This window comes from Xenopus tropicalis, chromosome 5, assembly GCF_000004195.4.
Source record: "Xenopus tropicalis strain Nigerian chromosome 5, UCB_Xtro_10.0, whole genome shotgun sequence".
Classification (NCBI taxonomy): Eukaryota; Metazoa; Chordata; class Amphibia; order Anura; family Pipidae; genus Xenopus; species Xenopus tropicalis.
In genome coordinates, this window is record NC_030681.2 from 77178642 (window position 1) to 77322820 (window position 144179).

The 144179-nt window shown below is 38.2% G+C and overlaps 1 protein-coding gene and 1 long non-coding RNA gene across 2 annotated transcripts; both read left to right on the forward strand.

The window, feature by feature from the left end:
• The first annotated feature begins 34810 nt into the window (after positions 1–34810).
• Positions 34811–110406, forward strand: cdk19 (cyclin-dependent kinase 19). The gene is given in 13 exon segments (NM_001114040.1): positions 34811–35062; positions 54422–54497; positions 71456–71566; positions 75427–75567; positions 87908–87965; positions 90358–90489; positions 93154–93297; positions 94276–94345; positions 95495–95567; positions 96525–96622; positions 97261–97339; positions 102029–102271; positions 109764–110406. Coding segments are annotated over 13 exon segments (1476 nt in total). The 5' UTR covers positions 34811–34934; the 3' UTR covers positions 109887–110406.
• LOC116410938 lies at positions 35075–35994 on the forward strand. Its single transcript, XR_004222768.1, has 2 exons — positions 35075–35255; positions 35621–35994. It is a non-coding gene; the product is annotated as an uncharacterized LOC116410938 (long non-coding RNA).
• Positions 110407–144179: the final 33773 nt, after the last annotated feature.

Consider the following 144179-nt stretch of genomic DNA (forward strand, 5'->3'; position numbering starts at 1 on the left):
CCACCCCCTTCCTTACACGCCATTCAGACGCGCAATGTACCAAGGAGCAAGAGGTGAAGCCTGCATTGGGTCCTGTCCTTACCTTCAACCCTACATTGCAGTTGCCAACACAAGCATATACTAAAACATACACAAAAAAAAAGAATTTTAGGGATATATAGCAATAATAACATTTCTAAGTTATGAGGTATGTAATGTCCTTCATAAAATACAAAAGACATACATATAAACTGCACCTTCCTTTCTATAAAATTCCTCTGCTCTGGTATCTGTCATGAAAGGGTAGAGCTGTAACTCTCTTCTTTCCACTTACAGCCACTCCCCTTCGGTACAGCTTGGGTAACCCCAACCATGTATTGGTAGATCCTGTTACAGAATGAGAATACCATCTTCTTTTGTTAGTAATGATATGAGTACATGAAATGGTGTAATGGATAGTAGGAGTTGCAGTCCAGTAACATCTGAGCGCTTCTTATTAAAAGGCCATGTTCTCTAACAGGAGGGTGCCCTCAATTACCATTAATGGCATAGTATCTTAGCCCATTTGCACTGCATTTTTAGCATGGTAAGATCTACAACATTCATTGACCTTCAATATAGATTGCTTTGTTAAGGACTGCAGTGGTTGTACCCTTTATCTTCTACTTCCCTCACTTTGTCTGATGTCACTTAGCAGTAACTGTAATATTGCCCTGTCTTGTGGGGCATCCAGTCAGTTTCCTTTAGGTTAGCCTCTGGAGTGCTTCTGCTGTAGGTCAACTTTACATGAGTAGACATGCTAATCAGTATTTGGCTGTTTTGGATTACTGTCTAGGTGCAAATCTGTTCAGTGTTCATATATAAGTGTGTTTTCATTCAACAGAGTTATGTTTATCATGACTGTGGTAGATATGAATTTTCTCTCCCAGCAATTTTACATATTTAACCTGCAACTGTTTGAGGTCAAGACCAGGCCAGGCAAACTGAAGATTCTGGCAAATGCTAAAGGGGCAGCTGTAAGATGCCATAGACCAGGGATCCCGTGGCTCAAGCATAAAAAAAGTTCCTTAAGGATGCAAAAGAAGTGTGATCGGCTATTTGGTAGCCCCCATGTGGACTCCTGGCCTTTATGCTTCCAAAACCTGCCTCCCAGCCATAAATGTAAAATGGGCAACTACTTTGAGGCCACTGGGAGCAACATCAAAGGGGGTGGTGAGCATCTGCGTACTTGAATTGTCAGGTCTTATTATTAAACAAAAGTAATTCTGGGAATGAATTCCAAACAAACTCCAAAAAAATCCCATTTACATGGGTTTATCCTATAGGCTAAATCTCAACCACTGGGTTTTAAAGCAGAAGCCATGATAATAGCTGATCCCCTTGATTCCCAACTACAGACCAGGTTCACCTTTCTTGATGCTCAACAGTGTAGTGCAGGTTTTTCTGATCAGCTTGGATAGAGTCACCATGTGGTTTCACAAACAAATCATAAGGGTTGAGGAGACTGCCTCAAACAGATTCAAATAAACAAAAGGAATTCTGGGAATGAATTCCAAACAAACTCCAAAAAAATCCCATTTACATGGGTTTATCCTATAAGCTACAGCTTATTATGAATCTCAGTTCAGATCTGGTCAAGACCATTAGATAATGATCTCATGCCACTGTTGTACCAAAACGGAATCATCAGCATAGTCAAATCTACGTGTACATTTGTGTTTGACTACTGAGTCATAGTGTTTTGGTGCAGCAAGATAATAAATAATTTTTTGCTCATTTTAGTGCTGCTAGCTATGAATCTTCATGGGTTAAATCAAGGAGGACCTTATCAATTAAATCTGCAATTGTGAAAGGGAACCGTTTACAAAAGGAAAGAGTTACCAAATAGATTTGCTGATAAAGGAAGACAAAAAGTATGGTAAAAGGAATTGTACCTCATTCTCACATATAAAGATAAGACAAAATAACATTTTGTCTAATTAGAAGGTGAAACATTATGACTGAAATGTACTTATTAAAAAAAAAAAACAATGACAGGTAAGATTCCCAAATAAAAAGGCTCAATTTACTCTTCTGTTATATGTTTTCTTAATGATTTTGCCATTTTATACCATGGGGCTCCTCACCCACTGCTAGGGTAAATATTCTTGTTTGTGTGGCTTATAATTTTAAGTGCTTTTTCTAGTTAATATTCTAGAGAATATTAGAACAGAAAGACAGATCATAGATATGCAGTTCCATCAAAGCTCACCTCCTATTGTTATTACTTATTAAGATCTATGTGCATTACAAAGGCTGAGCTGCAAGATTAATAAGTAGTGGGACTGATCTCCACATTCATGCATGGTTGGGGGTATATGTTAGCACTGGATAATAGTGTTAGCAACATTTTAACAGAAGATTACTGTGACTGGGTTTAAAGCTGTTGCTAAAGGTGGCCATACCCACTCTGATATTATTGTATTGTGCAATATTTGGTGTGTGTATTTTGGGAGATGAGGTGATATCGGCAAAAAACTTGGATATTGGTCATCTCACCAACTGGACAGGATGGGGAATTTTTATCGGTGCCCAATTTTGAAGGAGCCCAAATGAATGCATATCTGGTGCATATCTGATTACTCAGCTTTTAATGTTAGTAGAGAAAACGAACGCCCAATGGTCGAGGGTCAGCATTGAGTGGCAGTTAGGGGGCCATATCCAGAGAAAGCAGGCAAATGCAGATCAGACAAAACCCTTTAATCCTTTTCATCGACTGTAGAGAAAAGTAAAATTGTTATGAGAATATATGTTACCTACAGTGAAGCAAGTAATATGTTTGAGATTTCAATGATGTAGGAAAAACCACATACTTATTAGCTATATGAAGAAAGACTTTACATAACTCTGTTTTGTAAAGCAATGCAGGAAATGCACACCCACTGCCCTTAACCCTACTGGCAAACACTATAACTCCTTTTCTGGAGTGTAAAGAAATTAGAATGCTATTGCATTATATTTAATGATTTGAAAAACCTATATGTTTGTATCTGGGTTATACTGTGATATATGTAACCATTGCATTTAAAACATCTTCTGCACACACATATATAATATAATTGCAAGCTCCATTAATAAATGCTGGGGACCATCAACTCTTTTCCTCATGTTTGACCCTGAGAGATGTGCAGAAGCTTTATTATGCAATATTAATTTAAGAATACAACCCTGATCTTGCTGGAATACAACTCCCAGTATGCATAGACAACTGCACAGTTCATATAAAAATGTATCCAATTGGACGAAGAATCTTTGGGTATGTTCCCAGTATGAACCAGATTCAAATTCTGCCTCTCTTGTGTTCCTTTATCAGAAAGGTTTCCACTTTTGCAGTTAGTTCCTTAGTCCTACTGGCAGTTTGCCATGCATATTGTTTCTTACATTTGGTATAAGTAGTTTAATATATTACACTTTTTGTGTTACAGTTTCTATATTCACATTTATTAATCACAGAGCGTGAAACATGTGTAGAGCCACTAAATGTGAGCCAACTTGGCTAAAAATTTACAGCCCCTTCCCAAAATATTTTCCTTCTTAGGGTCTGATCATGGTAGTATTCTGCATCACTTTACACATTAGTCTGAAAGGCCTATAGAACAGTGCCATTTACTCCATGGGGTTAAACAAGTACAGCATTTTTATATGGGCTACTGGTGAATTGACAGAATACAAAGAGAAGTGCTCAGTTGTAGTCAAAGTTTTGTCTGATGGAATGTAAGTAACTGTTTTCTACTTTTCAATGACTCTAAGCCGCATCTCCTTCAGAGACAAATTGCCTGGTACATAATTTACTATGTAAACCACCTCTTTATCTCTAATCATGATATTAAGTATCAGTAATGATCCATTCTATTTACTAGATCACTTAGCAAGAATTGTGTAGGGGCTGATTCTCACCTTGCGTTTTACCTCAGGCTCAGAATCAGCCTGGCGTGCCCATATTCTTAAGAACAAGGTACTTTTAAATTGTCACAAAGTAAAAGGAAATCTTTTTCTGTGCAGAGAAACAGGCAATCCACTATCTTCTACTACTTGATGTATATGCAGAGACAGACACTTTAGTGACCTGTGTGCAGACAAGGAGCAGATATTAACGCAAAAATGGTCACATACAGGTTGATGTCAGTGCAGATATATCAAGAAGCAGAATACAGTAGATTTGTTGGTTTTACTTCCTGTGTTTAAACAGTCACATCTGTCAGTAACCCAAGAGAAAATTGCCATTTGCTTGTATTCAACGGAAAAAAGTTATAGGTTGAGGACAGTTTGAATTCACATTGTTTTTTGAGCAGTAATACCTCAACTATGTTGGCCTTTGAATGAGCTTATGGCTGGTTTACGATCATAAACCAAACAGTAAACACTCATGGGTCACACACCTTAACTTTAAATATGTGCTTTAGTACTCATTCACCTTGTCCCCATCCTTAAGCAAAAGATACAAAACTCTTGGTAACTGCACTTTTCAGCCCTTTAATCCTTGAGTAACACTGCTATGTTGTAGAAAAAAAATGCACTGAGCTGTATCAAAAATATTCATTGATGGCAGTATGTTGCCTTTTCAAAAGTCACAGCCTAAGGGCAATGATACATGGGGAGATTTGTAACCCACATTAAAAATTCACAACCACAGGCGACAAATCTCTAAAAAATACCTTTCCCTTAACAAACACTGTAATCGCTGCAATTCAGCTTAGTCACAGGAAAATGTTTGTTTTGACATTTTACAGCAATTAAAGGAGAATGCAAGTCAAAATTTAAAAAGCATACTGCCCAATAGTCCTCCTATTGTTTAGTAACAATACAAAAACAGCAGACACTGTGGCTGCAGTGGGGCCCAAGCAGGGCATTAGGCATGTACCTCTTCAGTCTGCCTAGACCTACTCTGTACCCTTGTCCCCCCCTAGTGCTTGTCCCCTGGTGTGAAGTTATCACATGTGCGATCCTACCCCAAAACCCACGCACTCTCATTCCCATGCACAGACGCGAGTACTGCGGTAGGCAAAGTGGTCGGCTGGGTTTCCTAGGGTGCTGGATGTCACAGTTGACATCACCCATGATTTGGCTTGTGTCGCAGGGGACCCTCGATTTTTTTTCGTCGGGGGGTTGCAGGCCCTAAAAGTTATGCTAGTGTTACAGCTGCTGCATAGTAACTACTTTAGGTGTCAAGGATTTTGTATCCCATACATGTATTCCATTTTATTAATACAAAAAGTCTGCTTGTGGCTCCATAAGTTTGCTGTAAGTATGGTCTCCTGTATGCAATTAATAATCCTACCTTTACAAAACAGGGGATTGTGATGTATTGGTATTTACTGATAGTGTGCTGTCATTACTTTGCATTGAGCCTGAAGCTAATGAATACTTTATTCATAGATATGTAACCTTAATGTCAGCAAGTGGAATGCCAGCATGTACTTCAGGCTTTCTTTCTCTTATTTTGTCCAATGATGAGGGGCATAAATATATAGGTGTCTTAAGTGCAGTTCCTGAATTCATTCATGAAGCTAACAGATGAACTATAACTGCTATCAGACAGCAAACATAAATAACATTGGCTAGAATATAGGTTGGCCTTTCTGTTCCCCCAAACATTTGACCCTTTATTCTTGCTTTCTGGTCATGCCCTGTGGCTATAAGAAGGGAAGAAGAACAGAAAGGTAAAAAACAAGTAGATTGCACCAAAAAGTAAAGAATATAAATAGAATAAAGAATGAGTATACATAAGATGTTAAAAAATATTTTGGAATCTGGGTCACTTATACTAAGCGATGGGTCCCTAGCACTTATATCTAGTACTGAAGATGAGCTGAAGATTTCCATAGCTTTCTGTGTCATGGCCGTGTGCCCTCACAGTGTGATTAAACTAGAAAAGGATGATGACTATACTATAGTCATGTTGCTTTTATTGTGTCTGTTTTCAACATTCAGATGTTAGGAGTCATAACATTAAATATGCTTTTTGAGGAGAATTTATTAGAGGGCGTAGATTTTGGTAATCCTGACCTCGAAATTGTTGGACTATTCACCCTGGTCATCCCAAACTACTATTTTAGCCCAAGTAAATTCTTATTATTGCCTAGTCTGTGCAATGTGTAATATGTGAGATTACCTCATAAGGAACTCTGTGAAGACAAATAATACCCATGGTAGCATCTGAAGGAAGGGGTATAGCAGGAGCTTAAAGCCCTTGCAACTATTTCTGCATTTGACAATAGCTCCCTTTAGTTCTCTTACCGCCGTCATAGGTGACCTTTTTTCTCACATTATGACTTGGTTATAATGTTACATTGCTGGTAAATTTGTAATACCGGCTCTTTCCTTGGCTTGTATTTTACTGGCTAGGCTGGCCAGGTGGCAATCCTATCCACAGTTAAGGCTGACAGTGAAGAGAATACATTATTGATGGTCATTTGAGATTTTGGGGGTGATAAGGAGGGATCCCTGCACCAAATTTGGCACTGGACTGATAAACCTATAGCTATACCCTATGTGGGCAATATCGAGCTAATTTGATCGTTTGGCCCTAGGGTAGACATAGGTGCCATCAGACCAAGAACTGCAATGGCTTGTTGATCCAATGGAAAAGCAAACCCGCTTCATCGAGATCTGGACAATTTTTAGGGCAGATGTCAGTCAGGTAGGCCCATCGGGATGCCCATACACTGGCAGATAAGCTGCCAAATCGGTCTAAAGGAATGAAATCTGAAGCTGAAATCTGCCCATGTATGGCCACCTTTACTTTTTGGACACCTTTACTTTTTAGTGAGAAGATATAGATACCACAGCACATGAACTTGTTATTACCGTATATACTCGAGAATAAGCCGATCCGAATATAAGCCGAGGTACCTAATTTTACCTAAGAAAACTGGAAAAACTTACTGACTCGAGTATAAGCCTAGGGTGGGAAATGCAGCAGCTACTGCTGAGTTTTAATAATCAAAATAAATACTAATAAAATTACATTACTTGAGGCATCAGTGGGGTATATGTTTTTCAATATTTATTTCAAATTAAAACAGTAAACTAGCTCTGTAAGCGGAGAAGAGGGTCAACAAAAACAATATGAGTACTACCCCACGCTCATTGCACATTGGCAAACTGGCAGCAGACCCAGTCCCGGAGGAGATGTAAGGGGAAATAAGTATTGCTAGTGGGAGCCTAGGCCAGGGCACTGGAGGGTCTGGTTGCAGGTGGCCTAATTTTCACACAAAGGAGAGAGGGTGCTAGTCTAGATGGACCCATGGCACCCGACTCGAGTATAAGCCGAGGGTGACTTTTTTCAACACATTTTGGGTTCTGAAAAACTAGGCTTATACTTATATACAGTATTTTCAAACTACTGTATACAATACTGGCATTTGGGGAAACTCCACCAAAATAATTAAAATCCAAATTTTGTTTGATGGAATAAAATATAGATCTAAGTATCTTATTCATTAACTCAAAATGTTACATGGTCTTAAAGGTATTTAAAGGTATCTTGCTATTGTTATCTGTCTGGATATTTCTGTTCTCAGCAGGACATGTCCTGACTGTTGAAACAATATTGCAAATTTACCAGCCAAGACTGGTGGTAAACCTGTGTGGTTGTATTTGTAGATTTAGTTTTCCCTGAAGGAAAGGAAATATCCTTGTGTACATATATAACAGGTGCTACAGAGAGGAGATTTATGATGTGAAATATAAATAGCATTACAGTGGATATTTCAAGAATGTACACCTGTTTTGCTACCAATGTAAATCTGCAGACACAGTAACTGTCTGTTATCTAAGCAGGTAAGTGTAATCTTGGATTTACAGTTGTTGTTGGACTACAACTTCCAGCAACCTAGGGAGGCAAACTTTTTGGGGCCCATCATTAGTATTAAGTAGATGACCCTTCAGATGTTGCTGAATAACAACTTGTTGTAAACACAGATTATCTTACTGTACAGCTGCAATTCTTCAGCGTTTCAGTTCCTTGCTACTCCTACCTACAACTGTTTCCATGTAGGAATTCACTGTCTACAGATGTGTTCTTGTCCCATTAGCAGGCAATGATAACAGCCATCACACTGGGCTGGTAGCTGGTGTAGTAGCTGGAGTAGGTGTGATGAACTGTAACTCCATATTTTGAGAACAAAGAGCTGCACATGTAGGTACAGGATGGGAATGTGCTAGGTCCAATCTCACAGACGCGCTGGGACCAGGAATGCCACCTGCTATTTTTAAGTGTTTTCTGATTCTGGTAAGACTGTACAGGTTTTAAAGATCAGAAAACCACACTGAATCTTTACAAAACATATATAGAACATATGTATGTATGTCCCTCAATATCCTTAAAAGTGTATATTGGAGATTCTGATCATACAGGGAGTAATGGTGAGCTTTCTGCTTAGAGCAGAGCCCACCTGTTACTGCTTGCCTTTGCCATAGACCAGGGGTCCCCAACCTTTCTTACTCGTGAGCCACAGTCAAATGTAAAAAGACTTGGAGAGCAACACAAGCACCATAAAAGTTCATGGAGGTGCCAAATAAGGGCTAAGATTGTCTATTAGGCAGCCTCTATGCACACTATCAGCTTACAGGGGCTTTATTTGGTAGTAAATCTTGTTTTTATTCAACCAAAACTTGCCCCCAAGTCAGGAATTCATAAATAACTCCCTGGTTTGGGGGCACTGAGAACAACATCCAAGGGGTTGGTGAGCAACATGTTGCCCCCGAGCCACTGGTTGGGGATCACTGCCATAGACTGAATGGTTCCCATGATTTTCTGTGGGTAGCAGTGACAGATGATTTTACAAATAAACACACTCATAGGCAGGCAGAGTGTCTCTCTTACAAACACACAGCCTTAGACTGTTTCAAAATGCCTTTGAGGTAACAGCAGTCAAAACATTTGCTTTGGCCTACTTCTTACAACCTGCCTCTGCTGTAGGTAAAGTGGTTCCCATAGTTTAGTACTGGCAGCACTGACATTTTGATTGTTCTTCATTTTAGCATTGTTGTAGCAAAAACCATGGGCTGTTTATGAGAGAAGAAGACCTTCTCAGATGGACAATTTGTATGTGGGCTAAGGGCTTATAATCACGAGCATCTGTTCCTGCATTCTGCTGTGGTGGATCCTTCTTGTATCCAACTGCAGGGAAATGCAGGAAAGACACAGCCTATTCTTCTCAACACAATATAGAGCTGATAGCCCTGATCTTTGGTTACGCTATACCCAAGCTGTGTTCATTTAATGCAGAGGCAGGACAGAGGGTGGCTGCATTCACAGATGTTGCATAAGGCTCTAGAGTTCATAGAGTTACAAATGAATCTTCATTATTAACACTGCCATCAGTTATGCCCTGCTCAGAGAAGCAATTGGATAATACTGCAGAATGTTTATACAGTTGTGCAACTGGAATACATTACCTTTCACAAAGGTACTGAAGTATGTAGAGAGGTTCAACATAGCTTTAAAACTGCCCAAGTTCAGTTACAATTAGCTAATTGACAAATAAGTTAATAAGTTAATAAATTGCACTTAACCAGTCAAAGTTACCTGTAGGTTGATTGCAGACGCTTATTGCTCTTGTGGCACTACAACATCAAATAAACACAAAGGGATTGTAAGAGCACTCCAAGATAATAATTAAAATATAAGGAAAGTACAATGGAATTGTGACTGATCTGGCCATTGTTACTACAAGCATACAAAAAACTTAAACAGATACTGTCATGATTTTTGTGGTATATTTTATTTCTAAATTACACTTTACATAGCAAAAAAATGCACTTTACCATTTAAAATGTTATTCTTGACCCAACAAATGTATTTTTCTTTAGTTGTAATATTGGTGTGTAGGCATTGTGCCCGAGTCGGAGCTTTCAGAAGGAGCCAGCGCTACACATTAGAACTGCTTTCAGGTAACCTATTGTTTCTCCTACTCCCATGTTACTGGAGGAGTCGCAGTGGGACCTGGATTTCCTACTACTGAGTGCTATTCTGATATCTACTGGGAGCTGCTATCTTGCTGCCTTCCCATTGTTCTGCTGATCGGCTGCTGGAAGGGGGGTTATATCACTCTAAAGCTGGCCATACATGTGGCGATCTGACGATGTTTCATCATCAGATCCTCCACACACCATTCAGGGCTGAATCGGCAGGTGAGGAGGTAGAAACAATAGGATTTCTACCTCCTTCTGCCGATTCAGCGCTGAAGGGAGATTTTGGTCAGGCGCCATCTATGGCGCCCGATCAAAATTTTCAAGCTGGTCCAATCGGCGAGTCGGCCGATATCAGCAGCTTCCTGCGATATCGGTCGACTCGCCGACATACCATACACCAGTGCTGTCCAACTGGCGGCCCCCTCTGTGTGGCCCCCCACCTGTTTGGCTGCTTTGATGGCTTACTCTTGTGTAAACTTTAAATGGTATCAGTACTGTGATTAACTGCCCCCCCTGCATGGTTCTCACCTCAGATTCAGGCTGTAAACCCCCTGTATTGTTTAAATATGTAATCCCGTGTGTTGTTCACACCTTTTAATCTCTGCATTGTTCAACCCCTGCAGTGTTCACACCTCAGGCTCAGGCTGTAATCACTCCCATTGTTCCCCTGTTCACACCTCAGGAGCAGTAGAAACCCACAAATACACCCTGCACACTACAAAAAGAACATATACTGAGGTGGTACTGCAATTAAAAAGTTTTTTAATATATAGTTATTGTGCAGACTGTTGGAGCAGTGCCAGCATTGTGTCACAGTAGGCTGCCTGTGTGTGCCATCATAGGGCAAGCAGAGTATGGCACACACAGGCAGGGTAGGGAAGGCAGAGTATGGCACACACAGGCAGAGTATGGCACACATAGGCCAAGTATGGCACAAACCAGTCAAGAATGGCAAACACAGTGAAAGTATGGCACATGCAGGCAGGGTAGGGAAGGCAGAGTATGGCACACACAGGCAGGGTAGGGCAGGCAGAGTATGGCACACACAGGCACGGTAGGGCAGGCAGAGTATGGCACACACAGGCCAAGTATGGCACAAACCAGCCAAGTATGGCACACAGGCAGGGTAGGGAAGGCAGAGTATAGCACACACAGGCAGGGTAGGGAAGGCAGAGTATGGCACACACAGGCAGGGTAGGGAAGGCAGAGTATGGCACACACAGGCAGGGTAGGGCAGGCAGAGTATGGCAGGTTTTTGCTGTACTACAACCATTAATATGGGTATGGTCATGTGATAACATGGGTGTGGTTTCAAGTGGGTGCAGTTTCAAAAAGGGAGTGGTCAAAACTGGCTTCCATTATCGGCCCTCCACCACGTAGGTCGGAAAAATTCCGGCCCTCGGTACAACAGAAGTTGGACAGCACTGCCATACACGCACCGAATATAGTACGAAACAAGGTTTTGTACGATATTATCGGTGCGTGTATGGCCACCTTAACTTGCAGCTCAGCAGTACAGTGTGACTGAAGTTTATCAGAGCACACGTCACATGGCTGTGGCACCCTCGGAAATGAAGAATATGGCTAGCCCCATGTTAAATTTTTTAAAAAAATTAATATTTAATATATGTTTAAAATTAAACATAAAAAAATCTGTTTGCGCTGTGTTCCTGCTGGAAAAACTCTATTAAATGAGGCGTTTTGAAAAAAAACAGATATTAACCATGATAATAAAGTATACACTGCCAATGAGGGTGTCCCAAACTTAAATCAAACACACAATACAAATATACTTAAGGGACTTATTCACCTCAGAGACAAAAAACACTCCCAGATAAATATTATTATTATTAACATTTATTTATAAAGCGCCAACATATTCCTCAGCGCTGTACAATAAGTGGGTTACATACATTGGACATACAGAGTAACATATAAAGAAATCAATTACCGATACAAGAGGTGAAGAGGACCCTGCCCAAAAGAGCTTACAATCTACAAGTATGATTAAAAGGCATTATTTATTAGCACCCAATTCTGTCAGGAAATTAAAAACCTTAACCCATAAAAACATCTACAAAGGCCAATACAGGAGGGGCTCCTCAATTCCAAAGTATACAATACATGTGTTAAATTAGAATATCATAATTCCATAATCTGAACAAGAAAGTAAATTAAGTAATAATTATTGTACTGGGATTTTCATTGTACACAATTGTACACATGATGTTTCAGCTGTAATGCTTCCCTAATTGTGGTGCAGCGCACCAGACATCCACTTGTAGAATCCTGTTTTCATTGGAGCATTATCAAATCCAATCATTTTAGATAGTAGCTAGATAGCACATTGAATGTGCAATTCACGTTTAAAATTACTCCATCACATACAAGCACTTATACTTATCTTCCAAATAAATGTGATTCCCAAGCGGTTAATGCACATATTTTTGGTAATGGACTTATTATCGCTTATGTGAGGTCTACACACAGAGCTGGTGGAGTATATGTAAAGTCTGTGCATCAGTCTGCCACAGTAAAGAGGAACGAGGGGGCCCACCTCCTAACAGCTCAAGTAACAACCTTACGACTGTCTATTGGTGCCACCAATAGTTAGGTTGTGACTTGAACTGCTAAGAGGAACGAGGGGGCCCACCTCCATGGGGATGACTTTGAATCCTTATTTTGCTTAAAGGGGAGGGCATTTATTGGTAGCTTAATGCACAGAAAAACTTAATGTTCTATATATATATATATATTGATAATGGGTGAGTGCAGTGGATTTCTTGTTGCTGTCTGTATGTATTTTGTGTTTACAGCCTCATTGCACTCCCGCCTAATGGTTAAAAATTAAGTGGTGAACACAACTTTCCCTTGTTTGCCATAGTTAATACAGGAGCAGAGTCCATCTCCATGTTGTAGCTCCCACCCTTCCCAGCTACAGTCAGGTGATCCCGGTGGAGCCAATAAAAAGGCTTTAAATTTATAGTCCTGCCATTCTCACACTATTTATGTCAGGGTGCCTACACTGGGTGACTCAAGGTTAGAAAAAGTGGGCACACCCACCAACCACAATTTACCTATTGACTTTTATTGGTTTAAATTTAAGCTGTGGTCATTCTTTAACTATTAATCCTAGGGTCCATAAACTTTGCAGAGTTAGTCACTGGGTAACTGCAGTTCCAGGTTAGAAAAGTGGGCGGAGCCACCAACCGCCAATCAGATGTCACTCGTTGACTTTCAGTGGGGAAATTGAAATTACTGCCATTCAGACACTATTAAAACCAGGGTCCCCAAACTTTGCATAAAAACTTTTTTTTACTATGTAACTGTGGTCCAAGATTAGAAAAAGTGGGCGGGACCAACAACAGATCAGATTTAGTGAATTCATGTTTTTCAACCCAACATGAAGTTTGTTCTCAAACTGCCCTTTCTAGTTGCAACTGTACCTTGTATTTATTTGTATTTATTGTTATACTTATTTACCTATTATTATCTTAACCCCCTGTTCGTATAAATCTATTTTAATGTACAGCGCTGCGTACATAAGTAGAGCTTTATAAATAAAGATATACAGTACATACATTATATAAACTGTCCGGTGGTTAAGTATTTATTCTGGGAGTAGTTTTCCTTTAATGTTAAAATTGCATACTGTGGCTAAGCAAGCACTAACTTTAAAATATATATTAAAAAAAAAGATTGTTATCTATAACACATATATTATAGAAAACTATTATGCAACATAGAAAGTAGATATGAATAATAATTGTGAAATGTCATAACCCTTTACAACATAGAATCAGGCAGACATTAAATGTACTGCAATGACTGATGTAACTAGGGTGTAATAGCCCAAGGCAGGTGAGTCATCCAGTGATCCAATTAGAGCTTAATGCAGTTAATCAATAATTCTGTTGCTCTGTTTCTGATATTTCATGAGTGATGGTCACAAGGGATTTCCTTGTATACACACTTCAGAAAATTTTGCCATTTTGCTAATCCTGGTACCATAAAATTGCTGCAACACAAAGGAAAATGAAAATAAAGGCATGTGGCCAAATACAGCTCTACAGTTCCGTTCTGCAATTCTCTACTCTCCTAGGGTTGGACTGAATTGGAACAGTTCTTAAATATCAGCAACTTGAGAAACAGCATTGATGGGCATTAAGTTTACACTTTGCTACTGGAACCATTAATAGAAGTTATTAATAGTTAATTGGGGAGGGGGATGTTGAGAAAAATTACAGTGAACCCTGATATATATTTGTGTGTTTATGTATATATATTAATTCTACAATATACACACATACACACATATATATAAGTTGGAGGTTAAATTAATACAGTAAGCGTTCACATCCATAATATTTTTACACATGCAATTGTCAATTTCAGAGACTTTGGAGCAAATTTACTGAGATAGGCATATATACCTATAGCATTCAGCACTGCTTTCATTTTCTAACCTTTTTATTAGTATTTGCTGTTTTAGTTCTATTATTACTAATAACTACACTACTGCTATTTAGCATTTAACTTACTAAATAATCTCAATTAATTCAACTGTCATATTTATGCCATTAAGTCCATGTAGAGCACTACTGAATATTTTTTTAGAGGAGACTTGCAAATTTATAAAAATCCAAGCAAAACCTTAAATTTAAGTTTTTTTTAATAATTTGGCAACTAAAACGGGCAAGCTTCTACAGAAGTCAATAAGAGTTTGTATTTTTAAAATTGTAATTATTTTGAGATTTTTTTTTCCAAAATCTATGGAGCAAAATTAATTTAATGGAACAATCTCATTTTCATTGGTATAAATATCCTAGCAATCCTAGAAAAAAATCACAATCAAATCTTACAGTAGTGAGTTTTAAAAAAAAAAAAAAAAGTAAATTCAAAAATTGATAAATCTGCCTCCTAATCAGAGGCTTCAACCTTTAGGTCCCTTACACTGCCATATGAAATTCGCATCTACAGCTGCAGAGGAATTCTTTTGAACTTTTCAGTCGTCTGTTTGAGGTTCTCACTGAAGCTGTTTGAAGCAGACATATGATTATAAGGCATCAGAGTAATGAAAGATTAATCTGATCTTGCTTAGTACAAAAGAATAACTGCTAGACATACCCCATTTCATGCTATTAATCAAGTATAATACGTATCTTGTGGTACCTTGTGGTGGATCCTATATATGTTCCATTGCAATGAACTGCATGAAGAAACACAGCCTGTCACTCTGCTGCAGGAAGCGCCCAATGCAGTTGGAACGCAACTTAATGCAGTCCACCTGCGTTTGGTTCTCTCCTGGGGCAGATTGTGCACAAAGTCATTTAAAAAGCAGCCTGTGTAAAATTTACTGTATGGCAGACTGAAAGCTATGGCCACAATGGCTATGGCTGATTCAGATAAATGCAGAGAATCAGCCTGGATATATAAAGGATTTTGCAAATAAGATAGACAAGTGCTGACAGAAGCCAATGAAGTACATGTAACATCATTTTAAAGGAGAAAAAAAGGTAAAAACTAAGTAAGCTTTATCAGAAAGGTTTATGTAAATACAGCTATAAGCACTCACAGAAACACTGCACTGAGTTCTCTGTCAAAAGATTTGTTGTGTCTGTTTTCCTCTGCCAGAGACATGTAGCTCTCTCCTCTCTCCTGCTCCCCCCTCCCTCAAGAATGCTAAGAACTCACTCCCCCCCTTAGGAATGTGGATCTGAGCCAATCAGCAAGAAGCTTCCTCATAGTCTTACTAACTGAGCATGTACACCGGTCTTGCTCTTGGTGCAGGAGTGAGGCATTATGGGAACTTTCTTTACACAGCTCAGTGTTTTTTCTTCCTGTTTGGCTTCTGATCATCTGAATGGGAGAAATATGGGAAAACTTAAGGGCACTATTGAGAGAACTGAAGGTATGCCTGCAGCTTGAGATTTATTAGCCTTTCCTTCTCCTTTAAAAGCAGGGGAAATCAATAACAACATATTTATAATTTAAACATTAATTAATGAATACATTCATGAAATGCTAAGGGAAAACCAAAAATAGAGATTTCTGTACCTTTACAAAGAAAAATATAATGCCCCAAGTGCTTGGTCAGCAGTTACTCTCCCCTTATCTAACGCATAACCCTGGTGTTAGCCAAGATTTATGCACACTGTCACTTTCCGAGTGGTAAACACCAGCCAAAAGTTGTCAATTGGTTGTCAGTGACGTGTGAATTATTTTCTGCATAATCCTTAACCACCCTTGTCTGGCTTGTCACAAGGCATCACACCCAACCTCTAAAGCCTTCTATGACCTGATAACCCCTGTCCCTACCTACCTACCCTACCTACCTATCCACTGGTTATATCATGGAAAAATCTGTTTTCTGGGATTTATGTGCCAAAACAGCTCTTATTAGCTTTCCAAAAAACTCAAACATAACAGTTGTTACATACCTGTTGGTTCTGATACCAGCAATGTTTAGCACTATTTTAGCACTATCATTCAGGCACAACACATACAGTAAAATACATTACTGAATGTAGAACACACCCAGTCTGACATTTGGCAGCTCCACAGCTCTACTGATTAGGAATGATAACAGCAAGGATATTACTTTTTTTAGTGTCTATGTGCAGAGGTTATTGCATTACATGATTTATTGCATAATGCAGACGTCCTTCTGAAATGATAAGATTAGACATAGTTTAGCAGGCGATGAGTTCATAAACATACTTCTGTGCTGGAAAATACTTCAGACAAGGTGCTATCCAGAACCTAGACAAGTTTGATTTTAAATAAAGACTGTTTGCAGCATTCCAACTCTATTTCAGTGGTTCCCAGATTGTGGAGAGGGGGTCCAGTCTAAAAACCAGTATATATAATATTTGGAATGAATGTTATATTTGCAGTTCTCGATACTTGTGAAACATTATAGCAATGCAACTGAAGTGACAATATTTTACATGTCTTTAGTTTGTTTACAATCCAAAAAGAATACAAACATTTTCACAAAATATGATCTGTTTGCAACAAGAAACATAAAACAAAAACTGTAGTAGCGTGTTATGCAGTGTAAAAAATAATTAAAAAAAACAAGGGACCACAGTTATGCATGCCTTGGCAAGTGCTAGAGTAAAAAAGGGGAACAAAATTGTTCTCATTTAATCAGCACTTGCATTTAGAGCATGCCTGCACTCAGGGGCTTGTGCAAGTGTAAAGTACATCACTGATGGGAACCAGCCATAGGACTGGCAGTATGGACAAGGATCCTTTGAACCCTGAACTTGGTAGCACAACCTAACTTGTATGTCTGAATGGTACAAATATTAAAATATGTATATTGACCACTTTTGCAAATTGAAATTCTCTAATTTTTTTCATTGGGGCCCCATTGTACTTATTGGCAAATCCACCACCCCGGGGGCCCAGGCGACCCTGGGGATGGCCCTGCTGACTAAGTAGTATGGGACCCCATGATTACTGATGGCAGGACATGCCACCTGTGGATCCCCTCTACCACTGGGACCCTGACTGTAGTATCCCCTGTACGCCCCTGATGTTGTTCCTGTTAATACATCTTCTAGACAAAGGGAGTTTCACAGGTGCATTAGACCTAAGGTAGAGAGACCACAAGTGCTTCCAAAAGAAAAAAATTCTTCTAAGTTGTGGAGCCCACGCATTAAAATATTTTACATACTGTACAATATGTTGAAGGTGGAAATATTGTGGGAAATGTTGTTGTTTTTATTCCTCATAATTAGACTTTGTGTTATTAGCATTATTTGTTTTTCTATATTGGCTTACTACAGAATGAAAATTACAATGCCATGTAATACCTAGGGTCAGCGACGTGGAAACTGGAAAGCAGATTGTGAGGCTAAATTTTTATTTTTAATATTGTTCTTGCTTATCTTTTTCTTTCTCTACTATTTTTTTACCACTCATACCCCCCGAATAAATGCCTTTTCTATGTGGTACATGACTGTAGTAACACTAGCAGTATAAATGACAATCTCATATACTTAGGGGCAGATTTATTAAAGTACGATAGGTCCAAATCCGAATTTTTTGTACTGAGCGTATTTTCTGCAACTTTTTCATACCAGAAAAGTTTTCTCGCCATTTACTATCTTTTGGATACGAAAATTTTCTGACTTTCGGATCGCCAATACGATATTATCGTGACTATTCCGATTTTTTCGTAAGCATTTTCGTGATATTTGCGATCATCAGAAATTATTGCGTCCAATCTGAGTTTTTCCCATTTTGAGATTCGAATTCTTACATTGATGAATGTGCCCCTTAGTTTTCAAAACTATGTGAAATTAAAGAACAACTTTCAGACTCTCATATACTACTTCATACTAACAAAATATTTATTGCAGGTTGAACTTTCCCATTAAGACAAAAGCATTCAATGGTTTGGAGTAGCTGCTATCTCACACCCTCCATTATTTGTTATGTAGTAATTAGAGTAATAATGAGTCTCAAAAACACCTTAGCCTGGGAATTTACTTTTCTTATAAAATCTGGCTTTACCACATGTGACTCATCTTGGATTGATGGCAAGGGCAACTTGATACCTTGATCACATTAGCACTTCCCATTCAACGTCACAAGACAAATCTCAGCACAGGTAACATTGCCTTTACATGCAAGTAAATCTCTTGTGCACCAGAAAAATCTGTATTGAACTGTGCATCCCTTTAAGTTCTGATCCTGTGTTGTTGCAAACCTAAACTAGGTCATTTACTTTAAATATGCAATTATACTCTAAATATTATAAAGAGTGTAAAGATGACCAAATCAGAATAATACTGAATATAAGAAGTATGTTTGACCAGAGACTGCAATAAATTAAATTTAGCAAGTTATTTTTAGTTATCTAAAATGAGCTTTGTAGGGTGCAGTAAAGAGAACACCCAGAAATCTTGCAAGCAAAAGGCATAACATACATTGTAGTCTGCATGATTCACACGTAGGTACACAACCCACAGCCATACTGACAGACACACCTTGTTTGCAAGTGAAGTGTATAAGCGGTTGTTATCTTCCTACATGTTTGCTAAGATTTGTGGTGCTTTATTCCCAGGTCCGGATTTGTGGCTAGGCCACAAAGGCCCGGGCCTAGGGCGGCACAAGTTTAGGGGTGGCATGCCATTGTGCCGCGACAACATTTTTCAATTTGGCTCCCATACGGAGCAGTCGTGACCTCTCTCCACTGCTCCGTATGGGAGTTTAAATGTTTGCGCACTCACAGCTCTTGCGGGCGGTCGCACATGGGGGGTGAGGGGGCGGGCTCGGGGCGTTGTGCTTTCCCATTCTGTTACAGGCCAAGTTGGGAAAGGGTTGTGTCTCCTGGATCAGAAAGAGATCTTTTCCCCAGGTCCCCCGGCATTATCTGCTCCCTCTGTAGTTCCACCATTGTAGAATAGTGTAATAGACAGATCTATTACCTCAGATATATATTTGCTGTATATATATATATATATATATATATATATATAAATATATATATATAAGCTGTATGCATTGCTACCTTATTAGTGTAAAGATTTTAGGATGAGCCTGTTTTTTTAATATAGGTTTTAGTTTAAAATGTTTTCAGTAATTCTAGAGAAGTTTGAAACATTTGTAGCTCAGTGACAAGATCAGATTACTTTACAGCAGTGCATGTGCAAATTAGGATTCTATCCTTCTCTGACGAAGGATTCGGGGTTTGGCCCAAAAGCTTTATTGTTAGAACCAAGTTTTTTTTCAATTTGGGACACTGTATAATGTATAATAATGTATATAATGTATAATAAGAGGAGAATAGGATTATTTACAAATTATTTAAACCCTATATTTAATTGCAAATATTACCAAGACAACATTTTATATCCTTAACTGAGAAATGTTATTATTTTCTGAAAAATAATATCTTTTAAAAAAAAAAAGTTTGGAGTAAGGGCAACAAAAGAAGGCTACACCTTCTCGGGGCTCAAGCTCATTTATGATAGACTGGGACCAAGTGTCCTGTGGTCTGATGAATCAAAATTTTAATTCTTTTTGGAAAATCTTTGATGCCAGGCTTGTTATCAGCACACATTTCAATAGCCAGCATCCACCATTGTATGGGGGTGCATTAGTGCACATGGAATGAGTAACTTGCACATCTGGAAAATATTCAGTATACAGGTATTAGAATAGTGACAAATGTTCCCATGCAGTCAACTTTTTTCAGGGAAGGCCTTGCTAATTTTGGCAAGACAATGCCAATCTTGATTTTTCATGTATTACAACAACATGACTGTAGTAGAAGAGTCTGGACTAAACTGTCCATCCTGCAATCCAGACCTGTCACCCACACAAATAAAAAATTATACAAAGGGGACATTAAACTGTTAAGCAGCTAAAATCCAATATAAGGCAACAGTGGGGCAACATTTCACATATAAAAATACAGCAAATGGACTCATCAGTTCCCCAGCATTTACAGGGTGTTGTTAAAAGCAGAGGTGCAAAAAAAAAACCAAAAAACATATACTGTATAAACATGATCCAGTCCCAAGGGACACATTTACTAAGCAATTTTGAGATAAAGTTGATTTTTTTTACTTCTAGATAATTTTAAGATTTATGAATGGGTTTTGGCTAGCACTTGAATACTTCACAATTTATTAACGCTTTGGTTACTTTTTTCTCTGAAAATTTGTTTGGCAGCTTTGATCTACGGAGTACCTTTAAGTCCTATCAAATACTAGAAATGTTCAAGTTTAAGTCGAAAATGGTTAAAAAGTGAATATATTAATTGTCAGCCTGTCCTTTTGCTACACATTTTCAAGGGATAGTTAATCCCATCGTTGTTTTCTATTTCTAACATTTTCAAGGAGAAGTTAATGCCATCATTGTTTTACATTTCACCCAGTGAAATCCCCATTTAGGAAAAATGAGGAGGAATCATGGAAATCTGGGAAGGCACCATTAATGCTTAAAAATACATTCAGGTTTTGGATCAACGTATGCTGCCATCCAGATGATGTCTTTTTCAGGGAAGGCCTTGTTTATTCTGGCAAGACAATGCTAAACTGGATTTTGCTTGTATTACAACAGTATGATATGTAAGTATAAGATTCCAGAATAAACTGGCCTGCCTGCAGTCTAGATCTGTCACCCACTAAAATATTTGAAATGAAAAATATGACAAAGGAGACCCTGAACTGTTTAGCAGCTGAAATTTTATATCAGACAAGAGTGGGACAACATTTCACTTTCAGAACTACAGCAATTGATCTTTTTAGTTCCCAAATGGTTACAGAATGTTGATAAAAGCAGCAGCAGTAATGCAACACAGTGGGAAACATGCCCCTGTCCCAACTTTTCTGAAATGTGTTGTTGGCATACGATTCAAAACAATCATATATTTTTCATTGCATTATGTCTTTATATTTTGCAGTGTCTTGCTTGTTTGGAAAGAGGGTTGTAAATGCAGTCTAATATAATTCTTATGTTGTCATTATTTTTGCTGTGACAATAAAGCTAGAGTCGAATAGTAACTATCGACTGACAGACTTGTTCAACTTGTTTTTGTTGCCTAGCCATCTTGTATTGTTAAACATAGGACCCACATTTACTGAACCCCGAATGACCTTTAGTATAAAAAATATATTTACCCTTTAGAATTAAATGGCTGTGAGCCAGTTCTTTGTAAGTCTCTTTACATTGTTTCTGCTCTGGCTGCCAATGACATACCATATATCCTGTTCTTACAGGATTTCCACACATGACCAATGCTGACTATATACAGGCTAACTTGTTGGCATAGTTTCTGACTAACTTGTATGTGGAAACCCCTAATGAAAATTCTGGTGCAATTACAAGATTGGGTAAGACACTGTTAAAAAGGGTCATTTTTATATATTGGAATGTATGTATGTATGTATTAGTGTATGTCTTAATATATATTTTCATAAAAACAGCTTAACAGCAATTGAACACTTTAACATTACAAAATCAAGCCATTATAAGAATATATATGATCCTTTTTCCCTAAAATATAGTTATTACTTTTGTTTTTTAATGTAATGCCATTTGCGTGGGAAAATTTATTTTTCCACAATAAATGCAGGGGCATATGTTCCCTTTAAGCAAAAATATGAGATAAGACAAATACCAGCAAGGAAACAAATAACATGCCTGTCTCCTAAGATTACTCTTCTAGACACAATATAGCCTGTGTAACCTTGATGTGTTAAATGCCACCTGCTTGCTTAGAAATGTTAACTGTTATTCTGAAAGTGATAACTTTTGATTCTTCTGAGACACACCATATATGTTTCCAGTGCCCTTACCTAGGCATTCAGTAATGCCCATGTAAGCATCAATAGTTAAGGCAATCATTAGGGATTGCTTGGCATTGGTAGTGGTTTTGTGTTTTATGAGCGAACAGAAAATACAATTACTGGTGAGCATTATGCTGTTCTCTCTGTAACCTCATCTACTACTTTAATGCCAGATCATTAGACCCACCATCATAGATGCATGTTGCATGGAGTTTATTGCTCTACCTAGTTTGTGTTTCCATATATAAGACAGTGGTACATTACTTATAAGTTTAGTCTTAGTTACTGTTAATTAAAGGAGGTACCACTGACAAACATTGTCTAATCCTAAAATAGGACTGTCTTGCTTTATTATTAATATTGGTACTGATGCAGTGGGTACATAAGGCCAATGAAACAAGTTGGGAATTATATTTACACAAAACATAATGGAAAAATTGATTGGTGGCTATAGAATACATGGCTTTGTTTTTTGAGATGTTTATGCAATACCATTAAATTTATCTTCCCCTTTAAATCTTCAACATTTAATGTTATTTATAAAACACTGCTAGCTGTAGTGAAAGTGAAAATACAAATAGTAAAGGTTTAGGCTCCAGTTGCCACTCTACTCTTGCCAAGCCTAGAAGCACCACACCACTTTACAATTCAAATATATGTATTGAAAACATATACTAGTTGTCATTCAAAAACTTGACAGCGTCTTACTACAGAGTTGGTGATGCTGTTTTACAAACATAGATGCAGCACAAGATGCTGCACAAGTGAACAAGTGCAATTGCCAAAAGCAACCAATGAACAGCCAATTCATTTTTTACAGTCTAGTACAAGATGGACAATTAAAGCAAATAACTGAATGTTTGCTACTTGTAACTGTATTTGTGCAAATTGGCACCTTTGTAAATAAGATCTGGCGTCTTGGAATAAAAAGTCAAGCAATTGTGTTCTTGCAAGATTCTTTGGAATTTATCTGTGCTGATAAGGTAATTTCCAGAATGACTGTTGTAATAATAACTGTTGTAACAGTTATTTTTATTTTTAATGAAGAATTCTGCCGTAAGATTTGCTTATTGAGTACCTGCTCTTCAAAAAACAGTGATAACACTGAAGCACAGTTTATACAAATTTATCAAGTGCTGAATCACATATTGGCTTTCATGTGTATTTTCACCTGTGTTTTAAAGCAAATATGGTTTAAATTTAGTGGACTAACTATTGAGGAAGAAAACCCTGTGATAGTAGGAGCCGGGGTTGCAGGGTCCAATTCCTGTATAGAAATCTCCCCTCCACCATAGAGCGGGTGGGGAGTGGGAGACATGAGCAGGCAGAAGGGCAGGGAGAGAAGAGTCCGCATTTTGACTTGCTTAATTAATTGGTACATGGTTAACTGGTTTATATGCAATCAAAAAATTAGCACTCTAGTTCTGTGCTCCAATGTGCTTTTATTTTACTTATGCTGCATCCAACGTTTCAGTCCCTCTTGGGACCTTTTAAGGATATTTTGTCTTTGATTGTATATATATATATATATATATATATATATATATATATATATATATATATATATATATTTAATAAGGAAAAAACTCGGAAGCCGCACACACAGGTCTTATGCAAAAAGAAAAAAAAATTTTATTGCCAGGAAAGTGAACTAACGTTTCGGCTGTTACACCAGCCTTTGTCAAAGTTGCAGCAACCAATGAGAGACTGCCATAAATACTGTGAATGGTGGGAAAATCAAACAAAGAAGTGAAAAAAATATGTGACGTGTGCAGTACGCAAAAATCATAACCCCACCCACAACAATAACACATCATTCATTAAAATGCTAATTATAAGATGTTAATACAGTAAAGCGGATACCCTGATATGGACATTGTACAATCAAGGAATTAGCAAAAGTAATTTAAAAAACACAAACAACAATGTATAGACATTAACAAAAGAGTTGGTATAGAGTGTAAACACAGGGAAAAATTACATAAGAATGAATATTAATGAAAACAAATGAATATTACCATGAGAGTAAAAAATAAGAATAATGAAAAATATACAAGTGAAACAATGAAAGTCGGGAAACAAGTACAGGTGCAGAGGGAAACGTGGACATACGTGTCACAGGGTAAGTACCCGAATCATGGACAAGAAAATTGAAAACCCATCTTGGAGAAAGGTAAGTCCAAGTGGATGATACGGTGATGAACAAAGAGAAAAGGTAAGTATAGGCACAGAGTACAAACACCAACTACAGGAGAAGATCCAGAATACAAAGCTAAAATATACTAGGCGCTACCAAGCGCTCCGCAGTGGCATCATGGCAAATGAACTAAAGGGTTAAAACATATGAGGCAAGGGCAGTGGCAAACCCAATAGCTAGGGGAGCACTGTACTCACAGGTAGGTATATATATATATATATATAGTATACAGGGAGGAGCACACCCTATAAAAGTCCAAATGCCCTTGGTGCAGGTCAAAAAACAAAAATATAATAGAAAGAGTGCCGCACACATAGGGACTTGATACAAAAGAAAAAGTGGTTTTATTGAAAAAACGTTTTGAGCACAATCTGTGCTCTTCCTCAGGGACAAACCACTCCTGTGTTGAATTGAATTCTAATACTGTTTCTGACACAGAAAAAAATTTCACCCCAGAAATGATGCAATACATTGATGCCAAAAAAAACGACAAATGCAACTTTTATACTAAGTTACCAATGCTGATGCTAGTTGGTTTAGGTTGTCAGAGCATGAAACAAAGGTTCAGCTACAAGTAGAAAGCAGCCTTTCCCAGAAAGTTAAAGAGGCAAAGCCAACACAGTGGTGTAGTAGTGGTAAAGGTCACAAAGGGACAAAATAACAGACAGTAACATTTCAGTTGTATTAGAGACAAAACAAAAGCCAAGGTTTGGCATGGGAAACAGGAAAGAAACAGCACTGTCTTTTCTTTTTATTAATCAAAATTAATTGAAATTAATGTGAAATTTTCCAGAAGAGGTGGAAGACAGTTACTATATATATAGGCATTGTTAAAAGCTATTCTTTTTACATATTACTGTATCTAAGCCTCCTCTTAGCCCAAGTGGCACTTTACCATTGCACTATACAGACAAATACAGGTATCGGATCCCTTATCCGGAAACCCCTTATCCAGAAAGTTCAGAATTACGGAAAGGTCATCTTCCATAGACTCCATTTTAATTAAATAATTCACATTTTTAAAAATGGTTTCCTTTTACTTTGTAATAATAAAACAGTACCTTGTACTTGATCCCAACTAAGATATAATTAATGCTTACTGGAGCCAAAATAATCCTACTGGGTTTAATTACTGTTTAAATATTTTTTTTTTGCAGACTTATGGTAGGGGATCTGAATTACAGAAATACCCCTTATCCAGAGATGGATAATGGGTCCCATACCTGCTATAACCTTATTCAAAGAAGAAAACACCCAAGGACAGCTCAGATGCTATTTATTGTCATGATTTGTTGCAAATAATAAACAACTGTAGAAGGGATCAAAAAAGATCTGCAGCAAAATAACATACAACCTGCACAGTGCATATTGTAATAGAAACCTGTATAGCTTGCCTGACCTGTATTGCAGTGTTCTGCATCTTTCTATAAAAGATTGTGTGGTTTTATCGGGGGGGGGGGGGGGGGGACACAACCCATATCTTCTGCGATCAGGGCATGTGCACTACAGAAGGATTGTTTATGCATGCATCAATTGCAAAGGGAAGTGGGCTAAGGTAGGGCAACACTGGTTACAGTGTTCAGTTCAGGGTTGAGCCATGCTTTATATCTATCCAGGATCTCCTGTAACTCCTTTAATTATAAATACAAGGGTGTGTATCATTAAATCCAACACTTATATCTCAGACAGTTTAATCATACTCTCTTTCAATAGTATAGGTACTAGATTTGGAAAAAAATCAATATAATAAGCATAATCAAACCCATAAGATACAGTTATGTTTTATAGACTGTATTTAAATGCTTTCTTAACAGCTAAAGCTCATTGCTGATCAGGGCAGCTAGGGAAATAACAGCAAAGGATAAAACACAGACAATTTTTAGCATGAAATACAGTCAATAACTTTTCAAACTGAAAATTAAAAAATATAAGTTAAAAGGTATTAGCTGACGTACATGTCAGTTTCTTTGTTTACAAAGTTAGGACACAAGCACAAACAAATGTAAACAGTCCATTACGAATAATTTGAAATTAGGTTATCAGAGATGATTAATTATGCAGAACATTAAGTGAGGCGTGTTTAATTTTGCTGTATGTTGCCAAGCTAACAAACAAGATTAAAAAAATACAATCCCATGTAAATGGTAAGTTAGTGTAGTCCATAAAGTAATGACTGTTTTACAACTACTATTTGTCAGTGTATGTGCCAATTACTGTGCTTGCATTAATTTTTTTACTGGGATCATATATTTTGCTGCACTGAAACTTAAAGTGCCAACCCTGTACTATTTACATATACAGGCTCCAGCAAGTCAAGTGTCAGCTACAGGCCAATCCACTCATTAAAGGAACAGTAACACCAAAAAATGAAAGAGCTTTCAAGTAATAAAAATATAATGCACTGTTGCCCTGCACTGGTAAAACTGGTGTGTTTGCTACAGTAACACTACTATAATTTATATAATAAGCTGCTGTGTAGCCATGGGGGCAGCCATTCAAGGTGGAAAAAAGGAGAAAAGGCACAGGTTATATAGCAGATAAGTTCTGTAGAATACAATAGTGTTTTATCTGTTATCTGCTATATGCCTGTGCCTTTTCTCCTTTGAATGGCTGCCCGCATGGCTACATAGCAGCTTATTTATATAAATTATAGTAGACTTTCTGAAGTAAACACACAACTTTTACCAGTGCAGGGCAGCAGCACATTATATTTTAGTTACTTTTATACACTTTTATTTTTTGGTGTTACTGTTCCTTTAAGGCAGGAGCAGAGCAACACAATTGTACAAGTTATGCAACTATATTTACCAGATCTCAATCAGATTAATCTACATTCTGAAATACCACAAAATTTAGGCCTAGTTGGGTGGTTATACAAGAATTGCAAATTTATTCCAGACATACTGAAAATGTTCTTTAGGTAAATAAATTAGACCTGCTTGCACAAGCCCAGCCATAGATGATTTACAAATGATATTTGACTGATGCTCTGGGCCTTTTTTCCTGTAAATCCCCACATATGCCTCTGGCCCCGCTGCTCGATACTCATGTAAGGAGTAGTTTTAGATTGGTTAGATGGAGGATTTAGATTGATCCACCACTTTGTTTTGCATAACAAAGTCTTTGGCAGAGACATACTGAGAGACAAAAAAAATTGAAATACTTACATATCATGCATTTTCTCAACGCTTCACATAAAGTTAAATTCTTGAATTTTTAAAAATATAGTTATCTAAGGGATTTCTATGAACCAGCTCTGAGCCTGAAAAAATATATTTACAAATGAAAACACCAACTTTAAATGATTACAGAAAGAATTGAAGAGACACGTTGGGGCCCAATGTGTATGATTGAGTCCGAATACAAATAATTCCTATTTTTTAGAACTGTGCGTATTTTCTGCAATTTTTTCATTAAATTCCGCAACTTTTCGAACTTTGCGACAATTTGTTCGCAACGAGTACAAAAGATTCGGAATTCATTCAAACTTCGGTAGCGTGACTTTTGTTTGCCCCAGGTTGGAGCTGCAGAGTGCCATTGAGTCTTATGGGAGGCTTCCAAAATCATGCACTGAAGGTTAAAAGTCAGAAAGGTTTTCGCGCCATTTACGATTGTTCGGATACGAAAATTTTGTAACTTTCGGATCGTACCACAATATTTTCGTACAAGCAAGACGCAACTTTTCACAGAATTAACACACATCAGAAATTTTCGTATTTAATGTGAATTGTCGCAAATCGTACTCGGAATTCATACTTTAATGAGTCGGCCCCCTAGCATACACCTAATGGCCTACAGTTGTATGCTAGGGGATTCTTTTTTGGTCTGTGGTACAGTATGTGTACCATTGGAGGGATATAAGGCAGAGTAGACATGAAAGGTACTTTAATGCTCATATAATTAGTTACATCTTTCTTGTTTCGTTTAAATAAAGAAAATTGAAAAGTAGTTTTTCAGCTGGCTGATTTGGTGTTTGTCTGATGTTGGAGTCTGCTGATGGGGAGTAGTCTATTCTGCATTTTCTACTAGGTCAGCAACACAAAGAGTAGTGAAACAGGGCTGGGCACTATGGAGAAATTGCAGATGTGCTGCAGATGAGCTTTAGAACTGAATACATGATCTGGGCTATGAGAAGAATGGTTGGCAAGAAATCCATATCAAGGAACCCAGGTCAAATTCAAGGTCGAGGGTAAGCCTAGCAACAAAGAACCATAATGTGTAAAGTGCAGAGGCCAGAACTCAAAAAGCTAGGAGATTTCAAAGATACGGTTAGGTCCAACAAAAGAATTAAATAACAAGCAGTTTGTGTGTTTTACCACACCCCGTACCATTTATTATGTGCCAACTCATCAACATGGCCACTGACTAACAAATCCCAAGCAGTTATTTGGAAAGAAAAGTATTTATTACTGTGAACTTTGTAGGCTTAAAGTTAACAGGTACAATTATATGTTGCAGTGGCTTTCACAAAAAGTGCATTAGCTCAGATGTAACTACTGAATGCAACAGTTTGTTCCTACATTTGCCTGCTGTTTCATGTCCTTCCTTTAGCCCTTAAAGATAGCAGGGCTCCTGTGTGCTTATTAAACCAGTGGTAATTCTTTTCAGAGGTAACTTTTGCACAGCGTAGACAGGATAGGCATCTAGTATACAAAAATATTGTATATTCTACCCTGTAACAAAACTAAACCTGAAATTGACACCTTTGACACTAAAGCTGGTGATACTCATGCTGTCTCAAGCTTGACGTTTTTTTTTACTTTTAGCTCTTCAAGGCTAGGTTATTGACACATTGCATCCTACAGGTGGGATATAGTTGCACAGGTCAAAATAAACTGATATATTGTGTCTAATGAACAGGGCCGGAACGAGGGGTAGGCAGAAGAGGCACCTGTCTAGGTCACAACGGTGAGCGGGAACCAGGCAGGTACCTCTCTTTTTACTTACCTTTAGTTCCGGACCCTTTCCTCCCACTGCAGTGGCCTGGCAACCTCGCCACCCTGTGTTTGTGCGCATTGTGCGCTTGTTTGCGCATGCATGCGTGCACACACGGTGGGGTGTTGCTGCTTGGGCCGGCAAAGCCAACGAAGTTGCCTAGGGCATCTGGTCGGCTTGGCCCAGAACTCCTAATGTATAAACTACATTAAATATTTTGAGTCCTAAATGACACTCCTGTCAGAAGAAAACACTGCAAATGCATCCAAAATCCCCAGGGTTGTTTAGCCCTCAGACATTCAAAACCTAACACTTGACTGTGGAGACTTGTTCCCTCCCATTATCACTCTACTCGTTGCACCTAGCTGACAAAAGACGCAAGACACCGTTGTGTGGGTGGAGTTCGGCCACAGCTTTATTATAAAGCAAAATTAGTCCTTGCCATGTATATTGAACTTTTCCAAACCTCTTAAACCATTTTGTTAACGAATGCCGGCCACTGCGAATGCAGTGGGCATGTAGAAGCCATAAGACAGCATCAGAACTTAAATGGCCAAGGACTACCCCCCGCCATTTGCTGTGACAAACCACAAATTTTTATTGATATGACAATTTTTTTTTTTTTAATATAAACAGAGTGTGCTTAAACAGGGAGGGTGGGAGGGGGATGCCGCTCGGTGGAATCCGGAAGCAGAGTGGCAGCAGCAGCGCGGGAATGCAGGCACAGAGGAGGGAGGAGGAGCGAGCAAGAGGGGGCTGCCCTTTCCTGACTGCACTAGCTGGTGAGTTAACCCCTTACAAGCACGGCGGGAATTGGGCCACAGCTGGCTCCACAGTCCCTCCGCGCTTTCATTATTTATTTCAGCGCTCTCTAGACTGTGGAGACTTGTTCCCTCCCATTATCACTCTACCCGTTGCACCTAGCTGACAAAAGACGCAAGACACCGTTGTGTGGGTGGAGTTCGGCCACAGCTTTATTATAAACCAAAATTAGTCCTTGCCATGTATATTGAACTTTTCCAAACCTCTTAAACCATTTTGTTAACGAATGCCGGCCACTGCGAACAGTGGGCATGTAGAAGCCATAAGACAACATCAGAACTTAAATGGCCAAGGACTACCTCCCGCCAGGAGGAGTTCATGTATCCCTACACTGAACTCCGACTCCACCCACCAAGAGCCCTAGCACACGCTCAATGCCATCCTGTAGGCCGGATAGGAAAATATCATGACCTATATCATTAAGATGTACTCCATCAGGTGCCATGAATCTGAATGTTTCCCCCTCCAGGTGGGTATGTCGCCACGCTACCCACCCTTTGTTTTTAACAAAGCGTGAGATTCTCACGTTAAGCAGCCTGCGCACGCGATCTATCACAGCTGGGTCCCGGACTCCCCTCCAGGCCAACCTGGGGACAATTTCTGACCATAAAATGATCAGGTTAGTAAACAAGGAGGCACAGCGGTCCAGATCTGACTTAATCAGCTCCTAGGTCGTTACCTCCTGCATGGATGACTAGCACTAGCGGGCCATTGTAAACTCTGCTGAACGCAAACACTTCCGGAAGGACTTGCAGCCACTTCAAGCCGCTAATACCCTTCCATACCATGTCAACCCCGTGGGAACCAAGGTTCCTGCCGCCTGGCCGAACTGCAGCCCGCTTCTCTGCCCGACGGAGGTAGGAGTGCCCAACCAAAAGAACTACTGGCGTATTGCAACCTGGGGGGGGGGGGAGAAAACTAGTTAACGATCAGGTTAGGGCGGATATATGTAGTGAAACAACCAGATTTCCACCTCCCTACCGATTTTACAGCTGATTCGCTGAGGCCCTGTAAGCAAGCTTCCAACGCCGCGCCTATCCTGAAGGAGTGCGTACCGAACTCCTTCCTATTTAAGCCAAGGTTTTCCAGGCATCTGTTGAAAATACGGCTAAACTGATAACGGGTAAGTGGGGTGCTGTCCTCGTGGGCTAGGAAGTTCGCGCCAGCCCGTCTTAGCTCCGCGAAAGCGCTGATCAGTCTTACTGGGCAGGTGGTGCCGAGGATGGAGGAAATGGTTACCCAGCAGCCCCTCCCCATAATGTCTGTTTTTGATTTGCCTATACGGAATCTTATAAAATTTTTGTCTATTATCACGTCTCTATGCTTCAGACCACCTGGCATTTTTGTGCTCGGGGGGACGAGCTCGCTAATGCGAAGGGCCCCAAAGAAGGCAAGGCTAAACGCTGCCTGGAATAGTGTTGTCTCGTATTGAGACTTGCAAATGACCTGCAGTGGGGCTTGCAAGCGCTGTAGCAGTTGGAAATCCACTGGCCTGCGCGTGTCTCCTTTGCTAATTTTGCGCCTCCAGCCCTTGAGGGCTTGCCTAATTATAAATTGCTTGGTGACATCCTGCCAACCTAACAGCTTGAAGAAAAAGGCCAGGCCACTGAGACGCCTTTTTGCGGACACTGCTGACCAACCCCTGGCTCGCAGAGCTAGGAGGTAGTCAATAGTACTGTCGCCTAAATGGGATTTATTCTCGCAGTCCCTGCCCCTGGTAAACGGGAGCCACTCACTCCATGCTTTACCATATGCTTGCCACGTTGCCGGGGTTACGGAGGACCTAACCAGGCTCAGCAGTTGTCTTCCACCAGTCGCCAAAGGAATGCTGGGCATGCTGCTCCCTCCTCTACCGCAGTTGGCACCAGTTCCTTGAAGGTCCGCCACTGAAAACAAGAAAGGGCGTCAGCAGCACTATTGACGCAACCTGGCACATGCCGGGCGTGGAACCATATATTAAGTTCAAGGCAGCGCAAAACTAAGTGTCGCAACAGAGCAAGTACCGGGAGGGATGAGGAGGTTAACCTGTTTATGGCAAATACTACGCTCATGTTATCTGTCCAGAAACATATCTTTTTCCCTGCTATTCGCTTTCCCCAGATTTCCACCGCTACAACTATGGGGAATAGCTCCAAAAGGGTTAGGTTTTTGCATAGGCCAACGACTGGCCAGCTGTCTGGCCATTGCTCTGCACACCAGTCATGAGCGAGAATCGCTCCGAACCCTGCGGAGCCAGCCGCATCGGTGAACAGGCTCAGTTCCTCATTGGATACTTCCGTGTCCATGAGGCAGGTGTGACCATTGTACTTCTCTAAGAATGTTTGCCAGACCTTCAGGCCTGCACGTGCTTAATGCCCCTCGTGGATAAGGATAGCCTCTGCGAGAAAACGCGTGCTATGGGCATTATGCGGCACGCAAAGACCAACAGGCCCAGTAGGGACTGCATGCTACGGAGAGTCACTTTTTTTGCCGCTTGGATTTCAGACACGGTCACCTTTAGTTTTTGCAGTTTGTCTTCGGGGAGGCGGAAGACCAGTGCCGCTGTGTCAATCTCAATGCCGAGAAAAGATAAAACAGTGGTTGGCCCCTCCGTTTTTTCTTTTGACAGGGGAACCCCAAATTTTTGCATGAAAAATTGGAATGTGCTCAACAGGTCAACGTTGGTTGACCGGGGGCCTACGAACAGGAAGTCATCCAGGTAGTGATGACTGAGTTATGGCCAGTTTCCTGTCTGACTACCCATTCGAGGAAGGTACTGAAGCATTCGAAGTAACGGCAGGATATTGAGCAGCCCATAGGGAGGCACATGTCATAATAGAACTGGCCTTCAAACTGGCAACCCAGGAGGTGATAGCAGTCACTGTGTACTGGGAGGAGGCGGAAGGCGGACTTGATGTCCGACTTAGATAGGAGCGCACCAATCCCTGCCTGCCGTACTAATGCTACCGCGCGGTCGAAGGACACATACGAAACGCCTGATGCTTCCTTGCTAATACCATCGTTAACTGTTTTGCCCTTTGGGTGGTAAAGGTGGTGGATTAACCCGTAGGTTTGGGAAACCCGTAGGTTTGGGAAAGGCAGGGATGCAAACGGGCATTACCCTGGGGAAACCGGGGTGTGGTTGTTCCCACGAGTTGCCGGGAGTGACTGGTGCGTGCCTGCGCCAGGGGTTGTGAGTAGGTGTGGTGGCAGCAGAACTCAGAGATGGCAGAGTCAGGCAGGGAATGGGGGGGGGGAGGGGGAAAGGGCCAGTTGTGTGGAGAAGATGTGGTCTGGGGATAGGCAGGGTGAGTGGGTGAGTGGGTCCTCTAGCTCCTCCAGGGGAAGCTCCCCTTCTTCGAATTCTATCACGCTGTGGTCCCTCTGCAGTAAGCCAGATGAGGGCCCAGCGTTGATGTGGCAGTGGCAAAAAGGGGTCCCGGGCTAGGGGGTATGGTGGGGGAAGGGACTGCAACTGGTGTAGGGGCAAGGGAATGCAGTGGGGGTGCTGACTTCCACTGTGGGGGCCTGTGTGTGGCCCGCCTAGCCTTATCACTGGCTGGGGGCTTTTGTCTTTGAGAAGCATTGGTGGCAGTGGCTGTGACCGCCATAGGTGCCTGGGCCGCAGTCCTGACCTCTGCACGCTGCCTCCTCGAGACTACAGTCGGGGGTTGGGAGGCAGCGGCAGAGGACGTGCGCCTGGATGCGCGTGGGGGACTGGGGCTCAGGCGAGAGGGAGGGCGGGAGCGGCGAGCCGGCCGCTTCCCAGCACTGCCGGCTGCCTGTCCCCCCTGTCTCTGTTCAGTGCTGATGGGGCCAAGTAGCTGTTGTAGCCAGTCGGCTCCATCAGAAGCAATTTTTGCCTGCACCTGCTCCAGTAGTTCCTCGCTCATGCTGGGGTCTGGTGGGGGCTGATGGACACAGGCAGCAGCAGCAGTTGGAGCAGCTAGGATGCCGCTTGGTGGAATCCAGAAGCAGAGTGGCAGCAGCAGCACGGGAATGCAGGCACAGAGGAGGGAGGAGGAGCGAGCAAGGGGGGGCTGCCCTTTCCTGACTGCACTAGCTGGTGAGTTAACCCCTTACAAGCACGGAGGGAACTGGGCCACAGCTGGCTCCACAGTCCCTCCGCGCTTTCATTATTTATTTCAGTGCTCTCTATTCTAGTTGGCAAAGTTTGCAGTGTCATCTATTAGTACTGGCCAGCATTAGGCATGGTTGAATTCCCTGCTACCTGAACAAGGCATTTTTTGCCATGTATTTTAGTTCTATGGATAATGTCTGACTAGTACACTGAAAAAAACACTATTTCAAAGATAAATGTGTTTATAATTGATTGTGTGATTTGGCGCGCATTTATTAACATGAAGGCACTGCATCGCCAGCAATGAAGTAATGAATGAAGTGATAGGCTTTCCCCCTGCCAGTTGTTTGTGCCCAGGAACCCTCCGCTCAGAGTACAGGCCCGGTAAGAAGTGACGCCTCTCAGGCGGGCAGCTTCCACAATTTGGCAGCACCACGGCAGAGCGGGCAGCTGCTGGAAGTGAAATTGAAAGTAAAGATAGAGGGCGCTCTTCCCGCTAAAGTACATGGCATGCGTCTATGTGCAAAGAAGAAGAAAAACAAGGAAATGGTGGAGGGAGAGCCTGGCACTTATTCCATGTAACGACCGGCAGTAGCCAACGGACAGCAAAGGGTTGGGGCGATAGCTGAGCCTTGATGGGTTAAATACGCCCTCGCTCCAGCCGTGGAGGAGGATGGATTACGAATTTAAGAGCAAGCTGTCCGCCGAGCGGGAGAAAGTGGAGGAGCTGTTTGAATATGAAGGTTGCAAAGTGGGTCGAGGCACCTACGGGCATGTTTACAAAGCTAAGAGGAAAGATGGGTAAGAGGCACTAAAGGGAGGGGCGTGTGGGAGGGAGGTGTGTGTTAGGTCACTGTTCATACCTGTGTGCGGACCACCTAGAGCATCGCGCAGTCCTGTGCTTGAGCAGCAAACGCACCTCTCTAGGTGCACACATACCTGCGTGGGTTCCGTACAGTAGAATGCATGTGCTTGCTGCTATTGTGTCTATGAGGTAATTATTGTGTTCACTCATGTCTGTCACAGCCTTGTGTTTGTTATACCAGCAGCACTGCATATACACGTAACCCCCGGACAACGAGGAAAGCCGGAGATGCTGCATTTCTTGTCATGTTAGGAAGTTATTGATGGGGATATTGTGCTAGTTATGTGCTGTTACTGTGTATTTGTAGCTCCCTCCTCCTCCTCTGCACACGCCCGGGATGCTGAACTTGTGCTGGGGGAGGAGGGGGAGGGAGTCTGAGCTACAAATGTTTATGTTGGGGTAATCCAGCCTTGTGGTCCCACCTACTCCGCTGTTCCTCCTCTTCAGTGTTTGCCATAGCACCATGTGTCAATATTTTCTCCCTCGTCTTGCAGATTACCCATTTCTATGGCATTTTCCCTCTCTTTAAAGAGCCAGTCCTGATCAGTAAGGATGCCAGCCCTTTACTGAGGAGACAGTTACCCGCTGGGATTCGTGAAGGGCAGCGGTAGGGCCACAAGTTGAACATCACTGGAGGCTGAGCTGTGTGTATGAAAAGGGCAATTACACATGATATGAAGTGACTGCTTATACTTCAGGCTTAACTAAGGAATAAATAAATGCGTTGTTCTCTAAACTCAGCATAGTAAGACTTTTAATAAAGTTGAAATGATGCTTTGCTTGATTTCATTCAGGTTAAAACATTTGTGATGGCACCTATGTGATTTTTCTGGGATATTTGCTAAATAAACACACGTTCTTTAAAACATTGGCATGTTTGTGTATGTGCAAGATTTTATAATCGCCTCCATGTTTGATGTTTTAGTTGCAGTCTTATACTAATGGCTGTAAGAACTTTGAATTATTTATCAGACAGACATTATTTAGCCCATCTAGCATGAAGTTTTTTTTTAATTCTCAGGACTAAGAATCAATAAAAAAAGCTTTTAAAAAGATGCAATCCTTTGTCAACCCTTTTTTTTTTTAACTCTTGGTTCTGGCCCTTTAGTTATCCTCCAGGGAAGGTGCTAATTCTCACAGTGCTTTGCTCACTTCTTCATAGGTAGAACTACTGGTTTAATGGTGGGTTGCTGGACTGGCAATTTGTACATTCTGCTTAACACCAGAGGGACTGTAAGATGCCCATAGACAGTCACTATTGGGCCTGTGGGTGGCTGTTTGGGCGTCTTAAGTACTTGAAATGCCAGGGTCTGTTTTGTCTTGCAGCCCATACCTGGGCCAGGTTTAGGCTAAATAATACAGATTGGGGACTTATAAGGTATTATATTAGGTTAAAAAAATCCATTAGTTCTGTAGCAGTGACATCACATTACATTGCAAATAGTGCATTGTCTGTTTCTTTTTCTACTGTTTTTTTTCCACAAGAAAAAAATATTCCCCTTTCTGTACCTGTGCACCCTCCATATTATTTCTGTGTTTTTGCTGGAACATTTTGTACAATTCCATGTCCCATTGTTTAACTCACATCCTGCATTAGATTTCCAGCCCATGCATAAATGTCACTCTTTGTATAATGAGTAAGCTTAAATGTTTTCCTGTAACTATTCATTTTTAATTATTATTAATTATTTTATTCTCTGCCCCCTTAGCTAAAGGTAAATGTTCAAAGATTATAACTAGTCAAACTCTTCTGTCTTTACTTTTCTCATTCCCACTGGTGATGGTTTGGAGGCGAGGATCATCTCTCAGGGGCAACTTGGGGCAATTTGATACTCAATGTAAGCTTGTAGTTCCTTGCCTCTTGTACATGCCTTAACATCTAATAGCCCATTTGCTGAGATGCTCACTGAGACAACTTGTGACCATCATAAATAACCCTGCTTATTTTTAAATCTAAGTAATGTAATATTTAGATATTCTTGAAGAATTCCCCAAGTACAGAAATACTTAGTAATAAATTATCTGTTCCACTGTCCTGTCCTTTGTTTACCTCCCATGAATCCTTGTCAATTCTTTGTTTAGTAGTAGTTGGGCAGGTTTGTGGTACATTACCATTAGGGCCATGACAGACGGGGAGATAAGTTGCTGCACGACAAATCTCCCTTGTCGCGGGCGACTAATCTCCCCGATATGCCATCCCACCAGTTAGGGTGACTAATCTTCCGGTCTGTCATGACCTTTAATTACATAAAAAATGGCCCTCGAGCCAATAAAATCTCTTAAAAAACTGGGACCCATGTAACTTTTGGTTACTCTGCTATGTTTGTGTAAACTGTCTGCTGGCTCTTACCTTTGCTAGTATATTTAAATTGTCACGTTGGTGACTAATACATCATTTTCTAATCTTGTAATCTTATCTGTAGCACTTCCTTTCATTGGAGGATGTTTTGAAATATTTTATTTGCTTGTAGAACTGTTCACTTCCTTCTTTGCACAACTTCACATTGGTGGTGATTCACAATTTACAATAGTTATATGTACTATTATTTATAAAGTGCCAACAAGGGGCATTGTTGGGAGAAGCTGCATATATGATATAGAAGAGAAACTGAAGAAAGAATGTTTAATTTTAGAGTGCCACTCATTTGTACTGATCATATTAGCTACATGGAGATGCTGGGTTTTTCTTCTGCAACTCTATTCATTACATTTCACTGATCTCTGTAGCCAGTACAGTTTGTCTTTGGTTTGCCCAGTGGTTCCAGTTACTAACCAAAAAACATACAGATGGTAGCTGTGCTATCTGTGTGCTGTAGCAGCACTTTTCATAAACTACAGTAGGAAGTGTTCCACAATAGTTGGTGCCATGAATAGCCTGGAACATTTATATAACACCTTTCCATTATGGATAAAGTGAACAATGTACACCCTATTGTAAAATATATGGATATTAAAGGAGAAGGAAAGGTTAAGTCACTTGGGGGTGCCAAAATGTTAGGCACCCCAAGTGACTTAAATCGCATACTTTCTACCCCGGGCTGGTGCCCCTGTACGGAGCGAACAGCACCAGCCCGGGGTAGCTGCGAGCGCTTCCTCTTCCGTATTCGCCGCGCGCGTATGCACAGTAGAGTGAAAAAGCCGAACTTAAACATAGAAGTCGGCTTTTCACTCTACTGCGCAGGCACCGGCCCACGGATTTCGCCGGCAGCGCGAAGACGGAAGGAGGAAGGCTCGCTGCAGGTACCCCAGGCTGGTTTAAAAGTGTTTTTGTACAGGTTATGGAACTCCAAGGTGACTTCTAATATCCTCATATTTTACAACAAATGGTTCATAATTTATTATTATACACAAGTTATGTCTTGTGTGTATTATATGAAGATATTGCCTAAATAGGTATCAAAAGTATTTTTTAAGTGTTTGACAAAACACTTGCACCTGTCATTTTTATTTTTTAAACATGACTGACTTTTATTCAGTGTACCCCAGTATTTAAATAAACACTTTGCTACCCTTTGCTGTGCACCTGGGCATGTGTTATTTTATAAAAAAAATTGGCTTACATTCATTGATATGACCTCACAGTCATAATTTTTAGACTATAGCTTTGATAAATAGATGAAAGCAGTGTATTTAAACAATAACAGAAATTGATCTGTAGTATTTTATCATTTATATTTTTATCACTAAAGATTCAGCCACAACTTGTGCTTTTAAAAAAGTCACTATTGGCACTAACCTAGTCATGTTCAGTAGGAACTGTAGTTCCTCCTGCTTTTAAATGCAGCATCAAGACATGAACCAATGGCATAATTAGAAACCTATGAGCCCTGGTGCAAATTATTAAATGGGGACTCACTTGTGTTTTCTTTAGTTATCTGCTTTAGTTTGTGTTTTAAGAAAAATAGTTTTTTCCCCCCTAGAAGATTTTGCCAGAACTAAAAAGATTGGTAGGTTTTAGGTGGTAAGCTTTTTATTTTTAGCAAAAACCTGATTGTGCAAATAAATTACACTTGCTTTTTTTTCCCAAAAAGTCAGTTTAAGAACTCATTTACTTTTATGTGACCTCCGAACCTCTAGGCAATATTTTCCCCAGGAATCCGGTATAATTGTGCCAGATGCAAGTGGTGCAAAGATTTGCATTAACTAGGGGGTTGTGCCTAATATGTAGCAGGTGACACATAGGTGGGTGCGATATTTCTGCAGCAGAATTGAGAGAATGCAGGTGAACAATTGCCAGAACAAGTGTATTGGTTCAAACCAAGGAGGCATTTTAGCTTCTAGTACTATCTAGAAATAGTAAAGGCATATGGGCTCTAAAAATGCATCTTTTATAAAACATATACTTATATGAAATAACTTGTTTATTGTATGTTTTTTATTCCTTTAATTTGTTTGGTTCTTGAATTTTTCCGCTTTGTTTTTAGAGGACAATATGGGACAATTATTTCCTGTCATTAAAATTATATTACATATTTACTTAGTGTAAAGAAAACCCACGTATAGTCTTTGGAATATTCATAATTCCTTAGTGCAAAGAAAACACACATATAGTCCTTAGAATGTGCGTTTTAAAAGTTAAAATGATATTATTACGTTTTTAAGTAAACTTTAAATAGTGGATGTCACAATGCCAGGCTAGAACATAAGTGTGAACAGGGTCTCTAGCTTGTCTTTTCAAGGGTAGTACTCCCTTATTTCTTCCCAAAAACTTTATTAAAGGACAAAAGTAACATTTTTGAATGTAACTGTACTGTGCAGATGTGAGTTTCAAGCTGGCCATACAAGCACCAATATAATCATACAAAACTACATTTTGTAGTTTTCAGACTATGTGCAGGCTCCGAATTATCGTCCTGACAATTTAGTCAATCAGACAGGTAAGAAAATTTCGGTCTGATAATGATTATATCTGTGCAAGTATTGTGTATCTGACGATACGCTTGTGTGACCAACAATGTATTTCTGGGACATAACTTTCGTACGATTGTTGTCTGGCAGTTATTAATGGTCAGAACATCGTCCAATTTCTTATTTTTTAGGATTTTAATCCTACAATTTCAGTCTGAACATTAGTTTTAGATTGTTGCATTGAAATGTACGATTTATATCCGAACATTCGTTGTAAGACGACTAACATCTAAACGTTTATGTTCAGCATAAGTATGAGCTAGGGTCAATTGGAAACCTGTGCGCCCTTGGTTGGTGCAATTTTTTTCCTAAAAAGTTGCACTGGCCCAGTGGAAACCCTGGGCGTTGGGAGCCTTATATATTGACACCCCTCAGACACTTTGGCTTTCCTTTTCCTTTAACACCTCAGGTAACCTAAACTGAGGCTAATGTTTTTGACTGTGCATCTGTAGACCCCTTAATACAGTTTTCTGAGACCCTAATCTCTCCTTACTGAACTCTTCCTGCTAATAATGTCTTGTAACACATGGCACACTTGGAGCTTTTTACAGATTGCTACATAGATTCTAAAAGAGCTCCCTTGCTATTGCACATCATAGATCATGCTGTGTGCATGCAGAAGCCAATGGTTTGTTCACTGTGTATGCCCACAAGCTGGAAGTAAGCATGGTGGGGTGGGGATGAGCAATAATTTTTGAAATCACTTTGTTCTTAAAGTGCTTTCAGTTAGATTTAGTTAAGCTGTGAGTCTTTTTAAGGTAACATATCAATAGGGATTTTTTATCTTCCTCTTTAAACTCTACACTAGAGTACACTATTTTTGCAAGGTCCCTGATCCTAGTTACCTACTTAGGTAGGCTTTTGCAATTGCAGAGCTTAAAGGACAAGGAAAGGCAGTCACTTGGGGGTAGCAAAATGTTAGGCACCCACAAGTGACTTTAATCGCCTACCTTTTACCCTGGGCTTATGCCCCTGTTAGGAGAAAACAGAACCAACTCCGGGGTACCTGGGGCGATGTGCTTCCTCCTTCCTGCTTTGTAAAGCTGTGACTATGCGGTGGGCGCATGCCAATAGAGTGAAAAGCCAACTTCTCTGTTAAATTTTGGCTTTTCACTCTACTGTGCATGCGCGTGTGGCGGCGTGACAGGAAGGAGGAAGCGCTGGCAGTTACCCCGGGCTGGTGCTGTTCTCTCCCAACATGGGCACCAGCCTGGGTTAAAAGGTAGGCGATTAAAGTCACTTGGGGGTGCCTAACATTATCCTTTAATATAACTGCATAAGAAATGGTAGTTTAGGGAAATCTTGGAATTCAAGGAAAGATCTGAAAGACCAAGAAAACTTTCAGATAGAACTGCTCTTATACTGGCCAGAAAGGCAAAGGCAAACTTTCATATCACTGCAAAGGACCTGCAGGAGTGGTGTTGCTCCATTCCTTGGTACAGTATTGCTTGCACAAAATGATCTGCAAGGAGTTATCAGGAGGAAGCTGGCCATCCACGTTCAGATTTTAGTTGTGTTATGACAAATACAAATGACAAATCTAAACGATTTAAAACTAACATTTAGATTAAAATTATAGGATTGAAGTCCTTAAAATAACAAATCTTTTAGCAAATGTTTTGGCCATTAATAGTTGCCAGACAACATTCATATGAAAGTTATGTCCCCGAAATAAATTGTATAAACTGTAATAAATCACCCATGGATATTGTCAGATAGGCAACACATTCACAGATATTATCATTATCCAACAGAAATTTTCTAATCTGTCTGATTGAATAACCAGGCAGTCACCACAAGCCGAAAACTGTCAGGCTGATAATTCAGACCCCACACATGGTCTGAAAATTGCACGAAGCTTTGTTTTGTATATCAGTGCATGTATGGCCATCTTTACCTACAACCTTATCACAAATGTCAACATCTCTGGAATGCAAGACAGCATTTAGAAAAGCCAGAGGTCTTTGGAAAACAAGTCTTGTGGACTGATAAAGTCAAAATTGAACTCTTTGACGACAATCACCAGAGGTTTGTTTGGAGAAAAGAAGGAGCATAATTTCATGAACAAAAACAGCTTGCCAACTGTTAAACTTGACAGTGTATTCATTATGCAACATTGTACACCACTAAATATCATCATATTCTGGATACCATTATGAAACAGAGAACCAAGAAAACATGCAATGGCACCTACAAGACAGTGATCCGAAAACATATCTTAAAAATCACCATAATCTACCTAAAAAAAAGCAAGCTAGAGGTTTCACAATTGCCCTCAGAGTCCCTATGGATACATTTTACCCAGGGCCAATGTTCCTTTTTACCAACATGACCAACAACAAGTGCTACGCTGCCCTTTTCTTCAGCTCTCTTAAATTCCTTGCATGGACTTGGACTGGGTGGTCATGTGCAATACAATCTGAAAGACTTGCAATAGTGCGCATGTTCCTACTCAAATTCCAGTTTAAAGGAAAACTATACCCCCAGAATGAATACTTAACCAAGAGATAGTTTATATTATATTAAGTGACCTATTAAAGAATCTCTCCAAACTGGAATATATCTGTCAGTAAATATTGCCCTTTTACATACTTTCCCTTGATCCACTATTTAGTGATGGGCTGTGGGCTCGCTTAAAGGGCCGGATGACAATAAATAATGCAGCTCTAACTGTGGCCTAGCATGTATGTGTGCCTTGGCTTGTTTGTGTGCTCTGTGAATCCTATGATCCCAGGAGGCGGCCCTAAATTCTTAAAATGGTTTTCTATTTAGGATTACCCAACAGCACATGCTACTAAATTATATTTTTATGAAAATGGTTTATTTAGATGAAGCAGGGTTTTACATATGAGTTTGTTTATGCAATATATTTTTAGAGAGACCTACATTGTTTGGGAGTATAGTTTTCCTGTAAGGAATTGAAGCTGTAGAAAAATAGAGATGCATTTTTGTTCACTGGAGGGTGCCATAAACTTAGCTTTTTAAAGAAATTCTTTGTTTTAGTGAGGGCACAGACAAATACTCATACTATTAATTTATTTGGTGGCGTCATGTGTCTGTCTGTGTTGGCAGGACAATATAGACTGCAGATGATGCAAATCATGTATCGGGGAGCATTGGCCCTGTGATTACTGCTTATCATCATCTTTTGTTAAAATTAGGAACAGTCCCAGATCCCTTAGTTGTAACATATTTTTCTATGCTGTGCTGAATAGCAGTTCATACTTTGTTTTAAATAGCTATAAATGTATGCATACAGAGTGCATATATTTCCATGGAATACAGTATTGAAATCCTATACAGGGCAGTGATTATTTACTCTAAACTGTATTTCACACCAGGCAAGGCAGCTACATAGCTAACGATAATATTCTAATCCACACACATGCAAAATGTGGATTCAAAATTTATGAATAGGGCCCTCTGATCCTATCTGATCTCAGTTTGTCATAAATAAATATAAAGTGCAGCGTAACTTGCACTTTATAAATAAAAAATGATGATAATAATATACAGGCTTTTGATGGGTATTTGTAGCTAATATTAATTTAGACGTAGTACTTTTTCAACATATATATTTGAAATATAGGGCTAGTAAAGTTTTATCCCGGACCCATATTTTATCCCTAACTGCAGTTTATTGCAAATTTTATTGATTACATAGCAGTTGTATTGTTGCACAGAGTCAGCAAGTATATCTAAAGCCAAGAGCTTTGGGGTGTGTTCACTATAATTCTCACGCATTAATTATTCATTGATGTTTTAGTTTTCTGTTGTCATGACTTGCACATGTGTTAGTTACACACATCTAATATATGTGTGTCTGTTTGTGTAATTTATTAACCCTACAAGAAGAATGGGAATGGGAATGGGAATTCTTTAATGAGAATTCTGGACAGTATACTGAAAAAAAAGAATGTGGAGCCAAGGGTTCATAAATAGGGAAATCCCCAGATTTCCCCATGACTAGTGAATTCCTGGCAATCTAATAGAAATTGGTTGCTTGCCAGAGACATCTTTCCCAATGTGTTTAAGGTTGTAAGCACATTGGCTCGCAGCCACATGAAATTTGATGATTCTTTTAGGCACCACATTATGTTAACTTTCATCCGAAGGTATTTATGAGCAAACATCTTTGCTGAATTACTACTTAAGGGGCATATAATCACATTATTGGTGTGCTTTGTTTTGTGATTAAAGACCACCAATTTTCTGCAGTATTGCAGAATAACAAAAGATAATTATAAATGTTGATTCTTACAAAAGAAACTTTGACTAAAGGTGGCCATACACAGCCAGATTTAAGAAGCATATTCGGCCACTTAAGACTAATTTGGCAGCATATCTGCCTGTTTATGGGGCCCTCTGACAGGCCTACCCGACCTATATTGGCCTGAAAATCTGCCAGATGTTGATCGGCAGGTTTTATTTTCCTTTCGTATTAAAGGGGATATATACCATAAATTTTTACAATGCACTAAACCATGTAAAATAATGTAAAATAGAAGTAATTGCTTTTATTTTAATACCTTTGGGTTCAAATATGTCCATAACTGCTCTACCCAGACCTTTTGCCAGCTTCCGGTTTAGACTCTTCAGTATGTGGCTCTGAGCCCCCTGCCCTGATAGACTTCACTGACACAGCAGAGCAAAAGTGCAGTGAATATGCATAGGGTGGGCGGGGCTTAGCAACGTCACAGAGAAACACAGAAGGAGGAAAATGGGAGGGGTTTTACCTGCTACTGTTGAGTAAAGCCTGTCATTCAGTGCTGTGACCACTTCCTGCAGGAGACTGAAGAGACACTCACATGTTTAATTTCACTCTGGCTTCTGATTAAAGAGGTTGTATATGCAGCTCTCATATAATGACAGTTTTAGAAGGTAAAATGCTTTCAAAACATCTTTCTTTCTGCATCATTTCACATTTTGAGGGAGAATGAATATTATAACTGAATATGAACTTTATATAAAATGTCTTTTTTAAGGACATTATTGGCTTGTTGACGTTGTCATTGCCCCAACATTGGGCTGTATCCCGTAATTGGATCAGCCTTATATTGACTACCTGGGTGTTGTAAAAAATTCGGATACTGACAGCCATTTGAGGTAAAAAGGTGAAGTTTATTTGACACGTACATGGGTTCTGAGCAAAGTCAAGGGTCAGAACCCCAAACAAAGCACAGGGTTTTTATAGACTTTGGTACACGGGAGCATAAAACATAAGAACATTTGTGTATGGGCATTAACAGCGAGAGAGCAGTAAGATCTCTTTAAAGCACAGCCAAACAGGTGGCTCTGTCTTCAAATCGATGGTATTGGTAACCAAGGTTAGCTTGTGAACACAGTCCACCCAAGTCAGGGGGGGGGGCTGTGGGTATATCTGCACACACAATTTATTCCTTTTCAAGGGAAAAATCCACTGATTTGGCAACCTTACCATATTTTCAATTTTTCGAGTTTAATTTGAGTTTGTAAATTCGAAAATTCAAGATATTTGAGTTTTTTTTATTCAAATGAGTTTTCCTTATTAATAAATATGCAAACATTCGAAATGCAAGTTTATTAGAATTAGAAAAGAAATTCTTAAATTCACAAACTCGAAAACTGATAAATAAGCCCAATAATCCTTTTTCTTTTTACAATTTCCAAATAAAAGTTATACTTTGGTGTATAAGGTGCATGTGCTTTATATAACTGCTTTAAACTGTTTTCCCAAATTTTACTGGGTTCAGGCAGGCAGACAGTACATACTATGATATGCTGGCAATACACAAGAAAAATGACAGCTTTCCCTGATAATACAGTGGTGTGATATCCTAAATGACACCCACTCTCTGAGATTACATACTGGTGAAGAGGTCAAGGGGTAGACAGTCCAGTTTATGGACTGTAAATTAAGTCTTTAAAATGAACATTAACACTTTTTAATTTTATTTAATTGGGACATATTGGATGTGTATAATAATATGAAGGAGGATTTCTGTTTATGAACATAATGAGAATTCCCCTTAAGGTCCCCATACACGGGCCAATTATAGCTGCCGATATCGCCCCTTAGACTGATTCGGCAGCTAATCGGCCCGTGTATGGGCAATACCGACGGGCCTACCCGACTGATATCTGGCCAGAAATCGGCCAGATCTTGATCGGGCAGGTTAAAACTCTAGTCGGATCGGGGACCGCAGATGCATCTGCAGTCCCCGGACCAACTTTTCCTATACCCGTCGGTTTAATTCAATCGTTTTAGCCTGGATTCTCCCAATATCGCCCACCCATAGTCCAAGCGAGTGGATCGGCCCGTGTATGGGGACCCTTAGGCATTATTGTATTTTGTAATCTATGTAAATGTGCTTGTGTTACATGTGTTTTGTGCTTTGTTGTAGGAGGTATCCATTAAACTGTTTTATAGTGTTTAGTTGTAGTGTTTGTTATAGCTAGCTGCACTAGCAGTTAGGGGAGCTAGTAGGTTCTCAACATTTCACTGATTTTAAATTTGCAAAACTCTTTTAATCTTTTGTTCCATTGTCAGAATATGTGAAACTCAAAATTAATAGCAAGTAGTTAGAAACTACAACATTTAACAGTTTTCTGTTCAGTTATGATTACTTAGAAACATGGTTTAACAGAATATACTGTATAGAACAAGACAACATATGATATGACTGTATCTTCAGGCAGCAATTATAAAGAGCAGAAATGTCTATTTGAGAGGGGACTCAAAGTGCTTTTTTGACTCAGGGCAATGTTGTTTTTTTGTATTAAAAGGTTTCAAACAAGTGTTGTACCTTTGTGTAAATGTTTCAGTGTTCATGTCTTCCTTAAACTTAGTTGCAAATGTGTTTATATTAATGTAATTAATAACTGGTTATTACAAAAGGTTATTACAAATAATTACAGAGGTTATTGCAAATAGACAGTTTTTCAGCTCAGAACTCTCAGTCATATATGAACAAATGAAAAGACCCTTGAGTATATAAAGTATACAATTTGTGGTCCATAAATTAATCTCTTTTAAATGAAATTTTTGTAAGTTCTTAAATAACCATTTCCAAACAATGTTTCAATCGCTATTTTCTATGTTATGTCTATTGATTCTCTCTGAAAAATGTTATATGCAAAAATTTATTTTTATTGTTAATTTTACTTGCTTTGTTTATTTTAAACATGTTTATGCAGCAAAAATGACAAAATATTTTAGTCAACAACCTCTAGGATATAGGTTCCAAAATAGATCTGTATCAATGTCAGTACAGTGAACTTCTGCTTTTTTTTTTTTTTTTAAAGGAAAAGTAACACTAAAAATTTTTAACTAAAAAAATCTATTCTACCCTCCCCCAATAATTGCCCTATCCTGAAAACCATTTGTTATTTTGAATGCTTTAGTAGAAAATACCTGTAAAAAACTTGGCTTCCTGTCATTTGAACAAAGGCGACATGGCGATGCCGGGGAAAGTATCAGGAGTGCATCAACTATGCAGCGATCGATTGATCGAGCCTAGCCTGACTTCTGTATAGGAAGGAGTCAGGCTAGGCTCGATCAATCGATCCCTGCATAGTTGATGCATCTCCCGATATTTTCCCCAGCATGCCGTATCGCCTTTGTTCAAATGACAGGAAGCCGAGTTTAACAGGTATTTTCTTCTAAAGCATTCAAAATAACAAATGGTTTTCAGGATAGGGCAGGATAGTTAAAATTTTTTAGTGTTACTTTTCCTTTAAATAAAGAAAGATATAGGTCTTTCTTAAGAGCCACTGCTTGAATGCAGGAAATCAGTTCTACCTCTACACTTTGTACAGTAGAGCCTGAATGTGAAGTTTTTTAGATAACTATGTAAAATGGCATAAATTCCAGGAAAATGTAAAATGTGGGAAAGCATAAACACTGTTTGTCTGTATGGGATTGGAAATAAAACAGTGTCAGTTCCAGAGGAATCTATACCTATAACCTTTGTGGAAATGTCTTTATGGACATATAAACCCTACATTTTTGTTGGGCACATCCCCCCCCCCAACATTTGTACTGCATATATCCCCCATAATCAAATGTGCAGGCTTAAGGTTAAGGCCATACCTTAAGATTTTTTTCTAACTAACAACCAATTTCAGTGTGATCTGCCAAATCTGTCAAATTATGGTAAGGTTAGTGGGCACTGAACAATCACACATCTATCAATTTTTTATCCGATTTTTTATCCAATTGTTTGCAGGACCATGCAGGTAGTTATCCTAGCTTCAATTAGACAATATCGCTTTTTTGTTGATGGACAAATCATACTTTTAAATGATCGTTTCAGGATAAGTTGGTCCTATGATAACTAAAAATCTTAATGTGTATGGCCAGCTTTACACAGACAGCAATTACTTTGATAAAAAGTTCCACTTGTATTGAATACTGTAATGGTTAAGCTGAGCTCAGGACAGGAGGTTAGGAGAGAAAAAACATGTTTCTCCAGCAGAGTACACAGCTAGAGTGAATTTTAATTATGTATATATTTTATGTTTTGCAATAGTGCTACAGGTATAGGCTCTATTATGTAGAATGGCCTGGGAAATATGAATTCTTCTGTAGTTTGGATCACTATACCTTAAGTTTTGTAAAATAATTTAAAAAAGAAATAAACCCAAAAGAATTGTTTGTCACCAATATAGGTTCATGGAGTTAAGATGCCCTCATATGAATTGAGACTTCCCTCAAAAGAGGCAGTACAGCTTAGGGGCTTACTTATCTTGAGAATTCCATTCAAGCTTTTGTAAGTACATGTATGGGATCCCTTATCCGAAAACCCGTTATCCAGAAAGTTCCGAATTACAGAAAGGCCATCTCCCATAGACTCCATTATAATCAAATAATTTTAATTTTTAAAAAGGATTTTCCTTTTCTCTGTAATTATGAAACAGAACCTTGTACTTGATTCTAACTAAGATATAATTAATCCTTATTGGAGGCAAAACAAGCCTATTGGGTTTATTCAATATTTAAATGATTTTAAGTAGACTTAAGTTATGGAGATCAAAATTAAGGAAAGATCCATTATCTGGAAAGCCCCAGGTCCCTAGCATTATGGATAACAGGTCCGATACCTGTACATGTAAAAATATAAATAAAAGGGAAAGTTTAGGAATGAGTAGGAGAACTTAACTAAAAGAAGTGGCAATTACCAATTAGGAGTGCTAATTTGGAACAACACCTTTTTGTTATCTATTTAGTATGTATGTCCCATTTCAAAATACTTGCTTCCTCAGCTTTCTTAAAGGGGAACTCTGGCTTCTGAACCAATACTAACCTATACCATAAATACCATTAAAAACTGAAATCCAGCTCAAAACAGTTCTTCTCTTTCTGCAGCATTTGCAATCGTGGCAGGGGAGGAGGGCCTAAACATTGATGTTACAAATTGTAATAACTTCTCCACCGCTTACAGACAGAATGCAGCAACTACATAACCCACAATCATATCTTTTATGTCACAAATTACATCACTTGTGCATGGGATTGTGGGGTTTGGAGGTTGCAGGCTGAGGACAGTCAACTACTGGCCAGGGGCCAGGCTTAGGTAACTGTTCCAAACCATATTATTAAGTATAAAAAATTATGAAAAGGCTTATTTTATCATTTATGTATAGAATATACATATGCTTGAAATTGTATTTAGGTTTCAAAAAGCTTAGGTTGTGTTTGGGTGAGCACACATCCATGTGACATATAGTATATTAACTGACACTACATTCTTTGGTCAACTTCAAGGTCAGGAGTTGATAGTTTATTAATTTTTTGTGGCCTTGGGATAGATTCTGAGTATGTAAGCAACCATAAAAAGTATAGTTATCTTTATTGACATATATATAAATAATATATATTTATCTGCATTAGTAACAAAACTGTTTAAAGTAAACCAATATGTTGATAATATTTGTTGTAATGTAATACCCTGCCAACATTTTCATTCCTTAAATTCAGTTAAATATGAAAACAAGAAAACACTTTGGTGTGGTGCTCAGGCTACAGTATATAACTATTTTATTATTTTATGTAGAAAAAGTGCCACATACCTAAAATAAAGAGTTTACAAAATTAATCAGTGGTACTGTTAATATGACTTAAGTCACATAATAGCACAAGGTGGGCATGGGAGCACATTTAGCAATGCCAATGACTTCAGAAAACTCACTTTTTAGAAGGGTATGGGGGTCTGGCGTGTCATTGCCTCTCACTGTATTTAATGTATCTGGGGCTAAAGTTCCCACTGTATTTAATGTATTTGTGGGTGCCACTACTCTCTGTCTCTCACTGTATTTAATATATTTTGGATGCCACTGCTTCTGCCCCTCACTATGTGTGTATATATATATATATAGAAAAAGGCTGAGGCACACACTTATAGGGATAACAACCTGGGTGCAAATCAGATAAACAATGCAAATATGTAAAAAATGCTGATGCACACCAGGAAAATTTTATCAAAAAAAAGATACTTAGTTTATTTAGATCGACGTTTCGGTCCTCACCCGGGACCTTTATCAAGATGATAAGGGTCCCGGGTGAGGACCGAAACGTCGATCTAAATAAACTAAGTATCTTTTTTTTGATAAAATTTTCCTGGTGTGCATCAGCATTTTTTACACACACACACACACATATATATATATATATATATATATATATATATATATATATATATATATAAAGGAATAGTGACAGCACTCTATATTTCATCTAATGTCTCCAGTGTGAAAATTCCTGTGAGTGCCGTTTTTTGCACAGAAATCCCAGTGATGCTGGTCTTTTGTGGATGGTGTGTCATATTTTTACCGTGCACCTGGGTATACAATTAAAGCAGAGTGCCATCCTGGCAACATATATAATTATATACTGTATATCTGGAGTTATTGTTCATAAAATGTACCATTATTTACAAGAGCATACTCTATTTATGTATGTATATAGACATGGGCGTCCACAGAAGGGGGCAAGAGGGGGCACTTGCCCCCCCCTGGAAAAGTAGCAAAAAAAACAAAAACCTTACTCCGTTTCTGCACTTTCCCCTCAAGCCCGTTTTTGCTGTGCTCCGATTGGATCTTTCTTCTTGTGGATTCACCAATCAGAGCACAGCTTCCTTGACAGACAGTAAAATTGACCAATCAGAGCACAGATGCACACAGGGATCGGGAGATTTTGCAAACTGGAAACAGAAATAAAGACTGAAAAGATGAATCTGCAGCTGTAACTTTTCCTGAGAACCAACTCTCAACTTTTGCTGCAGTTTTCATCCCACAGGTACTATACAGTTCTAAAGAATCACTAGCTGACATTAAATTGTTTAATTTATAATCTATCCCCTACCCTAACACATGGAGGGTAAGTTAACTCTTTCCCTCTGAAAAAGCTCATTGTGTGTTTATATATGTGTTGTTGTTTTTTGCACTTACTATTTTTTTTTTTTTTTTTTTGTCATTGTTTTGTTCATTTATAGTAAGTTACAGTGGGGCCAATGTTGTGTATCAGTGCCAGTGTTATAGTGCCAGGGCCTGAATATCTGCCATCAGTACCCACTGCTTCTCACTGTATATAATGTGCTGGTTTTGTAACTACGGACTGTGTCTCACTGTATATAATGGGGAGTCAGTACCCACTGCCTTTCTTGCTATAAAACTAACATAAACACATCTAAAGGGGTGGTTCACTTTTAAGTTAACCTTTAGTATGTTATAAAATGGCCTATTCCTAGCAACTTTGCAATTGGTCTTCCTAATTAATTTTTTTGAATAATTTGCCTTTCTCTTCTGCCTCTATACAGATTTCAAATGGGGGCCAAAAAATATTGCTCTGCGAGGCTACAATTTTATTATTATTATAATTTTGTATTACTTATTTTTCCAAGTAGGCCCCTTAACTATTCATATTCCCATCTCTTGTTTAAATCACTACCTGGTTGCTAGGGTAAATAAGACCCTAGCAACCAGATAGCTGCTGAAATACCAAATGGAGAGCTGCTGAACAAAAAGCTAAATAACTGAAAAACCATTAAAAATAAAAGTGAATTCGAATGCAAACTACCCCTTTAAGCTAACTGATCCCAAACACAAATGTTTGCAGATCCCCTAACAGAAGTGCGCGTATGAATACTTTTACTACTAATACTAAACATTTTAGGGTAAAAAAAAAAAGCACCCCCACCCACACTTTTGTACAGTATCCCTGGGAGTCAGTGGGAACGGCAAGAGGTAGTTGGGAGGTTAACTTTTTACGTCAGCAGTGAATCCACTAAGTGTCACATTAGCTGTAGGTCAGTCTGTGTATGGGCCATATTTAGCCTCCCCTAGTATCATCCTGCAAAAAAAAAAAAAAATATATATATTTATCTGTTGCAGGATGATGCTAGCTTACTTGCCCCCCCTTGGAAAATTTTCTGCGGACGCCCATGTATATAGATACCCTCTATTGAAGATTGTGTGATTTTCTTTTTTCTTGTTCTTACAAATTTGCTCATATTAGGAATGTTACATGTTATACACTTTTATTTTCCGAAGGGGGAACCATGGTCGATGGGTATTTTATAAGTAGGATTGTGGAATGTCCCTACTTGGATCCAGTAATTTGTTGGGGGAGTGACATTTGCCCCTATTTATACCTTGTGTGCTTTGTGTTCATTATCTTGCTACTTGATAAAGAGGCGGGAACCTTGAAACGTTGTAATGCAATTGTTCTGCACAATGCAGTAAAGATTTTTTCTTTTTTAATTTAAACGAGTCTGGACCTTTTTGTTTCTTTCTGTATGTATATAGATATATATATTATCTTTACTGTGTAAGCTAATTGAGGCTAATGGCAGTATAGGCAGTTTTGCCTCTTTACCAACTCGCTAAGATTTTGGACAATACCAGGGTTCTATTAAACCAGTTCTGTCCATCTGGCGGCCTGTGACCCCCCCCCCCCCCCCTCCTTCGTGGCTCTGCTGTGATTGCTTACCTTTATGTAACCTATAAATGGTATCAGTACTAAAATTAACTGCCCCCCTGCATTGTTCACACCTCAGATTCTGGCTTGCATTGTTCACACCTGCAAGCCCCTCCATTGTGCACACCTGAAAACCCCTCCATTGTTCACACCTCAGATCTATACTACTTGTGTGTGCCATAATCTATTGCCCTACAATGCCTGTGTGTGCCAAACTTTGCCTGCCCTACAATGCTTGTGTGTACCATACTCTGTCTGCCCAACAATGCCTGTGTGCCCTATGCTGCCTGTGTGTGCCATATTTTCCTGCCCTATGCTGCTTGTGTGCGCCATACTCTGCCTTCCCTATGCTGCCTGTGTGTGCCATACTCTGTCTGCCCTATGCTGCCTGTGTGTGCCATACTCTGCCTGCCCTATGCTGCCTGTGTGTGCCATACTCTGCCTGCTCTTTGCTGCCTGTGTGTGACACATTCTGCCTGCCCTATGCTGCTTATGTGTGCCATACTCTGCCTGCTCTTTGCTGCCTGTGTGTGACACACTCTGCCTGCCCTATGCTGCTTATGTGTGCCATTTGTTGCCTTTGCCTGCCCTGTGTTGCCTGTGTGTATCATACTCTTCCTGCCCTATGCTCCCTGTGTGTGCATATACTGCCTGCCCTATGCTGCCTGTGTGTGAACTACTCTTCCTGACCCATGCTCCCTGTGTGTGCCATACTCTGTCTGCCCTACACTGTCTGTGTGTGCAATATTCTGCCTGTGTGCCATATTCTGCCTGCCATATGCGGCCTATGTGTTCCATACTCTGGCTGCCCTATGCTGAACCCAGTGGGGTTTGTTCTGGGTGTTTAGCTAGCATTTTAAAAAAGTTGTTAGGGGGTCCCAAAGGTGTTTAATTATTTATTAGGGTTGCTGTGCTATCCACAGGGGAGAAGGAGGCATATGGATTTAAGGGTATGGCTTAATATGACTTAATGAACTTTTTCCATGATGGGTGATATCCCTGCTTTACTCTTAAATGCACTGATCCAGTACTATGGTAAACCAATAACAGCTGTAAGGTGAGCGCCCACAGTGTAATTTTTTAACACTAGTATGCTGATCATGGATCAGTGTCTCAAAAGCATAGGATTCACGCATCCACCAAGTGGCTCAGCATGCACAGCACAGATAAGGCGGTAACCTAACTGCCCATACCAGGAGCATGATTAAATAGGACGTTGCCACTTTCTAATATCACTTAACAAACTAAACAGTGAGGGAATTTTACCAAATTAAGAGCATTTGTGTTCTAAATACTACTCCAAGATTTAGAGAACCATGATTCAACCTGTTTTTTTTATATTATTCTTATAGTACATACTCTTATACATATGCTAGTACTTGGTTGTTTCTATAACAGTAATTTGTTTTTTATTTTTTTTTCTTTGATCCAGAAAGGATGAAAAAGAATATGCACTGAAGCAAATTGAAGGTACAGGAATATCCATGTCAGCTTGTAGAGAGATTGCAGTAAGTGGAACATTATTATTTTTTGAATGTAAACATGATGTAAAAAAAAGTGGCTACTGAATATAGGTAGTCCAAATGTGTGTAACTGGCGGTTTGTGTATGTGTCTGAGTATGTGCTTAATTGGTCATATTGGGCATGGCTGTAATCAGTGGCATCTCAAAAAGCTGGAACTCTCGATGTGAAGCCACAAAACAGGCAGTACAAAGCGTTCTTTGGCAAAAGTTTTGTGTGTTACAGTACTTTTCAGATTTCTCCACATAATGAGCCAAATATACCAAATGTTCAGACATTGTATAATAAAAATATTGTCTTTCAATGGAGTGTGTGGAGCCATGGGGCAGTCTTGTCTTCCTTGGTGGGCCACATATGCCCCCATCCAGAATCTTTAATTGAACAGTCTTGCATTATCAGTTTCCATAATTCAGTTTCAGACTTCATCTGTACAACACAGATAATTATGTTTCATTTTTATATATATAGTAAATGTAATCTGGAACTTTATAGGATAATGTTATAGTTGGTCTTACAATTCTGAATGTATTACTTGCTTTTAATACTAGTAGCTGACTAGAGCTAGTATCGAATGTCTATTTTATACTGTTTTAAAAAATTAAGATCCCTGCAATCAATTTTCCGACAACAAGAATGAAACAATTTATTTTTAAACTAATGATTTAATGTTAACAATGGTGTGTGGTAAGCCATCTTAGTTCATTATACATGATTTTCTGTTTGGAGAAAAAGCCAGCACATCATGCAAAGTATATGTATGGTCTGATTGCAATTAGGCAATTAGGAGTGAAGCAAGGTGAGTGATACCTTATGACACTGCAGTTTAAGCAGAAATTGTCATTTGAAAAGAGAAGTCTGTGAACCTGATAAATAAAACACTATAATGTATTTATCAAAAATATACATCATGGAGTGATGTTGCAAACAGCCATATAGACAAGCCTAACATCACCATGAGCAATACCAAGTGTGGGCTTTAGTGGTATAGTGGTCACTGCCAGTGGACTGTGGAGAAGTAAAAATACACTCTCTGTAGCAATGAATCCTGCTTCACCAATTAGCAGTGTGGCGTTTAACTGAGTTTGGCTGACACCTGGAGAACTTGCCTGCATAATTTGTACTGTAAAGTGGAATAATCCTCTAGGGCTGGGTTTCATGGGTTGCCCTATGGATGTCTGTGATATTTGGTTTCAGTAAAAGAAAACCTTACTGCTAGAGAGTTTTACTTTTTTTTTAGATTGTACAGAATTGAAGCCTCATTTACAAATGTTGCTACGAGTGCAGTCCTTATAAAATGCATGAAAATGATGCTTGTATTGACATTATTCATGTGCTTGCATCCAAACACACTTTTAACACTCCCCTTGGACTTCTGTATGCTAACACTAAGCACCATTGCATTCATCCAGTCTGATGAATTGTGTGCAATTGTGCCTAGTGACGCTTGGGAACCCTGGAGCTACCACCACCCTGAATGTGGCAGAATAGGTGAAATAGACTTGTTCCAAAACACACATTAGTGTGCTGCCACAATGACACTGTAATTGCTGCATTGTTTTTTGAGACTGGAATGGAAGAACTTGCCTGGCCTACACAGAGCCCTGACTTCAGTTCCCCGCCCTCAGTGATGATTTTATGGCTCATATTTGTACGGAATGAGATGAACAAGGAGGCTAGGTTGAGGACAGCAAACACAGTGGTCGGCCATGGAGTGCAGCAGAGGGAGGATAAATACATCAAGCAGACTCCCCTCAAAAATATAAAGATGAGAGCTCAGAACTGGCATAAACCACTGATACATTGGTACACCACTATACAGTTTGGAGAATTCTTATTACAAATGGTCTTCATGGAAGAGTTGTGACGAAAAAGCCATTCCTGTGTGGTGGAAATAAAGCCATATGACAAAGCCACACACTAAAATACAAGGAATACAAGGCAACAGTGAAACCTACAGGTTTGAGGATGCATTTTTAACTCCATAATTGGAGTTGCTGTTTTGGTCTAAATTGAAAAGTACATTCAGATTCTTATCCATCATGCAGTAGCATCAGGGAGAAAAGAATTGCGCAACCAGTGGCTCCCACAGATTTTTATTTCAACATAGTCAAGCCAGTCTGGGATTACTTGCAGAGACAAAAGCAAGTAAGAAAGCCAAATACTGCAGTAGAATGGTGGAAAGTTCTTCAGGATGCTTTTCTGTTTTTTTGCTTTTTTTCTGTTTTTTGCACTTTCCATTAATTACAAGCATTTTACCCCTTAACAGAATTTTTCAATATCTTTTGTACAGTACCGTGTATGTATATGTATCTGTGTGTTTATAGAAATACAGACAATGCAGAATAACTGCATTTTGTTTTATACTTTTTAAAAAAAATTAAACTGGATGTTTTGTAGAATTATTAAATGGAATACGGTGCTATAGGGTATAGGGCAAACTCAAAAGTCTCTTATGGGTTGGGGCTGCTGCAGTTCTTACAAATATATCTTAGACTACTACATAGCAGCTTCACACACTGGAACAAGATTTAGCTAGCGCAGATGGCTTTTCAGTTAGTCACAAGATGTATGCCAGTTAAGTTTTGGCCTGCTAGCTTAAGAATTTAGATTTTTGTGGTATTTGGATATCAACAATAATCCCTTAGATTTTCTACTGAATTATAGTGTATGCTTTAGGAGACAGGCAACTCTCTGTGTAACAGGGTCTGTTTACTTAATGTTACTGGAGCTGGTGTTTGAAAATGGCAGGAGTTCAACAATATTAGGACTTCTGGCAAGTGTCTCATTCAGGTTCCTATATGTGCCTCTCACGGGTTCATAGAGATTAGATATGCCACATTTTACACTCAACATAACCGAGCATGGACATTATTGAACACCTTCTGTAACATTGGTTGCTGTACTGTTTCCAACCTTACGTATTTAGGAAAATATTGTTTGTGTCAGAGGCAAGTAACAGAGGAGTCTGTGTGTCTGTCCTGTGAATCAGAAGTTCAGAATCAGTACAAGCCCCTGGAGAGATATTGTTTTTTCTTTATACAGTATTTCAGGCTGTACCAAATATACTGCTATACTATAATAATTTTAATATAATTAAATTTACTTGATTAGCATGTAATTAATCCATGCTATTTAGAAATTTACTAATTGCTTAGCTTGTGTCATGCAAGACTTCCAAATACTCAACCGTAGAATTATGGCACATGGGTACATGAAAACATGAATAGCCTATTCATGTATAATTGTGTATAAATAATAATAAACTTTGGAATGCTTTTAATATAAACCAAGGACTGTCTAATCAGTTTTGGTGGTGATCTGGATGTGCCAGCCGCTCTTTTTGTGAAATTTTTCCTTAAGTGAGCTGGTCACTACTTTACTATAATTAACTGGGGAAAAAATGATACATTTTGTGCTTCCTAGCTACCCTAGTAATAAGGTAATTTCTGGATTGTAGAAAGTTAATAAAAAAAAAAAGGTAAGTGCCTTTTATTGCGTGAGGTGGTCTGCTTCTATTTTTGGCCTTTGTTAATGACTGCTTTGTTCCCTTGGTGGCTTATGACAAGCACATGGCCTTTGTATATCTTGACAGCTGGCGAAAGGTGATTATTTCTGTCACTTTAGCAGCTGATGATGTCTGACTGTTCCGCATTTTGGCATTTAGTGGATAAAAGTAAATAGCTGTTCTCTCTGATTTTGGCTGCTCTTTCTGGTTTTACAGTATAGCTTGATAATATCTGCTAGTTTTGGATGACTGCAACTTCGGCTGCTCTTTTAAACTGTTAACTTGTTTGTCATGTATTGGTAGATATTATTCTGCAGTTTGAAAATTCTAAAAAAATCCAGAATAAGTTGCAATAACCAATTTATCAAATAATTCTGTGAATGTAATGCAGCTTTGATATGTAGGAGCTGGTGCAAATTACAAAAGCTGCAGAGTCTAAAGTGGAGCAACATGGCTTAAACCTTACAAAAAAACCTTGAATATGAACAGGAAGTTGACATTGAACTGGTTACTGTGCATGCCTTACATATCCTGCTTTATTTGCATTTCTTTGATCCGATTGGTTGATATACAAATAAAGCAGGAAAGGGAAGGCATGCACAGAACTAGTTCAGTGTGAACTTTTTTATTTGGCTGGCTGCCTGCCAAGTCCTGTTCTGGGAAGTCCCCTACTGAGAGCAGAGGAGAGAGCCTTTCAGCACCTGATCCTGGCCTGTAGCTTTAAAACAAACATTTTCAAAGAGAACTGTGGCTTCTGAATCAAAATTTGTTAAAGAGCCCCACACAACACAGAAAGTCCTTCTCTTTCTGCATCATTTAAAGTCCTGGCAGGGGAGGAGGGACTAAAACATTGATGTTATAAATTGTAACAACTTCTTAACAGCTAACAGTCAGCATGCAGTAACTACAAAACCCGCACTCCAATGTTCCTTTCCTTATTGACATCATGTGTGCAGGGTATTGTGGGATATGGAGGATGCAGGCTAAGGACAGTCGACTACTGTTACGAAGTAGTCAGATCGGCTAGAGAATAGGAGGCCAGGCTTAGGTAACTGTTTCAAATCATATAATTACATTAAAGATCATGAAAAGTCTGCAAATTTTTTAGTTATATTGCAAAGTTGCTTGAAATTATGTTTACTACCAGGGGTCACCCCTATAGATTAGAGGAACGGAGCTTCCATTTGAAGCAGCGTAGGTGGTTTTTCACGGTGAGGGCAGTGAGGTTGTGGAATTCCCTTCCTAGTGATGTGGTAATGGCAGATTCTGTTAATGCCTTTAAGAGGGGCCTGGGTGAGTTCTTGAACAATCAGAATATCCAAGGCTATTGTGATACTAATATCTACATTTAGTATTAGTGGTTGTTTATGTGAGTGTATAGATTGGTAGGTGTGGGTTGTGTGTGCTGGGTTTACTTGGATGGGTTGAACTTGATGGACTCTGGTCTTTTTTCAACCCTATGTAACTATCTAACTTTTCAAAAAATGTGTATCCTCTTTAAATATTAAAGATGATTTAAAATGTTTCTTTTTTTCTCACAGGGACTGTTGAAATTCGGACTAATGTCTGTGAACAATCTATTTAATTGTATATTGTCACCGCCAAAAAAATATTTGTTTTGTTTAGTAAAGAAAATGTAACTCTAGGAAACTTTCCAGTATACACTAGTTAAACATTTTTAATGATATTATTTGTAAATGTAACTGCGCATGAAAGAAGTATTGTATTTCAGCCCATCTGGCCAATGAGAATGAACATCTATTAATATTTTCCTTTGTAAATCTTGTATATATCTTGTGAATATCTGTCTGGCAGTATCAATTTCTGCACTCCTGTCACTGACTTCTGAAACAATGTTGCAAGCCAGCTGATAAAGATGATTAAAAGAACTGTTAAGGTGCCCATACACTATAAGATCCGCTCGCTTGGCGATGTCGCTAAGCGAGCGGATCTTCACCCGAGATCCCCACCTACGGGTGGGCGATATCGGGTAGCAAGAAACTTAAAAAAAAAATAATCCTGGGGCCAAACGATCGGATTACATTTGTGGTTATGGGGCAGTCGGTTCGGGGACTGCATCAACGAGCCTATGCGGTCCCTGATCCGACCAGATTTTCTAACCTGGCCGATCGAGATCTGGACAATTTCAGGCCAGATATCGGTCGGCCAGGCCGCTCTGTTCTGCCCATACACAGGCCGATTAGCTGCCGAATCGGTCCAAGGGACCGATATCGGCAGCTATAGTGGGCCCGTGTATGGGGACCTTAAAAGATCTGACATGTTGCAATAGCACATGGTACGTGGTCTGTGCTTAATCTTCTCTAGCACGGCTGACGAAACGTCAGGAAGTACCCTTTCATTAGTGTCAGTGTGACTAGCTGGTGGTAAATGATGAAAGTGGCAGAAATGGAATTTTCAGGCACTTTTACATTTCAGTGTTTTACCACATTGTTTGACACCAATGCAAAGATATTTTATGACGTTTTGTGTTTGTTTTATCCTTTCAGTTTTCTGGATCTGACTTTGGGGGATGCCAGATTTATGATTGTTTGAGCCTTCAAGCTTTAGTAATCAAAGGAAACACCACATGAGTAAAAGAACTGACGTGGGGTCTCTGGCCAGGGGCAGGCCAAGCCGACTGGGCATCCAAGGCAACCCGGTCGGCCACCTCGTCCCTGCACCTTTTCCCCTGCGTGTGCTTTGATGCGCATGCAGAGGGGGTAGGCAGGAGAGGCTATGGAGCCTCTCCTGCCTGGCGCCCTCCAATTGTTGCTCCCTAGGCAGCTGCCTCTTCTGCCTACCAATAGTTCCGGCCCTGTCTCTGGCAAAGATACCTTGTTAGCTGAGGTTTTTTCCTCGAGTGGGCTTTCCAAAATAATAAAAAGGTTTGTCAGCTTTTAGGGGGCTTGAAAAGATGTTTAGGGTAGAAATTTGTCTGGTACAAGACGGCACCAGGGTCGGACTGGGGGGTGAAGGGCCCACCGAGGCTCCCGCCCCGGGGCCCTGCAGGTGCCCCCACCGGCCACATCCCCTGTCCCTTCCCCCCCCGCAGGGGCCCCCCTAACCCGCCTCACATCGCCCCCCACCCGACGTCCTCCCCCAAGCACACATAATTTAAAGCGTTGGGAGGAGCGGTCGGACAGAGGGAGTGCAGCAAGGGTCGGGTCCACTAGAGCCGGGGGCCCACCCTGGACGGCACAACATTTCACGTACATGGGACAATTAGGAAAAGTGGATTTATGCTATTGTGGTCAACTGTATTTAAACTAATTCAAATACCTAAGTAAATACCTTTGTATTGCAAAGCACTGGAATCACTGTGTATAAAACATTCGGATCACATAATCGTATTAAAAAAAGATAAAAGCACATTTGTTTTATTTATTTATTAGTTTTCTTCCCATTAATAGCATTGGCATCAAGCATCAGTTTAACTGGCCCAGCCTGTAAAATAGCAGCCAAGTGACAACCCTGTTAGAGTCTGAATACCTCTGTGTTGTAAAGGCAAAATAAACATTTAAGCATTCACATAATATCCAAACTTGCCTTCAGGTTGCCCCTTCACCACTTCCTTGTATTAAGACTCCAAGGTGGGCCAGCCTCAGAGGTTGGAAACCTCTGCTTTAAGTAAATTACAGCACAAATCATCAACCCATGATAGATTAATAGCCCAAAGCAACTTGACAAATGCAGACCAATAAAAGGCTAAAAATAGACTGCAGGCTTGTTATTCTCTACAGAAAAACACTGGAAGCAGGAATTACTGGGAGTGGGATTGTAATGCTTTTTTGTTCAGATTAGTGCTAGAAAATGCATATTCCTTTCATACTAAATGTTGATGTGGGTCATAAACATGATCTATGTTTATAATAGATAGATAGATGATAGATAGATAGATAGATAGATAGATAGATAGATAGATGATAGATAGATAGATAGATAGATAGATAGATAGATAGATGATAGATAGATAGATAGATAGATAGATAGATAGATAGATAGATAGATGATAGATAGATAGATAGATAGATAGATAGATAGATAGATTTGTTTACAAGTCAGGGGACCAAACAACACATAAATGAATGTGTGGATTAAAGATATAATTGAAACGAAAAATCCTGGTGACTCAGGCTAAACCTTTTTTTATAAGCTCTGTTACAGGCAGAAAAAAACACAGAGGTGACTTGCTGTGAAAAGCCATTTCTGTTGATAGGCAGCATACTTGAATCCTCTCATGTACATGGGATATTATTGGCTGGAATGATTGTTGCTGAAATTGCCTGAGATGAGATTGGAAGGACAGGCTAGCAACAGTGAGAAGCAGCCTATTACCAGCCTTGTGCTTAGGAAAATGTGTCAGTTAGATTACTTTCCACCTAAATACACATGCTGCGGATGTGGCTTGAATCCATAATGTAAAAGAAGGGAAAACATATACATTATGCTAAGCAATAAGATTGGTGGTTTAATATGTGAATTGATAATCTGAAAAATTTTAGCATGATGTGTATTTGTTTTTTCTGGATGCATTTACAACCACAATGAAGAATTCTTGTTAAAATAAATAGCATCTCAAATATTTAAATGACAAGGAAACCCTGGGGGGGAGGGCTTACAGTAAGATTTTTTTTCCTGTGTCGGTGCTGTTTTTGGGAAGAATGTAGAGGGCCACAGAGGTTTATACAGCAGTGCCATGCTGCCACTTTTCTTACCTTTCCCAGGCGTCCCTCATGAGACTCAGAGTTGGACCTACTTATTAGGTTAATTTCCAGTTTTATACTGATTTTATATACTGATATCAATGCCCTGATGCAAGGCTAAGGGCAAGGGCACACAAAGCATATGACCTGCTCTGTTTTGTGGCCAGGTGGAGAGATGTGGATCTGCTTTTATATACTGCCGGGTATAGCTGCACCGATTGGCAAAGCTTCGGCTTAAGTGCAGCTACACTGGGTGGACTGGAGATTGGCCTAAACAAATGTGAAATTGTGCAGTTACAGGCTGCTCCAAGTCAGTGGGTTATCTGCATATATATATAGGCCCTCTCTGACTGCTAGGTTTAAAAATCTCATTGGACAGGGATAATATTAATGCGGCTCTTTCTTTTTGTTCCTGCTTAAGGAACCATTGTGATCCAATTGTTAACTGTAGGCTGCAAACAGTTTAGCCCATTTTGGCCCAGAATATAGGTGGCCAAATCAAACAAAGATCTGCTCATTTGGTGAACTCACCAAAAATTCAGATCTTAATCGATAATATCGTATGAAACCTCGTTTTGTACGATATTTGGTGTGTGTATGGCAAGTCGGTGAGTCGACCGATATCGCAGGAGGCTGCTGATATCGGTCGACTCACCAATCGGCCAGGTCAGAAAATTTTGATTGGGCGCCATAGAAGGCGCCTGAGCAAAATCTGCCGTCAGGGCTAAATCGCCAGAAGGAGGTAGAAATCCTATTGTTTCTACCTCCTTATCTACTGTTTCAGCCCTGACGGTGTGTGGCGGATCTGACGATGTTTTGTGCGACCGATGGTCGCACGAAACATCGCCAGATCGCCACGTGTGTGGCCACCTTTAGTCTTTGCAGTGGTAAAAAAAAAATTACAACCTGGCACTGCTGTAGAAAATCAAGATTAAGCTCATCGGCTGGTATCCAAAATATTGGCACCTCCTCTGTGAATTATTCATTGTGTGTTAATTATGGGTTTTTAAATGTAGCTCTTAGAGAATATCCCCATTAGAAAATGGAAAGATGAGAATTTAGTTTAAGCAAAATCAACAGAATCCACAGTAAATATTTAGGCAGATAAAAGACACCAGATCTGATTCAAATGCACTGCAAAGAAATAAATATTTTATATGTGCAGGGAATTAATTTAAATAAGTACAGCCATTTTCATGTTTCTATGTTACTTTAAAGTTGTAGTTCACCAAATTATATATATATATATATGTATATATATATATTCTAGTTATTTAGTGTTTTTGTTTAGCAGCTCGCCAGTTTGGTATTTCAGAAGCTCTCTAGTTGCTATTTACCCTAGCAACCAGGCAGTGGTTTGTTTGAGACACAGAATGTGAATAGGTGAGGGCAGAATAGAAAGATAAGTACAGGTATGGGACCCGTTATCCAGAATGCTCGGGACCAAGGGTATTCCGGATAAGGGGTCTTTCCGTAATTTGGATCTCTATACCCTAAGTCTACTAAAAAATCAATAAAACATTAATTAAACCCAATTGGATTGTTTTGCATCCAATAAGGATTATTTATATCTTAGTTGGGATCAATTACAAGGTACTGTTTTATTATTACAGAGAAAAAGGGAATCAGTTTAAAAATTCTAAATTATTTGATTAAAATGGAGTCTATGGGAGACAGGCTTTCCGTAATTCGGAGCTTTCTGGATAACGGGTTTCCGGATAAGGGGTCCGATACCTGTATTACAAAAATAATAAAATATAGGTTTTTGGCTGCATCCAACCTACAGGTATGGGATATACTATCCCAAAACCCATTGTCCAGAAAGCTCAGAAGTAAGGGACTAGCATTTCCCATAGATTCCTTATTGAGCAAACAATTATTATCTTTTCAAATTTACTATCATTACAAATTTGCTTGTTTTCTTTGTAATAAAATCTGTAGTACTTGATGGTAATTGATGTATAAGTCCATGTTGGTGGAAAAACAATACTACTGGGTTTTTGTAATTTTGTTTTGCTTTTTATTGCTTTGAGTTAAAAACACAAGAAATAATAAAGAGATAGGATCAAGACAAAGTAAAGCGAAAAAGGAAAGGAATGAGGAGCCTTGATACTTGGTTGTGAAGAACTTATCCAGTAGAAGTAGTAGGTGACTGAAGCCAGAAGTTTTCATATTTCTTGGTGATCCTAACCAAGAATCTGTTCATGGACTGATCATTGCATACAATTTACATTTATATCCAAACTGTATTGATTTAGTGGTCGCTAAATAATGTGCTTTAAGTTATTATTCTATTGTGATCATAATGTAATTGCTTATTCAAGGCTTATTCAATTGCTTATTGCTTATAACAAGGCTTCCCGAAAAGCCAAGCTACCAGGACTGGATGGATTCACAATTCCATGTAATCTGACCAATCTGCCAGATAAGTACAATTTATCTATCCACTTGACACTGTTGTTTGGATGTCAACAACAGCCTGAAGTAAATTATTTAAGGTGTTCTTGCTTTACAAAACATATTATTCCATAGTCGCAACCTTCAGGCCTATCCACACACCAGTGTAGAGCATTGGGTGGTTGTCCCCTTTTTAAAGAGGAATGCTACCCAAAAAAATTTTGTCTAATGACATAAAATCTAATTTTAAGTGACTTTATACTATACATTCAAAAAACTATTTAAGTGATTTTCAAGTAATTTGTAAATGTTATTGATATCTTTCTGCCTGGTTGTATTCTGCGCATTGCTGGTTCTGACTCCTGAAACAGTGTAGCAGAGGCCAACAAACCTGGAGGAAACTTGACTTCTGCTACATTGTTTCAAGAATCTTAACCAGAGAATAGAAAGGGATAAAAACACTGCTTTCAATAGCAATAATAGTTACAAATAATTTTAAAACCATTGTCAGTGTGTAATGAATATGTAATAGAGAGTTGATTAAAGTTAGAATTGTTTCTTGCATTATGCAAAAAGTAGTTTTGGTTGGAGTTCACCTTTAATTTACAGCACTGATGTAACATATGCAGGGTAAAGGTAGAGATGGAAGTTATTCAAATATAGCTTTCCCATATTATGATGTCCCCTGACTCAATAGTTATTAGCTGTTATATCTAAAACAAATATCATTAGTTTAGATTCATGAAGACACACATAAATAATCTGCTTCTTGTAATGTATTCTTATGTTTTACTATGCTGTATATTATAATGCTTTGAATATCTGCTGTAGCATGTTGTGTAAGTTTTTAAATATCGATTTTATACAAAGTTGCTTCTACCACTGCCTCAACCAAGATTTAGCATACACTGCTGTTTGTCCAATGGGAAATATGTTTTTCTTGGCAGTCATTTGCAAGAATTCTTTAGTTAATGGCAGTATTAGATGCTGATGACTAACATTATTTTTGCTTTTTATATTTAAAAAGGATAAGGATACATTTTTCCTCCTGTATTTTAAATCAGGTCTATAATATTTGCAAGAAATTGTTTAGTATTAAAAATTCCAAAAGTAATTTCATAGGCACTTTACTGGTATTACAGCATTTAAGGAGAGCAGTGCCTTGTTACTAATTTATTTAACTGATTTATTCATTTTTTGGTATTTATATAGCGCCTTCACATTTTAGTGATTAGCAAAGATTATGCATCATTCTTTGCCCCTCAGGAGTTTACAATCTAAGGTCCCTATTATATTCACACACACTATGGTCAACTAAGTCTGAAGCCAGTTAACCTGCTTGTATGTTTTTGGAGTGGTGGAGGAAACTGGAGTACCTGGAGGAAACCCACACAGACACGAGAAGAACATACAGACTCCTTGCAAATAGTGCCCTGGCTGAGATTGAACTCAGGACCCCAGCGCAGCAATTCTACACACTGAGCCACTGTGCTTTATATAAAAAACCATGTCTAGCTGTTGCTAGCATCAACCACTCTTTATGTTTTATGGTTAAAATGGCCTAGTTTCATGAAGCAATTTTAAGGTGGATGTAAGGTGAATACCTGTCCAGTTTTGACCTGGACATCCCAGTTTTCTGAGACGCTGTTCAGGTCAAAACTGCCTGCCAAACTGCCTGCCCAGTTTGCCAAATTAGGGAAACCGGACAGGGTGCTCCTAGATCGACACTCCAATCAGCCAATTGTAGATTGCCACATCATAGCCCTGCCCTGCCCCATGATATCAGTGCCCACCCCGCATCTCAATCTTCTCCTTTTTCAACACGAGTGAATCATGTCCATCTAGAATCACTACCAGTCCTTGTTCCAAAAGCTGAACAGGGGTTCAGCTTTTGGAACAAGGACTGGTAGTGATTCTAGGTGGACATGATTCACTCGTGTTGAAAAAGGAGAAGATTGAGATAATCCTGTTTCCTAAGGAGGGCATTTAATAGTAGAACACGATAATAGGCAGACACCACCAATCAATAGTTTCCACACTGTCGCTGGAAGATCAGTGACAGGGAGCTACTGATTTATTGGAGGCAGAGCAATCCCATTTAGTTTAGTTAATGATTGTTTAGTATAGTTAAAGTATAGCGATCCAAATTATGGAAAGACCCCTTATCACGAAAATGGGAAAACCCGAGGTCCTGAGCATTCTGGATAATAGATCCTATACCTATACTTATAAGTGGTACAAGAGAGCACTGTCTTGATGTATCTTATACCAACAGGTACTTCTACACGCATGCCAAAAATTAAATGCATATGCTACCATTTATGCCCCTGGTGGGAGCCTCATACCATAGGTGCAAGTTTTACAGGAGTAGGTGTACTAGTTTTTTTTCTCCTTCCACCTTGTCCTATTTGAAAATGATTCCTAATATTATAATACATTTTAATATACTGATGTTAATTTTGGCTTCTAGCACTCTTGTATTGGTATTACAATTTTTTCTACCCGACTCTATGGAATCTCCAAACAAAAATCACTGCTTAAGGCTATAACAAATGCAACAACAAAGAATGTCTTGTGTTCCCTCTACCTATTAGATATTTTCACTTAGCTGGACATTCAGTTGTGTTTATGAATTAACCACATGCTCGGTTATATAATAATGTAATTGCAAATTAGTCAACCTAAAGCTCTTAATGAGTAATTTAGAGACTGAACTACTATACAGCAAATCTTTGGTCACCATTTTACTGCCACTTTTTAGACTTTCCAGGCTGTTAATGCCTCATTTTTCTTGAAGTAATTGTGATATCTGGATCACCAGGTGCCTGCATCCAATAACTGTGTTATCCTATAATGCATTGGGATTGGTGGGATATTTTGCACCAGTGATTGTCCTTCAGGAATCAAACATTTTGGTTTACATCCATATTTTGCTTCTAACAAGAAAGGAAAACTTGTATTGTGAAATGTTATTATGCAGCTGTATAAGAGCCCTCTTTTTTACTCTTCCAGACAAGTACTTGTACTGCTAAACTGTTTCTGGGTAATACAATTTTGCTATTGCAGTATATTATATTCATGAATTCTACATATGCCTTGCCAAGCATTCAGTCACTCTCACGTATTTAAACATTGTCAGAATGTCATAAGCTGCTAAACCTTTATCATACTCAGGCCTTCCCAGAACTGCCATTTAGGAATGCTTTTGGTTGCTGTTGTGGCACTTATTTCCAGAATACCTACTCATTGCTACTGATATGCAAGACAGTTGACACTGACTAGCGTGACTGTCATCATCCTTTCTAGGAGGAGGTAGTTAAATTAAATGTGACAGCTGGACCTTAATAGAGCATATACATGCAGGACTAGATCTTCATATATCTATTTCCCATCTCCATGATGGCAGTATTCACCCTGTGAGGGTTATATAGTATTGTTGGAAACAGATATTCACTTTCAGGCTTCTAATTGCAATAGATGTTAGGTTGCTCTGGGTGAACTGGAGACACATTCATTGCTGCACATGGATTTACAAGTAAGGTTAATGTTTTAAGAGCAAAACCAATAATCCTTTAATAAATGTTGACCCAATGATGACAAAGTGAGTGCAGACTAATAAATATTTTCCCATGTTTTGCTACAAGCAGAGTATGTTTATTTTACAATGTAGGAATATTTTCACAAGTGGGAAGATGTTAAAAAAATGAAATTGCTCCTTTTGTATTCTTACAAGTTATTAACACTTTTGTGTCAGAAATGTGTTTTAACACATAGATTTATTTTAATACGCCCTTTGTCAGAAATTATTTTTGTGTGATGAATATCTATTGTTAACTATCAAAAAATATGCATCTTAGTGGCCAATCTGTGTCAGATGTTTTGTAAATGCAATCATCTGATATTTGCTAATACATTTCTCATTGCATTGTCACATGTATAAACATCCTTGTGCCTTCAGGTTGCATCAGTGGTTTTTCATATGATCTTTGTGCCATAAGATCATTACTGTGTTTTTGTAAAAGATGCCTCATGATAGGTTCATTTCATAAAAAACACTATTATTTGATAGTAATGGAAACATTTACGGTATGAGCTTTTAAAAAAAAAAAAAAAAAATAGGATTATTGTATAATACATATTTCAATTATCACTATTTCCCTGAAAACACAAGCATGCATCACTCTAGGAAGATCACATACATGAAAAAATCCAACTGCAAACTCCATCTTGTCACCACAGACAATCACCAGCTGCAATTTTGTTTAGTAACGCCTACTCCTGGGAGGCGTTAAGTTTCATAGTAATTATCGCCACATTTTATGCTTTTAACAATTCAAATTTGTCTGTGAATTATGCATTAGTATTATTTCTATTCGATAATTACCTCAATGCGATGGAAATAATGATTTGCGATAATCAGGATTTTTGCGCATGCGAGTAGTAACGCATGCAAAATGTTTTTGATGAATCGGTACTTAATTATCGAACACTTTTTATTGCAGAAAACTATGCGTTGACATTTAGTGAATCTGGCCATAAATGTTATTCGTCTAGGCTCTTTTCTGGACAGCTTTATTTAATTTATATACAAGCAAAGTTGACAACAGTATCAGAAGCTGCTACCTTCTTTCTTTTCCTCAGTGTGTCATGGGTGAAACTTATTTTGCACTACAAATGGTAATAACCAATTTAACTGCAATAATGTATATATTTAGCAGTATCCACATATACAGTTACAATGTAAACAATGCAATGCAAACATTTTTGCTTGCCCTGAGTTCCCTGAATACAAGACTAATGCTAAAACAAACACAATTCCTGTAGCTGATGTCCATTTAGCTTACATTGGCTTACTGCTGGAATAACAAAAGCAGATGTAATTAGTTGTTGTAGGTAATAGGACCAGAAGACCTTACTTGCATTTGTGCAAGTTTAAACATTAGTAAAACACCTGCAAATGGAAACATCTGCATAATACATGGATTTCCAACCTTGGACCCTCCAGATGCCATCTGTTTTGGAGCAACAACTCATAGCACATACTTTATGTTGTACGGGTATGGAATTTGTTATCCGGAAACCCGTTATCCAGAAAGTTCAGAATTACGGGTCATCTCCCATCTCCCAAGCAAATCATTCTAATTTTAAAAATTATTTCCTTTTACTCTGTAATAGTAAAACAGTACCTTGTACTTGATTCCAACTAAGATATAATTAATCCTTATTGAACGTAAAACAGTCCTACTGGGATTATTTAATATTCAAATAATTTTTTAGTAGACTTACGGAAAGAGCCTTTATCCGGAAAACCCTAGGTCCCGAGCATTCTGGATTATGGGTCCCATACCTGTACTTTGTTTAGTAAAAATTACTTTGGAAGTATACTGCCAATATCAGTGACTGAGGCCACAAGATGTGCACATTTGTTAGATCATAAGTCTTCTAAAACATAATTTATTTATATAGTGCACTGTTTCATGTTTCTAAGCAGGTAGTAGATTATTTAAAGCAAAATGCAGTGCATTTCATTATAAAGGGCATTTGAAGTCACCTGGGAATTCCATAACCACCATGTAAGAACTAAGCCTCCAATCTCACGCTTTTGCATGTACACTACACTATATATGACAGAATATAGGAGCACGAATACCAATTTTTTTCAGGCTTGTACGTAGGGATGGGTGAAACCACACAAATCATTTTGCCCATCTGTGTCATTGAGGGTAGTACTAAAGGTGTCATTGAGATTTCTCTGTTTATACAACTATAATTCATCAAGCAAGGGACACAAAAAATGCTTGAGTATAAAATGGGAACTGCTTTTTTTTTTTACATGTATACTGCAGTGTTGAAACATGATGTTAAAAGTTAATGTTAAAAAATCTATACATGCAAAATCTCCTTAAACAAAGTATTAGCATTTATTTGAAATTAATCTTTTGTTAGTTGACACAAGATAAGTTCTGTTGTATGACTGCTCAGCTGCAGTCATCAGGTTTCTGGAATGTATGATGCAGATATTGACATTTTGCTAGTAGGAACATTTTTTGCTTAGCGATTTGTGAGAAAACTTTTCAAGCTATGTGCTAAAATGTCTTCAAAATCAGAAGATAATGAAAAGTAAAAGTTAAACTCAAAGTAATTTTTATTACTCTTAGGTCAGTAACAAACGGGTCTCTCCAAAATGCTGTGTCATTACCTGCAATGTAAATCACGGGGGTTTAAATAAAGTTTCAGCTGGTGCAATTTACATTGTGGGCAATTATATGCCATTACAGAACACCCTTTCTATAATTTATGCCTATGCTATGATGTAATTCTGCCTCCTTTTGTTTTCTAGCTGTTGCGAGAGTTGAAGCACCCAAATGTCATTGCGTTACAAAAAGTGTTTCTGTCCCACAGCGATAGAAAAGTTTGGTTACTGTTTGATTATGCTGAACACGACTTATGGGTAAGACATTCTTCCAAATAAAAAATCTATTTCTTCTCTTTTAATAAATGATGTGTTTAAAATGAATTTGGGCCTTGAAGGCCCAGCTTAGCTACAACTCTATTCTGTATTCTCATGGAGAATCATGAATGAAGAAGCTAGAAATGTGTACACTAAAATTTGAGCGGAGTGAGTCTCAAAAGAAAGGCTGTCTTTCAATAGTTGTTTCTTACCTTCCAATATGATTTGTGTTAACAGTCAGCAATACAACTTTCGATGAAATCTTCAAATAAAGAAACATTTAAATGAATTTCAAGCTGTAGGACAAAACTATTAAAATCATGCAACTCATTAACATAAACTATCCATATTCTAAATAACTAGTATAAGACCACAAACTATAGTTACTTATAACTACAGGAAATCATTTAAAAAAAATGTACTTGTTTGCTTATTATGGAGTCAATGGGAGATAGCCTTTTTGTAATTTGTAGCTTTGTGTAGTTTTTGGATAAGGGATCCCATACCTGTAACAGAAACAAATGTTATAGAGCTTAAATGGCCTCTTAAGATGCACTTAAAAGTGAGCTCATCCTATGAGTCACATATACTTCAAATTCCACCTGTTACCTTATCTTATTTTGAGTAGGAAATAGAAGAAGTAGTGGCTTCTGGGTATTACATCACCTTGATGTTTTTAACACTTTTTTTGTTATTAAAAATAAGCACCTGCAATAGATTTGTTTTAGTGATATAAAGGAAAGAATGTTCAAACAACATGGTGGAACATCTGTAATATACCATGGCAGATTTAGAAGAAGGCTCCACTCTAGTTCAGTTTATCTCTTGGACAAACCTGTTTAGGGAGCGCTGCATCCAGTGGAGCACTGCATCCAGTTGTCTAGAAGTTTTCAGTCTTCATATCTCACTCTCTGGGTCCCCCTAGTGGGTTCAGCTCAACAGTTAGGGAAACTTTGCCAAAAACTTATCTTCTGCATTTAGAATTAGAAGAAATGGATTTTTGATCAATTTTCAGAAAAATTATTCAGTTTGTTTAGACAATAGTTGAATCAAGCAGTCACCAGGTGCCTCCTGAAAAATAAGAACAAAATGCATTAAACAGCCCAGAGTGTTGATTTATGAAAAAAGTAAATTACAGGAGAGCAGGGAAAGGTGTAATAAAGTATGTATATATATATAACAGTATGCTTAGTGCTAATTTATGATTCATTTGAAGGAAACTAAATGGTATTAAAATGTATTTATTCTGCTTCCAGTAAGTTGTAGTAAGAAAATATGATTGAACTTGAGTTTAGCAGTAGTTTACTCACAAGAGCGCAGTCTTTAGCTGACTCTAGATTGATCCAAGAAATTGTAATGCAAAAGATATTTCCTCGAGGTAAAAACAGAAAACCTTCACACCGTAGGCTAGACAAAGGAAAGTGGGATACCAGATTGAAATGTAATGTATCCCTGTATTGGGATGTAGAGGGCTCTCCTAACCTATGATCACATGGCTCACTAGTAATCAGTTAACTAGCTAACAAGTTTAAACATCCTGCACTACACAGGCCCGGATTTGTGGAGAGGCCACAAAGGCCCGGGCCTAGGGCGGCAGAAACCTGGGGGCGGCATTCCGCCCCGCCGCACCAAAATGTTAAAATATGTGTTTGGCTTACGGCGCATGCCTGCTTGCATCCCACCGCCCCCCTGCTGTTCGCGCATGCGCACCCCCCCTCGCATGCGCACTCCTGCTTGTGACGAGCGCACGCACACATGCGCACTCAGAGGGGGGGCGTGTGACCGGGGGTGGCCTCGGGGCGGCCGGTTTTGAAATCCGGCCCTGGCACTACAGGAATGTAACAAAAGATGGCTCTGTACTGATGTAAGACCATGGCTATCAATCAGTATATATAAAAAAAACTATATATGCCCAGTGGGCAGTACAGTATTTAACTGGGATTTGTCACTGAGCTACAAAATTGTCCATACTCTCAACGCAAAAATCAAATTGACTACTGTGATTTTTGTCCAGAGACCAACTGAAAAGGCCCCATACACAGGAGATAAGCTGCTGAATTGGTCTAAATGACTTGGATAGGAAGCTTAAAGCTTGAGCCCTGAGACCCAAACAATAGTAAACATGTCTCCCCATGTTTCTCTTCTGACTTTCTGTGCAGAAATTGTAAATTCTATCTAGTTGCTACTTGACAACCAGGAGGCATACCTCCAGGATAGCTTTTTATTATTACTATAATTATTGGATTTTCCTTCTTATCATTCTATTTAGCTTTCAGGCTGTCATTTGAGCTGCTGCTAGATTACTAAGGGTAGGAAGTAACCCAGCTATCTCATAATTATTTAAAATACAAACTAGGAATTGCAGACAACATTAAAGAATAGAAAATAATAGTGGCAACATATTGTCTTAAAATACCATATCTACATCACAGTGAAAGTTTATTTATAGATCAATATCCCTTTTTTGATAGAAAAAACTAAAAATGTATATACAGGCATGGAATCTGTTATCCGGATACCCATTATCCAGAAAGCTCCATAGACTCATAGACTCATTTTAAATAAAATATTTAAAATTTTGAAAAACTATTTCTCTTTTCTCTGTAAAAATAAAACAGTACCTTGCACAGGATGCCAACTAAGATATAATTAATTCATATTAGAGGCAAAATAATCCTGTTGGGTTTAGTTAAAGGAGAAGGAAAGGCTAATTAAGAGTTAATCTCAAGCTGCAGGCATACCTTCAGTTGTTTCAATAGTGCCCTTAAGTCTCCCCATATTTTACCTGTTCATTTAATCAGAAGCCAAACAGGAAGAAAAAACACTGAGTTGTGTAAAGAAAGTTCCCATAATGCCACGCTCCTGCACCGAGACTGAGACCAAGTGTACATGCTCAGTTTGTAAGACTGTGTCAGCTTCCTGCTGATTGGCTCAGATCCACATTCCTAAGGGGGGGGAGTGAGTTCTTAGCATTCTTGAAGGAGGGGGAAGCAGAAGAGGGGAAAGAGCAGAGAGCTGCGTGTCTCTGGCACATGAAATACAGACACAACAAACCTTTTCACAGAGAAGTCAGTGCAGCGTTTCTGTGAGTGCTTATGGCTGTATTTACATTGACCTTTCTGATAAAGCTCACTTAGTTTTTACCTTTCTTTCTCCTTTAATATTTATATGATTTCTTAGTAGACTTAGGGGCTGATTTACTAAGACACGAATTCCGACCGAATTGGAAAAATTCCGATTGGAAAACGAACATTTCGCGACTTTTTCGTATTTTTTGCGATTTTTTCGGCGCCTTTACGACTTCTCGGAAATTATCGCGACTTTTTCGTTACCAATACGATTTGCGCGAAAAAACGGGAGTTTTTCGTAGCCATTCCGAAAGTTGCGATTTTTTCGTAGCGTTAAAACTTGCGCGAAAAGTTGCGCTTTTTTCGTAGCGTTAAAACTTAAAAGGCGCAATGTTTTGCGCAAGTTTTAACACTACGAAAAAATCGCAACTTTTTGCGCAAGTTTGAACGCTATGAAAAAATCGCAACTTTCGGAATGGCTACGAAAAACTCGCGTTTTTCCGCAAAAATCGTATTGGTAACGAAAAAGTCACGATAATTTTCCGAAAAAATCGCAAAATACCGATCATTACGAAAAAAACGCAATCGGACGCATTCGGCCCGTTCGTGAGTAAGTAAATGGGCCCCTTAGTATCATGACTCAAATTACATCAAGACCATTTATTGTGAAAACCCCAGGTCTCAAGCATTCTGGAAAGCAGGTCCCATACCTGTAGTGAAAAAGTATGTAATGAAAAAGACCTGTATAATAATAAGTTGTGTACCAACGATTGTTGTGTTTGTTAATCCTAGCATATCATCAAGTTTCATCGTGCCTCAAAAGCAAATAAAAAGCCCATGCAGCTGCCAAGATCGATGGTCAAGTCACTACTCTATCAGATCCTGGATGGAATCCATTACCTGCATGCAAACTGGGTGCTTCATCGAGACCTGGTAGGCACTGATAATTTTCTCTTAAGGGTTTATCAGGTCTCACCGCTTTCCTGGTATTGTTTCTTAAAGGCAATCTATTATTAAAATTATATGTAAACAGTTATATTCTATTGTTCCGAGAAGCATAATCTGGATGAAAGCAACAGCCTGGCGTCTAGTTTTTAAACCTTTAGCCAAATAGGACGTCCATGCTCAGTTGGTTAATTATGTGATATTTCCTGTGAAAAAATCCTTTTCTTAAGCTCAGTGTGTCAGTGTAACAAATCTACTTTACTTACTTTTAGTTTTAACAATTGATTTTTGACTTCAGAGTAAAAAGTAAAGCAAGTGAGATGGGATGATGAATGTATATATTAACTGAGGGAGTGCAATCAGTCATTGGTTAATTAGCTCAGCTTGATATATCCCCTTGGGAAGGTAGCTGTTTTACCTAGAAATGTCATTGTCGTTATATATGTTGCTTAAAGGAGTGTTATCTTCCTAGAATGTTGGCTTTTATTATTAGTATAATAGTTTCCTCTCAAGGCAACTTCCACGTTTTCATGGAAATCGCGGCACCGTGTATGCCATCCCACCGGCGATTAACATTTTCACCGGTGGGATGGCATTTCGAGGAGATTAGTCGCCCCGCGACAAGGGAAATTTGTTGCGGGCGACTAATCTCCCCGTGTGCTACAGCCCTTAGCAAGATAATGGAAACATAGAACATAAGTTTCCTTTGTTCTGTATAATCAAGAATAATACATACAATACATGTAGCTGTAAACTCTGTATATTCTTACCCATGGTAAGCTGACCATAATAGTTCCTGGGCCCCCCCTGAGGCAAAAACATTTTTGGAGAAACTCAAGTTCACCTCAAAAGCTACACCTAACAAAAGGCGTATATCTGCTAAGGTATGTTGGGAAATAATGTGGGTTATCAATTAAAAAGATTATATGGTTTACATTACATTTAAATAATGTTTTTGGATGTTTAAAATCAATATGCACTAGTATGCACTACTACACACGCACCTTTACAGCACCAACATTTGTTTATCTAAAAAACACCATGTACCAAGCATTCCAGAAAACAGATCCTATGCCTGATCAGGTATAATTTGTCCAGAGGGTGAATTGAATCCATGCCACAAAAAAAAATCATTTGGTTATGACTTTGACCATGAAGTGTTTCAGTGAAACATGTTCTGGGAGAGTTACATGGGTTGGCTTAATATTAGATTAATTAAACTGATTTAGTACTCCATCTCCTTCCATTTTGTTCTGTTTTTTTCTTGTGAACAACCCAACATTGCTATGAATGCCTGCTAAGTTGGTCCATAAAATGTTTAATATAATACAGTGTTCTATAAACACATTGAATACAAAGTAAATGTGTCAACTTTTCCTGAGAATACCAGCCAAGGGAACAACAAGTATTCATCTTTTCTATAATAAAGGGGTTATTTTTTGATAATAAGGTGATTATCAAAACATAGGAAAGCTTTGTTAAGGTAGGTTGTGGCTGTGGCAACAGGTTCAGTGAGCAATGGAGTTTTTATGTACAGTTGAAAAGGGCCTTTTGCAGTCAACAAATACCAAGGGATAGTAAAATGATTGTATAGCAATCATTCAATTTAGTCTATCCTTACTGCAAATAATTTTCTCCAGATGAACTGGTATCCTGACCTATCTTGTATTTGAACAAGGCTAGTTATATAGCTATATACATAGTTATACTGGGAAGCAAATGCCTCTGCAGTCAAGACGTGGGTGCACTTTTAATCAAAGATGACTCTTGTAGCTGCCAGCAGTTCTTTTATGAAGAGCTTTGCACTTCAGTTCTAGACTACATAGCTAACAGCCTTGTGCTGACTTTAGTTCTGTCTGCAACTATAAATCCAGCATGTGACAGATCTTTCAGCGAGGTGCTAATTGTACCTCAGTGTTCATAGAGAGGGACTGTCTGCCACCTCTGAGGTAGCAACAAGCCCTCATCACAACTTTTGCTTATTATTAAGCATATTAAACAGCCATTATAGCTAATGTAAAGCAATCTAAACTCTTTTAAAAGCATTCTGGGGGGATTAAAGCATAAAATTCTGCAGCACCTATGTGATTTTATTTTATTTGGAAAGCACAGACAGGCTTTGCTTCTCCAGTGATGAACAGTTCTCCTACAGGCACAGAAACAACCATATCCAGTAAGAAAGATTTTTCAGCAGTGAAAAAGCCTAGTTTTGAAAATTCATGCTGGAAAAAAGGAGACAAGGCACAGGTTATATAGCAGATAACAGATAAGCTCTGTAGAATACAATGGAAAGCTATGCAACTGATCTGTTATTTGCTGTGTAACCTGTGCCTTTTTTCCTTTTTTCAATTTGAATGGCTGCCCCCATGGCTACACAGCAACTTTGTTTAATAAAATATAGTAGTGTTTCTGAAGCAAACTTAACTTTTACCAGTGCAGGCCAATAGAACATAATATATTAAAAGAGAAGGAAAGTAATTTTGGCATTTTACTGCCAATAGATTCACCACATTAGTGTTCTTCTACAACAGGGGTCCCCAACCTTTCTTACTCGTGAGCCACAATCAAAATGTAAAAAGACTTGGAGAGCAACACAAGCATCTATGCACACTATCAGCTTACAGGAGGCTTTATTTGGTAGTAAATCTTGTTTTTATTTAACCAAAAACTTGCCACCAAGTCAGGAATTCAAAAATAACTACCTGGTTTGGGGGCACTGAGAGCAACATCCAAGGGGTTGGTGAGCAACATGTTGCCCCTGAGCCACTGGTTGGGGATCATTGTTCTACAACATGCAATATTTTTGGGCATCATAAGGTTAAATGATCTCTTATCATCTATCAGTGCAACTCCCAGTATTTACAACTTTAGATGTTTGTTGCCTATGGCTGAGTTATATTGTGTATGCAGAATATTTTTCATTTGCGTAACAGAATGATCAAACACAAGCTGAAGCTGTTTCATAACTTGCCCCAGCAGACGTTTATCTCTATAGTCCTCAATTCAACAGCAAATACTATAAATATAGTGTTCTGTTGACAGTTTATGTACATGTAGACTATCTCACCTTGGACAAATAATGGAAGCGCCCACTAATATGTATAATGCAAAATTGTATATAGGATATAAGGGAATTCTCACTTTATAAGTATTATGCTCTCATTTTTTTTCAGGTTAGGGGCCAGTAATGCCAGAACACAAAAATGCCCTAGAGGAATTTTTAAATGAAGATTACTAAATTTGCACATTCAAAAATTCTGCACCATTTCTCAGAATAGTAATTTATTTTAAAACAATTGTAGTTTATTCTGGTAGGGCTTTTAGGGCAGTTGATACATATGTATTATCAAGGGTCGCACTTACAAATTAGACTGGGTGGCTTTAATTATACAGGATAAAAGATTGCCAAAAGCACCATAGCTGATCTCTTGGGTTACTGATTTTTTAGGAGGAACAACCACTTTTTCTCTGAGAACGGTTGTGTGGTACAGATTTTGTCAGTATACAAGAGGATGGCCATTTTTGCATCATGCCTTTTTCAAACATCAATCGCCTGCGTTTGGCTTGTGCTTTGCTTTGTGCAGTCAGTTGTCTGTTTGGCCTATGTATGGCAGCTTTAAATACTGCACACTTGAAACAAGCTACATTTCAAAATACACATGTTGTTGAATGTGGATTCAAATAACGAACACACATAAACAATGCCTACATTTTCAAGTTTCAGTGAAAACAGTTTTTATTTAACACCATACAAAATATATATTGGATGTTCTTAAAAACACATTTGTTTGTTTGTTGTTTTTACATTTAGAATGATTACATTTATTTTTGTATACAATAGTAGCATACCGGTATTTTTCTATTGTGTGCATAAGAATGCACCAAGTTTATTATAGAGTTTAGTGTATTATCAGAATGCAGTCATCTGTTTGTGAGATGGAACAATGGGCTGTGAAAGGGAACAAGGCAGTGGGAATTATTCCCACGGGAATGCAGTGCTTGGGCTCATAAACATTCTCACAAGATGTTAATAGAATGTATATAATGTCATATTAAATGTAACAAAGTCCTTTTTTAAATGAAATAATGTAAATATTATAAATCCAATATTGCTCTGACTGGGTCAGTTCTTCTTTAAGTGGTATTTCACCTTTACATTGACTTTTAGTATGTTATAGAGTTGCCAACTCCTAGCAACTTTTCAACTGGTCATATATATATATATATATTAAATGGGGGTCACTGTCCCCAGCAGACAAAAAGCTGTTGCTCTGTGAGGCTACTGTAAGGCTCTGTCAGGCTACTTTATATTTCTTATCAATCATTTTGGGCCCTCTCCTATTCATCTTCCAGTCTCTGGTTACTAGGATATTCTTGTATCTTATACATTAAAGGAACAGTAACACCAAAAAATGAACGTGTTTTAAAGTAATTGAAATATAATGTACTGTGGCCCTGCACTGGTAAAACTGGGGTGTTTGCTTCAGGAACACTACTATAGTTTATATAAATACGCTGCTGTGTAGCCATGGTGGCAGCCATTCAAGCTGGAAAAAAGGAGAAAAGGCACAGGTTATATAGCAGATAACAGATAAACCCTGTAGAATACAATGGTGTCTTATCTGTTAGCTGCTATATAAGCCTTTTCTTCTTTTGAATGGCTGCCCCCATGGCTACACACCAGGGTTTATATAAACTCTAATAATGTTTCTGAAGCAAACACAAAACTTTTACCAGTGCAGGGCAGCAGTACATTATAGTTTAATTTCTTTGAAATATATACATTTTTTGGTGTTACTGTTCCTTTAAATAGGTTTTATTATAAAGATCATGCAGACCCTCGCTAAACATCATGTAGGACCCATTTTTGGGTTATGCCCCAAAGATGACTAAAAATATTTCTCATCTTTGGGGCATGACCTAAACATGGGTCTTTCATTAGAGAGGATCTCCATGATCTTAAGGGTCTTAATATTTAGCAGGCTTTATGGGTTTGATTGCATCAGCACATACAATGGTGCATTATAGTGAGAGTGTTACTCTCCATTGGCCTATTGTTTGAGTGTTTGGCTTTAGCTGATGAACCAGCTACAGAAGTAAGCTGAGCTTACAGCTTTACTTTCTTAACTGACATGCATCACTATCAGTCCAGCCAGTTGGATCTTATCCAGTGTATAATTCCATTTTTTATTTATATAAAAAAGTGGTATGAGTAGAGACTATCAAGGTTGGTGTTTTTTTCCTCTGAAGAAAAGATGCAAAGGGACGTGATTGCTCAAGTTCAAGTACATTAGAGGAAATTAAAGACACATAGCAGGATCTTTTTCCTGTAGAAAAGATCAAAGAATTAGAGATCTGAATTTTAGAACTCACCTGTTATTTGAAGCAGCATAATAGATGGTTGGCTCTTCACAGTGAGGGCATTGAGGTTGGGGAATGCCCTGCTGGGTGATGTTGCAAAATCAGATTCTGTTAATGTCTTTAAGAGGGGCTTGGATGATGACTTAAACAAGAACAATTTTCAAGGCTATTGGGAAATTGGGATTTCCCTGTCTGAACTAAAACTATGCATGCATAGTAAGATTTAAATGGCGTGGAAGAGTCTGTGCGCACATACACAGTGTGTATTTAGTGACATCAGCAGGGAGTAGATGCATGGGCAGTGACAACATTGGGTCCCCCCCAGAAGCCATGCTCACAATTTATAGTGGTTTGCTGAACACACCACTGTTTCTCCCAGGACTGAATGTAAATTGACATCTCTGGGAAAGACAACATGTTATATGATCAAATCTACATCATAAAGTGCTCCTTATCTGCAAAGACAATGGGGAAAAGTAAAGTGCTCATTTCTTTTGGCCTTTTAACCGAATTCACACTACCTTTATCTGGAATTAATGAGAAGTCATGTCCTCAAAATATCTTTTTTTATTATGTGAGTCTGTCTCAGTATCATATATGTACATTTTCTATAGTCTTTAATGATTTTCATAGTTTGTCACCAACATCATCTTCTGATTTGGGGGCTAAAAGAGAGAGAAGTCATTTATAGGTGTGTCAGAATATTAGATTTCTGCTTTAGTGTATGTATTTTTCATCTGTGTTTTTTAGAATAAGCTGAGAGACCAGGAATAAAGTGCTTAGCATTTTCTTGTTTCATGGCTTATAGTAATTTTCAACAAAGGCATTATTCTGCCAAGAACCTGCTGTGCGACATGCTTTTAATGATAACCTATGTTCGTGAATTTGGCCCAATTTTGTTCCCATGACGACTCAACTTCTACACTCTCATGAGGTTATCAGCTGTGTTCCTGTAAGAATCTCACAGTAACATAATTACTGTAGTTTTATGAAATTGTATTATATCAGATTTCAGTACTTACAGTGACACAAACCTCAGATACCAAAAGTTTACATTTCTGTTCCAAATTAGTAATTTAGTTTCTGTTTCATGCAGTTTACAGTTAATTTAAAAACTGGTGATTTTTATATTTCATTTCATATTTTTACACTGCATTTTTCCCTCACTATGCATTTCAAAAAATGTATGGTAACCCTAGTAATTTCTTGTCACAAAAGATATTTTTCATATAATCTAAGGGGCTGATTTACTAAGACACGAATTCGAATCCCAATTGGAAAAATTCCGATTGGAAAACAAACATTTTGCGACTTTTTCGTATTTTTTGCGATTTTTTCGGCGTCTTTACGACTTTTCGGAAATTATCGCGACTTTTTCGTTACCAATACGATTTGCGCGAAAAAACGCGAGTTTTTCATAGCCATTGCGACTTGCGCGAAAAAACGCGAGTTTTTCGTAGCCATTCCGAAAGTTGCGCAAAATCTGTCGATTTTTTCGTATCGTTAAAACTTGCGCGAAAAGTCGCGATTTTTTCGTAGAGTTAAAACTTGCGCGAAACGTCGCGCCTTTTAAGTTTTAAAGCTACGAAAAAGGCTCGACTTTTCGCACAAATTTTAACGCTACGAAAAAATCGACAGATTTTGCGCAACTTTCGGAATGGCTACGAAAAACTCGCGTTTTTTCGCAAAAATTTTATTGGTAATGAAAAAGTTGCGATAATTTCCGAAAAAATCGCAAAATACCGATCATTACGAAAAAAACACAATCGGACGCATTCGGCCCGTTCGTGGGTTAGTAAATGTGCCCCTAAGCATATTCATGTTCAAGTATCACTGCCTGTTATTAGATCTCAGGATGGGATGTTGACCCTTTTATTGGGATCAAAGTACTTCAAAGGAGGTTTAAACTAGCAGATAGCGAGGGGGAATATTTGGTGTAAATTAGTATTTACCGTCTTGGATATTTAAAGTTAGGGTCATGTTTTTATTTATCTGTAATGTTGTGAACTGAGATAGATCTCACTAAATTATGTACAGGTATCGGACCCCTTATCCGGAAACCCGTTATCCAGAAAGCTCCGAATTACGGAATGCCCGTCTCCCATAGACTCCATTTTAATCAAATAATTCAGAATTTTAAAACTGATTTCCTTTTTCTATGTAGAAATAAAACAGAACCTTGTAATTGATTCCAACTAAGATATAATTAATCCTTATTGGATGCAAAACAATCCTATTGGGCTTAATTAATGTTTTATTGATTTCTAAGTAGACTTAAGGTATTGAGATCCAAATTACGGAAAGACCCCTTATCCGGAATACCCTTGGTCCCGAGCATTCTGGATAATGGGTCCTATACCTGTACTATATATTCTCAGGATTACAAACCCAAAGTCTAAAAACAAGTATCTTTATTCTTACTCATATAAACTATTCCTAAACTTACTTTAATAAATTAGCTCAGTTTTCTGTATGGTTGCCACCCGCTATTTCACCTGCCTAGCCAGTAAAACAGGCCAGGGTCGATATTAGATATGCACTAACAATGTACTTTGTAAATTTGTAATTACCTCTTGTTCTGTCCTTTCAAGCTCTGCAGCCCCAATTTCCTTCTGACCCCCAATTTGTCCCAATTCCGTCCCACAACAATGCCTACCTGTGTCAGATTGCCCCATTTGTCTCCACCCTCCTTAGCTTACTGACCACTTCTACCAATACATCCCTGCTGGTATTTTTTTTCTGTTTTTATCTTTTAAAATGTGGTAACACTACTGCCTTGTAATATTGCTGATCATATTTGACCAATATCAAGGGTAATCACGTTAATATATGGACAGTCATAACAGTCGCATCATTTCTGTGACTCTTCATGTAAACATTGTAATTTAATTCTCTCTTAAAGGGATACTTATCTGGAAAAACGCTTCTTTTTCCCAAAAGGCATCAGTTAATACTTCTTAAGTAGAATATTGTACAAATCCAAAGATCAAATAGATTTTTTATATTGAGTTTTAAAATTTAACATGATCAAGCCATTTTTAAATTTCCAAGTCCCCTCAGCCTTGCAAGTTGTGCTTTACAAGTTGTGATTCCATTCCTCCCAGCAGCTGATGTCATGCAGTGGCAAATATGGGTTGTCTATTGAATGAAGAGCTGATAACAAGATAACATCTCTCCCCAACACCTCTCCTGAAGGATTTAGCTTTCTGAACTAATAGAAGCTGTTGCCACTACTCTGCTTAGAACTAAGAGCACAAGCTGGTGTAGAAACCAAGATTGCACTGGAGAAGAGGTTAATCTAGAATGTGGTCTTACATTGTTCCCTTCATTTTCAGTGAGGCAAAAAACTTGCTGTGTTTTTGTGGTGACTATTCGCTGATTTTTTTCTTTAAAAAATGCTATTTATGGTTCTTGATTGCATTTTTTTCTTGAATCATAAATAAAAAAAACACACACTAGAATTTTGATAAATAGACCCTATAGTCTGGGAATCTGCTTCATGACCCAAAACACTTGGTAAGAATTATTTATGCACATAACATCAATGCCTATTAACTTTATTAAAGGGACTTATGCTTAACAGCATGGGAACCTAATGTTGGGTCCTGGCCCAAGATTAAGAATCCATGGTGAGTAGAAGTACTTAAATGTATAATTACCATGTCCTGTATCAGCCACTGACAATTTGTTTGAGCTAAACCTCTTTGTATAAATAAGGGTGTTTTTCCAGGGCAGTTTAGCTTCAGTTCATGACAAGAGGTGTTTGCAGTGAGCAGTGACGTAGAAAAGGAAGCGTGCATTCTAATAAAACTCCCATGGGATGGTTGAGTCACTTATTCTCTAGTAGTAATAATAAGCAAGCTTGTTGCTAACTCAGACAAAGGTATGTATGATGCCCCTCCCCAAAGCACAAACCCTTTCAGAATTGTGGGTGACCTTTCAAAGCATTTTATGGTCTGTCCAGTCTATACAACCTGGCAATACTACATGGAAAAAAATTGAATAGCACTGCTATTTGAGTGTAGGTCTTTTTTACATTACTTTGCACAGACGTCCCTTTGTCTGGGGCTCTGGCATCAATATGTAGAAGGTTTTAATCAAGCTTTCATGAATGACCTTAATATAATTCAAGGACCTTAAACCAGTTACATTTTGTGATTATTACTTCAGCAGAAAATTTGGAAGAAATGTATGAAGACAACACCTTTTGACACAAAATAATTAATTAGGGCACGTCAGCAAAAATGAAAGGGTCCACCACCAAAAACTGCTTTTTTGCATAATTAAAATGTAATTCTGAACAATCCAGTATATATTTCTTAAAAATTTCCAGTGGTTTTAACGTAACTTGAAATGTAATTGCAGTATAAAGCATTGTTTGTGTTTATTTCTATCTGACATTTAAAGCAGCGTACCAGGAGCCAGATTTTGTCTGGGTCTTTTAATCAGTTGAAATCAGCTGGCTTGTTGTATGAAACAAGTTGCCTATTGTATTTCTTGATGTCTCTAAATAACTTTTTAAAAACGGTTTGCTTGCTAATGTAGAGTATAGATAAAATATAAAAACAGTGCTCATTAATCTATTGAAGCCCTTAAAATCATTCAACTGTATACTCTGAGTACAGTCTGAGTGCTGTTTATAAGGTAGATAGATACCCACCAGAGATCATGGCAGCACTGGCTAATTTGTCAGCTACTTTGTTATAAGGTGCCTTGCTTATACTTAAAAACATGTTTTTAGAACTCTCTGTTCTTGTTTTACCTTCTAACATGTTACATGTTAAAGATTTTGCACTAAGAATTTTTATATGCAACATAGGGGAAGAGTTATTCTGTGTGTAATAGTTATCTGTTAAAGGGGTGGTTCAGCTTGAAGCAAACTTTAAGTATGGTATAGAAGTTTCAGTTCTTACCAACTTTCAGTTGCCCTTTGTTGTTTATTTCATTTAGCATTTGTTAATTATTTATCTACCTCTTCTGCCTCTTTCCAGCTATTAAATGGGGGGTGCCTCCCCTGGCAGCAAAAAAAAAAAACAAACCATCTGCTCTGTGAGGCTTCAAATTTGGTTGTTAATGGTGCCTGTCTTTCCTTCAGTACTTTCTTTTCATATTTTAATCTCATTCATGCCATTGCCTGGTTTCTAGGGTAAATAAGACCATAGTAACCAGATTGCAGATGAAATACCAAAGTGGAGGACTGCTGGACAAAACGCTAAATTAACTAAACTGAAAAGGCAAAAATATGAAGACCAATTTATCTCATATTAAGAAATCATACTAGAAGTTAATTCAAAAGTAAACTATACCTTTACTGGCTTTTTCTTTCTGTCATGATCTTCTTCTAAAAACAATAAAATACATGGTAAATTGAACAAGATTTTTTAGGTGTCACATCCAAACAGATCTTATATAACACCTTATGACTACAAGGGGGCAAATTCCAATGTGTACTTGCACAGAGTTGCTGTTCTGATCTGTCAGACTAATTTTTGGTGTTTGGTAAAACACATAATAATCCAGGAGATCCACAAAAACAGTTTGAAACTAGATAACAAAGAGATTGGACAATATATGACATATTCTTCAATGGCTTTCTGTACTGTATTAAAATATATATCAAGTGCTTAGCCTTAATTTGTTAAAAGTGATGTGCAGTTATTCTATTCCTTTATCTTCACTATAATTTTAGGTTTGGTAAACCTTGAGTGTATGAGTACATTTGCCTATGTTATTAGGCAGATAACACTTTGAGCAAATGTATTAAAATTCAAGGTTGAATATTTTCGTGGGCCAAAAAGCAAACTTTTTTTGAATTTACATTTTTAACTCAAATTTTTGGTACAGGTATCGGACCCCTTATCCGGAAACCCATTATCCAGAAAGCTCCGAATTACGGAAAGCCTGTCTCCCATAGACTCCATTTTAATCAAATAATTCAGAATTTTAAAACCGATTTCCTTTTTCTCTGTAATAATAAAATGGTACCTTGTAATTGATCCCAACTAAGATATAATCAATCCTTACTGGATGCAAAACAATCCTATTGGGTTTAATTAATGTTTTATTGATTTTTTAGCAGACTTAAGGTATGGAGATCCAAATTACGGAAAGACCCCTTATCCGGAATACCCTTGGTCTCGAGCATTCTGGATAACGGGTCCAATACCTGTATTTATTAATCACAAAATCTTGAAATGCTAAAGAAAATATTATGCAAGTAGAACCTGTCTATATAAGAACTTTTTTCATCATTCGCTGTATTTTAATATATTGTTTTTTGAAACATTCAGAGGAATGGAAAATAATTGGAACAATGTGATTTTTGTTTGTGATTAAGCTTTTTTCCTGGACTAAATACATAATAAATATGTATTTATAAAGCGCCAACATATTTCACAGTGTTGTACAATAAATGGATGCATACATTGAACAAATAGATTTACATACAAAGCAACCAGTTACAGATACAAGAGCTAAATCCCTGCCAAAAACTTACATTACAGTAAATAATGCTGTTTTAAACTAATTGAACTGTTTTCTTTTTTGTTTAAGGTTTACAGGTTTGGGTATAAATTGGACATTTTCTGATGCAGAAAATATATTTTTTTATTTGTAGTTTTTGTTTATGATGACAATTTCATTTCAACAATTTATGATGACAATTTCATTTTACAATTTCATTAAAAATAGAATGTTCCTCATGTTGATTTTATATTCACTTGCTACAACAATACTTCTGTAACATAGTATTCCTATTCTTTTTTTAGGGAGCAGGTTTTATTTCATTATTTTTTTTAGTGGGACTGCTTTAGCTCCCATGTTTTGTGTATCTCTTCAACTAATTTAATAAAACTTTAAACACTGTTATAAAAGTCAAATTAAAATTGCTATTTCTTCAAGTTATCACATTTTATGTAAAAGAGGGCTATAAAGAGATTTAATTAAGCACATCTTGTGTTTTTTGCAGAAACCAGCAAACATCCTGGTAATGGGGGAAGGTCCTGAGAGAGGAAGAGTCAAAATAGGTAAATAACTTGTAAATACTTTAGGATTCTAAAACTCTTCTAACTGGAAAACAATATATTTAAACCCAAGTTATTTTCATTTAAACAAAACCCTCATACTTCAAATCCAAAGTAAACGTAAAACATTAAATATGAATGATAAATAACTATCAAATAGGTACATAAATTACATTTTTATCAGAAGGAAACATAAAAATATTGGGTTCCCCACCCTTCCTTTCTCTAGGAAAGGTGACAATCCACTGACATGTTTCTGACATAGGGAAGTATAATAAAAGCCACAGTAGGGGGCAGATTTATCAAAACCCGAGTTCGAATCCCGAATGGGAAAAATTCGGATTGGAAACGAAAATTTCTGAAGATCGCAAATATCCCGAAAATGCTTACGAAAAAATCGTATTAGTCACGAAAAAATCGTATTAGTCACGAAAAAATCGTATTGGCGATCCGAAAGTCACGTAATTTTCGTACCAAACCATTGCAAACAGCGGCAGTCTTTCCGAATTTTTTGCGCGGGCGCACGACTTTTTCACGCGCCCGCGCGAAAACGCCGCGGCCGCTCGAAAAAATCGGGCGCGAATCCGCTCGGCGCGTTCGGACCCTAGGTGTCCAGTAAAGGGTACCTGCTGATGGGTCAAGGTTTTGGATATATATCATCAGGTACAGGTATGGGATCCGTTATCTGGAAGCCCATTATCCAGAAAGATCCAAATTACAGAAAGGCCGTCTCCCATAGACTCCATTATAAGCAAATAATTCTAATTTTTGAAAATGATTTCCTTTTTTTCTGTAATTATTAAACAGTACCTTACTTAATCCCAACTAAGATATAATTAATCCTTGGGAAATCAAAAATAGAAAAGGCAGGCACTCTGGATTTTTTCAACAATGTTGAGAAATGCAGCAACAAAAGTAGTTTACATTAAAAATGTATAAATTTTATTGGATCCATATGTAAAAACAAGAAGCCTTACGCGTTTCGTACCATGAGGTACTTAATCATAGGCTCTTATCATCATAGGCTACTTAATCCCAACTAAGATATAATTAATCCTTATTGAAGGCAAAACAATCCTACTGTGTTTATTCAATATTTAAATGATTTTTTAGCAGACTTGTATGGAAATCCAAATTACGGAAAGATCCCTTATCTGGAAAACCCAGCAGTCTGGATAACAGGTCCCATACCTGTATTACCTAGAATATTTGTACAGTTTGAATATGAGACGCTGCTGGAGGGCCTCTTAAAGAAATACAGAAGACCTCCTTAGACCTTGCAGGCTCCTCATGACATACTTATCTGTAGCTTATTATGTATGATTGAGCCTGTCAGGAATAATAAAGAAAAAAAGTTTTGTAGCTTTTAAAATGTGTTCCTTCATTGTCCATTCCAAACAAAACTATGATTTAGTTAATTCACGTGTGGCAGTTTGAAGCCCACTTACCTACTTTTGCAGAGTTTCATTATCGTTAAATATCAAATAATGTCAGGTTCATTTACATAGAAAAATAAATCAATTTCTTTAAATAATATAGAAGTTTAAACTCTCAAGAATCCTTATGTCATTCTCTGAATAATATTAACCAGTACTGTGTTTAGTTAAAACAGGTGCTTTATAGAATAAAGAAGAGTATACAAACAATTATAAGTTATTTTCTAACATTTTTTGTATACCCCAGTATGCTTTGAAAGGTTATCAATATACAGGTATGGGACATGTTATCCAGAATGCGCGGGACCTAGGGTTTTCTGGATAATGGGCCTTTTATGTTAAAAAAATAAAAAATAAATAAATATTAAATAAACTGAACTGAACAAAACTGATTGTTTTGCCACCAATAAGGATTAATTCTATCTTAATTAGGATTTATTAGGTACAATGTACTGTTTTTTTATTATTACAGAGAAAATCATTTTTAAAATGTTGAATTATTCAATTAAAATTGAGTCAAAGGGTGATGGCCATCCCATGATTTGGACCTTTCTAGATAACAGGTTTCTGGATAACTGATGTGAGTCAAGTTGCTTCTGCTCAATAATGGTCAAAAATAACCACAATGGAACATGGGCACATTAATGTTTTGCCTGTTGCATTTAGATAGCAGGAATCTAATTGTATAAAACATTTAAAAAATTATTTAAAAAAATCACATTTAGAGATAAAAGGAAACATTTTGATTTCTTACATACAAAAAGGGCCCTAACTTTTGTTTGCAAAAATATTTTATGGTTGGACATATTGCATTTGTTGTTTTTTTTTTTTTCTTTCAGAGATACTAATGACATAAAAGTTTTTTTTACTAGCTCTCCCGGACCGTTTCCTGTAGCATTACTCTCCTGCAGTGTGTTTAATTTCTTGGCATTAAAACACTTTATATTTACATCTTACAGCTGACATGGGGTTTGCCAGGCTATTCAATTCTCCTCTGAAACCACTAGCAGATCTGGATCCAGTGGTGGTAACATTTTGGTACAGAGCTCCAGAGTTGTTGCTTGGAGCAAGGCATTACACGAAGGCCATAGGTACGTTTTTCTTGTAAATTTGTATGGATGCTTAGCAGTTTCTAAAATATGATTCTCATTTGAAATAGCTAATTAAATAGAGGAGATAAGGGTTTTGCTAAATTAGTGCATTTCTGTCTAGGAACTTGTAATAAGACTCATCCCACAATGGCTAGTATATCCCCTTCAAAACTAGACATGTATAAAAAAAGTAGCACATAAAACATATCTAATTAGTAGTTTAATTAGTAGTTTAGCAGCTAGGTGGCACATTTCTTAACCTATGAGCCACACACCATGTGCATGTTATATGTGTTTGGTTTTAAACAAGCCTCAGCAAAGTACATAATGTCATAAGTGGACACCCCCTACACATGAGAGAGGTTTCCTTAACAAAGATATTATTTTGTTTTAAAGCTGTGTGACTTATATAATATTCCATAATAATGGAATAGTATAATACAATTTAATAAAATTATACAGAATACAGAATATACAGTGCTTTTAACATGAGATTTAACTCATTTTGGCAATTATGTAGAAATACAAGTCAGGAATTGGGTTGTTGACTTTGAACCAACACCTTGTTAAATAACCCAAGACCAAAAATGTCTGTTAGATAGGTCTCCATGATTCCATTAATAATGTGTAATTTCTTCAGGCATTAGAAAATATTAATTAAACTGGGGTGCCTAAAAGGTTCCTTAGCTAATTTTTGGGTTGTAATACTGATTCTGTGACTTAATTTGGGTCCTCTAAGAATCACTGGTACATAGGGTCTATGAGCAATGGTTCAGATTTAGAGGCTATGACATTTCTTAACTTGTCTTCTGGCAGAAGCGCCACTGATTCCTATTATTGAACTATTACAAATCTCTGTAAAGAACTGAATTAGGGAAAAAAACACAAATATTGTCTGATGATAAAGATGTTATTGGACCTGTAATGATATGACAGACAGGTGTTTCCTTTTGGAAACACAAGGCTATATTCTCAAATGCAAACACAGTGTGGTTTATGTTTCCTATGTTTTAGAAAAAGGAAGTATAATAAAAGGTGCTTTATTTCCTTCCAAACAACTCTCATAAATTATTATTTCCTTGTCACTCAATTTTCTGGCTAGTATGGCAAAAATTAACTTTACTAAAGTTAGTTTAGTAACACTAACTAAACCTTTAAGTTTCCACATGAGGTTACTGATCTTGTTAGTGGTTATAGCTGTTATCCATTTTCTATCATGCTTATAATTTTCTGTCAATAATTTTCTGTCATGTTTAAATGCTATTAATTTATGCAGTTTTACTCAACTTTGTATGGCTTGGGAACTACATCAGGCAGATACTGCACAGTGATATAATATCTAGTGATTTATTACTGATGCTGTAAATTTCATATAAATCAATATGTATCAAATCGGGCCAATGTAATGGTGCAGGCATGTCAAGGAGCTTTTCAGAGCATAGCAGCCTAAGGCTACTGCCAGACATGGCGGTTTTTGGCCTGTGGCTAAATGCAGGCTGAGAATATACCATTTCCGGCCTGCCCCTCTGTCCACAGAAGCCCAAACAGCTCCTACATGCCCAATAAATAGTGACTGTCTATGGCATCTTTCAACAGCTCCTCTGGCATTTGCCAGAATCCACAAATTGCCAGTCTGGGTCTGCCTCACACGCTCATAGGTCCTCGACCCCTCTCCTACCATACAGTAACATAACATACTATGGAGCCGATTCACTAAAGGTCGTTAACGCTTAACGCATAGTTTTAGGCTTTAAAAAGTGTTTGTTAATTAAGTAACGATTCTCAAAGTAATTTCCCATGCGTTACTACTCATATCGCATGCACAAAAATCGGAATTATTGCATTGCGGTAATTATCTAATAGAATTAATACTAACTCATAATTTACAGACATATTTTAAGCATTAAAAGCATAAAATATTGTAATAATTAGTACTAATATTAACACCTACTTGGTGTAGGCGTTACTCAAAAAACATTGCGGTTCGTGAGCATTTGTGAAGACAAAACTGGAGTTTGCAGTTGGATTTTTGTTAGATTGTGAAGAAGAGAATCAAGTATGTGATCGCCCTAGAGTGATGCATGCTCAAGTTTTCAGGGAACCTGTCATTTTTAGAACGGTAGTTTTCAGAAAGTAACGGTTACGTGCGTAATAGCGTGCGCTAATATCACGTGCTACGAAATAACGCATAAATATATTGCTTGCTTTAAAATATCGCTTAAAAATTTGTCATCGCAAAATAAATAACGACAATAAAATCACTTCTTAATTCAGACAAATGTCTTCTTTGTGAATTGATCATTAATTCTCCAGATATAAGAAGTGATAATAGTTTTAACGCATGCTATAAATAACACTTGTTTTTTCAGCCTTTTGTGAATCGGCCCTATAAGGGTGCCCTTGTACCCCAGCCCAATCTGCTGTATGGTAGATCTTTTATTGTCTAAAAGTAGCCTTACAATTCTGTAACCCACGTAAAAGTAAGTTTACGATACCACTACATATTTGTGCCATAAAATAAAGATACACTGCAATATACTGTTCTTCTCATATCAAAACTCAGTTTGTTTTGTTTCTCCCCATGTATATTGTTTACGATCATTCTCATTTTTAGTGTTACAGTTCTCTAAACATTGCTTAAACTATTTTTTTTTTTTTTGACAGATATTTGGGCCATTGGTTGTATTTTTGCTGAACTGTTGACATCCGAACCTATTTTTCATTGTCGTCAAGAAGATATTAAAACAAGCAACCCATTCCATCATGACCAACTTGATCGTATATTCAGTGTAATGGGATTTCCAGCAGGTACCCTTCGCTTTATCTTTCACGCTTAGTTACAGAGAGCTCTCTTTAAAGACATTGGTACACTTGTTAAACATGTTCACACTTGTAAACATGCAGACTTTCTTCCAGTTTAATCTGTCTAGTAGATGTGACTATTCAGATTGTGATGTCTGAAGGTCCGACACAGTTCCAGCATGTGGCAACAATGGTCTGGCCCAGCTGTTTGAGTGACAGTATAAACCCCATGCATCTGTATAACATCACACAGAGGCTGGATGCAAATAGCAATTTCCATTTGACAAGAGAAATGCGATCTTTTCTAACTGAATCAAATCAAAATGCACAAGATCTAATGCAATTTTGAGTAAATATTTTAAAGCAGGCATATTACATGTAATGCAGTTGAGTAAACTGATTACTGTATTGGCATTTCAAGCCTTTGAAATAATGCTTTTATCTTGGCATTTGATGCAAAAGCGGATAATGTGTCAATTTGCTTTATTTCCCACAAAATAAAGGGATCATGATTTTCTATAACGGCTAAGAATAGTAAGTTTGTTGAAAAAGCATGGCTTGTCTAGTAGGTCTCTAATATCTAATATATAATATTTGACAACAGCAAAATAGCATGAAGTTAGCATGTTATCAAAGTAATATCATTGATTTTGTTGGAGTAAATAATTGAATGAATAATGAATTTTACTATACTACTATTCTAATTCTGAAGACTAACTTACATTTCTTCAAGCATATAAAATCAAATCAATGGATCTAAACAAAATAGTAGCTACAGAGTAGGTAACTTATTTTCAGGTATACTTTTCCATTGGTCTTGGTGGTTTACATGAAACTGTTGGTTTCTAATCATTGGAAGATTTTGATCAGTTGGTTACTTTTTATAATATTCCTCTTATTTATGGTCTTTACCCTTCCTTTTCTTGACATTTTATTTTCTACTATATATTGATATTTTACCTATTGATCTTTTTTGCCTCTTAGATAAAGATTGGGAAGATATTAGAAAAATGCCAGAATATCCCACACTTCAAAAAGATTTCAGACGAACAACGTAAGATTTTTGTAAAAACAGAGGGAATCCTAAGAGGAATACACTGTGCTACCTGGGTGATGCTTCTTTCTGTCAGAAGAAAGCAGGATTGCTGTAGATAACACAATAACTTTTGGGGCTGTGGCACAAAGATTTAATTTAATGTTAAAATCATAAATGCCCTAAACTGTTGGCTGATATTTCTAATTATTGTAAATGTTAAGCTTGCTGTCTGTGGCATATAGGACCAAGGGGTGAGTGAATGTAGCTAGAAAATTCAGATGTATCTCTGTTCTTGCATTAATTACTACTATGGCAGTGCATTTCAAATTCACTATAATAGGATGAAGCTGGACCTCTTTGAGTGTTATGTTTGCCTTTAGTAGACCATAACTAGTGTTTTGAAGAAGGAAGAGTGCCCTGAATTTATTTCACACCTGCTGCATTCTTTATTTATACCTGAGATATCAGCTATTTAGAGGCAGAGGACTGAAGATCACTTCTGTCACAAATTGTATTTTTTTTTAACCGTTGATATTGAAGATAGTAGGGAGTCAGATAGCAGGCCTGTGTGACATACTTTGGGGACAATTTACCAATGTTCATATTTGGTTCTCTTATTTTATGAATCATATTTTAGTGCTAAAAATTATGTAGGTGTAAAAACTGCAAAAAACACTAATACAAAAGTACACCATCTAAAAGCTGTTAAGGTCACATAGAAGTAAATGAAAGCTGTCCTAGGCAAATTGTAACAATCTTTATTTAATTTGTGGTTTTAGAGGTTTTCATTAATTTTTATTTTCATTTGTAAGCACACAAAAATTCTTACAAAAAGGGGGTTTTCAGGGTTTTTGTATTTATATTCGTTCCACATTTTTGCTTGTTTGTGCTTTTTAAATTTGAATCTTTTAATAAATAAGCTAACATTCGTGTTTTCTTAATTTGTGAATTTTTTTATGGTAGAAAAAGCTAAAAAAATTACACATTTGAATTTTAATAAACCTGCCTCCCCATGTGTGTGGGGGGTGAGGATAACAAGTTGCAACTCAGGAACATGGTTGGAGGGACCAAAAATACTTTTTGTTTGGTGGGATGTTAAATTATGACCCTTTCTAAATATCATAAGCAAAAAATATGCATGACTCAAATAAAATTGATATTTTACAGATACGCAAACAGCAGTCTAATCAAATACATGGAAAAACACAAAGTGAAGCCTGACAGCAAGGTCTTCCTCTTGGTAAGTTCATTTAGTACCATGCTTTTCCTCTGTTCAAAGAAAGAGAAATGGAAATGTGGCCAGACAGTCAGTGTATAGGATAGCAGAAGTCTAAAACTGCTGTTGAGTTAGTAACACTTTCATAGAAAACTCTGTAATATATTATATTAGAATGTTATTCCATTGTCTCTCCACCCATTGTCATCGTCCTGCCCCCTTTGTCTGGATTTTGCCAACAGCTAAGGAGGGGACTCATTGATATGTGTCACTGTATTCTAGTATACAACACTAATACAAATTACAGTATGTGATCCATGATTCAGAAACCCATTATCTAGAAAATTCCAAATTTCTACAAGGCCATCTCCCATAGACTCCATTATAGGTAAATAATTCTCATTTTTAAAAATGCACCCATAGCATGTACCTATATCACTGCTGCAGTTTTGAAATGCTGCCTGGAGCTGTTTGATTCCTTCTCTACATTTGATTTTTGGATATCACTGGTAAATAAACCAAATCATCTTAGTTTTGCATTGTACAAATTACTTTTGTTTTTAACAAAAGTATAGTACATCAAGAATCAGGCTGTCATAATTATATATATAATTATATATACAGCACTGCTGTTTATAACCACTAGTGGTACTGTTATTACACTACAAATGAACCCTGATCTATATATACTGAAGTTTAACAAAATATAAGCACTACTCCATGCATTAGTGGCAGAGACAGACGCAGCTCTATGTACCCTGTTGTAGATTCTTAACTTCTGGGCATCCATGATTTATGTAGGAAAAAAACATTGCAACATGTCCCTGATTGAGTCGTTTAATATTTCAGTTAACCTAATTAAATATTTGACTGTTAAAACTAAATTAAATACATGTACTACAAGGTTCATGGTATATGGTATATGAAAGATATATCTTTTTTCTCATAATTAATGATATTTATATGCTGATTTTTATTCAGCTTCAGAAGCTTCTGACTATGGATCCCACCAAAAGAATCACATCAGACCAGGCATTACAGGATCTCTATTTCCAAGAAGACCCTTTACCCACATCTGAGTATGTATCCATTTTGTTATAACATTTTAATTCTTTAAAAGTTATTTGTAAATGTAATTGCTATTGAAAGCAGCATTTGCTGAACTCCTGGTTATGATTTTTTTGAACCATTATTTAAACAATGTTGCAAGGTCTGTAAATCTGCTGGCTTGTGTTACATTGTTTCAAAAATTAGTCACCAGAGCAGAGAACAGTAAAAGACAGACAAGATAATTAATTAATAGGAAATATTACAAAGAACTTAAAAACCAAATGTGTAATACATGTGTATTGCAAAGTTACCTAGAATTAGGTTTTCTTTTATTAGGCAAGTCTTATTTCTGTTAAAATATTAATTTAATGCCTAGCCAACATTGTGGCTTCATTCAGATCTTAAATACAAAAATGTATGGAGTACTGTATTTATACTAGTTAAAGAAAGTATAGCATTAACCATTGATATAGATTAGTCATATGCTCAGCACATTAAGGCATTCATTTTTTGCTTTTCAAATTGTTTTTTCATTTAGAAGTATACCTTATCAAGGATTCATTTTGGGATTCACTATAATCCCAGGATTTAATATAATGTAAACATTAAACAAAATTATATCCCATACTTGTTGGTGATTTTGTATTTACTGACTGCATTGTACCAGTGTTTTTGCAGGATGCCAGATTCCATATCCAAAACGAGAATTTTTAAATGAAGATGAACCAGAAGAAAAAACCGAGAAGGTATATATTTGTGTACCTGTCTATCTTATTTCTGTTGTCTTATCTCCTATTCTGTAGCTCTTTTTGATCACCTAGAAAGTTAATGGAGTCCAACCAATGGTAGCTGTTAGTGTGGTCCTAGAAAGATACTCCAGTACTTTAGTACTTCACAGTTATCTTATATAATACTTCTTAACATGATTATAAACTTGGAAAACTGTAGCCTACCTGTTTTTGGTGTACTACACACATAGATCTGCTGATCCCCAGGGTAGAGGCAGTTACACATGGGGGCTGCTTTACAAATGCAGGATTCCAAGTTAATTAGCAGTGTTTGCTTTCACTAGCAGAATATTGATTGTTTTCAAGTGGTTCCAAGAATAGCTTACTAATTAACACAGGATGAAGGGAGTATCTGTATATCCTTCCTGTTTGGGCTTTGCAGATATAAACATGTACTTTAAGGGCTCTGGTACACGGGGAGATTAGTCGCCCGCGGCAAAACTCCCTGCTCGCGGGCGACTAATCTCCTCGAGTTGCCTTCCCCCTGCCATCCCACCGGCGAACATGTAAGTCGCCGGCGGGATGGCAGACGCGGCGGGGTGATTTCGGGAAATCGCAGAAAAAGCCTTGCGAGTCTTTTTCGGCGATTTGCGCGAAATCGCGCCGCCGCGTCTGCCATCCCGCCGGCGACTTACATGTTCGCCGGTGGGATGGCAGGGGGAAGGCAACTCGGGGAGATTAGTCGCCCGCGAGCAGGGAGTTTTGCCGCGGGCGACTAATCTCCCCGTGTACCAGAGCCCTAAGTGAATGGATTTCTGTTGGACACATATGATGTGTGACTGACCATGAGGAAAGTGAAGTAATAATCGGTTGGAATTGAAATATCACATGAATAATATCCCTTAAGGGAAGTACACTGTAACTGAGTATATTAATTTTTTTTTTTACTTTAAAGGGGTTATGTAATAAAGGACATTAACTTTGCACAAATGCAGTAACCCATAGCAATGAATTATCAAGAAGCATTAACTGGTCACCTGTTTAAAAGCAAACATCTTATTGGTTGCTGTAGCTTACTGCTCTTGGGCCTTTTATTACATATGGGGGTAAGTACTGTTACTGTCCCCTTATAGGCAGTTACATGAGATTTGCCGTGAGTCAGACAGATTAAGGTATATTCTATACTCAGTATACATGGGCCAGGTGGCTCTAGATCTAGTCTTTCTGGAGTCACTTTGATGAAGTGCATATGCGCTATGTGACTATATGTGAATATTACATCCTTTACAGCCTTTATGAAGACACAAACAGTCATACTAGCCATATATGCAGGAATTACCAGATTGTTGCATGAGTGGAGCCACCTGATATTAGTGAAAAATTACCACATGTAAGTGGTTGAAACACACATCGTAGATACAGCCAGATGACACTATACACATGCAGAATAAGGCCACTTTGACAGGTTAACTTTGGTGCAGTTCATAAGAGGCTGGGGCCAAAAGTTGGAAATTGACTGCTTGATACATAAAAAACCCACTACAGATATGAGACCTGTTATCCAGAATATTTGGGGCCTGGGATTTTCCAGATAAGGGATCTTTCCATAATTTATATTGCCTTACATTAAGTCTTTTAAACATTAAATAACCCCAAAAGGGTTGTTTTGCCTCCAATAAGGACTAATGATTTCTTAGTTGGTATCAAGCATAAAGTACTGTTTTATTATTACAGAAAAAATGGAAATCATTTTTTAAAATTTGAATTATTTCATTCAAATGGACTACTAGAGATGGCCATGCATTAATTCAAGCTTTTTGGACAACAGGGCTCCAGATAATGGATGCCTACCTATATTATCCTGGAGTCTATTAGAGCCTGGTATCCCTTGCAACTGGGAATTAAGCTTATATTATAGCCTGGTGAGTGCTAATGAAGAAAGTCCAGGGAACATTGCATCATACTTACCGTAATTTTCCGTTCCTACTACATATCAGTACATTCCCATTCCTTCTGCAGTGGTTGTCCTTCAGCTAATAGAAAATGCAGAGAGGGGATGGGGTGGCTTTTAAAGCTTTACAGAGGGTCCTTTTGATGGTACGTGGAGGTGGGGATATCCCGGTGAGTACTTATATGGAGTATGTACAGGAAAGGGAAATCACAGTAAATATGATACAATTGACTCTTTTTGGCACCATTGCTAATTATATTGTTTAAACATGTTTTTTTTTAATTTTATTGTTTAAACATGATATTTTTTAAATTTTATTTGCATTGGTAGTATGATGTCCCTTCAAGATCTGGTCTGCTAGGCCTCGAGGTGGCCATACACTGTCAGATTTTAGCTGCCGATTTGGGCAGGGTTGATTTTCTGTTGGATCGGGGACTGTATCGGCTCATTGATGTGGTCCCTGATGTAATGGTGCCTATGCCCTATCCCCTAGGGCCAAATGATCAAATTAGCCCGATATTGCCCACCTTTAGGTGGGCATAGTGGGAGAAGATCTGCTCGCTTGGTGACCTTGCCAAACGACCAAATCCTTTAATGGCCACCTTTAGAATGTGTGGTCTTTTTCACTGGCCTGTAAAGGAAATGTGCCTTTATCATTTTATTATGGTGACACTAAGATAAGGTTGTTAGTCGTTCTTATTTAAATGAATACAATTTTTATAGGACTGCACATCCTACTTCCTACAGTAGTTCATAGTAAATGAATGTATTTCTTTCATTTGATAATTAACAAATCTTCTTTAACTTGGTTGGTTTTCTGAGGCTATCTTTCATAAATATTATAAACATAGCACACAGGGACTGTGAATGAGGAATCCAGATCTGATAGGTTTGCATTTTCTATGCTGTGCTGTATAAATATTTTAGAGCGAAGACAGTCCTGCTTACTCAGCAGAAAAGGGTTTTCAAGTCCATTTATATTTCTTCAATGTGAAAGCAGCAACATAATCATCTGATGATGAATAAAGGTCATTTTTAATAGCATTATTCTCTTGAAGGTTAGTCTGGGATTACATATTTTTCCTGCTATCACGATCCAGTAAATCCTTAGATTTACTAATGCATTTATTGTTTCCTTTTCCTGATTGTTGACATGGAGATAAAATTACAAGCCATGATTCTAATGATCTGGAATGCTTGGCTCCTGATGTTTTCCAGAGTTCCTTTCATAATTTGGGTCTCTGTACATTGTCTGCTAAAAAATGATTTAAACATTAAAATCCAATAGGATTGTTTTGTCTCTAATAAGGATTCATTAAATCTTATTTTGGATCAAGTGCAAGGTACTGTTTTATTATTACAGAGAAAAAGGAAATCAGTTTCAAATATTTGAACTGCTTGATTAAAATTGAGTCTATGGGAAATAGACCATAATTCTGAGCTTTCTGGACAACGGGTTTCTGGATAACAGATCCCGCACCTGTATTAGTATTAGATGAATCACAGGGGCACAGGTGTGTGAGACATTGAAGAAGGCCTGCCTGTTTTCTATTAATTTTGCCACTTTCCATCCAAATACTAACCTCAGTTTTCAAACAAATGAATGGCGGAGTTAAAAGACAATGCTGAGTTTTGTATTTATTTTGGTGGATTTCATCATTCATAAAGGGCAGATTCTCGAACAAAATGCAGACAGAGAATCTGCCCCTACATTGTTAAAATCTTATTGATGTACCTGCACCCAGAGCCATTTTGTTGGGCCGGGTGCAGGCAAATCCAGCACTTTCACGCCGAAATGCCTGCCCCTGGGTTTATTTTACTAGTGCATGCACAGAACCAGTTTGTGTTCCTCCTGCATGTCTAATTCTATTCTACATGAGCAGCATTCTGGCAGTGGTGCAAGTAAAGTTCCTATATTTATAGGAATGGAGAAAGACCATTAATATAAGAGGACAAAAGGTCAACAAAAATATATCTTTGTGGCTATTCCTGCTTTCATATACATCAATACTTACCTGTCAATAAATAGCTGAAACAGGACAATGCTTCTACTACAGAAATGCAAAAGCAGTGTTCTGCAGTATGAATGTTCTAGGTCTATATATTCAATTACTGGAAGGAAATCAATTTGCACCACACTGCATTCTGAATCCTATTGACCTTAGAAGAGAAGTAATGATTTTGTGGGGGAGATTGAAGGTTTGCTTGTGTGTGCCTCTGGTGAAGATTTAACTCTTTAACTGCCCAGCAAAGTTACTTAAAATTTGCCTGTATACCAAATAGAAAACATTTAACAGTGTGGTACATAACCCTTTCTCTGAAAGTACACAAGGTACTCTGCCTCTAGCATCAAAATCAGCCCCAGTGATATATCATTTTGGGTAAAAAAAATAAATCACCACATCCCTCAAAGTATATAAATATGGTCCAGATTCAGTTCAGTGAGAAAGAATTATCTTATGGTTTATCAAGTGAAAACACATGGACGAGATGCAATTTGAGGAGAAAAAACTTTTCTCCTAATTCAGTTCCATTTTTTTCTCATAGACTTCAATAGAGTTTTCACTTGATAAACAGATACTTTTTTCTGAACTTAATTGCATCTCAAATCTCGTTCCTGAGTTTTCATGTGATAAATCTTTTTCTCACTGAACTGAATCTGACCCTATATCTTTGAACTGGTCAGGGAAAAAAGTTCTGTCTTTGTCCTTTACTATTATTTATGCAAATCTAATCTTAATATTTTCCATGATTAGAATCAGCAGACACAGAATCAGCACCAGCAACAAACGGCAACTCAGCAGCAGACTACAGTTCAGCAGCAGCAGGTGCAGCAACAAAACAGCAGCCAGACAAATGGTACAGGGGGAACAGCTGGAGCAGCACTCCAGCACAGTCAAGACTCCAGTCTTAACCAGGGACCTCAGAATAAGAAGCCACGCATGGGGCCTTCAGCCAATAACTCCGGTGGACCCTCCCTGATGCCTTCAGATTATCAGGTGCAGAAGTGTTCTGTTTTATTGTAATCAATAGGGGCAAATATTGCTGCTGGGTGGAGGGAATACAGTTTTCAGTGTATGTGAATATGGATGTGGATATGGAACACTGCATAATAAAAAATTGTCTATGAAGATTTTCATTCATCCAGGTCATGGTATATCTAGTATAAATAAATTTGAAGCAACTGGACTTATTTAGTAATCATTGAAGACGTTTCACTACTCATCCGAGCAGCTTCTTCAGTTCAACTGACTGGTATGGGAAGTCCTCAGCATATATACTCTTCCACTAATCCAATCACAATGGCACTTTGTAACTCTTCAGAAAGGTGACATCTGAAACTCACAGAGGTGTGGACTCAGTGGACAACAACATCAAGTTCACAAGGGAGGATGTCCATGAGAACAAACTTGCTTTTTTGGACTGTTTGATATCCATTCAAGAGGGGGGTATCTTGAAAACAGAAGTATACAGGAAACCCACTCACACGGATCAATATCTGTTGTTCGATTCCCACCATCCGCTGGAACACAAACTGGGTGTCATTAGAACTCTACACCACAGGGCGGAAAGTGTAACAACTGATACAGAGTCCAAGGACAAGGAATGTAAACATCTCAGAGGAGCACTGAAAGCTTGTGGCTACCCAGACTGGGTCTTTGTCAAAACAAGAGCAACTAAGCCCAACAGGAACACCAAAAGGAATAACCGTCCTGAGGCAGAGAGAAGGCGCAATATAGTCATCCCATATGTAGCAGGAGTGTCGGAGAAACTCAGGAGAATTTTCAACAAACACCACATCCCTGTGTTTTTCAAACCTAGCAACACACTGAGACAAAAACTTGTATACCCAAAGGATCCAACACCAAAGGAAAAACAAAGCAATGTTGTATACGCAGTCCAGTGTAGCGAGGAGTGCACAGACCTTTACATTGGTGAGACAAAGCAACTGCTCTCTAAGCGAAAGGCTCAGCATAGGAGGGCGAACACTACAGGCCAGGACTCTGCTGTCTTTCTACACCTAAAAGACAAGGGACACTCCTTTGAAAATAGCAATGTCCAAATTTTGGACAAAGAAGACCGCTGGTTTGAAAGAGGTGTAAAAGAGGCCATTCATGTCAAAGTGGAGAAACCATCCCTTAACAGAGGCGGGGGACTTCGACACCATCTGTCTGCTACATACAATGCTGATCTAACATCTGTACCCCGGCAGTTTCAGAACTCTTCACACATCCATTCATGCAACTCTAACAAGTAACACCTGTTTGAAGAGTTGCATGATACTTTGGTAATCCTTTCAAAGTAACTCCACAGCATTCACACCTCTGTGAGTTTCAGATGTCACCTTTCTGAAGAGTTACAAAGTGCCATTGTGATTGGATTAGTGGAAGAGTATATATGCTGAGGACTTCCCATACCAGTCAGTTGAACTGAAGAAGCTGCTCGGATGAGTAGTGAAACGTCTTCAATGATTACTAAACAAGTCCAGTTGCTTCAAATTTATTTATACTAGATATAATAAAAAATTATACACCACTTTTACAAAAAACCAGGAGCCAGATTCAGTTTACTTAAAAAAAAGTGTTTAATCACCTGAAACCGTTTGGATGAGATTCAATTTGAGAAGAAAAAACTTTTCTCATAAATCAGTTCCAGTTTTTAATCCATAGACTTCAAGTGAGTTTTCACATGATAAAACGTAACATGTTTTTATGAATTGAATTACATCTCAAAATGAATCTTGTCCATGAGTTTTCACGTGAAAAACCTTTTGATCACTAAATTGAATTTTGGCCCATTGTAGGCTATCTAGCTGGCATCTATTCTTGTATCCCCTGCCTGTAAAACATATAGATAATAGCAAGTTAGCTCACTCAGATGCATAGATATGGGTATGGAATAAAGCGTTATACTTTGCAGACCTAGTGCTATACATACATAGTCATACTAGCACTAATTGATCTCTATATATATTACTACTGTATTTTTAGTAGCTATAGGAAGTATTATGGTATAGTCATTTTTATATTTTAACATGCTTTCATGTGCTAGTGTGCTTTGAATTGCATTAACTGGAGACTATCTAGAATACTGGCTTAGAGACTATACCCTGTGCTCATTATTTCCCTGTTAATTATGCCACAAATATACTTGTCATAGAGAGCAGTTATACACATAAGTACATTTTATTCTAAATAAATAACATAGGAGATGTTTTAAATTGTAACTAGGCCATTAGTTAAAGTTAAAGGCTACTCAAGCACAATTAAGGCTTGTTTGCGTTCTTGTGTAATAGTTGAATATTGAATTGGTAGAAGTTAAAATGTAATTTTTAAGGCCCCTTTATCTTATTTTATAATGGCATGTTCTGTGGTTGCAACAGTAATTTCAGGCATTTCAACTCCAGTGACCTGTTCCACAATGCTGTTTTGTTTAACTTCCATGATCAATAGCCAAGAGCAGTTGATAGCCTCAGTTTCCTGGTGGAATAGTTGGGAGGAAGAGGGACGCCTACATGGTAGTAAGCTCTTTTGGGTAGAGCTATCTTTACCTGTATCAGTTATTGGTTTTTGTAGTTTTGTAATCTTGTATGTTCAGTGATACACCCATTTATTGTACCATGCTCTGGAATATGTTGCCACTTTATAATACTTAGCAATAATAACAATGCCAACTCTTTCACACCTCTTATAAATACAGTTCTGCAGAATGCAGACAATGCTGTTTTACATAAGATTAGCTCAGGTCTCTGTGCGGCAGCTTAAGCAGTTTCAAAATTGGCATATATTGGCCCAAAAGAAAATTTCATTCTATACCTGGGAACTTCGATAATGGATTTCATACCTGTACTTCTAAAAATCAGTAAAACATGACATACTGTGAACCACTGACAGCATAGCACATCCCAAAATATGAAGCCTACTGGCTTAAGGTTAGTATAGGTTTATAGCCATTGACTTAAAAAGGAAATAATCAGAAACATGTATTACCTATTGAAAGATTAGTCAATGTGAAATATGTTATCGATAATACTGTTTTTGTCAATTCCAAAGGGAAACTATTATCACAGTGGTTGGTCTCTCATTCTGTAACAAATGCATTTAAAAAAAAAACAAAAAAAAAACAAAAAAAAAACTCCTGAGAAGAATTACTATAAAGGGTATAGGGTATTTTACCACTGTTGGTTGAAGGAGACGTTTATCTTATATGGCAGGAATAGTCCTAGTTCAGGTGGGAGATTCATCCTTTCTAGGTAATATTAAACCTGTCAGCAAGTTCACCTGAATGAAAAATAGCTGCATATGAAACATAATCAGGTTTCCTTAAATAGAAGAGTAAGGCTTCCATGATAAGTATTGAATGGCAATTAGAGTAGTATATACTGTAGCAAGTTCACTCACCATTTATTAATTAACCAGTTCCACCAGAATATTGTTAAAAATATGGTATTAATATATGTATTTCTTTTGTTTGTAGTGGAACAACACAAAAAATGTTTTAAATCTTTTCACACATAAATCCTAAAACCTGTCACCCTAAGAAATAATTACAAATTGTTTTCTATTGTGTTTGTAAAGCAAAATAAACTTCAATTACATTTTATAAATTATTTTAAACTTATATCCTTTAGCACTGGAATTCACAATTGCAGAAAACAGGCAGGCTCCATTTTGTGGACACTGTTATTAAGGCAAGCTGTGTATCCTGCTAAAATCTTGTTTCTGTGCCAGTATGGGGGGACCTGATGCCCATGTCCATGCACTGGTTACACAATTAGATGGTAAGGAGGGAGGGGGAATGTGAGGGGTGCAGCAACATCTAAGACGTTCTGAATTGAAAGTGAAAGTAACTCTGCCCCACCTCTATGCCTAAGGCATAGAGGTGGGGCAGGTAATATATGATTGACAGCTGGGACTTTTAAATGCGTATATAATGAGTATACATGTGTTAATAAAAAAATTACTTTGGGTTACAGGTCCGCTTTAAAAGATGTGACAAATATTTTAATTTAAAGCATGCAATTTTTCCTTTCACTTGTAAGTAAACTCAATTGTGGTGAGTGTCAGATTACTGCAATATAACACATTCCTTTAGTTTGAATTGTTTGTGTGCATCACACAGAACATGGCGGAACAAAAAGCAGAAAAGTGAGAGAGGTGAGAAAATGGTAAAAAAGCAGTCACAAGGCTGCAAGGCTGTCTCCACAGACCTTAATGTTCCTGTGTCCACTTTACACAAAGTTTACAAAAAAAAAAAAACATTAAAGGCCTATGGCACTGTAGTCATTCATAACATGGACACATGAGAAAATTTGATCAAAGATTGCAGAGGAGTTGGTGGTGAAAGAATCCTGTTCAACTGCCAGATAAAATCAGGTTGACCTTTAGAAACTAGTGGGTGTATTTATTAACATTGTAGACAAACATTACCAATTATGTTGCCATAGCAACCAATCATCAATTAGATTTTAATAGTCACCTACTAGTTAGAAAATAAAAACAAATATCTGATTGGTTGCAATGGGCAATATCACCGGGGTTTCAACGGGAAAATAGATAGACTGCGCACAATAAAAAATGTTTGTAATATAGTTAGTTAGGCAAAAATGTAATCTATAAAGGCTGGAGTGAGCAGAAGTCTAACATAATAGCCAGAACTCTACTTCCTCTCTAACCTCTCAGTTAGTCAGTGACTTTAGGGAGGTGGCACATGGGACATAACTGTAGTTAGTTCAGGTCAGATTCAAATGCATACTAACAGGTATGTCCCATGTGCCCCCCCCCCAAGTCACTGATTGGTTACTGACTGCTAACAGCTGTAAAGGAGGAAGTAATGTTATGACCATTATGTTAGACATCTGCTCACTCCAGCCTTTATAGATTACATTTTTGACTAACTAACTATATTGAAAACATTTTTTATTTTGCGCAGTCTATCTATTTTACCCAGTTTCATTTTTTACACTGAACTGTTCCTTTAATACCTAAAGACCACTGAATAGTATTAACTGCTGGCAGTAACATTCTGTAACCTATCTCAACCTTTCTGTTTCATTCCCTTACTTCTTCTTTTTACTGCTGATTGCTGCTATTTATTATTTCATTATTTTCTATTATTTTAGAGAATAAGCTTTTCTTTAAATAAAATCAGTATTTGACTTCAAAATACCAGTTACAAAAAAAATGCAAATTGGTAGCTCTGAATTGGCATATTTTGTGACAACAATAACATTTTTACTGTTTATATTGTGGTACCTGTGTGTAGGATATAAAAGACCAATTGTATGTTTGCTTGCCTCTGATTTATCACTTACGCCTGGATTTATAATGCTTTGAGACTAGTTTACTGTACTTGCCAATAAGCACGACCCTAAAGGTCAGTGAAAGGGTAAGACCAATGATATAGATGTAATTATTCTTTGGGATTGAAGGACATAAACAAAATATCCCAATCTTACTGAACTGAAATTACTTACTGACTGAATCAATGAACAGCCCCACAGGGATTGTGATGCTAGCAGCCTAATATACATACCGATGGAAACTACAAGCTTATATCAAGGAGGCTGCAAGCTAATTTAGATATCTCTCTCTCTATATATACAGTATATATATATATTTATATACTGTATATTGTGGTCATTCACTGAAATGGCAGAAGTGACCATACCTTTTTTTCATAGGAAGAGGCCGCAATAATCAGTGTAGTATTAAGCAGGTCTGCGCCTGTATTTTATTCATGGCAGGGCTTTTCACTAATAGGGAATTTTTTTTTCCACAGTTCTCTCAGCTGCACTGCACCTTATTTTTTCTACTTCATAGAAAGAGAGATATTTTCCAGCCCCGCCTCTTTGTCATAGGTGATGGATGAATTCCAACACCTGTACTGGTTTTCCAGTCTGAATGAACGCACATGTGACGTGAATCCACATTTATGGGCTTATTTATCAGTTTTTGAGGTTGTGAATTTGAGAGATTTTTTTTAGTTTGATTAAACTTGTATTTTAAAAAAAAGTGAATGCTTGCTCGTTTATTAATATGGAAAACTCAAATACGTAGGATTATCTAGTTTACAAACTTGAAAAACTCAAATTGAACATATGGCTTGACTTTGCCTAGGACAACTCCCATTGACTTCTACATGAAATGCCAGGTTTTTAGCTGCCAAATTTTTACATTTGAGTTTTCAGGGTTTTTTTGCACTTATATAACTAACATTCGATCTTTTGAACCATAACTCAAATTTTACCACATAAAAAACTTGAATTGTAAAAAATAATAATATTCTCCACATTTGCTGTATCTCAAAAAGCATTGTGGAAGAGACATGCTTTCCCTCTGGTGTTCTGTTCTGTGCCACAGTATATATATATATATATATATATATATATATTTTTCCCCTGATAGAGTATTTATATATATATATATATATATATATATATATATATATATATATATATATATATATATATATATTTATATATATATATATATATTTATATATATATATATATATATATATATATATATATATAAATAAAAGAGAAACCGAAGGTGCACTCCCTACAAACAATCAACTGCCCCAGGTGCTGGCCAAAAATTATGTAATAGAAGATTGGACCGATCGAATGAACGCTCGGAGCATTCGTGGATAAGTAAATGTGCCCCTTAGTGTTCAAAACGTTGGATCAATAAAGATTTTTTTGTTCTGTTTTAAGTCCCTGTGTGTGCGGCATTCTGTTCTTCTGTTATATAAATATATATATATATATATAAATCTGTTTTTTGAAGCTTTCAAGAGCATGGGCATATTGCTTATATAAGTGTAATTTACTAGCAGTATTTTGAATAAAAGCAATATAACAATTAGAACAATGTAAGACTTCCATGGCTCATGGAGCTGAGAGCTTACATTTAACAGCCAGTGGCAGAATATATCAAGCAGCACTAAGGCAAAATATTATTAAATAATCCTTATATTTATAAGATTATTTTACACTTATTTGTGCCTCCTTCCCTTCAGTATATACACATTTGAAAAAATAAATCCACAGTCACATTATAGCACTCCTACAGCTCTGTTGTGCTTTGTGCTTAAGAAACAACTAAACTGGAATGCTTTATATTTGTAAATGTAAGCTACCATCCTGTACTAAACAATCAAACCTTGATTTGGTTCAGTGCTATTTCCTATACATCAATTCCAGGCCAATAGGTAAGAGTGCCCAAGGCAAGCCCCCTGCCATCATCCTTCACAGCAACCCCCCCCCCCCCACATTCTTGCAAATGTCCTGGTGCCTCACTGCACTATTTTACAGGGCTGGAGTTACTGAAGACAGAAGAGGTATGTGCCTAGGGCCCTACCACACCCCAACCGGTGTGCCCTAGGCACTTGGCTCTTCTGCCTACCCCTAGTTCCAGCCCCGAAAACAATTTTGCTATAAATATAAAACTACATATTGTATAATATATTCATTTTTTTTCCATTCAGCACTCCTCTTCGCGTCTGGGTTACCAAAGCAATGTTCAGGGATCTTCTCAGCCCCAGAATGCCATGGGCTACTCTACAACATCTCAGCAGAGCTCGCAGTACCACCAGTCCCACAGATACTAGAATGAAAACCAACAAAAAGGAAACCAAGTACATCAGAGGCTCCAGCTAGTTGGTGAAAAGAAAAACCATCCATTTGGGTCTGTGTTCCCAGTGTATAGCCATCCACAAATGTTTGGTGAGACTCCACCTTGGCTGACCTTCGCTGAAGCCTGAGTTACTTCTTACAGTCAAAATAAGTCAGAATATGTGATTGAAAGCCAGCACTTACCTGTTTTCATTTTTTTTTTTTTAGTGATTTTATTTGTGCAACTTTTTCTGGCAGTAATAATGACGTTATTTATCTTGATAAGGCTGCTCAGTGTGCTCACATTGTAGAAAAAAAGAAATATCTGGAAGATTTCTAATTCTGTATAGTTTTTTATTCTGAAAAACAAGACAAGAAGACATAAATGCACCTTTTTAAGCACTGCGTTCTGTTCACAGAGCATTGCAGTTTTGCAAACAGATGTCAAGAACAGGAAACTTTACTGTTCCAAATTTCCTATCCTTCTTTTTTTTTTAACAGGATTCTAAAAAAAAATAAAAATTGGAAAAAAAGTTTGCGCCTGCACCAGAGACACTAATATAAATGCAGGACTTAACTCAGGAGTGGTTGAAGTAGATAAAATTATAGTTGTGTTCTTGTATAACTCACCAGTAACCCATTTATACAACACAGTTAAGTGTACAATAATGGTGTCCTTTGGAGCTGATGAAACCCATCAATAAAAGCTGCATCACTCATGGTGTAATAGGAATCAGCCACTGCCTGGTTTGCAGTATACTGCTTAATTGTGTAAAAGAACAAACCAAAACATCTTAGCAATATTTTTATGCACCTCATGATTTCTGTTATGGTATTTGTAAAGAATATATACTGAAGAATGATTACAGTAGAAGATGGCAATTTTAAAAAAAAATGTAGGATGTTACAGTCAGACTTGAACCAGAGAAAGCTGCACCACAGCAATTCTTCTTGTTTAGGTCCAATTCTGTCCTGCTTTCCCCCAAATATTCAAAAGTGCTTAACTGCAGACAGCCAACAGAGCATGGTTAGTGGGCATTAGAGAATGCTAAAAAAACAAAAAAAACAGAATGTTAAAAATTAGGTGTATATTAAGATTAAAGATATACAGGTATCAGACCCCTTATCCGGAAAACCATTATCCAAAAAAGGTCCGAATTATGGAAAGGCCCTCTCCAATAGACTCCATTTCAATCAAAAAAATTCAAATTTTTAAAAATGATTTCCATTTTCTCTGTAATAATAAAACAGTACCTTGTACTTAATCCAAACTAAGACATAATTAATCCTTATAGGAGGCAAAACAATCCTATTGGGTTTAATTACTATTCAAATATTTTTTTTTTAGTAAACTTAAGGAAGGAGACCTAAACTACGGAAAGATCCCTTATCCGGAAAACCCCAGATCCCGAGCATTCTGGATAATGGGTCCCATACCTGTATATAGATTTCCTATTGTTAAAATTTGCCCTTTTATATAAAAGGATCTTGGGTGCATATTTATCTAAGGTTGAAGTTGGCGCTGCAGCAGGTGGGCTCATCTCTCTGTTAACTTGTATTGGATTTTTAGGGGCATATTTATCAAAGGGTTACAATAGGGATATAACCATTACTTGTTTATCATTAATAAGTATAGTGGTAGACAGAATTGCACCCATTAAAATGCTATCCATAAAGTGCTTGCATCTATTGAACTCTGTTATAGGAGTGTGCCCTGGGAACATACCATTGCACCTGCCATTGTGCAGCAAGCAGTGAGTTCTTGCACAAAAGGATCTATGCACTTAAAACCTTGAGGTGGTAAGTACAAGTCTCCCTTTGTCTAGTGCACATATTGGCACTTGTTATACCCCTGTACAGCAAGCCCAAGCTAAATGGTCAAGCTGAAACATTTGTACCAGTTTGTATTCTGAAATTGTGCAATAGAATTGTGCGTTATAGGTAAAAAGCATGGAATTGGAAAAATATTTTTTGCACATTGGAGTCACATAGTATGGCCTATTCCCCAATATGTAATCAAAGACACAAAGTTTGCCCAGGAGCAGTAACCCACAGCGACCAATATGATTTTTACTTTTGAACAGGTGGTCTGGAAATGCAACCTGCAGCTTGGTTGCTATAGGTGATAAAAAGTGTAGCAAACTTTGCACCTCTCATATTACATAACCCCCATTATTTATTTAGTAGTCCTGTCCATTAACACAAAGCTTTTTGTGATTTGTCAATCAATGATCTCAAAGGAACAATAACAGGTGAGTCAAGTATAAAGAGTTTAGACTGATCTTTAATATAGCCTGTGTGAATGCTCCCCCAAAAATCAATCATTTGGTCAATCATTGTTCAGAGAGTTTGTGCTAGTCTCCGGGAGAGGTTGTTTGGTTAGTTACAGAATCAGCAGTTCTACTGTGACAGTAAAGCTGAGCATATGCTGCAGTTTAAACCTGTAAACTTTCTATAGTATTTACAAAATTCTTTTGTGACTGCACAGAGCAAACACTTTTAAGAACCTGCTGTATGTGTACATGCGTTATGAGGTAATAATTAGTTGCCCATCAAACACGGAGATGTGCTAATATTTGAATATTTTAGTGTTTCGTATCTTTAATTGATTTAATTTAATTGAGTTGTTTGAACAGATGTGAACTAAACACAGTTGCAAATCACCTTGCCTTAGATTTAGGAAGGAGTGTAACAAAACAGAATGAAAGCTCTGTTTATCAGAATGTATACCACTTCTTTGAGTGGCCAAATGCCATTCTCTGCTATGGGGTCTTAGAGCACCCCATGGAACCAGCATTGCATTAACATCAATGCAGCAAGTTAATGGGGGCTTAATAATTCATTATAGAGTGGGAAAGTGCTTGTGAAAATCTGCAATACTGGTAGGAATAATTGTTCATAAATCTGCTTTTAAATATAATAGTAATATTTAGGGACAACTAAAGCAAATATAGGAAGCACTGCAATAAAATACTGACTTAAGCCAATATAAATGACTGTCCATATGAAATAGTCACATAAACAGTAACTGTTTTTTCTTTAACACTTTTGAAAAAGACAGATAAGGTACCACCATAACCCAATGCATTTATCTTACATCCTGTATCACCATATGCCAATGCATTACCTTTGCATTCTGTATAGAAATTAGAAACCTTAATATACAGGATTTGTGACATGTTACAAGTAGTATTTTTATTTGCAAGAGTTTGTTTAGTCTTCCATGACTTCCTTAAGCACGTAAGACATAATTTTCTGGAAAGTGCATACATTTTAGGAATCAAATCAAGGATCAATAAGGCATCCAAACCATGTTTTCTTTTGCATGAAGACAGTAAGACAGCAGGCAAGAACACATAGAAGAAAAATATCTGCATACAGCATATACATTTTGGTCCATCCCAATGAAACATAGATTTACTTCATTTTTCGAGTGTCTTAATTCCAGGGTTATTTGTGTCTGCAATTATTTATTTTGGGATAACAGTTTTTTCAAAGTGGGATAATTGTCTCTTTGATTAATAATTTTTGGCTAAATGCCCTCAATTACCTACAAGGGATTTATGTCTTGTTTAGATTTCAGTGGATATACAGTTGTACAGCGAAAATTCATATCTGTAAATATGTGAAGAAGCTTTAAAAATAATTTAAAAAACAGTGTCAGTCAACACACATTAGTTTGCACTTATTTGGCACTCATTTCTTTTTGTCTTGTGCAGGTTGAGGCAAGTAATTGTGATAGAGAAAGACAGACAGACAAACTTAACTAGCACTCTCTGTTTATTGCTTGCATGAAGGAGAATCAAGTATGTAGTAGCTCTTCTTAAACTGCCATAATATTAAAATAAATTAAACTCTTTCTAAAATTAAATTATTAAATGTAATACTGATGTGTAAAATGTATGTCTTGCTCTAGATTTTGTAATATTGTACTAAAGGTAGAATTGAAATGGGCATTTATAAATTGTATGTTAGGGACAGAAATATGTAGAACTTACATAGAATGGAGCTGCAAGCAGATTTGTCTTTTATTAGATATTAACTTTGTTGTTTCCATGTTTTTATTCATCTTTACATTTTCACAATTCTCGCCTAAAGGGTTCATTTTTTTGCATCATCATGTATTTTTGCAACAATAATTTATAACCAATGGGGTGTTACATTAATATTAGCAGGCAAGGATTACAGAATAAATACAGGATCAGAGGGCCCTACTGACAAAATAATTTACAGATGAAGGGTTTCAGTATCAGAACTTTGAATACTGAAAGGTTTGAAATCCCTGATGTTTAAATAGTAGCCAGGGTCGGACTGGGCCACCGGGACACTGGGAAAAAACCTGGTGGACCCCGGTTGCTGGTGCCCTCCCTTACTGCCGACGAAAAATATCACTAATACATTTTTGAACCCTGTTTCAGCAAAATGTTTTATACTTTCTATTTTGTTTAAAAATTGGAATATGAAATCTATAATGTAATTTTCTAGAATATGAATGTAAAAGTTTCTATTTTCCATGACTCTTAATGATACTGCAGAAGTATATCGGAAAACTAAAGGCAGCTGCCACTGATAAACACCATGACAACTGTGTGCCATAAAATGAACTGGTACAACCTTAGTCTATGTCAGGCTTCAGTTGCCCTTTAAACAACAAAGCAAATTATTTCTTAACTGTTCAGATTCTGCACTGAAATATGACATGATTTTGCCAGTTTTTCAGACTTCTCACGTCAAAAGGAAAAAGGCAATTAGTAAAAACAGCTATTTGGCTGTAGAACTTTGCATTATATTTATATATTTGTTGGAATGCTTGTGACCTGGGGTTTTCTGGATAGGGGGTCTTTCCAAAATTTTTCAACATATCACCATATCTTAAGTCTGCTAAAAAAAAAACATTTAAACATTTAAGAAACTTAATAGGATTGTTTTGCATGCAATATTCAGCTAGTTAGTTACCATCAAGTACAAGGTACTATTTTATTGTTCTACATAGAAAAAATCATTAGTTCAAATTATTTGCTTGACATGGGATATTGCTTGTAATTCTGAACTTTCTGCATAATGGGTTTCCAGATAAAGGATCCCATACCTGCAGTTGGAGAATTTCGTTAGGACTAGATAACAGAACCACTTTTATCTCTGATATTTTGTTGGATGCCTTAAAAAATGAAAATTACATGCAATACAGTGTATTAACATTAAGTTAAATGGCATGAACACATTTGCCTTCTGTATTCTGATCATTTTCAGCTCTCAAAGCAGCAAAATACATGGGACCTCGACTTTAAAACGTTGCATTATACCTGCAGGACTTCTCTGGCCCTGCCCCCAGCCTAATACTGCTGTTTTGCTGAAAGGCAAACCTGGGAGTGGAATAATTTTCTGTCCGCCCAACATTACAGTTTGAAGTCATCTCTGACAGAGTAACTGACAGACCCGTACCATGCTTAATAAAAACTTTTTATTTTGATGCATTTTTCATCAACTATAAATTAATAAAATGTAACCTACAGAATGACTCTTACATTTACATGAAATGTATTGCACTTGTTGCTTGGTCAACCCAAAGTATTATACACTCTGAAAAGTATAAACGAAAAGCAGTACATTCTACACAGGATTTTCCTAAGAACCAAATCCTAATCCTTTGTATAGGCAAGTGCATTCAGTGAATAATATATATATATATCCATACACACATATCGATCTATTCACAATTCATCATCTTATATTTATTTTTTTTAATTTTGTTCATTCATATTTTCTTTGATCTTTGATAAGACTTATTCACAGAAAATAATAATTTAATGAAACTCATAGTAAGCTGAATAAAGCAGGAAAAATATAAATTACATGGCTAAATGTAACAGCTGTACATTGGGACATTTGGGTAATACATATTTAGATACATTTTTTTCATAGGAACATTTGTTTTTTGACGGGGTCAGTTATATTAGACACTGATGAAAGGAGGGAAATAGCCCAGCCTAGTCTGTATTTGTATTAAACTTTGTGTATTCAGCTGCATTGCATTCCGGAGGGGTGGAACATAAAGGATCACTGTCCTTATTGCCTGCCCTATTTTATGTGTTAAAGACTCACATGGGGCAGTCTTTATGTGCCCAATGGCTTTCTAAACTATTGGACGTTGTCCTTTCTGCTCCTATGAGAATTGGTAGACAGGACCAGGGATGGAATTAGAAATCCATGGGCCCCCACTCAGCTAACTGAACAAATATGGGTTGTAGAGGCTGAAGAAATGACTGGGCCAGTGGGCCCCATACAGTCTTACAATGTTGTGACCCTCGCATAATTTTTCTTGAGCTGGAGTCCAACTTGAAGGGCAGATAGGGTGGAGATATTTGGAACTATGCTCTTTTGTGCCCTCTCCAAAATGTATAACAATATATATATATAAATATGGAGATTTATAACGGCGAGTCCTGGCAACAGCTAAATCCCATGTCATGTTATATACTTAGGAGTCATTACTGTACATATCCATCCTTACTTTAAGTACAATATGATTTTTGTCTACTGTTTGCCTAGCTTATGTGGATTATTGAATATTATGCAATATTATGTATTTGATTGTCTGACAGCTCCAGCAAACTGTTGTAAATGGAAATCTGTTATGAACATGGATTCCTTTCTTCTAATCTACTTATGTAATGAAACAAAATGAATTGATGGTATTGTGCGCTTACCACATTCAATTAGGAACATGGTACCTTGTGATTATGCAATGCATATTATAGATGTTTATAACTTACTGGAAACCCAGTTTTGCAGGAAAAGAGATTATTTTGTGTCGGAATGTATATATTTAAATATTTTAGCAAAGTCATGTGATGGTTAGTAGCAAACAGACTTTGCATGGGGGAAACGAACATAATGAGCATACATTTACTAACTATACATACTGGGTTATAGGTTGTACTGTATATTAACCATGAGACCATCACCTAAAATCTTCTGCTAATGTACATTATATCAATGGGGGTTTCTATAAAAATAATAACCTAACCCAGTAGGTTCTGTGTAGAGGAAAAAACACATGCCAGACTATGTATAACATTGTCACTAAAGTCCCAATACCTTTATCCAGTTCTGTTTCCAATTAATATTTGTCATAATTGGAGAATTGAGATTAATGAATAATAGTACTATTTACAAATCTGGACAAAGGGAAAAGATTCAATCCTAAACTTAATCTGTTCTTGTATACCTATATTGTATACCTTTTACAGCCATGTGGATAGAGAAGCTTCAGGAGTCTTATGACATTTGAGATTGTTCACCTCTGTGAATACTATATCTGCTCCCTATTTGTATTGACTAAGCTTAACTACTTAAATTGTCTTCCAAAAATGCCATTAACAAAATGCTATGAAGTCTCCTAGGTTGCCTTGCAAATTAATGCCTTGTGTGACTGCTCAGCAGCTTTCTTTTGGTGAGAGTTTGGGCGGGAGATTATATTAAAAGTGAGATATATTTCATTAAAGCAAATATAGAGCACCATTATTGTCAAAATTACCCTCTATAGTGGGATTGGCAACCTGCTTTTCTTTGGGTTTATAGGGAGTTATTGTCCTATCTCTGGCAACTCACATAGATTGTGCAGCGGATTCTGAATCTAGGTCTGTCCTTCCTGAAAGTAATTTAAAAGTGTTATGTGCTCAGATCCTCGTATACTGGACAGGGCCAAGGATTGGAATCTAGCAGCTGTTGACTTTATATTGTTGGAAATGTTAGTCCTGTAATAGCACATGGGCCACCAATTTCATATCCCTAATCTAATATTGTGCTTTGTGTAAAGGGGGACTTCTGTAGATTCTGATACAGTGTCACACTTCTTGTCAACGTGTAAAGAACTGGCATTTACATTTAAGGTTACAACATAATTGTACTGGAACTTGGTTGGTTTCAAGAGACTGTTTAAACTTATCAACACATTTTACATTTACAAACCTTATGAAACATTGCTGATTCATTCTTAATGGATGTGACCTTTCCCTACTGTTAAGCTCAGGCAGAACCCCTATTTGTGCAAGACAGAAGTTGGACTCCACATTTTTGTGTTGTTTATGTATAGCTTAAATGCATACTACCTATGTCTCAGATTCTTTAGTATAGGCTAGCTAACCAGACCTCTGTAAATTGCTGTGAATGACAGACCAAGTGTGCTAAATGAGCATGCAGGGAGTTATCTTGCAGCAATAATTGGTAACAGGTTGGCTTTTCCTAGGTATATTGTTATTCTAGAACAATGCTATATAAAGTTTGTTTTCCCTTTCCATGCTGATTGCCTTTTGTATAAATTAATAAATGCTGCATGTTTTGTTTTTTTTATTCCTGTGTGTTCATCTAATTATTACCTACATTAAGTGATGGTGTCAATAACTATAAATTAAGCTGATTAAAAGAAACCTTTTCAAAACATTCTAAATAGTCAGCTAAAATACATTTAGAAACAATTATTTTTTCTAACAGACTATAAAGGCCTGTTTGCCTTGGTACCATGATATGGTATAGTATAAATAGAAGGCGAGTGCATAGAAGGTGAGTGCAACTTCCATATTTGCACAACACAATATCATATTGGCATTCCAAAATGAAAACTGTTGTAAAGTAATTTCCATAGATAACCTACATGACTTCTCTAATTTTGATGTTCCTTTATAAGTATTAGGTGCAGAGCCCATTGTCTGAAAATGTCAAGAAAGATTTCAGTTGTAAGATGTATGTAACATACAGTATCATAAATGTATGTATATCTTTATATATAAAGCGCTACTTATGTATGCAGCGCTGTACAGTAGAATACATTAATATAAACGGGGTATTAAAATAGATAAATACAAAGTATTACAATAAGCACAAATAAATTAAAGATACAGTTGTAATAAGGTAAAAGTCAAAGACAAAAGAGGATAGAGGTCCCTGCCCCGTAGAGCTTACGATCTATATGGGAGGGGTAACTTACAGACACAAATAGGCAAATATAAGTGCTGTAGGTCACAGTGGGTGACATTACAATATAAGTGCCAGTTCCCAGATCAGGTGCTGGGTGAGTGCTCCAAAAGGTAGTCTTTTAGTTTGGTTTTAAAAAGACTGAGGGAGGATTCTCTCCAGAGGAAATTAGGGAGGGCATTCCAAATGTAAGGGGCAGCAAGGAAGAAAGGTTTAAGGCGGGAAACGGCAGTAGTAGGGGGGGCGCAACCAAACGGTTGCTCTGTGAGGAACGAAGGAGTCGGCCAGGAACATACGGAGACACAAGGGAAGAGATGTAGTGAGGGGCAGAGGAATGGAGGGCTTTGAAGGTTAAGAGAAGGAGTTTGTAAAATATTCTTTGTTTAATAGGAAGCCACGATAAGGACTTTAGCAGAGGAAGGGCCTGAACTCTGCTGGATGAGAGGAGGAGAATTCTGGCAGCAGTATTTAATATAGACTGTAGGGGGGAAAGATGGGAGTTAGGGAGGCCGGTTAGTAGCAGGTTACAGTAGTCAAGTCGGGATAGGATGAGAGCATGCATGAGCAGCCTGGCTGTTGCAGTAGAGAGAACGGGACGCATTTTGGCAATATTCCGCAGGAAAAAGTGACAGGTTTTGACAGTGGTGTTAATATGGTCAGAGAAGGAGAGACAGGAGTCAAAGATCACCCCCAAACAACGCGCTGAATCGACAGGGTTGATGAGGGTGCCTTCAATAGAGATAGAAAAGGGAAGGAGTAGGACCAGGCGTAGGCGGAAAGATCATTAGTTCAGTTTTTGTTAGGTTCAGTTTGAGGTGGCGTTGGTTCATCCAATTAGAGATAGCCAGGAGGCAGTTAGAGATTTGAGTCTCAGTTTCAACTGTTAACGAGGGGGTCGCAAAGTAAATTTGGGTATCATCAGCATACAGATGATATTTAAAAGCCAAATGAATGGATAAGATCTCCCAAGGACAGCGTGTAAAGGGAGAACAACAACGGCCCAAGTACAGATCCTTAGGGTACCCCCACATTAAGAGGAACTGGAGATGAGATTTTGTTAGCATAGGAGACAGTGAATGAACGGTTAGAGAGGTAGGAAGAGATCCAGGATGCAGCCTGACTACGGAGACCAATCGAATGCAGAATTTGCATCAGGAGGGAGTGGTCAACCGTATCAAACACAGCCGATAGATCTAGGAGGATTAGTATAGAAAAGTGACCTTTGGCTTTGGCAACCTGAAGATCATTCGTAACTCTGCACAACGCTGTCTCAGTAGAGTGCGCAGGCCGAAAGCCAGATTGCAGCCGGTCCAATAAATTATGTGCATTAAGAAAGTTAGTTATACGGGAGAAGACGATACGCTCTAAGATTTTAGAGGCAAGCGTAGAAGTGAGACAGGACAGTAGTTAGAGAGACAGGACGGGTCCAGCGTGTTCGTTTTTAGGATAGGCTTGACACAGGCCTGTTTGAAGGAAGAGGGGAAACTTCCAGAAGACAGAGAAGAGTTGAAGATGTGAGTAAGAGCCGGAGTAAGTTCAGCAGCACACAGCGCCGGATTTCTAAATGACGTGCCCCGAGGCCGCCCCCATTCGGCGCCCCCTACCACCCCCACCCGCCGTGCGAGCGCGCATGTGCAAACCACCTCCTCCTCCCCTGCTGCCGCGCTAACGCGCATGCGCCAAAGTTAAAACTCCCATACGGAGCAGTGGGGAGAGGTCCCCATTGCTCCGTATGGGAGCAAAATTTTAAAATTTGCGTGTAGCGGGGCGGCATGCCGCCCCTATGTTTATGCCGCCCTAGGCCCGGGCCTTTGTGGCCTCGCCACAAATCCGGGCCTGGCAGCACAGTGTTTAAGCAGAGAAGAAGGCATAGGGTAAAGAGAGCAAGTGGTGAGGGGAACCGACAATAGAAGCCGGGAGAGTTCAGAGACAGTTACGGGACCAAAAGAGCTAAGACATGCAGAGGGGGGCTGAAGAAGGAGGAGCTGATCTGTATTAGTAGAGGGGGGAATCTGATTGCGGATGGACTCCACTTTGTTCATGAAGAAATCAGCAAAGTCCTGGGGAGAGTGCATAAAGTGAGGTAATGGAGTCTGTGAGGGACGCAGAAGGGTATTGAATATAGAAACAGGCGTTTCGGGTTGGATTTATTGTTGTTTATAAGTGTGTTGTAGTATTCCTGTTTAGCCTTCGATAAGGCAGAGTTGAGGCAGGCCAATAGGAATTTATAATGGATAAAGTCCGCTTGCGTACAGGATTTCCTCCACATACGTTCCGCAAACCTCGCACAGGAGCATAAGAATTTGGTGCGCACATTCAGCCAGGGGCGTGGGTTTTGAACCCTAGTACGCTTAGGCTGAAGGGGTGCAAATGAATCAATGGTGGAGGCTAGTATACTGTTGTACTCACTAACCAGGGTGTCAGGGTCTGACATCTCATTAAATAAGGAGAGACTGGACCTGAAAGAGCGAGCTAAGGCCCGGAGGTCTATGTCACGTGTATTTCGAATTAGTAAAGTGGGGGAAGGAGCAGGTTGGGAAGGAGAGTGAGAGACAGAAAATGTAACCAGGTGATGGTCAGAGAAGGGGACACTGTTAAAATCAGAAAGGGACAGATTTTTGGTAAAGACTAAATCCAGAAAGTGGCCATCCTTATGAGTCGGAGCATTTGTCCACTGCTGGAGTTCAAAGGAGGAGGTTAGGCGGAGTAAACATAAGGGCCAGGGTTGCGAGGGATCATCAATGTGGGAGTTGAAGTCCCCAAGGATGATTGCAGGGCCGTCAGTACAGAGGAAAAAAGAGAGCAGGGTTTCAAAATCAGAGAGGAAGGTAGCAGAGAAGGAGGCTGATGGGGGTCTGTAAATGACAGCCACCCGTACAGAGAGAGGATGGAAGATCTAAAGGGCATGCACTTCAAATGAGTTAAACAAAAAAGCAGGGGGAATAGGAATAGATGCAAACCGGCAGCGGGAGGAGAGGAGAATTCCAACTCCCCCACCGCGTCCGGGGGGTGTGGAAGAAAGACAGACCGCCATGAGAGAGCGCTGCTTCAGTGGCGGTGTCATTGTAAAAGCCAGGTTTCTGTTAGTGCGAGGAGATGAAATGATTTAGAGCAGAACAGATCATGGATTAGTGTAGCTTTGTTAGCTAAGGAACGGACATTAAGAAGGGCACAAGAGAACAGAGGGCAGGAAGGAGGAAGAGTGGGAACCTGAATAAGATTAGAAGCAGCAGAGGAATGACAGGCTTTAGACATCGGGGCAGAAGGACAAGGACGAATATAAGTAGGTATGGAGCAGGGCCCGGGGTTTGGAGAGACATCCCCTGCAGCCAGCAACAGTAGGAAAAAGAGGGAGAAGATGAGAGCAGAGGATTTAAAATGAGTGCGCCTCCGCGTACGGACAGTAACCGGGGGACAGAGGTGTTGTAAGTAACTATAAAGGGTGAAGGAGCCGGAGTATGTAGATGGGAGCAGGGAGGAGGATATGTGGATGGAGTATAAACAGACAACAGGAGGGTTAAAGGAACAGTAACACCAAAAAATGAAAGTGTTTTAAAGTAATTAAAATATAATGTACTGTTGCCCTGCGCTGGTAAAACTGGTAAGTTTGCAACAGAAACGCTACTATAGTTTATATAAATGAGCTGCTATGTCAACACGGGGGCAGCCATTGAAGCTGGGAAAAAGGAGAAAAGGCACAGGCACATAGCAGATAACAGATAAGCTTTGTAGAATATAATGGGGTTTTATCTGTTATCTGCTAAGTAACCTGCGCCTTTTCTCCTGTAAATGGCTGCCCCCGTGGCTACACAGAAGCTTTATTATATAAACTATAGTAGTCTTTCTAAGGAAAACACACCAGTTGTACCAGTACAGGGCAGCATTACATTATATAGTAATTACTTTTATACACTTTCATTTTTTGGTGTTACTGTCCCTTTAAAGGAAGCGACTACCTTAGGGAGCACCATGCATACAATCATTAGAAATGAAGTGAGTTTTGCCATTTGCAGGTAAAGTCCCAGATGGAGAATGTTCACTGCTGTTCCAACTGCTGTCCAACTCTGTCTAACTCATTGCAGTTTACTTAAATTTGCTATACTTCCGAGCTGCAACCCCCAGCCGAGCTGCTTCCAGAGTGATCCAAAGGAAATAGTTCAAGAGAATCACATGGTTCTAAGAGGAGGGCCCAAATAGTCAGATACACCCAAATTCACACCTATTGCCTGTTATCAGATAACGATTTACCCTTACACAGAGACAGGAAATGTGATTAGACTAAGGGGCTGATTTACTAATCCACGAATCCAAATGGGAAAAATTCAGATTGGAAACGAACATTTTGTGACTTTTTCGTATTTTTTTGCGATTTTTTCGTCGCTGTTACGACTTTTTCGTAAATTGTCGTGACTTTTTCGTAGCCGTTACGACTTGTGCGAATTGTCGCGACTTTTTCGTAGCCGTTACAATTTGCTCGTATTTTGTCGAAACTTTTTCGTATTGAGCACTTGTAAACGGCGGGCAAAACTTTCAGACTTTGCAGGATTTTGGAAGCCTCCCATAGGACTCAATGGCACTCTGCAGCTTCAACCTGGTCCAAGGAAAGTCACGATACTAAAGCTTGAATGAATCCAAAACTTTCGTACTCGGCGCGATGGCTACGAAAAAGTCGCATCAATTTGAGCAAGTCGTAACGCTACGAAAAAGTCGCGACAATTTCCGTAGAAGTTGTAACGGCTACGAAAAAGTCGCGACAATTTACGAAAAAATCGCAAAGTACCGATCATTACGAAAAAGACGCTTTCAGACGCTTTTCGGACGTTCGTGGATTAGTAAATGTGCCCCTAGGGGTATGATAATGAATGTCACTAATCAAAGCCAAGCAGTAAATACAGATATAGGAAACATACATTTAAAGTTACAGCCGGGTATGAGGGTGCAAAATCAGGAAAAGTGGATAGCAGGAAACATACATTTAAAGTTACAGTCACATAAAGCCACATATTGATATCCAGCTCCAAGGATTTGTAGGTATTTAAAGGATTTTCTCATTTTTGAATAGGTTGTAAAACAAACACTGATCTGAATAGTGAGGGTACATAAATAAAAAGCATATTTTTTGTGAAGATAAATTGAGACATCAAAATCCTAAGCTTTCAATTTGTTGAAGTTGAATTTTTTTCAAGGAGAAACAGCAGGCGTAATTTTTTATGTTTGTTCTAGAGTAGACTGTTAGTTATATTCTAATGCACAGAAAGGAGAGTGTCAAAAGAACTATAGCTCCCACTGGATTTGCACTTCTGTTGCAGCTGCATCCTAAAGATTGATGCAAAGTGCAGAAAAGTCAAATGACACATCTGGCAGTCTTCCATCTTCCAGTCTATGTTGATCATTTATGAAGGAAGCACAAATGTCTGAACCCTACTCAGCTATGTTTATGAAAATGTATTTGCACCTCTACCCTCCAATGGGATGCACAGTCAGAAGTCAATGATGTACCCCTAGTAGATAAACTCCACCTGCAAATCATCAAATTAACTAATTGCTAAAAAAAAAATTTAGAAATGTTTCACAGCCTACAGTGACCGAAGACTTCTGAGCTTTCAAACAGGCAAGTAAATACGGCTTCTTTATGGAACAAATTGCTCCAGGGAAAAGATCTCATTGGTGGACCCCTATTGGCCCAAGACATTTGTGACAGAACTAACTGAAACTTGAATATAATAAGGTAAGAAATAAATAAATTGTATGTGCTTAATGAAGGTACTGGTGCAACACCTTGGACCAACAGCTATGAAAATGGATAACCCATAATAACACTATCTAAAAAAAATTCTCCACAAAATAAGAATTATATATTTATTAAAAGATCACTTAGAAAATAAATGAAGTAAATAAATAAAAAATGGCTATGTTGTAGAGCTTCTCCAGTCAGTTGATCTGGGGGATTCTTCAGTCAAATGCTATACCAAACAAATGTGTGTTGAAGGCTTGGTGGTCCCTGGGCGAATGTCCATTTGTGTCTATATATTAAAGCTCTGTAAATTCTGCCGACTGATTAATCATTATAACTAACTAGACCTGGGGCTGTTATCAGAACAGGAAAGCAGTATATATTAAAGTATAGTCCCCAAAGCTCATATTTAGCTTCTTTTAATTTGAGAGCTGAAATGGGATGGAAATAGATGGAAAGGGATATTGCAGCTAGGAGTAAAAAGAATCCAAAATTATTTTTTAATTATGTGAATAGTAAAAAAATTAAGCAAGAAGGGGTGGGAACCTTATTATCACGGGGGGGTAAGTTGGTTGATTAGAACAGGGAAAAAGCAGAAATTTTTAACTCTTCTTTTTCATCTGTCTATACATCTGAGGAGCCAGATAATGAAGGCTTCCCTTGTAATATGCCCAGTTCTAGTAATTTAGCTACTGACGCATGGGTCACTCAGGAGGAAATTCAAAAGAGACTTGAACATGTAAAGGTAAACAAAGGTCCAGGGTCGGATGGGATTCATCCCAGGGTATTAAATGAGCTGAGCGCTGTGATTGCCAAGCCTCTTCACATTATTTTTCAGGATTCGTTGAGGTCTGGCATGGTGCCGAGAGACTGGCGGATTGCTAATGTGGTGCCGTTATTTAAAAAGGGATCCCGTTCTCAGCCAGAAAACTATAGGGCTGTTAGTCTGACATCAGTAGTAGGAAAACTTTTTGAAGGGGTAATAAGGGATAGGATACTTGAATACATTGCAGTTCACAATACTATAGGTTTGTGCCAGAATGGTTTTATGCGTAACAGATCTTGCCAGACTAATTTAGTCGCCTTTTATGAGGAGGTGAGCAGGAACCTCGATGCTGGAATGGCAGTTGATGTCATCTACTTGGACTTTGCTAAAGCGTTTGATACAGTACCTCACAGAAGGTTAATGATCAAATTGAGGAATATTGGCCTAGAACATAATATTTGTAATTGGATGGAGAACTGGCTGAAGGATAGAGTACAAAGAGTGGTGGTAAATGGAACATTTTCTAATTGGACCAGTGTGGTTAGTGGAGTACCGCAGGGGTCAGTCCTTGGTCCTTTGCTTTTTAACTTGTTTAGAAAGTACTGTTTTTATTTTTGCTGATGACACTAAATTGTGCAAAACTATAAGTTCCATGCAGGATGCTGCCACTTTTCAGAGCGATTTGGCAAAATTGGAAAACTGGGCAGCAAACTGGAAAATGAGGTTCAATGTTGACAAGTGCAAAGTTATGCACTTTGGTAGAAATAATATAAACGCAAACTATCTACTAAATGGTAGTTTGTTGGGGGTATCCTTAATGGAGAAGGATCTAGGGGTTTTTGTAGATAACAAGTTGTCTAATTCCAGGCAGTGTCATTCTGTGGCTCCTAAAGCAAATAAAGTGCTGTCTTGTATAAAAAAGGGCATTGACTCAGGGGATGAAACCACAATTTTGCCTCTTTATAGGTCCCTGGTAAGGCCTCACCTTGAGTATGCAGTGCAGTTTTGGGCTCCAGTCCTTAAGAAGGATATTAATGAGCTGGAGAGAGTACAGAGACGTGCAACTAAACTGGTAAAGGGGATGGAAGATTTAAGCTATGAGGTTAGACTGTCGAGTTTCGGGTTGTTTTCTCTGGAAAAGAGGCGCTTGCGAGGGGACATGATTACTCTGTACAAGTACATTAGAGGGGATTATAGGCAGTTGGGGGGTGTTCTTTTTTCCCATAAAAACAAGCAACGCACCAGAGGTCACCCCTTTAGATTAGAGGAATGGAGCTTCCATTTAAAGCAGCGTAGGTGGTTTTTCACGGTGAGGGCAGTGAGGTTGGGGAATGCCCTTCCTAGTGATGTGGTAACGGCAGATTCTGGTAATGCCTTTAAGAGGGGCCTGGATGAGTTCTTGAACAAGCATAGCATCCAAGGCTATCGTGATACTAATATCTACAGTTAGTATTAATGGTTGTGTATAGTTTATGTATGTGAGTGTATAGATTGGTAAGTATAGGTTGTGTGTGCTGGGTTTACTTGGAAGGGTTGCACTTGATGGACTCTAGTCTTTTTTCATTCCTATGTAACTATATGTAAATAACTATATGTATGGGTTAGAGTATGATTGCAGCAGTCTTGTCCTTAAAGGAATTAGTGAGGTCCTGGAAACGAAAAACCATTGTGGGTGTGGGTTGGCGTAAAGAGTTTGCCAAACAAAGAGATCAGTGAACGATACTAAAGGTACAATGGAAAAGTATGTGTCTATGAAGGGAGAGTGAACTTGCTAGCATTCAGTGGAAACATTTCTCTCAGCAGACTGTAAGCTTCTGGGGGCAGCCTTTTGAAGCTTTGCAAATAAGTTGGCACTATTTAAGTGTCTGCCTTTGTGAAAAGAAACTACGTGCGTGTGTTTTTTTGCATGAATGAGCCAACATTTCTTCCACCTCCCTGAGATAAAATCGACTATAGATTGCACAATATGTATGTAGATCCAACAAATTGCTTTTAGGAACGTGTTTAAAAAAAAGAAAAACCTTCTGTCTGTTAAGAAGTGCATTAATGGCTTTATTGTGTTGATAAATAGGCGCCTACCCATGTCAGAGATCAATAACAGAGACAGTGCTAAAGTAATGCTTGACTGTTGCAGCACCAAATGCACTTTCGAGACTTAGTTGTTTTGCAATTACCTTAAAACAAAATAGTAATGGTATGCAAACCTGTAAAAGAAACCATTGATTTTCATTTGTGTTACGAATGCAAGGCCAAGGCCCTGATTTGGTTAGACACAATAAACAAATTATTCATGATTTTAATAATGATTCTTTTTATTCTAGAAAATATGTAATTTATTGAAAATACTTCTGAATGTGATGGATATCCAAACCTCGCCTCAGTCTTACCAGCCCCTTAAGGCTAATGCCAGACGAGGCGTAGGGCGGATATTTTTGGCAAGCGGAAAAGCGATTGCCGAAAATTCTGCCCTACGCTTCCTACTTGTGCATTCACCCGAATGAATAGAATACGCTCAGGTGCAGGCACACGTACCAGAAATATGCATAAAACGCAAGACTTTCAAACTCTCGTGTTTTTATGTGTATTTCCGCTACATGTGCCTGCACCCAAGCGTATTCAATTCATTCGGGTGCAGGCACAAGTAGGAGGCGTAGGGTGGAATTTTCGGCAACAGCATCTTCCAGCTGTTGACTGGGCAAAGCAATACATTGCTGCACCGGCTGCAAATGCAGAGATTGCTGCGCACCTCTCCCAAGGATCATGGGAGGAAAGCAGGACTTGTACCTGTAGGGGCAGTAAGTGTGCTTCCCCCTTACCCCCCTCCCTGCATCGAAATATCTCACTCTCCTAGTCATTACTCTCTGTCTTTAATGTAATGCTGTGTCATACAACATGCTCCAAAAATCAGGGTTCAGTGGATTTATTGGGAACAACTGACTGGCCCAAAAGGATCTTCACTTTCAATTGCTGGTTGATAGTTATTGTTGAAAAAACACTTAACTTGTGACATTAGGTAAAGGAATGACCACTAATGATAATGAGAAACATGTTTCTACACAATATTAGTTTTCTTAATACAGACAGGGGACCCGTTATCCAGAATGCTCAGGGGGGTGGGGTTTTCTAGATAAGGGGTCTTTCTGTCATTTGGAGCTCCATAGCTATATAAAAATATATAAACATTAATTAAACCCAATAGGATTGTTTGTTCTCTAATATGGATTAATTATATCTTAGTTGGGATCAAGTACAAGGGACTGTTTTATTTTTACAGAGAAAAAAATATGGTTTTATAAATTTGTAATTATTTTATTATAATGGAGTCTATGGGAGATGGCCTTTTGGAGCTTCCAGGATAATGGGTTTCCGGATAAAAAGTATGCAGTTTATACTATTCTATATGCTCATTCTGCACATCCACAACATCATATTAGGAGCATACCTTTTAGTCAGTTTCTAATGATTTTAATGATTATGAATCCAGGTCTTGTCAATTACTGCATAGACCTTTAACATGAGGATACAATATAGAGAATCTGATAAAAGCGTATGGCATACTGTATATGTAAAGACATAAAATGTACAGATTCAGTAATCATAACCACTCTGGTACCAACCTTAAACTTGCTGGTAAACAGAGAGATACATCCAAGGCCCTAGCTTGTGTCCTTACTCACAGCCCCCAGTTTAATTAAATAAAAAATATTATTATAAACAACAATATGGTGATATTGACCCAATTTTGAATGACATACTTGAAGCAGGTTGTAGCTTAGTCTCTAGACATTTAAAACAATAGGAGACACTCTTTCTACTAGCTATAGTATGATGAAAGTACCCAAACCACTTTTAATTCCTATAAACCATAATCCACATGGCACTTATATAAACAGCATTGAACAGTAGTTTTAATGCCTTTTATTCAGACGTTTCAGGGAAATCCCCCTTCTTCGAGTGCTCTTACAGAATGTAATTAGGTACAGGCATTTCAAGGGTAAGTGTAGTGAACAGCATATTATATATATATATTTATATATATTAAGCAGAGTATTCTTACAATATAACAAAAAAGGATAAATTTTTACCATATTAGTAATCATTTTCCCAGTCCTTTCTCAGATAAGTCCATGTTATAAAGATTCAATAATAATTCATATGTGACCCTTTTGTGCTAAAAGCAAAAAAGTGCTTATGTTAAAAACAATAATGTACCTTACTGTACCACCTAAATAGGAAAATCCAGTCTGTGCCAGCTGCTTTAACTGCTGTTATACTGAAGGTCTTTTCTTCAGTCAGTCTACCCAATATACTTTTGTTTCTTTCTAAAAATTGATGTACAGTGTACAATAATTACAAGATTCTGTATAGTCACTATTTTTGATTGAGAATTATAAACTGGACAGAAAATAATTTCGATAACAAAAAGGGGCCTCAGAGGTCTACATTGCCCTTTCATTTTTATGCCTATTCCCTCACAAGGGGACTTTTCAGTAGCACGTGATGTCCAGGATTCAGTTGCAGACATCCGCCGACTCTCAGTAAAACTCAGTCCTATTCATTAAAAAAACATATTCAATGCCTTAACATTGCTTATTCAAGCATAGAAAGGCTCAGTTAGCCAAGATGAGGAATCCATTAGTGGTAATCCTGTGCATCTTGGTCAGCAAACCAAACATGGAAAAAAATAAAAAGCATTTTGGAATTGTGTGCATTCTTTTCTCAATCAGCATTTATTGTATTTTAAAAGCTCTAAGCAAATGAAGAGGCTCACACCATACGCAACTACTTAAAGATCAAGTAACTCCAAAAATGAAAGGATTTTGTGCATTAAAATATAATCTACTATTGCCATGCACTGATAAAAACTGTGCGTTTGTTTGTGGAGGCTCTGTTAGGGAAATTGCTCATGGGACACACAGAAATACCTTCATATTGATCAGCACTGTAGTCCCTGTATCCCTGCACTCACTATGTCACTCAAAAGTTCTCACAACTGCATTTTCAAGTGAATGCACCAGCAGGTCATGTCACCTTTAAAACACAGTGTTGTTGTGTTGATAAGATCCTGGTTATGACTCAACACTGATCAGAAACTCTGCACTACAGTGACGAGCCCCAACAAGGGTGACATCAGATTGCATTTGGTACATACCCTAGCTGTGAATAAGGTCTGCTGCATAAAACCTGAAGATAAGCGAATCTTTGTTAAGTGCATTATTTTAATTATAAACCATAAACTGTATTTAAGTTTTTAATTGTATGAGAGTTCAGTAGTTAGTTCTGTGTGTATTTGATTAGCTCCTTCCATCATGCTGTGGAGGTCATTTCATGTATTGATTAAAAACTATGTTCAGAATGCATTGAATGTTGTTCAGTTAAAATAAATCACTAACTCCTATTCTGTTTCTGGAGGTCAGCTGTAAAGTTAGTCCTGCTGTACCATGTAAGCGGTTGGTTATTATATCACAGAATTATTTCAGCACTTTTTGTTTAATAACATTAAATACCTACCATTGTGAATTGGTCTTCTTAAAAACTGAACTTTTTCTGATTCCGTGCACATTCACTAGAATAGGGTGACCATACCAAAATGAGTTCTTGCAATTTTTGCCCTTAACAAGTTTTCTACACTGAACAATAAAGGAGTTTTGAAACTAACCCTATTTGTAATTATTACTGTGGATTTGTCACAGAACATATATGAGTATTTGCTCAGGTTAGTTGTTTTTATTAAGGTTGTTTTTGTCAGTTGTTTTTATTAAGGTTAGGTACACATAATGCTGTACAGCTATAGATAGACTTGCTGTTTGTCCTATAACTGCTTCGGGCAGTGAGTTCTTTATGTGTTGGGAGTGTACAATACTGTAAATTGTGGTTTACTAGCTTAACAGCACAGTCTTCTTCTTCAGTCCATGAGGGAAGAGGTTAAGAACAGATAGAAACCGGCCTAACTAGAAAGTAAAACAAGGTTAGAGGTCAATAGAAGCTGTGAAGGCCAAGCAAATGCTACCAATCCCTGCTGCATTATTAGTATTAGTAAAACATTGAACACTCTATCATGCATTTGTAGTATTTAAATTATGCATTCACTCTTTGCAGCAGTTGTTATGAGATTGTTTCAGTTCAAGCCCCTAAGCAGGGTCGGACTGGGACACTGGGAAAAATCCCGGTGGGAAGCTCCTCCCCTGGCGCACCAAATTTATGCACTCGGGGGAGGATGTCGGGTGGGGCTCCTGCATGGGGGGTTAGGGGGCCCCCCAGGGGGGGGGTTAGAGAGCGTGCCCGGCTGATTGCACCTGCAGGGCCCCTGAGACAGGAGCCCCGGTGGGCCCTTCACACCCCAGTCTGACCCTGTACCTAAGGACCTATGGACCATACTTACAGATATAGGAAAACACTGATGTATATGCCATTCAGCCATAGTTCCAAGTAATGTTCACACTAAATCTGATCTTAATTGACCTTCAGGCTATGATTTTGGGTGCAAATAAGAGCAAATAAGCAAATTACCCAAATCTATTACAAAATCACCTTCATTCTACCCTCCACTACTGTAAGCCCCACAATTTTGGAACCAATGCTTTGGAGCAATGAAATATACCACCCTTACCCCATGACCCCTGTCTTTTTAAAGTGTATATACAACATACAACCGCTGTGTCTGCTATGGCATGACCCTCTGCTCTTACCTGCTTGAGTCCTGTGATCCCTATTGCTAAATCTCCCCTACCCCCCTATATCTAGGTCTAGCACTGATGGGGGGAGGGGGGGCACGAATATGGGTATCTCCATATTTAGAATGATTAGTAATGTTTTTGGTTTTCCAGTGAAATGGGAATGTGGCATGCAATTACCTCCTATCCTATTTCCAGTTAAAATAGATACAAGATGTGATATACCTAGAAATAATATGGCAGGTGTTACATCTTCAGGCTCTGGTATATTTTCCTATGTGAAGTGACATTGCAGCTATAAATATCCCTGAGCAACACATGTTGGTAAAATATAGATTACAGTTCATATGAAGTGTTACAAGAGCAGGAATCTGCTTCAGTTGAAATTAATCAGAAAAATGGAACATGGAGCATAAACCCTCATACTTTGAATTTACCATCAAACTGTACATTCTCTCTATATAACATTTAAAATTTTAAACTATATAACTATTTTTTTTTTTCAATAAAGACAAAATATATATAAATGCATTTCTGACATATATATGAATCTCTTAAGCCTCGGTTGGTAATTTTTTAAGAATGAAACTGGTGACACCTGTAATCATAATGTATATTCTAGACCAGAATCTGGTCTTCCTCTCTCAGAAAAATCCTTCATTCCCAGGGCCAGAGTCTGCACAGTTCTCTCCCCCTTCCTGCTCCCCCCTCCCATAAGAATTCATAAAACTCACTCCCCCCTCCGTTAGGAATGTGTAATCTGCGCTATAATGGCTAGACTGCAAGCAGGAAGCTGTGAAGACCAAGCAAAAATGGCAGCTGCTGTCTTAAACAAACAGAACACTTCTAGGGCACTTTACTCACGTACTGTATGGTAAAGCTTTCTGCAGAATAAATATAGCGTTCTAGGTGGCACTAATGTGGTGAATCTATTGGCAGTAAAATGCCAAAATAACTTTCCTTCTCCTTTAACAAGAATTCAGCAAAGCCATCTACAGTGGTGTGAAAAACTATTTGCCCCCTTCCTGATTTCTTATTCTTTTGCGTGTTTGTCACACAAAATGTTTCTGATCATCAAACACATTTAACTATTAGTCAAAGATAACACAAGTAAACACAAAATGCAGTTTTTAAATAAGGGTTTTTATTATTTAGGGAGAAATATTATATATATTTTGGGTCATTGTCCTGCTGCAGCACCCAAGATCGCTTCAGCTTGAGTTGACGAACAGATGGCCGGACATTCTCCTTCAGGATTTTTTGGTAGACAGTAGAATTCATGGTTCCATCTATCACAGCAAGCCTTCCAGGTCCTGAAGCAGCAAAACAACCCCAGACCATCACACTACCACCACCATATTTTACTGTTGGTATGATGTTCTTTTTCTGAAATGCTGTGTTACTTTTACGCCAGATGTAACGGGACACGCACCTTCCAAAAAGCTGCCCCCGTGGCTACACAGCAGCTTATTATATATAAACTATAGTAGAGTAACTGTAGCAAACACACAACTTTTACCAGTGCAGGGCAACAGTACATTATATTTCATTTACTTTAAAACTCTTTAAAACTTTAAAACGATCGGATTATGTGGGTGGCAATGGGGCAGTCGGTTCGGGGACCGCATCAACAAGCCGATGCGGTCCCCAATCCGACTGAATTTTCTAACCTGGCCGATCGATATCTGGCCAATTTTAGGCCTCTTGTCTGTATGAATTTTCTGGTCACATCCTCATTACACCCCTGTGTAATAATTAAAATGTTGTTTAGTGGTTTGCAGTACTTTCCCTTTTTACTATAGGTATTTATAGTGATACGTAGAGAGCACTTACTTTATAGTACTCAGTGATTAATTATGTGGCATCTGTTATCTAGCAAGTAATACAGACATCTCAGCAGAGTAATCATGGCCCTGACTATTCCACCGTTGTGCAGTCCAGTTTATCTTAAATTCAAAAGAAAATCAGCATCCTCACACCCTCTCAGCTTGTATGTTACTGTTTGTATTATATGTCCACACTTATTAGTGCTACCGAATATGAAAGATGTATTACTTGCATAGCTTATGTATCTAATTATTTTGTATGTGACATGCAAAACTAAGATTGAGAATTAGAGTAAAATCAGATCCTGCATCCTAAAATAGGAGGATAAAGCCTGCCATCTAGTGGGGAAACGCCACATATACAAAAGGAGAAAAATGATTATGAAAAATCAATTGATGGGCGCTGAGCACAATCATAACAAGAGTATTTATAATGTATTTAAAGAGCACTGGAATACTGTTTACATTTAAAATTAAAATGATACTTGGATATACACCATGTACATGCAAGCGGTAGACTTGGAAATAGGCAAGGTGTAAACAGGTGGATTTTCAGGTCAGATCAACAAACTGAGTTACTACTTCAGATGATCTGAACTCGGCTGTGCAAGGCTACAAGATTCTGCTGGTTTAGTTATCAAAATCAAACAACAAAACTAATAAAGGGGCATTTGACTAACCTTGTCACTGTATGTCTTCAGCTTACAATAAACATCCCAACACATTTTAATTAGATAGATCAAAGTTCTCTCCTGCAAGAAATTCACATAGGTTAAGGGGAAGAACCCAACAACCCAGACACACAAGTACAAGCAGCAGCTAGGGCCAGAATGAATGAGAAGGGAGAGAACCTCAGCCACATTATCCAAAAGGTGCAGTTTCATTTACACTTTTTGTGCCTCTTTTCTGTAATAATACAATAGGAACAATTGCAGAGTGCCTGCCAATATAGTGGGGTGTATCATCAGTAATGTTATCTGCAATAACTTTTGAAGCATCCCCCCAACATGACAGACCACTCATTTTAATGAGCCAGACAGGCACTACCAAATTCATTTTTTATTTTTTTGTTCTTAAATTTCTTTACTTTAAAAAAGTTACCTTGTTCCATCCAAACATGTAGCACCTGCAGGTCAGGTAGAGTTAATATATTCTGTATGTATTAATAAAAAAAGGCACTAAAAAGAAAACCAAGGAAAACTTGAGTGTGTAATAGCCTAATGCCAGACGTGGCGTTTGGGATATATTTTTGGCAAGCCGAAAATTGCTTGCCGAAAATAGTGCCATACGCTTCTACCTGTGCCTGTACCCAAATGAATGAAATACGCTCGGGTGCAGGCACATGTAGCCGATATCCGCCAAAAACACGAGAATTCATATCTTTGGAGGATATCGGCTACATGTGCCTGCACCCAAGCGTATTCCATGCATTCGGGTGCAGGCACAGGTAGGATTGTATGGAGCTATTTACGGCAATCGATTTTTGGCTTGCCGAAAATATATGCCAAACGCCACGTCTGGCATTAGCCTTAACTATGGTTAGATCAGTCCTCATACATTGTAAAAATCTGGGATCAGGTGTGTGCTTGTATGATAGAGATTTCTCTGCTTAGTGCAGGATTATCTCTTCCTATATAGGGTGCGCTGCTCGATCCAGAAAGCAGATTTTGACCTGACTGCATGTGTGGCGGGTATATTGGAGGTCTTATTATTATATCAGATGGTGGAAGGAAGAAGGACAGATGTTACACCACTGGGAGGATCAGAGTGATTCCTGAATCAAGCTGGGGAATTCAGTGTTCCTTTCGGATCTGTTTTTGGGACTGTTAAAACACACACAGGGTCTTGTGTGAAAGTTTTCCTGCACGGTTTTCCAAATTGGGAAAACTGGGCAGGCAGTTTTGACCTGGACAGCCCTACCAAAAACTGGGCTGTCTGGGTCAATACCAGACAGGTGGCAACCCTTGTTGTTCTGAAGTGCTTTTGTGATATAGTGGCTTCTCCAAAACTAAAATGAAATAAAACTAAAATAAAATAAAACAAAGTGCTATAATGCTCTCAAGTGGGATTGGCAATTTTCAAGAACCCTGATATCAAAACAGAATATAATTATACAGCTCTAGGGTATTTCTTTTTTTTGTAAAGACATTACAAAGCAGTGATAGCACCCTAAGTGTAATTCACCTTTATTTTGCCAAAGAAGCCAGTGTTTGCACTGCAGCCCCTGCACACATTTATATTTTATCTTATTTAACTGCTGGTTTTGCTGGTGTGACTATATTTTTCCTGTATGGAATGCATTGATGCCCTGTCTGTACATGGTAACATGCTTGGAAACTAAAGCTATCAGTGTATTTAAAAAAAAAAAAAAGCTGGCTTCAGTTTGTAGTTTGTAGAATATTTACGAAAATTTTATGGCAAAACAAAAAAACCTAAGCCCTGCTGGCTGGATTTTCTAGACATGTCCCTGAATTTTAAGTGATCTGGTCGCCATAGCCTAGCCTATGACTGCTATGAAATAAAATATTTTCCCACTGTGATTAAAGATACAGCAAAATGAGTCTGACTAAATCACTGTAGTCTCATGAGCTTTATCAAACTTTTTCAGCACAGCTGGGAAAAGTACATTCACTCGAGAACTGTTAACAATGGACAATCATTTAGGAATTATATTTTCAGGCCTCTCTAAACCCTACAGTAAGTACTCACCCTCTTATTAGGGATATTTTTAGTGAAAGTATTCATAAATGTTAATGCACGAGATGGATCGTGTGCTGCTGACAGAGTGAGTGTGTAGTAAAATTCTAGAGTAACTTTCCAGCGAGCTGTCCAGACAGATAATTCATTACTGAGAGTGAGGTTTCCAGATGTCTCCGGGCTACAGATATATTTAGAACACACTCACACCATTAGGGTTTTGCAATGTTCCGTGCCACAGGGTTTCCCAAAAGAGAAACTGCAGTGCCCTCAACGTGCAGAGCTTCTAAAATAGCAGCAAGAACCTAACTGAGAGGACAGGTTATTTAATCTCAATGAGCCAAAAAAGTTACCTACTATTCCCAAATTCTCACGGAATCAAACCAATGCAGATCCAGATGATAGGGAAAAGGGGTTTATTTTCACCTTTTTCTTGTTTTTCACAGAAAATAAATGCTGTGAAAAAGGCTGCCACTTAACTGCCATTACCCACCAAACCAATAAAAGTTATGCTAGATGTTAATGTTATTAATAGGAAATATGGAAGACAGGTAGGAAGGCTGATGACAAGCATAGGTATAAATGTCACAGGGACTCTTTCCAGACATTAAACTATAGTAATATTATGCACACAAACTCCCATTTTATTCAATACAGGTATAGGACCTGTTATCTCAAATTCTCTGGACCTGGAGTTTTATGGATAAGTGGTCTTTCTGTTATTTAAATCTCCATACATAAGGTCTACTTAAAATAATTTTATCATTAATTAAACCTAGTAAGATTGTTTTGCCTTTAATAAGGATTAATTATGTCTTAGTTGGGATCCTGTATAAAGTACTGTTTTATTATTTACAGAGAAAATGGAAATCATTTTTTAAATATCTGGATTATTTGATTAAAATGGAGTCTATGGGAGATGGCCTTCCTGCAATGTGGAGCTTTCTGCATAATGGGTTTCTAGATAATGTATCCTGTACTTCCACCATATATATATAGGGACAATAAGGAGGTATACAATATAGTTACATAGGGTTGAAAAAAGACCAAAGTCCATCTAGTTCAACCCATCCAAGTAAACCCAGCACACACAACCCACACCTACCAATCTATACACTCACATACATAAACTATACATACAGACATTAATACTAACTGTAGATTTAAGTATCACAATAGCCTTGGATATTCTGCTTGTTCAAGAACTCACCCAGGCCCCACTTAAAGGCATTAACAGAATCTGCCATTACCACATCACTAGGAAGGGCATTCCACAACCTCACTGCCCTCACCGTGAAAAACCACCTACGCTGCTTTAAATGGAAGCACCGTTCTTCTAATCTAAAGGGGGGGCCTCTGGTGCGCTGATCGGGGGGGAAAAATTTTATGGGGAAAAAAGATCATCCCCCATCTGCCTATAATCCCCTCTAATGTACTTGTACAGAGTAATCATGTCCCCTCGCAAGCGCCTCTTTTCCAGAGAAAACAACCTCAACCTCGACAGTCTCACCTCATAGTTTAAATCTTCCATCCCCTTTACCAGTTTAGTTGCACGTCTCTGCACTCTCTCCAGCTCATTAATATCCTTCTTAAGGACTGGAGCCCAAAACTGCACTGCATACTCAAGGTGAGGCCTTACCAGGGACCTATAAAGGGGCAAAATTATGTTTTCATCCCTTGAGTCAATACCCTTTTTTTATACAAGACAGCACTTTATGGAAATGCTTTATCCTAAAATCAGGTACATTAACAGATTTTGTGTTTTTTATTTACCTGCCCAGATCTGTGGAAAGGCTACAACGACTTGAACCTAAGACAACAATATTTTATGGGTGGCATGCCATGCAGCTGATTCTGTGTTTGTTCCCAGAACTCTTGGAACTGGGAGGTAATGAGACAGTTTTTTAAGTCTCCCCTGTCCAAAGCCCTTAGTGTTCCAGGAATTAACAAATAAGTGTGCAATGGGGTAAGGGGGTGCAGCAGGTGGATTGGCCTTGGAACACCCACACAAATACAGGTCTGCATACCTACCTACCAAGCACACACCCTATCTCACCTGGACAGCGCTGAAGTAATTAACGAAAGCGCTGAGGGACTGTGGAGATTAGCAAAGGGCCGAATTCCCTCCAGCACTCGAGGGGTTAACGTATCCTGTTACAGGCGGGAAAAACCGTACACTCCTACAGCTACCCCCCTCCCCCTGGCACTGTTCACCCTGCAGCGTTTTCACTCACCAGCAGCAGCCACAGCACGTAGGATCATCTCCCTCCCCCCCCCCGCCCTATTTAAGCGCGTCTAGCTAGCGAACCAGTAGGCCAGTTTTTCGCTTAACTCACATGTTTATGATTTGCCTTTCAGGTCTTGTATAAAAAAAAAAAAAAAAAAAAAATATATATATATTATTGTATGTATATCCGTTACATGATTGTAAAATTGTACTATGTCACAGCAAAGGCGGGGAGAGTCCTTGGCCATTTTAAGTCCGGTTGGTTTGGTGTTTTCCACATGCCCACTGCATGCACTGTTTGCAGTGGCCGGCATCCGTTATAATAACAAATACGTTTCTTGTGAAGTTGGGAAAGTTTTGAAATACATGGCGAGGACTATTTTCGGTTGTATCTCTTTAATAAAGCTGTGGCCGAACCCTACCCACAAAAAAAAATCATTGGTGTCAGTGTACTTCCTTCTGTGTCAAGTGTTTGCATTGGGGGTGAAGGTTTGTAAGGGAGGGAACAAGTCTCCGCAGTCTTAGTTCCTCAGTGCCATTAGGATTCTGGTGCACATATATTTTTTCAAAGTGAATTGCATATAGGTAGATGCTGCGAGATCTGGAGAAGCATTGAGTTGGTTTGTATGTAAACTGTGCAGTGTAACTGGGTGTCATGGGAAGGAGTAGGTTCTGTGTAAGGAAACAATTCAGTTCATAGTACAGGTATGGCACCCCATATCTGGAAACCCATTATCCAGAAAGCTCCGAATTATGGGAGGGCCATCTCCCATGAAGTCTATTTTTAGCAAATAATTTTAATTTTTAAAAATAATTTCCTTTTTCTGTGTAATAAAAAAACTGTACCTTGTACTTAATCCTGACTAAGCTGCATGAACAAATATTGGTGGCAAAACAACCCTATTGTTTTTTTTTAAGGAACAGTAACACCAGAAAATGAAAGTGTATAAAAGTAATTACAATTTAATGTACTGTTGCCCTGCATTGCTACAACTGGTGTGTTTGCCTCAGAAAGACTACTATAGTTTATATAAGTAAGCTGCTGTGTAGCCATGGGGGCAGCCATTCAAAGGAGAAAAGGCACAGGTTACTTAGCAGACAACAGATAAAGCCCCATTATATGGGGCTTATCTACTAGTTACCTGCTATGTAACCTGTGCCTTTTCTCCTTTTTTCCAGCTTGAATGGCTGCCCCCATGGCTACACAGCAGCTTATTTATATAGTAGCTTTTCTGTAGCAAAAACACCAGTTTTTTGCAGAGCAACAGCACATTATATTTTATTTACTTTAAAACACTTTAATTTTTTGATGTTACTGTTCCTTTAAAGTTTAAATGATTTTTAGCTGACTTAAGGTATGGTGATCAAATTAAAAAAGATTCCTAATACAAAAAACTCAAAAAAAAATGTCCCAAGCATTCCAGATAATAGATCTTATACCTGCAATATAATATCAATGTTTCAATCTCAGATTTTGTACCCAAACATGGCTAACTGCCTGCCTGGCTAATTAATAATGGCCAATGTAAAAGCAGTAGTGGTTTACACTTTAACAGAAGAATCTAAAAATAATAAACTTAATAAGTCAAATTATTATGGTCCATTGATAAACCAAACTCTGCTACAGAATTCAAAACATTTCATCATATTGTTAAAGGCCTAATATATTTTTAAATGGAGTTAGTGCTGTCCTACATAGATTCTATAGAAGTTCTACAGCCCCATATGAACATAAGACCCTGCTGTGCAAAATTGGTTGCATATTTTATGTTAACCTGGAACCAATTTTTTCTTTACACCCCATCTCATGATCTGATGCCAATGTTTCATTGTGATTCTCTAGAAGTCCTGATACTGTTTCTTGGAAAGGATTACTTCTCAGCATTTTGGCATTTTGCAGATACCAATAAATTTTTGCCTGGGACTTAATGTGTTTGAATCTGTAAGTACTTCTACGCTTTTCATGGTTATTTTTTGAAAGAGTAATCACTTTGTGGTGACCCCCCACTCATAAAATTATTCCTAAAACCATCGGGAATATGTGTTTTCCGATGGATTTAGGCGACCCCTGTGAAAGAGTTGTTTGACCCCCAAAGGGGTCCCGACCCACAGGTTGAGAACCGCTGCCCTATAGCACTTTTGACTTTCAGAGTGGGCAAAACTGGTGACAGGCAAAATATTACCACTGTTAAGAGTTTAAATGGGGTAGAGGTGGTCCAGAAAATAGATAATATGTAAATATAGACCTTTAAAGTGGACCTGTCATCCAGACATAAAAAGCTGTATAATAAAAGCCCTTTTCAAATTAAACAAGAAACCCAAAATCATGTTTTTATTACCACATCCATACCCATTATAAAAGCATTTTAAAATCCCAGCTGTCTGCCCACCTCTATGCCTTAGGCATAGAGGTGGGGCAGACAGTTACTTTCACTTTCAATTCAGAACTTCTTAGATGTTGCTGCACTCCTCACACTCCCCCTCCCTCCTCACCATCTCATTGTGTAACCAGTGCATGGACATGGGCCTCAGGTCCCCCCATACTGGCACAAAAAAAAGTTATTGGCAGGATGCAATGCCTGCTTTGATAACAGTGTCCACAAAATGGCCCCTGCCTGCTTGCTGCAATTGTGAATTCCAAGGCTGAAGAAAATAAGATTAAAATAATTTATACAGTGTAAGTAAAGTTTATTTTGCTTGCCAAACACAATAGGAAACAATTTGAAATTATTTCTTAAGGTGACAGGTCCGCTTTAAATGCCAATACATGCATATTGTTGAAGAAATTTCAGGAAATGTTTAAGTATGGCAGATGCAAATTCAGCATTTGCTCTGGGGCTGTGATCCATTATTGTATGTACAATTGTACTACAGCTAAAGGAGAAGGAAATGTAAAAACTAAGTAAGCTTTATCAGAAAGGTCTGTGTAAATACAGCCATAAGCACTCCCAGAAATGCTGCACTGAGTCCTGTATCAAAAGAAACACAGGATTTCTTGTCTCTTTTTTGTAAACATGATGTTCCACTGTCTGACTCCTTCTCTCAGATACATCCTTAATTCCTGCGGCCCGAGTCTGTGCAGTTCTCTTCTCTCTCCCCTCTCCTGCTTCCCCCTCCCACTAGAATGCTAAGTACTCCCTCTCCCCTCCCTTAGGAATGTGTGATCTGAGCTATAACAGCTAGACTGAAGGAAGGAAGCTACTTAAAATAGCAGCTGCTATCTTAAGCAAACAGAGAAAGCTTCTAAAGCGGTTTACTCAGGTATGGTAATGGTTTCTGCAGAATAAATATATTATTCTAGGTGGCACTAATATGGCAAATCTATTGCCAGTAAAATGCCAAAATGACTTTCCTTCTCATTTAAAAGGACAGTATGCACCCAAAACACATTTGTTATAATAAAACACAATAAATTTGTTTCATTTTGTCTATTCTGCTAATTAAAAAAAAAATCAATACTTTTTGGCATTATAAAACACTAATTAGAAACTGTTTTTTTTTCTACTTCCCCTCATTATAAATAGGGCAATGTGTTCTGAATTCCTTATCTGCCTTTGAACAAACAGATCTCTCCCTTCCCTAAAATACAGCCTGTGAGCAGCTCATTATCAGGGGCTTCTTCCCAGTGCACTGGTAATTCCGTTTATCAGCTGCTCCTCTGCTCGTCAGAACCAGGAAGTGACAATGCGGAATGTGAAACTAGTTTAAATTTCTTCTTTAGTGCCAGCAATAACAAAAAAAATAGATTTGTTTTTAAAATTAAAACAATAAGCAAAAAGTATGTTCAGAACGGGCATGTTGACATAGGGTGTAAAATGTTTCATTAAACTAAACTTAAAATGGCATTTAGAATAAGCCATAGTGGGAAGCAATTAGATGTGGTCCTCTTTTTTAATCATTTTAAAGACCACCAAAGTGTCTCTTGCTTTATTTTCAACAACATTATGAAAAACTTAAAATTAAATAATACAGCATAGACCACCCATCTCCCTCCTTCCAAGACTAATGGAAGATAACTGGAAGAAGTTAACAGTTCTCTTCAGCACCTCCTCCCTGTGTTGTAGGTTACAGATACTTAATTATAAGCTTTTTTCATGATGGTCTAGAACCCCTGCGAAATTCTTCCAGTCTGTTCCCTCTACATGTTGGAGAAGTGAGACTGGCGAAGGAGCACTGTCTCATATCTTCTAGAACTGAACAGCCTTAACAAGTTATATGTCAATAGGTAAAGATGTAATCCGGTACATAATAGATACTGTTATCCCTAGGGTTGCCACCTTTTTTTGGAAAAAAATACTGGACTCCCTATATTTTTATGTTTTTTTTCCCATTAATAACATTGGCATTAAGCATCATTTTTACCAGTCATATAGTCACATACCTATACGTAACCATCCCCCCTCCCTGCAAAAAAAAAAACCTTGGAGGGGCCCAGCATGAGCATCTATCTCTACCTGGCCCCACCTCCACATACCAACGTGCTTGCCAGTCCCTTGTGTTCCCCACTCTCTGCATCTGGGAAAGGGGGATTTCTATAGAGGAAGCAGATCTCATAGTCCAGGTTCCCCTGCCCCAAGGCCCAAATTTGTGGCAAGGCCCTGCCGCACAGGAATATGTTTTGCCCACATATGGAGCAATGGGGAGAGGACACACTTTAGCACGTCCTCTCCCCACTGCTCTGTATGAGTTAAGTGGCGGACTCGGAGCTCCCTATTCAGAAATCCAGCCCTGCCCGCCCCCCCCCAATGTCTGACACTTGCAATTCGAGCACAACACACAAAACTATATTCGAAAGAGGTTTTACTGGACCAGCTTTAAAGAATCTGAACATTACCGAAATCTGATAGTGAGTGACAGAAAACCTCTGGGCCTACCTATATAAACTGTGACATACCCTCACTGGCACAATTATAGAGTTATGGCTCTGTGGATCCTCAGATGAGAATTAAGTTACTCACTTGCCCTTGGAGATGGTGGGGATCCTCTGGCACCCATCATGCCCAACACCTCTCTCCTCAGGAAGGTTCCAAGACTTTGTAGAGTCCCAATTAGGAATTAAGACTTCATACACCTGCCTGGATAAAACAAATATAGCGTTTTTGTTTTTTTGTTGTTCATTGTTTTTGCCAACATGTTTTATGTCTGAGGCTTGCAAAAATAGCCTCCCTGGAGTACCCCTTGCACAGCATATTTACTTTCAGAAACATGCCAGGGTCTGTACATAGTATTTTCAGTAGCAAATACTGTGCATTTTTTTCTCCACTGTGAAGTGTTTATAATGAAAGAAGTGAGCAATGGCAGCACAGATAAACAGGCATTATTTAGGAAGGCTGTATGCTGAGCTAGGGTCTCGTTTCTTCTGGATACCAACAAGTACAGCACAAGTCTGACT